Genomic DNA, 144,179 nt, shown 5'->3' with positions numbered 1-144,179 from the left:
CAAAAAAGTTGTGAAGTTAGTAAATATAACAGAATGGTTTTTTTTATCATAATTATCTGTACTTTTATCTGTTTTCAGGAATAGAAGAACTTAATATGAAGAGATTTACAGCAAAAATTGGCATGGACAACAAACCTAGTTTGGCAATGTTTAAAAGTATAGGATTTAGTGAGGTTTGTATAAGTTTATCTTCTTTTTATATGCTGGGACATTTCACAGTAAAACCAATATCCTTCTGTCCACCCATCAACACTTTGTCATCTCAAATCTGCTCCAACAAATTCTCATGATTTAAAAAGACAAAATTAGTGTTGATGGAAGAAATCTTTGATTCTGAATATGTTTGACTTTTGCTTAAGAGTTGCAGGACTTTAATCATTACATTTCAGACACTTTTTTCACATTTTGTACACTGACTCCTGTATTCCTGGATAGATTTCTTCCAAACTTTACATTACTGATCCCTTTTGATCATTTTTCAGCTTGTATTTCCAGAGTTATGATCTTTGATTGTCAGATTAAAGTACATTTTTCACATATTGTACCATAACTTAAGTTTGGATGGAATTTTCTCAGGAAAAATATTTCTAATCTCTAGTGAAAAATTTGTTCTCAGCAAATGATTGGTTGAAATTTTATTGTGATGTTAAATTTTCTTTGTTTCTTTTGAATTTTCCTATTGTGACGTCATGAAAAAAGGCAACCATGCCTGATGACGTCACATAAAAGTACACAACTTTTTCAAATCTTTCAAAAAGGAGGATAAAAATCATTAGAGAAACAGATTCCAGCACTATAACTCATATATTATGATATTTCTGCACTCTCGACAGTTAAATTTTAATTATTTAAAAAGCTCGGGAGAGCCTTGCCCTTTAAATATTAAAATTTAACTGTCTCGGTTGGAGAAATATAGTAACACACTTGTTGCAGTTGTGAAATCTATATATAATACTAGAAACATTACATATATATTTGATCCATATCTTTTCCATTACCAGAAATTCTCTTTCACTATATTCTTTCTTACATCATTTAAACATTTAATGGGCTAAAGTAAATGGATCCCTGCATCTTTAAACTGATATAGTAATTGTGAATGCTTAACATTTTTTAAATATTTGTCTTTATTCAAAATCCAACCCTGGTTAAAGACATCTACTAATTTTAGCATTTAAAAACAGTTATTGAAGCAGTCGCCAAGAAGTTATCCTAAATAAATTATTATCCCTAACCTCAACGTATTGCTGTAGATTTTATGCCCAAAGAAAGCACACATAACGTCAAATAACATCACCTAAATCAGACACTTTGACGGGAAAATAATGATAGGAATCAAGACTAATGTTTGAATTGGTGAACATAATAAAAGGTTCAATTTAAAAAGATTCTGAAATGTTATTTCAGGGTTATGGGACTTTGACTGTCAGATAAATAAAAGACATTTTAAAAATTTCATTCACTGGCTCTAGTGTGCTTGGATCAATTTACTGCAAACTTAACGCTGTTGTTATGATTATTAAATGCAGATTCACTTTTGATTTTGTAAATTTTCTGGTGTATCATTTTAGAGTTATGGAACTTTTTTAACAGTCATATTCAATGCAATAATTATTTTTATATGTCTAAGGGTAGCCTCAGACATGTTTTTCCACAGAGCTATTTATTTACTTATGATTAAATCCATTAAATGACCCGTTATATATTCTCAACAATTTCAATATGCAAAAAAGAAGTGTTTTTGGCACACTTTTTTCATCTGTTTATAATGATGCACAATATTTAAAATATCGCTAAAATTTATTTGCTATCTAATCCATATAGACAGGCACATGTACATGTACACGGAATACACAGCTACTTTTGCATAGGTACTATTTCTGTACTAAAAATATGTAGTACTGGAAATTTAATTTTAATATTTAGTACTATTCCTTTACTTTAAAATTATTGTAATATTTAGGTAATTGTATTTTACAGTACTTCATTTGTACTAAATATTTTGGTACACAAATAATACAATATTTCATGTTTGAAAATCATAATTTTAAGAGATTTGATATAGAAAAACTTTCAAAATGCTCAAAATGTAACGGTAGTAACCAAAAATCTGTAGTACCTAAATTTCAAGTACAAATTAAGTACTGTAATATACAGGTACCTAAATATTACAATAATTTTAAAGTAACAAAATAGTACTGAATATTAGAAGTAAATTTCCAGTACTACATATTTTTAGTACAGAAATAGTACCTATGCAAAAGTAGCTGTGTAGGGGTTAAGACTTGAGACAGGTACATGTTGTAGATAGGTTGCACCTTGGAATCGGCATATGTTCATTATGTTTGGTAAAGACTTGGGACAGACACATTGACATAAAATTAAGATTATTATATAAAAAAAAGATGTGATATGATTGCCAATGAGACTCTCCACAAGTGACCAAAATGACACAAAAAATCTCAATTATAGGTCACTGAACAGCCTTCAACAATGAGCACAAATAAGACTTAAGACAGGTATAACACTTGTTAGAAGTTTAAGACTCCAAACAGGCATATACATAATTTTATAATGTTGTGTGAAGAATTAGGACAAGCACATGTGCATGAAGTTTGGTTAAGACCTAGAAAAGGTCCATGCTCATGTTGTTGGATTAAGACTTGGGACAGGCATATGTGCTTAATGTTGGGTTAAGACTTAGAACAGGACTATGTACATGTTGCTGGGTTAAGACTTGGGACATGCTCATGTACATGTTGTCAGATAAAGACTTAGTACATGGACATGTACAGCCCATGTTAATGGGTAAAGACGAAAAACAGACACTGTCACACATGAATATGTTGTAGGCTTTAAACTTTGGACCAGCACATGAACATGTTGAAGGGTTAAAATCTTGTTTTAAAACGCAACCTCTTTAAATTTTCATTCTGTCATTTTAATTGATTTTATCATGTCTAACTTCATATTTACCTAGTACATAACTATATGGAATAAGGAACATACAATTTCTGTTTTCAGATATCCAGGAGTGAAGTGTTCAGTGAGATAACTCTAGAACTAAATATTGATGATGACTTTAAGAAAACTCTGTATGACAAAACAAATATGTTCCAAATCTTAAACTACAGATAACATTAAATAAAACATAGTATGGATATAGCAGTACCAGGGGGAAAGGACGAAAGAAAGAGCTAAAAAAGTCTTTAAATGAATTTCAGCAAACATATTTATGTTGTGTTTAATTGACAATACAATCATCAACAAAATAGTATAATTTAGATGTAAAAATATGAAAAAAACTGTTAGTTTTTAACATTCTGAGGATTTGATAAATGCTATAAATGCTAAGTACTTATTTAATTGAATAGTATAGTCTATTAACAGCACAAGCATAATGTATATTGTGATGAATTTCAAAGGTTCAGAGATGACATTTTTATGAAAAAAAATGTATTTTAAAATGTCAGAATTGTTTTTTATAAATCAACTATTCTGTTGCAAAGTTGTTTCTATGTTTTGGTCCTACACTAGTGTTTGATACTTTTTGTTGTTGTTATTTTTGTATTTTAGTTATTTTATTGTTTGGCATTAGCATTTTTCTAGCTTTTGTAGCTTGACTGGGTTATAGAAATTTCTCTTGACTCCTTACATCATGTTAGAAAAATAATGATTGAGAGAGGGGTATCTTGGCTGCATGAGAGATGGACAGTAAATATATGCATCCACATTTAGTTGAATTATCGAAGTTAATCTGATGTATTATGTAGGAATAGTGCTATGTTCTTTAGATATAGGAAGATGTGGTATGAGTGCCAATGCGATAACTCTCCAGCAAAGTCACAATTTATAAAAGTAAACTATTATAGGTCAAGGTATGGTCTTCAGCACTGTGCCAAGGCTCACACAAAACAGCAAGCTATAAAGGGCCTAAAAAAATTCTACTGTAAAACCATTCAATCGGAAAAACCAACAGTCTACTCTATATAACAAACGAGTTACGAGAAATGAATAGGAACCACATAAACAGACGACAACCACTGCACAGCAGATTCTTGACTTAGGGCAGGTGCAAACAGTTTGTCTGCTTTAGAGCCGTTGCTTCAACACATTTAAAGATTGCTGTTAAATTTCTGTCTATTTTGCACATACCTGTATTTTCGAATAGCAATAACTGGCCTACATTCCGGTACATTTATAAGCATGAATAGTCCCTTAAGACATAGGCAAACTTTCATTCATTTCACCAGATAAATGAAGAAGTTGTTAAGTTAGATTCATTAAAAATCTTAAGAAATTTTGAACCTGCTGAAAACAGGTAACATCTAGTCATACAACTAGAACTTGGGTTTAAAATACAACAAGGGCATAGGATCTTCAATGTTCTGCTATATTATATGAAAAAGAAGATGTGGTATGATGGCCAATGCGATAACTAACTCTCCACAAGAGACAAAATGATACAAAAAATTAACAACTATAGGGCATGGTATGGACTTCAACAATGAGCAAAGCCCATATCACATAGTCAGCTATAAAAGGACCTGAAATAACAATGTACAACAATTAAAACAAGAATAATAACAGCCTAATTTATATACAAAAAATGAATTAAAAAACAAATATGTAATGCAATAACAAATGCCAACCACTGATTACAGGTTCCCGGTCTCACTAATTAGCAACAAGAAGAATAATCTAAGTGACAAGAAGCGACAAGAAAACATTTTCTTTATAATTAAAATCAGGCAGTGTCTGCGCTTACCCGCATGCGAGTATGAAAAGTAAAATTACCATTTGTAGGATACGCATACCCACATCCAGTTTTATAATAAAAAGCAATCGGATATTGTCGCAATTAGTGAATAAATTTATTCAACTACTCAGAATTTTATGAATATTTATAATATATACTAGTAGGTTAGTGAACAGTTTTTGTTTCAGTTAATAGACATTCTTTAAAAAATGGAAAAAAGTGATCTACATGTGGGGTAGTCTGGGGTCCTGGCTTAATTTGTCAGAAAATTCGAGCCCTGGACTATTCTATGAACTGGGAGAATTATAATCGATATGCAGGCTCCTGACTTGGGACAGGCACATACTTACAGAACGTGGAGGGATTAAACATGTCAGCGGGATCCCAACCTGGGACAGTGGTGTAACAGTACAACATAAAAAAAAACCTATCAAAATCAGTTGAAAAAGTCAAAACTCATCAGATGGATACAAATACCGTATAGCGGTTTATTTTCGCGGGGTGTAAATTTTCGCTTATTTTCGCGGAAAGAACAAAATCGCCAAAATAAATTCCGCCAATTTAAAAGTGTACATGTAAAGGTAATGTTAAACATGTTGAATCCGCCAAAATAATAACCGCCAAAATTTTTCGTATACCTTATTCAATGAAAATCGCGAAATTTTACACCCGTGAAAATAACCCGCTATACGGTACTACACAGAGTGCACTGTGGGCTGGTACTTGTATATCCCAACAACAAAAAGACACTTAGTTGTAATGAATTTAACAAAGTTTTTTTGTTATCTTAGACCATATCTTGTCCTTGCCCTAGGTGCCAAAAGGCATAACAAGGACTAAGTAAGTAAGTTAGACCATATCTTCAATGAAGAATCTGCATGTTAATAAAAAAAAAGTATAACAACAAAAATACTGAACCCGAGGAAAATTCAAAATGGAAAGTCAAATGACAAATTAAAAAATTAACACATCAAATGAATGGATAACAACTGTCATGTTCCTGCCATGGTACAAGCATTTTCGTATGTACAAAATGGCGAAATACACCTGGCTTTATAGCTAGCTGAACCTCTAACTTTTAGCCATTCACATACAATTTCATTAAATTGATATCGATATAAATAAGACTGTTGTTCAATGGTTTTCGTTTGTTGAAGTGGTTTATAGGTGTATCTCGTATTTATATATATTAGACTGGTGGTTTTATGTTTGAACTAATGAATTTTGGAGCTAAACAAAGGTTGTCGTTTGTTGTTCATTTTTCTCGTTTTTATAGAAATAGACCGTTGGTTTCCTGTTTAAATGTTTACACTAGTCATATGATTGACTATCATTTTGATATATGTTTTGTGTAGCTTGCTGTTCGGTTCGAAAAGCCAAGGCTCTGTGTTGAAGTCAGTACTTTGACCTTCATTTTTCTTTCTTATTTAAATTGAACAATTATATTGCATTGAAAATATTTTATAGCGATTTCAACATTATGGTTATTTCTTTCATTACAGAGGCACTGTCTGTAAAGTTATGGTAGTTTATCTAATTATATGTCTTGTTAACAAAAAATATTTCTTCAAATAAAGCATTTCTAACTTGAGTTATTGCTCCTTGAACTAATCTGCGATAGTATACACTTTTGTAAGTATTTCATTTTCAGTTTAGAGTTACTCCTCTTTTGCAAGAACTAAATTAATAATTGAAATGAAAACGCATTTTAATTTATTTTTTTTAACTTATCAAGATATAATCATTGGTCAGCTGATGGTTTATACGAATATATATTATACGTCTGTCTGTATCTTGGTTTCCATTTAGTAAATGCGTTTTTCATGAATAGCATTTAAGCAATTGACGAATAACTGAACGGAGAAATTGTTATATAGTTTTCTTTGCGATAGATTTAACCATTGATTTGTTTTTATTATTAAGTTCACCAATTTCAAGCAATTTTTTGGTACATAAACTTGCACATTATAAGGAAAACATTCAGGCACAACTGAAGAATGATAATTATATGTTTACTAACATGTCAAATAACAAATATACATAACTCCAAAAAAATTCTGAACGGAAAGTCCCTAAGCAAATGGCAAAATCAAAGATCAAATGGATGGATATAGTTATCAAAGCTTATAACTTGATACGCCATGAGTTTCATTCACATAGAACTCATCAGTGACGCTCAGGTCAAAACAGTGATAAAGCCAAACAAAAAATAACTTGGAGAACATTGAGGGCCCAAAATTCCCCAAACAGTTGTGTCAAATACGGCTAAGTCATCTATACCTGGGACAAAAAAAAATCATTAGTATTTTGAATTAATACTTTTGCAAACGGAAAATATAATAAATGACCATATGATTAAACGATTGTCATATACCTGACTTTGTACAGGTTTTCTTTTTTAAAGAAATAAGGACAAAACCTGTTTTCACAGCTAGCTAAATCTCTCACTTGTATCGCATTCGCAAAAAAAGTCCACTTGGGGGATTCATTATAGAAATCTCAGGTTAAATAGGAACTGCTGAACATTTTAAATAAAATCAATATTTCACTGAACCTTGAGAATTTACTTTGATTGGAATATTTGTGTGGTTATATCATACCTTTAGGTTTTATCAGGAAGAATTTTATAAATTTATTGATAACTTGATTACCACTTCCGCCGGTAAAGCAAAAACATCAAGATTGAACGTTCAAGTTTTGAATTTTTAAGATGAATACATATTCTGCAATTCAGGGTGGAACCAACTAATTTTGATGCATCATATAAGGAGAGTTGAACTGTGCGTGTTGAAGAAACATAGTAAAAAATGTTTCAGAAGCCCCGTTGCAAGGAAGTATCTCTGCCACCATCAAAATAACGTTTTTATTCAGTTGCAGCCTACTCATTGCCCTTTCATGACTTTCGACTCACACTTGCTGTATCTATAGCTATTTCATTCAAGGGTTGAATATCCATGAAATGCTTGTAACTTTAGTTTTATATGTTTTGTCTTCTGTACTTTTACCTGTCTGTTCGTCTTTTTCTTTTATGGGTTCGTGTTGTTTATTCTTTAGTTTTCTATGTAGTGTCATGTGTACTATTGTTTTTCTGTTTGTCTTTTTCATTTTTAGCCATGGCGTTGTCAGTTTGTTTTAGATTTACGAGTTTGACTGTCCCTTTGGTATCTTTCGTCCCTCTTTTATAGCCATTGCATTGTCAGATTATTTTCGATCTATGAGTTTGAATGTCTCTCTGGGATCGTTTGCCCCACAGAAGTCCCGTTGGTAGGTAACATTTCTGCCCCCCCCCCCCCCAAGCAAAATTACGTCTTTATTCAGTGGCAGTCTAATTTAATTGCCATTTCAGTACAAACGACTCACACTTGCTGAATCTATATACTAGTATTGATTTTATAGATAATTTGTTCAAGGGTTGAAGATCCATGAAACGCTTGTAACTTTAGTTTTCTATGTTGTGTCTTCTGAACTACTATTTTTCTGTTTGTCTTCTTCCTTTTTAACCATTGCGTTGTTAGTTTATTTTCGATCTATGCGTTTGAATGTCCCTCTGGTATCTTTTGCCTTTCTTTAACGACAATCATATAAAATGACATCAAACAATAAGTAGCAGTTTTAGTTCTAAAAATTCTCGATGTCCAGTTTTTACTAAATAGAATGGCATGCTTGTTTGTATGTTCTTGTAATTTTAATTCCATTTAAGTAAAAATAAAACCATTCATATATGTTTACACAAAATACAACTAATATACAGCTCTTTGATCAGGTCTTAAATGGACGTAATCAACAGAATCTTAATTCAATATTTGAAAAACACAGATTTAATGATAAATTATTGTTTACATTTTAACTTCAAATAAAATAAACGATAATTTCTTAAACCTTTTAACACGAATTCTTCAAGTATAAAAGGTAAAAGAAATAGATTAAAAAAACGCATTTGATTCCCATGCGTCAGATTTTCATATTGTCACATAATGTATATTTGGAATTTTTAAACAAGGAATATAAAAATGAAACAACCAAAGCATATAGTCAAAAGCTTCTTATGAATTATCAGTCAAAACTTGTTACAAACTCTATTAAAAAGAAACGGAGGAGATACACATTGAACATTAAAAAATCTTTACCAAAAAGACAGATGACAAAAAAAAAACTACACAGAAGATTTTAAATTAACTAACACAATCCTTATCAAAACAGGGGACAAAACTATGGCAAAAAAAAGAGGGACAAAAGATACCAAAGGCACAATCAAACTCATAAATCTAGAACAAACTGACAACGCCATGGCTTAAAATGAAAAAGACAAACAGACAAACAATAGTATACATGACACAACATAGAAAACCAAAAAATAAACAACACGAACCCCATCAAAAACTAGGGGTGATCCCAGGTGCCCTGGAAGGGTAAGCAGATCCTGCTCCACATATGGCAACAGATGAGGAGTAGATGTTAAAATAGGGGCGTCGTGATACTCATTCATTTGAAATAACACAACCGAGAAAACGAGGATGAGAGTATGTCGTATCTAGATCTTTTATAAGTGTAACACATCCGGGCTTATCTGTAACACAGATATTCCATAACGATCAACAAAATCATAACAGCGCATAAACATTCGAAAGGATCGATTCAACTTTACTATTTGAAACATTTGTCTTGATAGTTTCCTTGTAAGCAGCAACATTCTAACAACAAAATTATGATAGGAAATGCGGATCCTGGACTATTCTATCAACTTGAAGAAGATTTTCTCGATGCTAATGCTGCTCAGAATGTACTTATAAGAAATGAAGAGTTCACGATTGGAAAATTGAAATCATCCTTTTTTTTTAAAGCAAAGAGCTCAACCGACCCTCATTTTCAATTTGAGATGTTATTTTGGGCATGAAACAGTCAAAATTGTCTCTTGCTTTTCTAAATTCAAGTTTGTTTAGATGAATGCAATCAACATAGTCAACATAGTCCTCAAACTAAAATTATTTATTGAAAGGACAGAAACATAACTATAAAAGGAACGTCTCCTATTGTTTTTAATAATTTAGAACCATCTTACAAGGAAATCCTGAAAAAGAATTCCGGAATTATGATTTTACCAAGAAATGAATAACCCCAATGCATGTATTGTTTTCTCCAAAATTAACAAACCTTGTCTCATATTATACAAGCCATGACCAAACAATGAATTATATAGATTAATTAGATTTCTGCTGTCTTTGATAGAGATAATATTCAATTTTTTGTTAATAAATCCTGTATTTAATACACTGAAAATTCATTAGTCTTTATCTCTGAACGTATCTTTTTGGTTGATGATAAAGCAGAATTAAAAATTCCTATTTAACATCACAACACACATAACAATATGTGAATCTAAACAATACAACTGCACATTCCCAAAGCAATTATAAGGTTGGATAGTACCTGACCATAATTATTACTGTTTATCCTATTGACAATTGTAATGAAATATTTAAATTATATTACTATCTGAAACAATCTCTGACGCAACAATTTTATATAACAGTGCATTATTGATATGACATTCAAAACAATACCAGCTTAATATATGGATGACTCCAATATTATTTTATGGATAAATATTCGATTAATGTAAAAGGAGAAACAAAACCCTATCCATCGTTTATCTCCATATTAAAGCCATTATCGTTTTCCATGAAGTTTATTTTTTACAACATGAAATCTCCATATCTTTATTTACGGGTAGAACGAGAATTTATCAATAATTTGCGAGATGTTAATGAGATACAGGTGACTAATTGTATTGAAGCTTCATTGTTTTATAGGTCCTTTATACACATGAAATTCAAAACTTTAGATTCAAATTTCAATTCTACCGAGATTGTAATTCGGGAAGGACGGTATTCGTTTTTATCAGAAAGCAAATATTTGCCGTCAAATTAAACAATTTGCATGAATTATTTTTTGCTATATTATTATTTTTATTTTGGTATTATCTATGGAATATTTTGAATTCGAGCTTAATGTTTGTGACTTATAATATATTTGCCATATGACTTGTGCATATTTAGCTGTTTTGTGTAGGGTATACATAATACAGAGGAGCAGCCAACAGAATGATCACTAACATAAGTTGTGAAAAGAAATTTCTGAAACCGATGATTAAGATAGTCTTCTGTGTTATCCACCGCACGATAAGCTCGAGTAGATGCCAAGTAATTAATTTCAGTATAGACAGAGTAACAGTATCCAATTGGAGCAATTTCCTGCAAATTATACTCCCAAGAATAGTAAACATTGAGTCAAATACTCCTAGCGATATGTTCGATGCTGATTGGATCTTTTTCGCGTAAGGATACTTTTTTTTTTTCATAATTTGGAACCATCTAACAAGGAAATCCTGAAAAAGAATTCCGGAATTGTGATTTATTGAAATGGTGATGACATCTATCATATAACACTTTCAAATTTACTTTATGCTTTGACTATCATTTACTATTTTAAATATAGAAGTTCTCAGTTTTCCTTGGCTTGAATTCGTACCTCTCATCTAAGTACTTTATGAAGTCCTGTTAAATGATACAAATTAATTATGTCGGGTCCATGTCTAGCAAATGGTGAGCTCTGAGATCCTTTATGATGGCTTCAGCAACTGTGCTTTCTGTAAGGCTATTCTCTGTTATTCTAAAAATAAAAATTAAAGAATGCGTGTAATGTGCCTCATTGTCTGTCTTGAAACACGATGTTTACCTCATGCTTACGCAGTCTACTATTGTTCTGTTGTAAAGCTCCGATTGTAGTCATGTTGGTTGTTCATCTGGGTATTCTTTCTATAAATCATAGTGTTGCACTTTCTTGCACATTTTCTGGGTGTTGATTTTACATAGATATAGGAAGATGTGGTGTGAGTGCCAATGAGACAACTCTCCATCCAAATAACAATTTAAAAATTAAACCATTATAGGTTAAAGTACGGCCTTCAACACGGAGCCTTGGCTCACACCGAACAACAAGCTATAAAGGGCCCCAAAATTACTAGTGTAAAACCATTCAAACGGGAAAACCAACGGTCTAATCTATATAAACAAAACGAGAAACGAGAAACACGTATATATTACATAAACAAACGACAACTACTGTACATCAGATTCCTGACTTAGGACAGGTGCAAACATTTGCAGCGGGATTAAACGTTTTAATGGGCCCAAACCTTCTCCCTTTTTCTGAAACAATAGCATAACATCACAACATATAAAAACATACGTATGTTTCTTATCTTTTACGGTTAAGACATTTTCATTGGAAAATCGCACTAATGCTGTGTATCTTCTCTTTCATTCGGTCTTGTTGTCACATTACTGAAATTGGATTGTATTTTTGTGCAACTTTATTACATTTACTTTTGATACATGTGTATAACGTGTTGGATAGAATATTTGTCATCAACTGCTTGTTCGCCTTTTGGATTTTATTTTTTAATATTTGAATTAAGTTTCTTGTTTCTGTTTGATATCTATTTGATATTTGTTTGATATCTATTTGATATTTGTTTGAAATCTGTTTGATATTTGTTTTAAATCTGTTTGATATTTGTTTGATATCTGTTTGATATCTGTTTGATATTTGCTTGAAATCTGTTTGATATTTGTTTGAAATCTGTTTGATATTTGTTTGAAATCTGTTTGATATTGTTTGAAATCTGTTTGATATTTGTTTGATATCTGTTTGATATTTGTTTGATATCTGTTTGATATTTGTTTGAAATCTGTTTGATATTTGTTTGAAATCTGTTTGATATTTGTTTGATATCTGTTTGATATCTTCGATATTTGTTTGATAAATATTTGATATTTGTTTGAAATCTGTTTGATATTTGTTTGATATCTGTTTGATATTTGTTTGATATCTGTTTGATATTTGTTTGAAATCTGTTTGATATTTGTTTGAAATCTGTTTGATATTTGTTTGATATCTGTTTGATATCTTCGATATTTGTTAGATATATATTTGATATTTGTTTGAAATCTGTTTGATATTTGTTTGAAATCTGTTTGATATTTGTTTGATATCTGTTTGATATCTTCGATATTTGTTAGATATATATTTGATATTTGTTTGAAATCTGTTTGATATTTGTTTGAAATCTGTTTGATATTTGTTTGATATCTGTTTGATATCTGTTCGATATTTTTTTGATATCTGTTTGATATTTGTTTTAAATCTGTTTGATATTTGTTTCCCTTTTTTTTGGCTGATTCTTTATCTAATGCTTGTGTACTTCCAAGTGTATGCTTGGAGCGACATGCTGATCACCTAACTACTTCATTTAAATGCACCTTTACTTTCTAGAAGTAAATTGTCCCTTTCACTTGCTTCGGCTAACTGGTTTAATAAAAGTATAGGTCAAAAAGTACAATATCGTGAACACAATTTCCACTAAACGGTAACGACGAAGAACAATACTGATATGCTAGATGAGTTGCATGACGGGTGCCACGTGTGGAGCATGATCTGCATACCCTTCTCCTAGATTTTTGCGGGGCTCGTGTTGCTTACTCTTTAGTTTTCAATGTTGTGTCATGTGTACTATTGTTTGTCTGTTTGTCTTTTTCATTTTAAGCCATGGCGTTGTCAGTTTATTTTCGATTTATGAGTTTGATTGTCCCTCTTGTATCTTTCGTTCCTCTTTTGAAAAGATCAGACGCGAGATCGCGTGTATTTTTTATCTTGTTGTGAAATCCAACAACTATTGAAAACTCTCATCTGCTTTAATTTGTATGTTTAATAAGAATATAAAAAGTGTTGATTTCTTTGTATTGTATTGTTTGACCACTTGATGTGGGTAAAGTTAAACCTTATTGCCATTGCTCTGCATTTTTCGAAGCCCCTCTCTTTCTGAAACAGTCTGTATAAATAGTTTATATGTCTGTCATTAAATAATTGAAACCCTTTTACAGGAATTAATTGGTGTGTAAACTCGACCAATTCACTCAAAACAAATAAAAGTCTGATATGTTTGTGAGTGACTTGGTCCAGTTTAAACACCAATACATTCCTTGTAATTCTTTCAAATTGGAGATAGGGAATCTATTTTTCCATACTCGTAACCTCTATTACACGAAAATTATATATTTATGTCTTTGGATGGGCCTGGCGCATGCATAGATTTGGTTGGTTAACGCAAAAATATGTACTCATCAATGAAATTTTCTATCTGATAAAAGGTAAACTGCAAAATTTCTTATTATAATTCAAACGACAAAACGAATGTTCTTATGTATAATTTTATTTAACGGCAAACGCACAGTGAAAATAAATTTTGTTAACGTCGTTATTATTAGCGCCGCCATCTTGTTTACATTGGTTACGAAAAGAATTTCGGTCAGTCTATCGAAAAATAACCAACGTCAAGATCAAATACCTGAAGTTCCCTCGACCAATCATATCAACGTATTCCCTAATATGCAAATCATATAAGAATTATTCATTCATATGTCCTTTGGTGTATTCGCAACTGTCCCTGAACCAGTAACAATAAAGCTGTGTAACATGCACAGGACGTACTCACATCATAAACTTTCGCAGATTATATTTTATTTCTTCATCTGAATGAGTTAATGGTTAGCTTTATCATTTTATGGACTTTACCCTATCCGCACACTGCAGAAAATGAGTAAATGTTGCTTTCATTTTCATCCCCTAAACAACCAATCAAAAACTTTCTTAGAATCTGCACCATTTAAACGCATTGTACATCTCATTTGCCAAATCATGGACGTTGTATTTACGTATTATAGTGTGTGAGTTTGTATCTGCAACTGTAATACCATCATTTATGGAAACCTAACTATATTATTATTTAGGCACCTCCTATTTTTTATATAAATTATGACAGGGGTTTCTTTATCAAATCATTAACATTACTTTATTTGATCAGAAGTGGGAATATTTTTGCTCGCAGAACCTCTAGTCAATACAGTTCCTGCGCATTTCATTCACCATCATTTATTCTTCTTTAACGTTGTACATTCAAGTACACAATAAGGATGACAACAAAATTCAAATAAGCAAACAAATGGTGTCCTTGATGAAATCAAAAACGACAAAAAAAAGTACAAAATCACAACAAAAACACATCACCCCCAAAAAGGTATTTGATAATAACTGAAAAAAGGCAAAATTTTGATAAGCACAGATCCTTCATTATAATCAGTTGGTATGTATAATATAGCAAACTTATTGTGTCGAAAATTGTCAGTCTATTCATCTTCCTTAAACTAATAGTTTCCATTTCCTTGGCATTGTATTGCTATACATTGTTAACTGTACATTTATTTGCTGATAGTTTATTAATTTGTGTTTAACTATCACATTGTTATCAACCTTGTCTACTTTGCGTCTCCATCTTTTTTTTGTGTGTACTAAGTATCTGTTTCGGACCTCAGCGCTGCGTTTTGTGTAGCAGAAACTCGTGTTTAATAAAATGAAATATCTTTGATGACTTTAATGTATAGTTCCTTCGATGAGCAATGATCTTTCTCTCTTGGAGTGGACACTGTTGACCTCACATGCACAGTATATTATTATGCCTTCCCTTTGAGCTATTTTATCATGTTAGTCATTGTTTTATTTTATCTGTAATTGTCGGTGCTGCACTTCCTTGCATAAAAAAATCACATCGATAATGACTATGATTAATATAATTCGGAGTATTTTGAAAAACAAAAGTTGATGAACGAGCGATCTATTTATCAGAACATAATTCAATTGCAACCAACGAAAATAACATTTGAATTTCCGTATGGATATATATCTTTGACTTTACAAAAGAGTAAAATTTACATAGACTGGTGACTCAATATTTAGTAAATTGAACAAATACTCTGTCTTAAAATTATATATCCATACTGGTAAGAAAATAAAGATATAGAACAATCTGTGATCTGGTCATAATCAAGATTTATAAAAAAAAAATAAAAAAAAGGACTTGAGTAGAAATTAAGAGAAAAGACCATAAGTCACTGCATGTAGTAACAATTTAGTTCTTCATTCATCAGATTGTAGCGAAGCATTGGCAAAATATATGTATTTGATACAGATTGAAATTTGTGTACAACTTAATTGTTACAAAAAGACCACTGGTAAATTTGTATTTCTTTTGTTGTCTTGTTAGTTGTTTTTTGTCTTTTTTGTCTTTCATATAGTTTTTTGTTTTTGTTTTTGTTTTAGTAGATAGAGCACTCAAATATAGTATAGTTTTAATGAATTTTATTCTCAGGAGTACAAATGTAGAAATACTTGGACTTTATATTGTAAGCCCATTCTTGGTAGTTTCATCGTATATAAACAATTCAATATAGTGATAAAAGGAAATTGCTTCTTTTGACAATACCAAATACAAGTAATATTAAAAAGACAACTTTGTTTGAAATATTTTATTCCTGAAATTGAGCAACCAAAAATCAATCGCTGTTTGCGGATAATGGTGTATGTACCCTCGAATCGAAAATGTATACGTTGGTGATTCAATCGTGCATTTATCGTAAGAAAGAATTTGAAAGTTATCAGTTTTGACCAAAAATATTCCGATTTTCAGACTTATATTAATAGCTTTCTTAGTGATCCTGTTATAACCTTTAATTGAAAATATAATTCTTTTTTATTTACTTTTTCTATTCATTTTTTAAATGTCACATCAATAAAAACGATTAGAGGAACAACAGCAGTCTTAGATAGTTTTCTGGTCTCATTTTTATTTTCACAGACCACCAATGCAATCGGATTAAAACAATCTCTTTGACTTTTGTAAAGGATTTGAACATACCAGAATACTTGATGACAATGGTTGATGCAGGTAACAGTAGGAATTTTGGTATCAAACACAGAAGGAAAATTACGTCTTTGTTGCCATCGATTGTAAAATTTATTCTTGCTGTGAGTTGAAATTTCTTATTTTCAGTTAAGCAGAGGTTTACCTTGAATTTATGTAAAAATTTATTGGACTTTATTGTCGCTGGCATACAACCTGTGTGATGTATTCACAACCTATTAATGTTCTATATTCATACAACATAGACGATTTAACTAGTTTGTAATAAGAATTATGAAAAAATAATAATCCAATGGGATTTGAATTTAAAACGAATACGCTTAGTACATGATCGAATTCCCTGAGGTCTAGAGTCAATTACTGTCATATAATTAAGGGAGAACTGATGACTTAGAATCTTTTAAACACAAACCATAATAACTGTTTTTATGTACCTCAAGATTAGATTAACCATCTATTATGCATAAATTATTCTAAGAACTTATAGCTTTTCTTACTCTTAAGGGACATTTGAAATTAGTTAATTTTCCAACAAAGAAGAAAGTAAAATGATTCTTCTGTCTTAACGACTTTGTTCCAAGGAAGTATATTCATCCCTTTGTACATATGGGTGCAATATTTCAAACTTTTGAAAGAAAGATGCATTGATGCAGCTTTTTTAATTTAGATAGGTTGAAGACCGAATTTCAAAATTGTTCATGCCGTTTATTAGTTGCTAAATTCAATTTGTTAAGGTATGCATATGAGCTGAGTGTATTTGATGTTTTCGTGGTTTTTTGGTCATTTAAGTGGTTGTTCGTATTCTGTTTGCATTAATACTGTATAAATATAAATATGCAGGCTTGCACATTGAGATATGCTCGATTGGGTTCATCTTGGTGTCGACGAACTGAATACTGTTGATACAATTTCTCCATATCATACTCTTGATATGACAGCTTAATCAATGATTGTGAAGTCAATACATACTTCTTTTTTTTTGAGTCATTTTTTTAGGTATAAATAAAGATCAAAGTTTCAATGCAAGTTGTATCCTAACTATGTATAAGAAAGTTTTAAGAGTCCCCAATGATAATTTATCTTATTTCATTTATCATATGAAATTGCATAAGGTTGTCCCGTTTTAAATGATAGATATAGGAAGATGTGGTGTGAGTGCCAATGAGACAACTTTCAATCCAAATAACAATTTAAAAAAAAGTAAACCATTATAGGTCAATGTACAGCCTTCAACACGGAGCCTTGGCTCACACCTAACAACAAGCTATAAAGGGCCCCAAAATTACTAGTGTAAAACCATTCAAACGGGAAATTCAACGGTCTAATCATGAATGTGATAAAATCTGAAACAAACAACATGATGTTCGGACACATACACAATAACAGTGTGTTGAAGAATAGAGTCAAATATCTATGTAAAGATGCAAAGAAGAGTCACTGTGACAATACATTTTGACACACATAGCTTATATTTTATAATGCAAACAAGCACTGTAAATATTGTCTGTAATTCGTCTTATTATTTTTAAGGTATTGTAGGGTAAAATAACTGTACAGAACGGAAAGTACATGTAATGATATAAACAAAATACTTAGTAAAAGCAACAGTAGAATACCGGTGTTCGATTAGTTCATGTTGTTCAGTATTTACTTGTTTGTATTGTTTTGTAAGCTGCTGTCAACTCGTCGTTTTTTCGTTTATTGTCATGATTTTGTGTGTTTTTTTTTTGTGTTTCCCTTTTAGTACATTCACCGTCTTTTTTCCTATCATTAATACTATTAACTTAAATTAATGATGCTAATGAAATATTTTATCTTATTTTAAAAAAAAAAAATTAAAAAAATTTAAAAAATGTTTTGTGCAAATGATATATGTGTTAGTTTTCTGCAAACATACACTTATTGTCGTTCTTTATTTCATCTGGCATGACATTTTTTTTTCTTATGATTTCATACGAAAATGTACCTATATATTTTGAAAAAATAAAGAGGGATGAAAATGATTAGTCTTATTGATCATATATAATGGATGACCAATTTCTCAAATCTAATAGTTCAAATTTCAGTTTCATTTCCCACACATATTAGATTGTGTTATTTGACATTTTTTGTTTCATTTTGCTATTTTATTAAGATGGTACTGTAATTAAAATGTATTGACTGTTGACTGTTGACTGCTCCGGCTTAAGTCGAACTGTCTCTTAATTTGCCCCCTTCTCCTATCTCTATTCTAGGTTTGAATATTTCATCAAGGCTTCACAAAGTGGATTATTTCTTCAATGACGAAGCTGGGTTTTTAACTGATTTCACGGTTTTCATTTAAAAATAAATATTAACCAATGTAAGGCCTCTTTCGTAATGGAAATTTTCCTTCGTCTTTCAAATTTCAAAAAGTAAACATTATTTTATACGTACAACAAAATTATATTGAACTTTTAAGAATTTCTATAATGTTAAAACTTGTAAAAACATAAATCAGTGTTTTCCATTAGTTGTGAATTGTTTATTTTTTTGAATTTATTTGATCAATTATAAAGTGCATTTTGTCAATTACAAAGTTAAGTCCTTTATCAATCAACCTTGGTTTAGGTTGTTTAATGAAAATACCTCTTTTCACATCCAAGAATAACCAGCCCTGAGAATTTCACTCAATATAAAGATATTTAAATCAAAATTCATTTGCTATTTTGACAATGCTTCAATTTGCAAACTGCAAAATAAGTTGTTACCGCACTTGTATTATCAATACAAAATCAAAGATAATATTTATGACGATTGTTTTGATGGGAACCTTTTGATTAAGGAAAAATCTACGACAGATGTCTTAATAGCTTGTTAATTGTCATGTATTACACAAATTTACCCGATTATTGAGTTTTTCAATAAAAATGATTTATTTAGGATAATATCGCGTTGTTCTTTCCTTCTATAATTCTATAATCAATGTCTTCTGCTCGAGTTAGCTAAGATGCGATGTAGAATGTGTTACGACTATTGATAACAGTTTGGAAGGGAATGATATTGTTATTTCCCCATGGCGGTCTCGTCTTTGACATCAGTTCCGGTACGCTGCTTCTAATTTTCTTCCTCGGTTTTTTTCGAGATCTGTGGGATGTATCCTAATCGATCATTCTACCATTGGTCAATGTAATAATTTGTTTTTCTACAGTATAGGATTTTAATCTTCTGTTCCCAGACTAAATTAGACGTAAATTATATATTATGACCCAAAACAATCAGTAATAAATATTCTGTAAGTAAAAAGGCATCTTTTCGGTGACATTGAAGAAAACTTGTTTATCCACATTAATGAGACGAAATTTGGCTGACAGCGGTTTCATTACCAAATCTTGACCTTTTTATATATTATTTTCATCATTTTTTGCTGAGTATATTTTTTCTCAGTATTTACAATTTATTCTTATAAGAAAAAAGTAGAATCGTAAAAAAAAATTCTGAACTCCGAGGAAAATTCAAAACGAAAAGTCCCTAATCAAATACTATCTTAGCTTTTAAAGGACAAAAAGTCCAAACTGAGTGTACCAAATGACTTCTTTCAATTTTTACCATATTTCACATCAATAATCAAAGATATAAACTCATTAATATTCATAGATTGGCGCCAAATTTATATCAAGATTTAAGAAATAAAATGCATAATATAACCTCAGGTTTCAAAGAAAGGGAGAACTATTTTGATTACAAAAAAGCAAAACATCAATTCCTAAAAATGGTATGAAACATGAAAAATTAATAATTTAATGTGTTTGCCACAAAGAAGAAATTTTCATTCATAATTAATGTAACAAATTGACGTAAAACTGGCCATCAAACTTATGTCTGTGAATTGTTAATTCATGTTTTAGTATTTTATCCTTTGATGTTTCTTTATCTATAATGATAGTTTGAACTCAATGTTTTTCCTCATTTGACATTTGTCAACTATCGGGTGGCTTATACATTCCAATACTAGAACATGTGTATAATAATGCAACGCAAATCAAATATATTGGTGCATATGACAGAAAAAGGCTTTTTAAGTTTAAACGCTTGCTTAAAATTTTAAAGTTTGAATAATATGCATATTATTTGAATTCAAATATAACATTTTTAAGGTTCTTTTGAATTCCTCACCTGCATTTTTGTTGAATTAGGTCTGCGAAATAAGCCATTTATGTTATATTTGTCGATGTATAGGTACGCTTTCTGGTCTCATTAGTGCTTGAAAGTTTAAATGAGCTTTCTCGTTTCAACATGGTTTTTCCTGTTTGAAATGTTTTACACTAGTCATTTTTGGGACCTTTATAGCTTGTTGTTTGATGTGAGCCAAGGCACCACGTTTAAGGCTATACTTTGACCTATAATTGTTAACTTTCTATACATTGTGACTTGGACGGTGAATAGTATCGTTGGCACTCATACAACATCTTCTTATTTGTTTTGTATGATGTAAATTTACATCTTTTCTTTTTATTTCGCTCCTTAAAAAATTACAGATATATTTTGTCAAAAATGTTTCTCGTACAAGGTGTGCGAATTATTAATAACCTACATGTTTGAAAATTAAATTTGAGTTGAACGTTTAAAACTTTGATACTTTCAAAGATTTCTCTAGTAAGATTCGTCTTGTATGAGTCTTTGTAGGGTAATTAGGGTAAACTAAATCAATTGAGTAAGAAAATCTTTTTAATCATATCAAAAGTGAGGATAATTCTAAGAGCACTTTTGTTGTCTTCAAAGTTTATTCTTGATATGAATTGTCTTCGTGAACGGGACGTATCTGATCGTAAAAAAAAGTTATTGATCATACCTTATAAATTCGGACGACAACAGTTTACCGATGGTAAAAAGGAAACAGACGAGTGAAGGCTACAAACAGAAAAAAGTAAAATAGCAAAAATACTGAACTCCGAAAAAAAATCAAAACGGAGAGTCCCTAATCAAATGCCAAAATCAAAAGCTCAAACTCATCAAACGAATGGATATCAACTGCCGTATTCCTGGAGTCGGTTTAACAAAATAAACTTACGACTAAGTATACTGAATTGTCCATGATTCACGATCAATCTTAGTCGGAAGTTTTTTTGTGAAACCGACTCCTGCCTTGGAACAGGCATTTTCTTATGCAGTAAAATGTGGATCAGACCTGGTTTTATAGCTATTTAAGCCTCTCACTTGTATGACAGTCGCATCCAATTCCGTTTTATTGACAAAGATGTGTGAAACTGATGGAATCAAATGAACTCCAAAGAGAGCGAAACTGAGTTCGACAACGGGGGAAAGCTTCTACTTCTATGCATGTATCACCCGCCACGCGAATTTAAACTTGGTCAAAATGTCTCAATCGGGAATAGAAAACACTCTATAAAATTATTAAACATTCAATAAATGTTAGTACAGGAAATAATGTAACGAATTATAATATATACACTACACTAGATAGAAATATACAGTCTTCGTTTACGTTGGAGGTACCAACCAATATAAAGCTATACAAAACAATCATCAACCCTGACCCATACCTTACTCTAACATTGGCCCTAATCTGTACCCTTTGATAAATCCTTAGTTTGTAAGCTTCATAAATAATTTCAGAAATTATGCTTTTTATCAAATTCCTGCTGTATTAAGAATCTCAAGTTTTGATAAAACGCTGTAAAAGATTTGACCTGTTTATGAATTCTTTATACAGTTGTAAAATATTTAAAAAGTAATTAAAATAATACCTCCTTTGTAATCGGAGACAGCATAATGAATAAAACTATAGTTTAAAAACTCTTATAAAATCGTCCTGAATATTCATCAAATATTTGCCACTGTACATTTAGCAACAAACGATCCATCAAACCTTACTTAATGTTGAAGATACTTTCATTGAAAGAAAACTTATGGTGCTATATTAATTGTAATTATTGATGTACCGGCTATTTTTTAACAGGTCCAAAACAACCATACGTAGTGTTTTGAATAGTTGTGGTGCATGGCAAACATATTTTGGTGTACTTTTTTTACGTCAACGTTGCATCAGTTGTAGATTATTATATTTAAACATGATTAAATCAAATAAAGCACAAAACTATTTTTCTCAAAAATGAATTTTACAATGGTATCGTTCACGGAGTTAACTATCGTAATTATAGCGCTTTTTAAACAAAAAGGCCACGGAAAAGTCAGCCATCAAATTACATTGGAAAAACGAAGAAGATCAACAAATTGTTAGAATTTAAACATTATTTGATCATTACAGGTGAGATCTTATCTTGACATGAAGTTAATCAATCATGATACTGGGCAGTTAACATTGAGGACCTTCATGGAGGTGTCCAGTATTCGCGTGATCACAAATGTTTTGCAAACATAATCACATAATCTTTATTATTGTTTTAAACAAGAAAAATCAAAAATACAGTCCTAGATTATCAAATAATCAAATATTTGTGAAATATTTGTTCTGGTAATAAAAAAAAATCACTATAGATCAAAACGGCAATGTAATCACATTATCAAACATCCCATTAGGGGCCTCAATATTGTAATGAGAGAGGTCAGTGTTGAGGGTTAATAGAGATTAACAGGTACGAAATGAAACACACGTTGCTTATACGAACACGGGTATTTCACATAAATCTCATTAAAGTCAAAACCCTAATTTCCGATCCGAGGCGATATCGAGTGACCTGTCATCCCATTTTTCGTGCGTGTCATCTGTATCAACTGTCGTAGAGTTGATTATTTGCATAACATTTGTAAAATTAGTTACTTAAAGTGATTTTCGTGTCGACATCAATTTTTGTAGTGATGGTAGCGTGTTATAATAAATCGTTGCAGAAAACAACAAAACGTATACAAGCAATTAAGGTTTGACAATCAGATTAGAACTTTAGATTGCAAGTCATTTCTGTGTCACATAGAAATAATATTTTCTAATAAGATGAATTATAAAAGTACATGAAAAATAAATTTTTACCACAGTGTCAGGCGAAAATTACTCGAATGAAATATTTCATTTTGTCTCTCAATGTTAAGATATAAATGCTGATACGTAATGATATTTTAAAAACGATGATATTGAGTTGAAATACGCACGGGATGATATATCCCGACCTTGAAATTAGTTGTATCATTAAAAACAGAGACTTTCCATGATTTCAGGAATAATTGAATTCAGTATAGTGTTAAAATCCGTGTGTTAGAATTGCATTTATTACATTAGGTTTATGAGGAACAAGGGGTCCCGGTCCACTCATTGTGCTACTTATGTAGTTAATGTATAGACTTTTAACATGTTCCACTCCAAACATCAACTCATTTCTCCCTTTCAAAATCTCCACCTCAATTTTCATATTTCGGCAAGATTTTTTCGGAGTACATCAAAACGTCGAAAAAAGGTGGATTTAAAAGGTTAAAAAATAATCGTTAGGACATTGTTTTTTTAACCAATAGTTTCAAAATCACCATCGGTGGCTCATAATGATTAGTTTACTTTAAGGGTTTCAACTTGCACGAAACAAACATATTGATAGAATTACTGATCAAATCAAATCCGTCACAACGATTTTTTGGTGGTTTTAACTAATGACATTCAAGATTTGCTCGTTTTTAAAACATTTGAAGAAATGTTGAAAATGTGTAACTTTTTAAGGGCATTTCAATGTTGTACAGCAAATTCTTGTTTGCCTTAACTACTTTTTCTCTATGGTACTTTTGCAGTGCAAGCATGTTGCATAAATCTTGCATCCTAGATATACACAGCCTTAGAGAGGACTAAATCACGGAAATTAATTTGCCGAATTGTGTTTTATTTATATTGGCATGTGAAGTTACACCGAGTAAGTGTTTAGACTCCTCAGAGGGCTATTGCTTAACAAAGAGTTAACTAATCAGTTTAAATGGTTAGGAATGGTCTAGACATCAAAGATAAAAACAATTAATTATTGTAATTAAAGACTTGTATCATACTGTATTAAGCGTTTTGATTGTATGATATCGCAATAAAAATCTGTAGAGAAAGTCTTGTTTTGGACGAATTAATCACTGAAGTGCATTAAAACATAATCCCATGATATTTGTCCTGTTGTCCTTAATTGATCTCAAATAAATGTTAGTGGGATTGTTGTTAAATCCACTCTCATTATTTGCCAAATTGGTATCACACCTGTCCGTCAGCACTTGTTTTAAAAGCTTAATGCAAAAAATGTCATTGCAGATGGAGTTGATGTCATTCTTCCGCGGGCGAATGGGAACTTCTTTAGAAAAAAACACAAGGTGGTAGATGGAGAAACGTTGTGTTTTGGTCCATTAGTCAGAAAAGTGGTAACATAAATGGAAAAGGAATGAAACAAACGAATTCTCCAACAAACCAAGTTGATAAATCACACAGTGGCATGTCGTTAGCGTTCAATATCCATTATTTTGACGTTTGGTACATTTAGATATATACTGATTGCAATTGTATTGATTTTCTGTAAATATTCACAGATAAAACCCATAATCTCAGGGTGGTTTGTAAAAATTAATTGACATATGACTTTGATATTTTATACTTTGAATTAGAAATATCTCGAATCAGATCAAATTATTAATTTTTATATCTGTATACCCACCAGGCCTATATATTCATATCAAAACAACTTCTGTTAATTTGTTTGAAATGTAATGGAATTTTAAAGTTTTAGATTTTATGAGAAAAATTAAAAACGACTAAGAGCAATCACCATTTAATGCATACAAATGTCTGCAACACGCTAAAACATGAAATATCATATTGAAATTATTTATGCTATTGATATTGTCGCAATGTTACATGTATGTCGTCAGTAGATTTTTCTAGCTCATAGTTTATTAGATAAGACCATCGTCCTGAACATGCATGAAATATTTGCCACTGGAAGTCAAACAACCAACAATTAGATTGAACCACATTGAGAGAAATGTAGACATTAAGATGACGGGCGATTGGTGCTTGATTGATTTGTGTTTAACACCACGTTTAGCACACTATTTGGTTATTTCGTAACAGTCGGTTTTTATTGGTGGAGGAAGCCACCAAGGCTACAGTACCGACATATGATTTCAATATCACATGACAATGGAAAATAACAAAAAGTGTGTTTTACTTCACTAGAACAGATATGAACAAAAGACGATGCATCTGGTATTTATGTCATAGAGACATCAAGAACAACAGATAACCAAAAGGACCTCTTAAATGCAACAATGCAGTCTTCAATACATTATATCAAGCTCGAAATGGTCTAGAGTAAACGTACAGCGTAATCGTCGAGAGTCTATAAAAGTGGTGAAAAAATTGAACGGAATTAATAAAAGATCCGTCATTAAAACTCAATTATGCAAATTACTAAATACATGACATACTACATGCACACTTGTGACGAGGTCACTGACTTGAGACATTCATATGACAATATAGTGCCGCTATAAACTATCCTTTTGTTTTTCGATATATCCATCCTTCCCCTTTATAATCTGAATTACAAGACCAACCAGACGCACATTACAAGCAATGACATGGAAACACTTAATTCTGATTCTGGTTAAGTATGAATGTTAGCAAAGGCCAGAGTTAGAGGTGTGGCTCTGAAAATCGCCCTCCATTGCATTCTAACTTATTTTTATGCATTGTACTATTTTATTTTTCAGAAAACTCGAAGTATCAACAACTAGTTAACAACTGACAATATACATCTAGTGCAGAGTAAATCCGAGATTTTTGATAGGAGATGAGCGTAATTCTTTAAACAGAAGAAATGTTATCTAGCGTAGCGAGACGACCACTTTTTGGACGATTATTGCCCAAAATATTTTATACATTTTACAATCAAAATCCTGCACTCCTTGAATTCGCAACTGAAGCTTTATCTATTATTAATAATTTATATGACACTTGTTACAACATTTAGTCGTTTAAAGAACTACAAAATTATTTAGTAGTTGCAAACACTCATTCCTTATAAAACAGTACTCTTTGTACATAATAAAATTGAGAATTAAAATGGGGAATGTATCAAAGAGACAGCAACCCGACCATAGAAATAACAACAACAGAAGGTCACCAACAGGTCTTCAATGTAACGAGAAATTCCCGCACCCTGAGGCGTCCTTCAGCTGGCCCCTAAACAAATATATACTAGTTCAGAGATAATGAAAGCCATACTTATTTCCAAATTGTACACAAGAAACTAAAATTAAAATAATACAAGACTAACAAAGACCAGAGGCTCCTGACTTGGGACAGGCGCAAAAATGCGGCGGGGTTAAACATGTTTATGAGATCTAGACCCTCCCACTATACCTCTAGCCAATGTAGAAAAGTAAACGCATAACAAAATATATTTAACAGTGTAGTTGTATCGTGTATTATTATATAAAATGTGCTTAGTTATTATTGTTATTTGATTTAATTGTGATGTAAAGTAAACATTGAAAAAAGTAATACATGTAGCACAGAAGGAACCATTTAACGGATTTTGTCGTTCCACATTCTTTCCATTTAAGTAACTTTTGCATAAACATGAATATTTATCCATTGAATATCTTTAAAATAAATAATAGTCGGTGCTCGCATAATAGTTCATTGTCATAATTGACACCAATTTGCAGCATTATTGTTATTTTCAGATCTTTTTAGATAAGGGATACTATTTTGCCATGGGCCTACGATGCATATCAATACACAATTAACAGTTCAATCAAATGTACAAACATAATTTACTTTTATCAATTTCAATCCAAGCTATCAACTGTTGCAAATTTTCATATTTATGGATTTGTCATCGTGTTATTATCATTTATCTACCGTAGTACGGCGATGAATTCATTTGTGTTAGGCTGTAATTCATTTACTTATCAGATTGAATGGTACAAACTACTCTATCTAAGCTAGCCATTAGCGCGCAACACTGATATCCAATGCATTGACGACAAACAATGTTATATTTTGCATTAAATTAGGTAAACGGAAAGGTGCACTCGATTGATTATCTAACGAAGTGCGCTGAACCGGTAGAGTGGTGTACTAAGCCGAATGTCTGCCGTATCCTCCTTCATCAACGCTAAAATTGGATATCTATTTGACCTTCATTCATTAAATCAATTAAAGTTCACTACGCTATGACTTAAATATCATAATTAGTATTTCGTGGTTGTATTCAGTTTTAAAATGCGGATGTAAATAAAGATATACAACATGTGGTAAAAAAGATTTCTCGGTTTACCATTCATATAAATGACAGATTTTAAAAGTCCATTACAGGGGAAATGTAAATTTAGTCACTAGAAAGTTACAAGGCATATCAGAAGCGACAAGAATTGTTTTTCTTGTACAAAAGGAAAAAGAATGAAAAGTATAACTTAAATTTAATGTGTTGCTTGATAGTAAAATGTGAATTTTAAGTCAGTGGGTTTGAGATTTTATCTCAAAGGTTTTATATTTGTTTCATTCAAAATAAGGTGAAACTGATAGAACAGGTTTAAGTAAAAATTATTTTCAGAAGTTCAAATGCATTTGCACTGAGGTAAATTTCTAACATACATGATATACATAATATATTTTTCAATCTATTTTTAGGGTTGGTAGTATCTGCCAGCAAACATGTCATATATCTTTTGAGCTTTTTTCTTAATTTTATGTCTGCATCTCTAGAAGTACATGGCTACTCATATAAAAGTAAAATAACAAAAAAACTCCAAGAAAAACTTAAGACGGAAATTCAAATAGCTCAATCTACGGAAGCCGATAAGGGCCATTCAAAAAAAATATTTTATGTCGTTATTACGACAGCGCTATGTCGTAATTTTTTTTGAATGGCCCTTATCGGCTTCCGTATCAATCAAAAGCTAAAACTCATCAAACGAATGGAAGAAAACAACTATCATATAAAAGTAAAATAACAAAAATACCGAACTCCAAGAAAAACTTAAGACGGAAATTCAAATAGCTAAATCAAAAGCTAAAACTCATCAAACGAATGGAATAAAACAACTATCATACTTGGCACCGGCCTTTCGTGAATTAGAAAATTGTCGGTTAAACCGGATTAATGGTAAGTTAAACCTATCACCTGTATGACAGTCGCATAAAATTCCTTTATATTGAAAACAATGTGAGAATCGGACTGCTAACACAAAAGGTTCCTGGTTCGATTCCCGTTCCGGGATGAAAATTTCAGGGACTGAATTTTCGGCTCTCCCTCGACACCATTTGAGAGTATGGTGTTGATGAAACGATGATAGTCCGTCGGAAGGGGACGATAAATGGCTAACCCGTGTTAAGAGAGAGCCATATCTCTTGCACGTTAAAGACACCCTTGTTGATTTCGAAAAAGAGCACGCTAATGCCGCTACAAGGCAGCATTCGTACCAATCCATTATAAATAAATATGTTTAAACTAAATGTGTAAACAAAACAAACAGACATAATTATATAGAAAAAACATGTCAAAAATAGAGGTATTGTCTTTAATAAGATTCCAGTTATCCTTATCCGATTGTTTGCATCGTTTGTAATATTTTAGATCTTTGGTCAACTTGGACAATATACTTTATGTAATTTCTTAAAATGTACACCAACCAAGTCATGTGTTGGCCATCTTTTTGCAACTGGAGTTTTGATATTCATTCGAAGATCATGATGTGATATTAGTGCAAATGAGAGAACTCTCAATTAAAATCACAATTTATAAAACAATTATAGGTCAAAGTTCGGCCTTTAACACGGAGCCTTTGCTTATGCCCGCGTCACACTGTCCCGATTTTTACGCCGATGGCAGCACGATTATGGAAATTTTCAAAATCGGGACTGATCGTATCCAGATCGGGCTATTCGTAGTGCCATCTTTAACCATCGTAGAACCATCGGCCACTTTTTCTAGCCTTCAGGGACAACTTCGGGAAGGGTTCTAAATTTTTTAAATCCCCGAAGGTGCGTCCGATGTTGAGGGTTCGTATTGAGTTTGTATCACCATCCTGACCATCGTAATGTCCCCGGGAATGCATCTTTGAACATCGTATTGCATTCGTGTTTCCATCGGGCAGTTTTGACATTACGATGTCTACACGAATAAATCACGAAGCTACCCAAAGGTCTTACGATGGCAACACGACTTCGTGAAGACCTCGTAATCCCGTCGTGTTGCCATCGAATAAAAGTACGAAAGCGACAAGATGGAACTTCGACGGCAATAAATCCAGCTAACTGAAGTTAATTTTCGCGATAAAATACATTTAAAGTGCCATGCGCGATATGCACTGGTCAGTCTAATACGACAGTTAAGAAAGACGTTCATAAAACATGGAGCTCATATCATATGATTCTATGAGAACAAGAAAGGCGACAGCTTTGTTTCTATTAATTCAAACGGAACAAGAAGAGCAGCTATTACCGGCTCAGGATTTACTTTTACAAGTAAAATATTATTTTTTGTCAATTTTTCATATCTAGTAACTTAATGAAAATCATAAACGCGCCTCGTTCACCAACAATGCAGGTACACGTATATAGGGAAACCAACTTTTTCTTCACTGATTATTCTGATTTTTTTATGTATCGTCTGAGTTGTTGTCACACGAATGTTTACTCCATAACCATTTTGTTTTCTATATGTCATATTTTGCCGCATTTGTTACTTTCCCCATATCCTTCCTTTTGTCTATATTATTATGATATTCTCCTGGAAAGAGCTCTTTTTGAATAAAAGGGATCAACGAACCCATTACCTTACCTTTAAGATAGATCAGTAAACATGGGCCTGATTATGGGTGATTATTCAGACAAGTGCACATATTTTACAGTTTAAACAAGGCAATGCCGAGCGTTGCATCCCCTCGTATGTAGCATATTGGGGACAAATATGGACACTACATATATATTTGTATTTGACACATACAGAAAATGGTAAATTGAATATGCATATTTGATCCATAAACTATTTTTTTTAGAAATCAACCAAAACATTCAGTTACTGGAAATACCTTTAATATTGTCTTTCGAACCAGCAGGTAAAAAAATGAGCAAACCAATTTCTTGTGTATTATGCTATTTCAAGAAATGTACAATATAATATATATTCAATATTGATCAAACAATTTAAAACGCGTGATGCCTTCGGCATATAATTTAAAAGCATCGTAAGCTGTACACGACGTCTTTTAGACATCGTATGACCATCGCGCCATCATCGTAATCCATCATGTAGCCTTCGTAATCCATTGTTGTGCCTTCGTGATCCATCGTGTAGGCTTCGGCTGAGATATGATGCTTAAATATCCGTCTTCGGTTAACCTTCGTATGTCCATCTTTTGCTATCGTATATAATTTCGGCACCATCATATAGACTTCGTTATTCATCGTACCTGCTTCGGTCACTTTTTGGTATTTTAACGAGATCGGGACCAACTTCGTACGAACTTACAATTTTCGCATTCGGGTGTCCATCGTATATAAAAATCGGGACAGTGTGACACGGGCATTACGCCGAACAGCAAGATTTAAAGGGCCCAACATGACTGAGTGTAAAACAAGAAGAAAAAGAAAGAAAAAAAGAAAAGGAAAACCAATTTTTATCAAAATAAATCTAAATTTTACATGCAACACTTTTTTTGTTGTAGATTTATTTTTTTACGTCTAGAAATGAAACAAACTTGAACAGAAATACTATGATGACACCAGTTTCTCAATATGTGAGTTTGGTATTTTTAATGATACTTTTTTGCAGTGTTATTTTATTACAAATGAAATATAAAAGAGAGCAAGGTATGCCAATTTAAATGTTCAACATAACAACTTTACAGGACAGGAGGTAAATGTCAAAAACAGAAGAGGTTATTAAAAATCATATGTAGTTATAATGATTTATTTATCACTTCAAATTTTATTCACGTTATAATGTCGATTTAATAGACCCAATAGTATTTAATGCTATCGCAATTATCCTCGGCAGTGAACTTTTTTGTTGTGCTTATCTGTAAAATACTCCCAGTAGCGTCCATGGAGACGAATATATTCGCGATGTTCAAACATAAAATAAAACTCGCTGCATTTGACCGTTGAATTTCAAAATTTCGTGACGCAACAGTTATTGCATACCTGCTGAGTCCAAGCACGAGGTCGTGAACTTTTATATTTAAATCAAATTTATTGTTACATCACTCGCATCAACGCCGGCGTTCGACGTGTGTATGTTTCTTTGATGTACGTCGATGATGGTTATACCAGTCACTAAAGCTGTACCATGTTTAAAAAACGCACCAACCGCCGGGGACGTTATTCTTTCTTTGAAATGATATCCATACATATTTTCTCTTAAATTATTGCAAATAATTTAAAACTGATGATTTTTCCATACATTTCAACATATGGAAAGATGTATTAAACAATACTAAATTATTTGAATCCGGAAATCAGATACTATCAAATGTATTAGAATTTTGTTGAAAGTATAAATTCTAAAACATATATCTATAATTTTATATTTATCAAAGATAGCAATCACGAAAAGTACATGAACATTAATTACGGCTTGATTTTGAAGATTGCTATTGTTTACCGGAACTACTTGTCGGAAATGTATGACACAGATTTTTACCATCAAGTAAGTCCCACCTCTACTCAATGCAAGAAATTCTATTGAAATTTGAAGAAATATATGACTGGAGAAATACTATTTTTCGACAGAAAATTTATTCAACATATACGAGTATTATTGAGTGTCGATTTCGTGTGATTTGAATGTTAAAGTGCAAACACGTGCTCTCGGTGTTGTGTGATAATTCTTTCTAATACTATTTACTGTTGAACATTGGTAACATTAATATTTTTTCCCATAGACACAATAAAAAATCATTGTACAATAATCCATATTTTTTGTAAGGATAGAAAATGTATTAACAAATTTCCAATGACTGCCACTTCGAAAACAACCGCACTGGATAGAAAAGGAATAATAAAGAGTAAAAACCACCAGAGGTGGAATAAACACAGACAAAGCTTTGGTCAGCTGAAAAAGAACGAAATGAAAAACCACAGCAAAAAAGATACCACTTAGAAATAAATGCAGAGCAACACGAACCACTTAAAAATCGAAAGTTGATTCAGGTGCTCGGAAAGGTATTGAATATGATATCGGATATGTTCCTTACGTCGTAACTACAATCCACTTCCCTTTCATGAATGTGACCAGTCCTACCGAATTAGACTAGTTGTCGGATTTGTTATCACATAAGCAACACGACGGGTGCAACACGTGGAACAGGATCTGCTTACGCTTCCAGAGCACCTGAGATCACCCCTAGTTTTTGGTGGGGTTTATGTTGCTTATTCTTTAGTTTTCTACATTTTGTCATGTGTTCTATTGTTTATCTGTTTGTCTTTTTTGATTTCTAGCCGTGACTTTGTCGGTTTATTTTCGATTTATGAGTTTGACTGTCCCTCTTTTATATTAAAAGACTCTCTAAACGTTCAGTTTGGAAGTATCCCTTTCTTCCACAACTAGCTTGTATCAAAAACTAGTAATATTAAAGATAACTATAAACATCGACCAAAACACTATTTTTGTCATAACAATTATTCCTCTGTAAGGTTACATACGTCTCAGAAAAACAGATAACACGCCATGACAAAAAAAAACCACGTTAAAACAAACAGAACCCAGAAAACTGAAGAATAAGCAACATCAACCCTGCCAAAAACACAACGGTTTTCGCCATTTGCTGCTGAGTGTACACAAATCCCGGAGTCACTATTGGCACCCGTCGTATAACTTATGGTACAAACCTTTGAGAAACCAAGTTAGAAATTGTTTTAAAACAAAAGTTAAAGACTTTTAAATTATTTGACAGGATTCTCAAAGTAAATAAGTCTCGGAAATAGAATTCGTTGACTCCTTACAAGACTCTGGACCATCAAGTATCATCAAATATCGACGTTATATATAAACGCCAATGTGATTAAGTATCCCCTCGCCAGATAACTTAAACAGGTTAAGGTAGCAATAAACAGTTAGAAAAAAATACTAAAATTTGCCCTTATGAATTTTACCATTCCCTTTTCATTGCTTTCTTGCAATATCAAGCTTACTGTTTGTGTCATATATGGGCATATGTATGTAATCAGAATCCTCCATAGATTTTATTTCCAGTATATAAAATTGCAAAATATAATTTCTTTTTGGTGTATCCATGGCAACAATCTGCATTTATTTGTTATAAAATATTGCAAAAAGGGGGGGAAAGATGTCACATATTTCCCCAAAATTTGGCTAAAAGTGGAATTTCAATCGCTTGAAGTAATACCTTTTCTGAAACTGTGTACATATATCATTCAGCAAATCCAATGAAAATCATATGTCTTTCGTCTCATTTTTTTGTAAAATTGCGTCAAAAACTTCGTGTAGAAAAAGAGTGTTTGTAAACAGTACATTAATTTCTGGACCGATGGCCGGTCCAGCTATGAAAATACGGACTGAAAAACAGAAAACAGCCCATAAAACATGTCAAACATAATCTTGATGCTCTTATAAACCACCTTTGAAGGCTAAATTAGCACTCATCTGTCTAAAAATGAATTTTATTACACAATAACTTTCCTATTTGAAAAATCCACAGGGGCCATAATGCGAAACTAAACTCCTAACTGTGTATTGCTACCTAATTCAATTGACATTGCAAATGTTACCTTTATTTGCAATCTCAATTAATTCAACCCCCATCCCCTCAAACCTCAATTTTCACAAACGCCGTACAACGGTTATATAATTACAATATTTACAGGATTTAGATAGCATATACATATATAATTTATGATATAGATGAAAGTGCAATGTGCAATGTACTGACGATTTTCCAAGTCACGGACACAAATTGTCTTTGGTTTTATATACTAGTAGTATATAAAACGGACTGTGATAGCCAGTTTTCCTTACTAAGGTCAGTGGTTTTCGCTCGGATATCAGCTTCCTCCACCAATAAAAACATTGCCGTCAGGATATAGGTAATAATGCTCAAAGTGGTGTTAAATCCAAACAATCAATACACAAATCATGTTACTTTTTTTATCGATAGTTAGATGGGTCGCATGGCAAATCAAGCTCGCGGTATTTCTTAAAACATTTATGCTTAAAATTGTGTAACATAGATTGATTGACTCTTGTTTGCTTAACGTCTAGAGCTTAAAGATAGGAGTAACTCCTGTTCGTCTTGAAGGTCGCTGCGATGGTCTTCTTTCGACTCTCACGCTTCCTACATTCTGACAGCCACGTAATAGTCAAAAAGTGGCGTTAAAACACCAACAATCAATGTTTGTCCTTCACTTATTGCGATATCACAATATATAATGTTAATCGGTGTATAGTACACGTGATAAGTGTTATTTATTATATAAGTACAATTTCCATTTAGATATTTTCTTCGTATAATAAAAAATTTAAAATAAAAACCATAAAGATGAAATCAATGTGAAAGGTTGTTTTTTTTATAAACCATGAGACTACTGTTTGATGTTAACAAGTTGGTAGAATTAATGCTTTCAACCCACAGTTGACGCAGTTCAAAACAGGCTTGACATATTCTTTGGATTTCAAATCATATGAATATTGTTTATCTAAATATGGATTTTGCATATATTAAAGTCCAGAGGGAAAATATAAAATTTATTGTGAATTTTTAATGTTTATTCTTTTGATTAAATTTTAACTATTATTATTTATGTATTTGAATGATGTGAAAGGACATTTTCGTTTGATATTGAGCTTTTTATTAAGTTCTTTCATCTTGCCTTTTTCTTCAACTACTAAAAAGGTAGTTCTCTGACTTTTAAGTAGACCCAATCTCTATTTTTGTAAAAGTCGTAAAGTAAAGAAAAAAGCATTTTAACTCTTATCGTTTCTGCTGATTCACAATTTTGTTTTCTTTATTTCTGTAAATGGTTTTAGCTATATTGAAAGTCAAATAAATTAGTCAGTAGTCAGTACTAATGAAAACGAGAGGGTGTCTTATAGATCGTTTCGATAAGTGGTTTTATGATAGTCAGCGGGTAGCAATGAGACGTGCCAGTCGACCGTGACCATTTTTTCCTCAACACAAAAATGTTCTGAAAAAATGCGGCGCCAAAGACTAGAAAAAATTATTAATTAATAAAATTTTCATTGTAGAGAAAATTAGTTTTTAGTAAGAATATGTAGTAATAATACATATTGAATAGCAAGGATTATAGTTTAAGTAACAACATAGATGAACTATTTTGCAGACTATTTCTGAATCCGATATCACGGTGCGATTCGCACCAAATAACATTACGTATATGAACAGACTTTGTTTAAATCAAACTGGCACTTATTAAAAATTTATTTCTATTTACCAAAACATTGACATGTATTCTAAAATAAGAAAAGAGCGGAGAAGTAACAGATTTACAAGCTTGTCCGTTTAAAAGCTGTCAGATAATATGTACTTATACAATATTTACAATAACTAACGAACAATACCTTTACTATAAACATTCAATGGATACAGTTAAGAGTAATTAGATTTTTTTTTTTTATAAATTACTTTTCATAAAAAAAATACTTGTTTATTCTAAACAAGTAAAGATACATTGGATGTTTGACGGCCAACAATTAACACTGATAGGCGAGCGAGTGCATAATAACTTAGTTGGGGTCCAAGGCACTGGACATATGCAGTGCATGTGCAGTGGATGCGCAATGTGAGACTTACTTCCAGACGAAGTATACATATAAAATTAACAAACATAACTCATACGAGTGTTTGAAAACAGCTGTCCCTAACTATCTATAAATGTTGCAGAAAAAAGTGTAACAAATGTACTTAACTCAAAAGCAAATTCAAAAAAGGGGGAGCCTATAAAACTGACAAAACCAACGTTATCAAATAGGAAAAGATAAAGAAACAACTGCCATATTCCTGACTTGGTACATTTAGCAAAGAAATAACATTTGATTCAATAAACCAATAGAAAAGGAACTATTAGATTCAATAAACCAATAGAAAAGGAACTATTAGAATCCTCATGTATGGTATCACTATTTAGTAGGTCTTGGGTAAGCCAAAACACCTTCATTAAACTACCATATTTGCTTTGTTTTATGAGGAGAAAGAACTATAGAAGGGACGTGACATTTATTTTCATGCATTTGTCTATCATTTGTTAACATACTTTTTAAATTATAAGATTAATATTTTTATAATATTTGAAAGGAGACACGAACAAATCAAACTAGTACTAACTCCAATATTGGGCTGACATCTCTGCTCAGGCCTTTTTCGTATGTTTTTAAACTTTTTTTTTCTTTCTATTGTACCCGATGAACTGTATTTGTCTTGAAACAGTTGTTTGCAAACGGAAATGGTATAACAAAGTTTAATAGCAAGAGTTATTTTTTTTTTTAAATTACAACAGTTGAAAGTCTATTTACTCTTGTTACATGCAAGGCATTCCAATAAAACGAGATAGTATGCACATGATTTTTTTCCCTTAAAATTGTCCAAATTATTAGTAATATCACATTAAGGACTCATTGAGTAACAAATTACATGCTGAGAATTCACTTGTGGTAAAAAAAAACATACATTAGCACTAATGATAATTGTCGTGAGAAATATCAAAGAAAAATGTCTTGAAAACAGACCTTTTCTGTCATAATTTTGTCTGTGCAACATCTTTATTGCAAAAGAGTTTTATATGGTAATATTGAAAATAAATCAAATTTTAAATCAGGAGTAGGCTAATGGAAAACTAAAATAATAAATTAAATCTTTAAAAATGTTTCATTTGTGATAAAAACCACATATTTTGTCTCTTCCACATTTGATATGATTTAGATTATTTTTATTTTCTCTATCTTGTGCATCAAGTTTGTTTTTTTATAATACTAGTTGTAGTTGGAGTATTAAAATAAACTTTCAGGTGGTAGAATTATTACTTTTTAATGGTCAATTATACATTTTCTCTTAAGTAACATTTTACAAATGAACTGAAATTCAAATATGACTCAGCTACATATTTGATTTATATTATATATGAATACGATAGGTCATATTTAATTCGTTTTTGATCCATTAGAAAAAATATCAAAGGTGTTGCTTCAAAGGAATCAAATTATATTTGGAGCCAGAATTTCAGAAGTAATAAAAACAAAGCCAAATTTGACGTTACATATCTCTTTTCATCAAATCACTAGATCAAAAATATATATTAATTTTTTATACAAAAATAGTTTTTTTGATGTAGAAATCATTGCCATTTGAAAACTAACATCATCTATATGATAAGTTTACTTGCTACCGATTTACCTTAAAATTCGTATTTCTATTCATCAAAATTTTAAAACCACAATGTTTTGTTCAGATAGCTCGTAGTGGTACAAAAATAATGAAATTTGATTACAACAAACCATTAAAACCACAGCCCTTCAATGACAAACCAAAAACTGTACCTCAAACCATTTTTGTTTCAAGAAAAGTCATCGGGTAAAAGTGTAATATGTTGTTCCAGGAATATAAGAATATCGTTAATATAATATTTTATTCGTGTTCATTGTAAACTTCAAGTTTTTTTTTTTTTATCATATGAAAATTAGAAGATGTGGTATATTTGACCACGAGAAAAGAATAGAAACCAAATGACAACAACAAACGGCAATCCCTGAAACACAAGCTCCTGACAGGCACATACAAAAGGTTCCATAATTTCAAACAATAAGACGTATAAATGATAAAGCGCTTATAACTTAATGTAGAACTTCAGCAGCTGGTACGGGTAGAATATTTTATACGGTAATGATTAAATTGTTAAATAGTCCGTAAGTGTTATCCGGTTTTGCTTCAGTGCTTTAAGATGTTAATAGATTTTTTAACACATTTTTTTCGGATTCGACCATTATTACAAATTACCGAAATACAGGTTGAGAAATCCTTTCCAATCCAAAACATCGTTCTCTCTATGACTTGAATGACCTGTGTATCAACAACTGGGATTGCTTGAAAATTAAGTATTCTTGGATTGGAAGTTTGTATATCTTCCGAACTAATTTGTTTGTATACTCAATAGTTGACAAATATTCTATACATCTGAAATTAATAAGTGAGGCCTCAATTTAAAACAAATTTCCAGTTAAACAGATTAAAAACAGGGGGATAATAATTTTGAAGTAATTATGTTTCGCGATTTTGTTTTGAATGTTATCGTTTGTTATATTCAGTATTGAAAACTGGATGATACTATACAAAATTGATAATATCAGTCTAAGCTTCAATTTTTTATGCTGAAGAAGTTCTCCAATAATCATTTAAAACGGCATCAGATTTAGAAAAATACATTGATATTAAAATATTTGAATTTGATTCCAATGCACAAAAATGTATAACTATTCGTCGTGAAAATTGAAACTGCTACTAATGTATATTTTTTTTGCCAAGGTTGTTAAATTTTGATCATTTACATCTTCCTTCAAAGATTATGTAAGTCTATTTAGATTTGATTAAGTAGTTGAAAACTTTAAATGATTATGTAATTCTTTTTAGATTTGATTAAGTAGTTGAAAATTTAAAACGAGCAGTGACAAGGCAAAACTGAAGACGCAGGCGGAATACATTATCAATATGTATTGAGTTTGACAAAAAAAAAGTCAAATTATGTTATAAACCTTTCTTTTGGCATTGCAAAATGAAAACAACATGTAACATGTAATCTATATTAGATTTGTGACAGAAAAGGCATAAAGAAGAAGAAATCAAACTAACTAAAAAAATATTACTTCTCTTGTGTTTTTTAAGGTTTTGAATTTTAATTTTTTTTAAGACATAGCGCGAGGTCGTGGTTTCCTATATTGTTTATGGTGTTGCGATTCCTAATCTACTCTCAAGCATGGTCGCCGGTATAAGAGCATGTATCGGCAGCGAATAATCATGTGAATATAAGATAAGAAGATGTATAAAGATTATCAATGAGACTACTCTCCCACAGAGTCTAAATGATGTTGATTTAGCTAGTTAATGGTCAGCGTGCTGCCTTCGATTATGAGCAAAACAGATACCATTCAGTCGGGTTATTAAAGGCACCATCGTGACAAAATATTGCAACAATTGAAACGGAAAAGTACTATAAAAGACTGCAGCCAATAACAACCACTAAACTACATGCGTTCTTTCAACAAACTGCGAACATTTTTTACGAGACGGTATTGTTCAGTGTCGCTAAATATGGACTTTAGTTATACTTGTATATTATAACGTTATTATAGAGTCTTTTGTGGATGGTTGTCCCATTGGCAATCATACCACATCTTTTTTTTTATATATTCGGTGCTTTCCCTGCTCTGGTCAACAAGACAGCATACAGTAATCCACAATAAGGAAAAAAAGCAAGCTCTAAATCAACAGAAATCTATATAAAAATTATGAATTTGTGAACAGAAACTTTATAAAGATATACCATCATTACACTATCAAATTATCCATAAAATAACTATACACGGACGTTTTTACTAAAAAGTGACAGGAACATGCATAAATAGTTCAGGATATAAAACTCTCACCTTTAATCTTGATATGTGACTTAGCAAACCGTTTCATGAAAGGGAAAACAACTAACACATCTAAAAAAGGAAGTAATAGTATACTAGAAAACAACCACGCAAAAACTAAACACAAAATTGAGATATATTACATTTTACTGTTTTGTGGACTTTGTTTATACGGGTGTCGGGCTCTTTGTAACGATGTTATCTGGGTTGCGTTCAATATTGTAGCAGCCACATAGGGCTACGTAGATTTTCACTTCTGAACGTGTAGCTAGCATAGCTGCTAACTAAATCTAGATAGCAGCTAGGCTAGCTAAACGTTCAGTAGTCAAAAATCAACGTAGCCTTATGTAGATCTATGTAGCTGCAACGATAAGGAACGCAACCCAGCTCTCCCAATATGATAATGCCACACAAGGATAACGCATCGCAGAGAGGAGATGGAGGTCTTAGTATAGACTTAAATGTTATTTTATTTTATTCATGAAGCACCGAACCCCTTATGTGACAATAATCAAATAATTGCATAACACAGCGTGTTAAATATTTTCATACAAAAACAATTTTTGTGCTAGCATTGAAATTATTGTTATCAATTATGTAAAGAAACTTTGCGAGGACTCGTCAATAAGGCAAGGCAGACAAGATTAAATGTATAACTTATAAACTGAATTTAAGCGGATAATAAAGTTTGAATAAGGAAATCTCTTATGTCAAACATACATCATGTACTAGTGTTCAATAGATCAGTACATGAAACTGAAATGTATTTTGTGTACTAAGCACGCTTTTTTTTTGTATAGAGTATGGATATCAAAGGTAAAGAAGTGACATGTATGAATTTGTGATATCTCACTTAAATTTAGTAAAGGGTTTTGCAGTATAATGGGTCGAAGCTGTCGTCTGCTGTTGTCGATGTGAAAGTGTAATGTTGTCTGCCAAAAAAAATCAATTATCAGTAAAATACAGAAAAATGAATAATAATAAAAACAAAAACAAAAGTTATCTCACAGTGCTGTCTCTTGAAAACAAAGAAACATCTTGAAAAGTTTTATAAAATTCCATCAGGTTTTAACAAATTCATGAAAGTTTCACAATCTTAATCACAACCTTATATTAATGTTGACATGAAAATAGAGTGACACGGAAACACGGATTTTTCTATTGATGCTATTTCTTGATCATGAAGAAGATTATGCAAATCAAGCATACACAATTGTAATTCTATAATGTACCTAAATGATACCCCCCCAAAAAAAACAAAAATTTTTTTTTTTAAAAATTGACCAGTAAAATACGACAAGCTTGAATTTAAAAACAATGAAAAATAAAACCATCATTTATAACCATAATTTCCAATGATATTGCGATGCAAACACTAAAGGAACATCTTGCATTCGAATGCTTATCCGAGTTTCACCAATTTTACATTCAAATACTAGCATTGAGTTCTTATTTCATAAATAGGCAACCTACAATGTAATTCCCATGAAATGGATTAGAGAACAGAAAATTTTAATTTGCAATATACAATATATACTATATTACATGATTTTGTAAAAAAAATGCATTCATTGAACATAACAAGAAATATACATTTTTATATTGTTGGCACAAGCTCATACTTTTCTGACTTTATTTTTTATGTCTGAACATACATTGTACACAAATGTTTGCGTCAGTTTCTTTTCCAGGAATAAATTAACTATGTAGGCAGAAACACACCATCGGGACAAACTTCAAATATAAAAAAAACTTGAAATACTCGTGTGTTTAATTTTGTTGAAAAAAATCTACTGTGCTGGTTCACTTCTAACCACAATATAACTACGTGTAGTTTCTATTTAACTGTTTTATATAATTTTAAGTGATTTACATAATATTGAGAAAAGCACAGGACAAAACTGATAGGCAAAAGAACAAACAATAAATCTAAATAAAAGTTCCCTTACACTGTATTCCAAATATTAGACTGAATTAAGTTGTACAAAAAAAACAACTAATTATATACAAAGTTGTCAACCTCTATGATAGTTGTTTTCTGTTCGTCAGTATAGTGTTTGTGCCTTTGATTTTGCCATTCAATAAGTCACTTTCCAATTCAATATTCCTTTGAATTCATTATTTTTATTATTTTACCTTTTTATATGTCAATTGGTCTCTGGTGGAGAGTTGTCTCAATGACACTCATACCACATCTTCTAATTTATTTATATAAAGAGCATATACAATCTAGTGTTTTCTGATTTATTGCTTCGCTAAAAGCATGATTAAAATTATATACTTGATCGAAATAAAATTTTAGTTCATAAATTATTTAGATCTATGTCAGTTCACTGGGTAAACGACTTTTCAAGACATTTTCTTTTGAATTGATTGACATTTTTTACGTGGATGTAGGTGCTTGCAGTATGGAACAATTCTTTGTAACAAAGGAAAGAAAGTAAGAAATGGTACAATAAAAAAAAGTCGAAAAAAACAACAGATGGCAACATAACTTAATGTTAAACGAAGAAGAATTGAACAACGAAAAACAAATGTCCTTCTGCTACTAGTATATTATTTTTTCCAAAATAATTTCTTGTCTATGAAGATCTTTAAAGCTTTTTGTTGACATATATAACAATTCTGGTCAAAACGAGGTGAAGAAGACATTATGTATTATTTTCATTTTGTTTATTTTCTTTGGTTACTTCTTCTGACATCAGACTCGGACTTCTCTTGAACTGAATTTTAATGTGCGTATTGTTATGCGTTTACTTTTCTACATTGGCTAGAGGTATAGGGGGAGGGTTGAGATCTCACAAACATGTTTAACCATGCCGCAGTTTTGCGCCTGTCCCAAGTCAGGAGCCTCTGGCCTTTGTTAGTCTTGTATTATTTTAATTTTAGTTTCTTGTGTACAGTTTGGAAATTAGTATGGCGTTCATTATCACTGAACTAGTATATATTTGTTTAGGGGCAAGCTGAGTAAAGGAAGCCTCCGGGTGCGGGAATTTCTCGCTACTTGAAGACCTGTTGGTGACCTTCTGCTGTTGGTTTTTTTCTACGGTCGGGTTGTTGTCTCTTTGGCACATTCCCATTTCCATTCTCAATTTTATTAAAAATAAGTATTCTGGTCTGGTCCCCAACATATCAAATGATCGCTTAGTTGAGATACAATGATTAAGATTAAATGTTGTTCTACAAGAAAAAAAATCTCATAGAAAAAAACCCATCTAAAACACCACAGAAACAAACTTTTCATGTATTTATTAATTACTTTTTTTGTATTGTTCTTTGCGAAACGATATCATTATGTGTATAAGCCACTTAAATTCAACTTAACGTAATCATTAAGTGAATGACTGGTGTAGAAAAGTCATAATAGTCAGAAAACGAAATGGTTTTTGCCAGGGTACGAAATGGGGGGTAGAAAAAGGTTAGGGTACGAAATATCTAAAATTCTATAATAAAACCTGGACTTATCTTGCTCGCCGGTAAAGTGGGTCGATCGTTGGAATGTATTAAAACGTAGCAATTTGAACACTATATCACATGAAGGCCGAGTGCCACACTATCAGCAGGTTAAAAAATATTTGCAACATCTCTTCGAGGGGTTCGACGATTGGTTTTTGCAAGATCAAAGTTCCTCTTAAACAGATAATATCTTTCCTGTGACAATGGGAAATTCCTGCCCTTAATTTCGATCCACCTACCTTTCAAAACTTTTTAATTGAAATTATAGCTTACTAGTATTTGTTTTCGTCCTGATTAATCATTACACATTTCACATCGGATTTAACTAGCAACAATCAACCAACAAAAAGCCCCCCCCCCCTCCCAACAAAAAAAAAGAAGAAAAAAAGAAAAAAATGGATTGATAACACAAATCATGTTCTCGGGATCACCCCCAGTTTTTGGTGGGGTTCGTGTTGCTTAGTCCTTAGTTTTCTATGTTGTGTCTTGTGTTCTATAATTTGTCTGTTCATCTTTTTATTTTTAGCCATGATATAAATGGTGATACATAAATTTTAGACTTTGGTTTCCGTCTACTTGTTGACAGTCTAATTTATGTTTTCTCCATAGCTCTTAATTCTAATATATTTTGCCTAATTTTAAAGTCTATAATTGATGTGACGAACAGAACCTTTCTTAACCCTTTATATTTTCATTTTTTGTAAATTCGAGATACCTTTAGGAAAATCTTCTTTTTATCGAAGATTTTTTGTTTCTAAGCAACTTTGAATTAAATTCATTTGATATTACCGTACCTAATTTGAACTTTGATATACATTTCTAAACGATAAGATATGTTTGTCATTTTCTTTGACATTTTTTCTCAAAGGCAACTTCAGAAACTCATCTGAGGAAGAACGGAAACAGAACAAGTTCTCATTTTAATGTTTTTGTTTTAACTTTTATTTTTATCTTCAAAGCAAAAAAACTGTTTATAAAATTCAATGAATTTTGTAATATGTTCCTTCTAATTGGAAATCAATATTAATGTTGTATTATCAGGAAAACATTCAAAAATAATATTCCACAAATTTTCTGTTGAATTGACAATCAATTATGATACACAATAGGAAAAAATCACACATTTGATTTTTTTTAAATTCTAGTTTATATTACTTTTGCAAACATTTGTGTTTTCTGCTTCCTGTGATTAGCAATAAAGATATTGTGCAACATTAATTTCAACATTTTAACTCATTTTTTACGACCATCTTTTTTTAAAAATATCAGATAAAAAAATAAAAGTTGGGCAAACATTTTAAATCCGTATTTTGTTTTCTCAAAAGTAAAATACAAGAAAACGAAATACTTATATTATGCGTAAAAGTTTTGTGTTAACTCGTTTTTAATATTTGATAAACGAAGTAAAATCAATTTCCTTATTGTCATACAAATGTTTAGTTTTTAAATTGTTGCAATGTTTAATAATGATGATGAATAACTGATTGATGTTCAGTGGCATTTTAGAAGCATATCCAGCCCGCGAACATGTTCATTTAATATGAATATGCACCTTGTTTTGTAAGAAACTGAGTCGAATTTTTAACGTGCAAATAAAGAAATTATGCCCACAGCATGACATGTTACCCTACACAAAACAATAGTTTGACTCCGGACCAATCTGTCTTTGCTCTTACTCTGAAATGTCGTTTGATTAACTTGAAGCAGCAAATACTAAACATCTTTGATTTGATCCAGCATAAGAACAAACCCACGACATCCTGCATTTGAGTCAACCACGGTGTATCACAGGACGACCAGACGGTTTGCAATGTTTGACATGTCTGCACCGAGACAAGAGTTAAATTACTTTTTCAATGAATATGGAATGTGGAAAACTCAGGAGGAGAATACCTTTTAATCCCTTAGTTGTTTTTATACAGAAAGTATTTGGAATCCGTGCAGTGAACGGATAAAATACTGATAAAAGGTTAGCTGACGAATCGAATTCATCTGCATGCAACAAAGTGCATTTTCTGTCTAGTAGGACAGCAACTACTTATCCATCGGGAGTACCAGATTTCACCAACAGATTTATTTGGAAAGTCCTTGTTGCTCAAACTTTAGTTTCTGTGGACTTGTTTTTTCGTCGTCATTTTATTTTTTGTTATGACGTTTCATTTGGAAGTTCATATTGCTCAATGAAGCTTCAGTTTCTGTGGACTTGATTTTTCGTCGCCATTTTATTTTTTGTCATGACGTTTCATTTGGAAGGTCATACTATTCAAGCTTTAGTTTCTGTAGACTTGCCTTTTCGTCGTCATATTATTTTTTGTCATGACGTTTCATTTGGGAGGTCATATTGCTCAAGCTTTAGTTTCTGTGGACTTGCCTTTTCGTCGTCATATTATTTTTTGTCATGACGTTTCATTTGGAAGTTCATATTGATCAAGCTTTAGTTTCTGTGGACTTGCCTTTTCGTTGTCATTTTAATTTTTGTCATGACGTTTCATTTGGAAGGTCATATTGCTCAAGCTTTAGTTTCTGCGGACTTGCTTTTTCGTCGTCATATTTTTTAGTCATGACGTTTCATTTGGAAGGTCATATTGATCAAGCTTTAGTTTCTGTGAAGTGGCATGTTCGTCGTCGTTTTAATCTTTTAAGTTATTAGATTTCGTGTTTGTATTCGACTTTAGATTTTGATTGCCCCTTGAAGCTGGTATCTTTTCGTTCTTTTTACGCACATTTATCATGAATACATATTAACTTAATCAAATAATTCTTATTTTGTTTTATTGAACGGTTTTATAATGCAGTGACCAGTGATATTTATATCTGCAGATTGTAAAAATGTTAGAAGATACTGCATGAAGCATAATTAGAAAAAAGAAAGACTGACGGAATTATAAAAGAACACCAACAGTCATCCACAAACTTTACAGTGTATAATCAAAACACCAAGCCTAGAAAAAGTTCTACTTTTTATAAAATCATTATTCGTATAAGCTTTCGACAAGTGTTTCCATCCTTTCCTTTTGCTATCTTTGGTTGTTACACGGTACTACAGGATGTATGGTGGCCTTAAAGGAAAGATAAGTTTTAACTATGCAGTCATTTAAGTATGTTTTTATTGTGTATGTGTATGTGACAACTCTGCGACGCACATTCTGTATTCATTGTCATTCATTCATGTAGCTCATGTAGCGGAGTTTGATGTTAAAAAACTCCTTGATTTGCATCCTCTGACTTTATTTTTCTTAATTCATATAATATATGAATTTGATTCAACAATAGTTTATCGATGTTCTAGTCTATATACAAGAATTAGAGAACAGTTTTTTAAATGGTCTAAAGCACTGGAAACAGAAGAATCAAATGAAGGTAAGAACAAAAACTGAAGAAACATATTTGTCAAAGTGGTTCAGGCTGCTACACACAACAGATGAACACAAAAGATACAGATAAATTGAGGTAGAAATCAAAACCGAGTACTAGTAATAATGGTTGTAAAAATTTATTAGCCACTGGACAAATACTATTCTTATCAAGGTAAAACACTGAAAAAAGTAAAATATCAAAAATACAAAACTTAAAGGAAAATTCAAACCGGCAAATAATTCATCAACTGGCAAAATCAAAAGCTAAATCACATGAATGGCAAACAACTGCCATATTCATCGAAAGCCATTTCATTACGTAGACGATAGAGGAAGTTATTGCGGGAGATGGACAGAAAAAGAAAAAGTTCAAGGTGAACACAAACCCAAGTAAACATAGCTGTCAAAGTCCTTAATCGCTGAAAACAAAATATTATACTGTTACAAATCAAGATAACACAGATGTTAAGGAGCATAGTTGTCAAAGTGCTTAATCGCTGGAAACAAACTATACAAATCAAGATAAAACAAATGTGAAGGAACATAGTTGTCAAATTGATATGAGGCGCTGGGAACAGAAAATGCAAAGATTAAAAAATAAACCTTATGAAACATATTTGGCAAAGTGGACAAGGCTCTGGATACAATCCCACCACAGGAGCCACGATAAAACAGCAGAAGGGGTTCAAATATAACAGAGCGGTAGACGTCATTTTCTACAGCAAATTTGCAGATCAAACAATTTTAGACTATTTGACATACGAAGTGCATGAATATATTCGTACTTTACCAAGACGTTTTTTGCTCATATCATTATTTTCTTCTTACATGTTTACTCTAGAGCAACATTACATATTCTATTAATTCGCAATATTAAGGGGAAATAAATTTATCATATAGGACTTGTGTGAGTGGTCAAAGTTGTACTCTGTACACTGAATCTACATGATGACTGATCTCAATTGATAATACTATTTAGGATGCTTTTTTTGTAATTTTATGTGATTGTGAAAGCGTTTACAAAAGCACAATTTGTATGAAGCACGGCATCTCTTCATACTGGATGTGGGAATTTTCAACACTTTTACATCCTTATAAAATTACAAAAGGAAGTATTCTAGCTATGTTCATGAAATTATAAATTTGACATTCGTTTATTTGAAATTCAATCTGTAGAAAACTGTTCTGTCAGTCAAATTTCACATATTTGCAATTTTTTAAATCAAATTTTAATGATATGATATATTGTGATTTGTTCAGATCAAGTAAAATGAACACACTTTTTATGAACCTATAAGTTCAAAGCATATTTTCATATTTTGTTAAGTAGCTTTGCACTTTAGTAAATCCATTTTTGTTTAGAAGAAATTTGTTAAAATTAGTTAAGGTTTGAATCAATCTTCAATTCATAAATGTAAATGTCTTTTATTCATGAATGTCACTTATATATGCATTGAAATACCTTTTCGTTTAGTGCATCTGTTATAATCTTTTCAAAAGGTTTGGATGCCTTCGAGTACACACTGAACGACTTGAAAAAAGTATTTTTAATGGTCTTCCCGAGTATGTTAATATTATTGACTTGGCTGCAATATACATAACTGAAATATATGGAAGGCCTGACCTTTTCGGGACAATCGAAAACACATATAGATAAAACAAATCTTTAACTGTTAATGTAATTCATTGGATGTTGTTTTTGTACTGATTGATAATTTAGTCTTAGATACACGATTTTATCAGTTGTTTTTGGCTTGGCTGTCGGTACCTCAGAGTACTCCATATTTGTTCTAAGATTTTGGGATATACACAGCTACGTATATGCCTGTCCCAGATCAGGAACCTGTAATTCAGTGGTTGTCATTTGTTACTGTGTTACATATTAGTTTTTCGTTTATTATTTTGTACATAAGTTAGTCCGTTTGTTTTCGATTGAATTCTTTTACACTTGTCATTTCGGAGCTGTTCATACGGTATAGAAAAGGTACAAGAGGAACAGTCAAAACATTTGCTTAATGTTTAAGAACATACTGTAACGTATAGATTGGTTTCTTTGGCAATCAAACCACATCTTTTTTTATATATACAAATATACTGATAACTTGTTTTATTTAATGAAATAAGAAAAATATAAGAAGTCAATGTAACAAACTTTATTGGTAAACTTTTACGCCATTGGTTGTTTACATATATATATCTTCTTCATGTAAATATAATAGGCGAATTCGAGAACCAATAAATTCTTATAATATAATATCTGATAAGGTAAAGGTCACACTTTACCCTGACCAAAATATATACATTTAAAAAAGTTCTAGCACTTCTGCATATATATATTGTACAAGTGCAAAAATAGGATTTCTAGTAGTTATTCACATACAAATAGCACATTTATTTAAAAAAAGTTTTCTTGGTACAACCTTTAAACTGAAAGAAAACTAGTATCTAGATAAAGACACCTCTGGAATTGAATACAAAATTCAATAACAATTTATTAATTTTTTCGATATTATTTCCCTCTTTTTTCTTTGGTTTCCACGGTAATCAGAGGAAAACCATGAAACTATTCATGGTTTATATTCTTTGCATTATTCAGTCATTATGGAAAATATAAAATTCAAAATTAAATAAAATATTTGAAAGATTGTTTGAAAGTTGTGCATTTCTATTACTGTGCAATTAACCCACAAAATCATTGTGATGAAATAAATGAGATTCTCAATGTTAATGAATTATACTGGCAAGACACAAATGAAATTCACATGATCATGAGACCATTCACCCTCAAACAAACTGCATATCAAAACAATTTTAAATATAATTTTATACAGATCTATTTTCATTGCAGAATTGAGTTATTTGTTTTTTTTTCTTAGACATTATTTAAAAACTAGAGTAAAAATATTTTAAAATAGATATCGGTTCATAATTCATAAAATATCCTGGCTAAAATAATTTATTTTAGTAAATACAAACTGATATGTTTATGGTTATGCATAAAAAATGATTCTTATTGCACACAGGTTTTGATTTCAGTACAATGTATGCACTCTTTCAATCACTTTCACACACTTTATACCCTGCTTATGTACATTGAGGTACGGGGTTCAATTATTTCCTACAAGTTTATGTTTGAAGATCATTTGTGTTATAAGTCCTTTCACGTATATATGGAAAGTCCCCCTTCCCCTCCCCTTTAATGAGTATGAAATAAATGTTTTAAAAGTCCCCCTTCCCCTCCCCTTTAATGAGTATGAAACAAATGTTTTAAAACTATCATTGTGTTGCTCTACATTAAACAAATTGCATTTATATTCAAAACAAATTTATAAAAAAAAACAAAATTGCAAATGTAGAAATGAGTATACAATACATATTATGCTTAGAATATCTATGGCTACCTTGTGTTGAACATCTAATACTGCATCATTGAGCTCAGTCCTAATTTACATTTTACATCAACTTTAAACTTGAAAGTAGTTAAATATGAAAATAGGAGTTTACAGACAATGTAAAACCAAAAGTAATCATTTCAGAAATTTCACTATCAAAATGTTTCCTTCAGAGGTTCTGTAATAATAAACTCATCATATATACCATGATAAAAAAAATTGTTATAAGATAACAAGTGTAATTTACCCTTCACATTAATGTACAAAATTATTATTATTTTGAAAAGGGTGAAATATCTTACTATATTTTCATTTTCAAGAGTCAAATACTTCCTCTCATCCTACTAATCTGTTCAAAATTTCCAATTTATAATTTTTATAATTAAATAATTCGAATTAAAAAGAATTGATCTGTGATACATTCAAACAATAAATTCAGCTACATATAGATTTTGAAAAACAGATATCAGCTATCTGTACACTGTATACTCCAAGATGTTTGTTAATGTGTTTGTAAATCTGTATGGTGTAAACTTTCCATGTAGTTCAACACTCAGACCATATAAAGTCATTGTCTTTTTTAAAAACATAATAAATACATAAAATTGCAAATTGTCATGTTTTTGTATTGTTCTGAGATTCACAAAAAATCTGTCCAACTCAGCAGGCTTCCTTAAAATGAGGTAAGTTATCCACTTTGTTATGTCATGTATGTACTGGTAAAATTCCTTCGAATTCGTTAAATCAATTGGTAACACTATATATCAACCGCTTACTGATGACAATTATACACAGAGTCAACACTTTAACGAATATATCAATCCTATTGCTGTCGATTGGTGTACAGCAGTACATGCAGATCATGAAATTCTAATGTCAAAAACTAGATTCCACAAATTTTATGACTTTGAAGGGCTTGCTGCAGCTGTATTATTGTTTTCAGTTCTTGCTGGAACTCCTCCTGCAGGTGGGTAATAGTATGATGCATCTGTTTAAAAAAACATGGATATTAAAAAATAGTATTGATCTGGTAAGAAATTCTAAAAACTTATTCGGAATTCCCTACTGAGATAATAGTTTAAGTTCATTTGTAACAACTGTCCAATTGTGTAAACACTTTTTTGTAAGAGATGTATAGCAGTGCTTTACAATTTAACTTCTGTTGAAAGTATAAGGCATTTATTTTTGTAGATGTTGCGTTGATTTCAGTTAGATAAACGAATACTTAGAATTGATTCCTATCTACTACCTTAAACAACATAAAAACATCATTCTTTAAAAAACTAAATTCATTGTCATAAAACAAGTTTGTGTTACCTGATCATGTAAAAAGAAAAATAAGTAAAATGCCACTTAAGATGGTACCAAACACTTTCACTAAAATAAATTTGGCTCGTTTAATTTTCATAAACTTTTGACAAACTACTAACTTTGACCCTTTGACACAAATATAAAAATCTCAAAAATTTTGAACCAACCATTTTATCAGAAAAATTACACTGTTATATAGCAGTATGATAAACACCAATTTTGTTCATTGAGAAGCTTAATATTCCCTTTACAACACAACGTGAGTAAAACGTTTAGCTGACTTTACAGAGTTATCTCCCTGTAGTGTTAGGTACCACCTTAATCAAATAATAAAGTGGTGCTTTTCCATGAATATACTGTCAAATAAAATAATGTGATGTATATATTTTGCTTCAAATTCACAATATATGTATCAAAAACGTTAAACTCCCTTAGTAACTTCTATGTAGAAAAATCACAACACCAAAAGCATAATATAAACAATCAGGTGAATAGCGTGTGCAATTTTTATCAATGTACAGTCAAAGTTGGTTTTTAAGGTTTATTATATCCTTTTTTATGAATTAAGTTAAAATGTTTACACATTCCAAATAGAATAAAATTAATATAGAATGATTTTGACTGTACTTTGTGCTTGGTGTTTAAACACTTACTGATGATACCTGTGGGATAGGCTCTCCACTGAGGATCTGTGTAAGGTGTGGGATTGTACTGGGAGTAAGCTACTGTATTATAATATTCTGGGTTCCCAGCTAAAATATATAGATAAACATAAAAATAAAGTAAAGAAACATGTGTATATTCATAGTCAAATTAGAAATTAAAACAATTCAGGCATTACATATTATGCCTAACAATGTTTCATTTTTTAATTTTTAATTTTTTAAAGCACTTATTCAACGTGCAATATAATAATATACCCTCATGACTGTCATGCCGTATAATAATAAGTTAATAAATGGCTATTTGTTAAGTCCTGTTACAGATGTCCAAGCATAATCAATTCAATATAATTTTAAGCATATATGATAATTATAAATTTGAAACATAAGATGATATGATATGTATTAACGTATAAATCACCAGTACATTATCTGACTTTGCCTAATCTCTGTAGACAATACATACAATAGCGGTTAAGAAAACAGTCAAAGATGGAAGTTGGAAAAAACATACACACCATCTGATAAAATCTTGTAAGGATTAGCTTTGAACATTATTTACAAATATAAAGTATTTTTAGAATTGTTATTCAATTCAAATGTCTTAATACTAAAGTTTAATAAGTTTTGAATTTTTAACTGATTAATAGATATATAGTTTTGGTCCACAAAGACAACGGAAATGTTTTATATTTGACAAAGAATTCACAGTTCACATATAAAGTACTCCTTTTGTTTTCCATTCGCAAAAATGTAGTTTATTTTATAAAGACGATTTATCAGACGGTTGATTTATCGTTTAAATCATGTATTGTTTGTCTTTTTTAAACGACGGAAGAGATCTCTCGTGACAGAGGGAACTTAATTGTAAGGTCTTTTGTTTAAAATTTACCACGATAAGCCATGGGGCATATCAGATGACGGATTCCAAAGAACAGCCGATATTAGGGATATACTTCTGGAACAAAGCCATAAGAATTTATTCAAGATCTTTAGATAACATAAAAGGTGTTCAATTATACCTGTTTTTATGTATTAACAAGAACCTCAGCATAGAAAGTCAAAAGGCTGAACATTCTCCAATTACTTCTTTTGTTGACAAAGGACAGGTTTTATTTTACTGCTTCATTAGTTTTAAACATTACAAAAACACTAAGCAACTTTAAAAAAAAATCCAGTTTGAAAAAATAAAATAAACTAGCTATTTTTATACTGAAAAAAATTATCTATCAACTATCTGTCTGCACGTCTGGGGTACAGTTCCGTATAGTTGCATCTGAGTGAATAAAATATGAATGAAATATTCTCATTCAACTTCTATCTGTTTAGGTCACGACGTATCATTTTGTGTATACGTTACAAGTTACATACAATATATAAAATTAATAATTATATCTCCCAAGTTATTCGTGATTATTGGAATGGAAGAGGAAATATTTTGTTCTGAGTTTGATTAGTTGTACCATCTAAATTCCCTACTATACAAATTAATGTTGTTCGCAATTAAGCGACAAACGACCGATCGCCGAGATTGAAAAAAAACGTGATCCGTTACTCTATTAGAAATCCTCAGAGGCCAATTATTTAGGGGTCTTTCAGACTACATAGATTAAATTGATTGCAGAAATAAGCGATCTGATTTCGATATAAATACAGGGCTTGCTGTTATAGGCTTAATCGAGTCTTGATTGAGCGCTATCCGATCCCTATGAGACGCGCAATACCAATACGACTCTATCTAGATGATGACAGAATATTACATTCATGGTTTTTTATATGTCGGGAAATTATTGATTTAGGACTGACAATTATTATCACAAAAAATATCACCCAGAGCTTCACATTTCCTTCATTTACCTTATAAAATAACGATTTTATCTAAAAACAGTTTTTAACATTAGGCTCCTTTTAATTTGCGTTTTATTTTTCATGTGCTGATATTGTTTCAGATTGATATGCGAAAAAACTTTTCCAAACTACTGTCAGAATAAATTAGATATAAACTAAGATGTGATCAATTAAAATACTTTAATATAAAATTGCACTTTCTAATTAATTGCTTAAGGTAATAATATAAATATTTAAAGCAAAAGCAAATTCGTCTATAGAATCAAATAGTAGTTTTAATTTTGCTAAATATCCATACTTTTAAAATTATAATGCGTTTCTTAAAAAAACATAAATGTATGGGACAACATTAAATTTGCATAAAACATCAAAATATAATTTCTCAATTCGACAGGACAGATATTGAATTAAAATGATGAGAATTGAAAATTATTCTGTTTGAACCTTGTATCCTGTCATGTCGAATGGCTTTGAAATATAAATCAAACGTTCCTCTGAGACGCAATCTCAACTATGGTGATAACATTGTGCGAAGGTCTCACTTCTACCCGATAATTTTATTAACCCATCTCTATCAGTGACAAATGTACTCCAGAGACCATTAGCAGAATATGTTAGTTCTCAAGTCTATTAAGAGTATTGCAACGGAAAAACGTCGATCGTTGCTTTCATGTATCAATCAGTGTTGTCATTTTATTTTGTTGTTAATATCCAGGTAATTTGCTAGATAAATTACTACACAACGATCTTAATGGTAACAAGTTTGCGTGCTGAAGTCGTTCCTGCTTGTTATTGCCAATTACCAAAGATGAGTAGCAATTGATGTAAATAGCATCAAATTCTTGTCCTGCCTACAGACTGACAGTTTTCATTCAATTTTGATGACACAACCTGATAATTACCATGACGATTTCATTTCGGTTTTGACTAAGTGCTGTTTTAAAGACTTATTCTCGGAAAGGAAATAAAATGTCTCATTACAACACAAATTAATATCGAGTATATTAGCATATTCTTTTTTCTAATCACGAATAACTGAAAATACAGTCAGCTTTGAGAGTTATCTCATTTGAGAATAAAATTTTAAAGTAGAAATAAAAATATGTATTATTAGAAAAGAAAACTCTAAGCAGTCGGTTATAGAAGATGTTTTAATTATAGTGTCAAGATTTTAATGCTGGAATTAGTCAATTCAAACGTTAATGAGACAATTAATGAATGCTCAGAGACTATGGACCATGCAGGTTCAAGAACAGCGCTATGATAAATGAGTATCCGCGAATGGTCATATATCAACAAAATTCATACAAGAAATTGCAAATTACAAGCCCGTTGAACATGTCATACACTCGCTGGTTTGGAAAATAGAATTTTAGCAAAAATTATTCTACTGACTACAATGACTAATATAGGATGAAATGAAATTAAAATAACTAAAATTCAGCACATTCTAAGACTAGCAGCAGGTCAAACATACGATGCCAAAATGAAATATCTTTTAATAAACTTCAAAGTTTGAACAGATAGAAAATTTAAACATGTTGTTTCCGTCTTGTGCTTGATGAATAGAACTGTAAAACTGACAGGTTGGAACGCTTCTTGACAATGGTTTCGGTAAATAAAATCTTATTTTATCTTGATTGCACATGTCTGCTATTATTTATTTTTATATCAAAAAAATCAACAGAAAGTTGCCAGTTTCACAACCTCTAACATATGTTTACAATGATTCAATTTGTCAAGGTGTCAAACTGATAATTTATAGAAAGTACTTTTATGAAGCTGAAAGTTGAAAATCATCTGCTAAATCAAAACGAAAGGAAGTTCTAAATACGATTTACAGATATTAGTATTACACAATTCGAAGAAACACAAGGAAATGATTGTACCCTTTTTTTTTATTCATTCAAGATTCAGAATATTAGGGGGAAATATTTCTTTGATATTCCTGCATTCGAGTTATTCTAAAGTATTAAATCATGTAAACATTTCTAAAAAGTGTTCATATAAACTTACACGGCACGTTAATAGCTGATTGGTTATGTCCTTGTAAAACGACTTGTGATGCAACTGTTCCAAGGATGGGCAAACCGGGATAAGATGGAGGGTTACTGCCTATACTGCTGGCCTGACCTGAATTACAGATATATGGGATAAAGATACATGTTATAGGGGTATTAAAGGGGAAATTAAATTGCGACTAAATCTTACACTTTCCAATCTGGTCCTAGATGATATGAATCGCAAGATGAAGTTGTTAAAAATAATTTTTCTATGTTTCTATATTTGTCATCTTGCATCAAAATTTGATCTTACAAAATTATTATCAATCAAACTTTGAGTTGTTTTCGGGTGATTTGAAATGAAGTAACAAGCAAGCATGTTAGGATGATCGGGAACTGAAAACATGAAAAGCATTATTGTTAGGTTTGCATATAAAAAGCATGCTGTTAGCGTGCATGGTATCAAGATAACGGAAGTGGACACAACAACCGGAAATTAGCACAAGAAATCACAATCAAGCATCAAAGACTGTATGAGGAAATCGACATTATAACAAGTTAGATATTGGGAAGACTCTGTCTTTGAAGTTTCAGGAAAACAAGTCATATAATGGTTTATTATAAATTTAGTGATATAGGTAAATGATTTAGATTTGTTCTCTTGTTGGAAAAGTAACAAGGTACTTTTACAGTATTTAGGACAAAATTATATTTTCATCGTTTCTTCACTTTTTCTTGATTATAGTACATTTAATAAAACAATAACCAAAATCAGTATATTCTTTTGATGGAGGGTTGGTATTGATAAATTTCTTTTGTTGTTGTTACATTTATATCTTTATATAGCAAATAATGTTAAAGCAATAGATGAAATTTAATTTGCAGCATTAATCAACGGGAGAAAATCTACGTTAGCGAATTTACAAAGACTTTGTAATTTAGAATTAAATACTAATAACTTTTTTTAACTCTTGATTGATAAATAGTTTTATGCTTACAACATATTATATTCAGAGATAGGATAACAGATACAAATATAACATTTGAAAGCTACAATGTATACGAGTTTGGTAAACTTTAAGGTTGAAATACTGACCAAATAAGCAAAAGCTAGAATAATCTAAAACTAAAACTTTAAATCTAAACATCTAAACTGATCTAGAGTTCTATATTGTACACGAAACTACAATGAAGTATGTATACATATAAAGATAAAATTAATAACAAATAAATAAAAAGTCATGCTTACTTGAAAACTGTCCGGTAAACGATGGCAACGGCGTATAAGACTGGGGTGTGGGTTGAACGGGTTTGAGTTCAGTCAGGTTGTTTCCCTCATTGCTTGAAGGTGTACCAGGCTTAGGGGGAGGTGTAGTGTTGTTACTATTGTTATTGTTGTTCGCTGAAAATGGGAAAACGACAACATGCAGAGGAAAACAAACAATATACAACAGCTGGCAACAAATTAGATTAAGCAGGACAGAACAAAATGCAAAAGGTCAATATATCTATCTACGTTTAAATATAAATTCCCGCAAAAATGTTATTTCAAACTCTTAAATATATTTGTAGCTTAATATTTCATTTATCTTTCAAACTCTAATTAAAATGTAATTCTTCATACATTCAGCAATCAAAAGAAAGTCTATTGATTAATTAATGAAAAAGTGTTTTTCTCATAAGTCATAAACAATTAAATTGAAGAGAATCCATAATTAAATTGTTTTCCTACTAGTGTTTGACAAATCATTATCAACTGCTATCAAGAAAGCTTATGCTGAGGCAAACAACGAATATGTCAGGTATCAAAAGAACTTTGTGAAATTCACTGGAGCATTGTTCAATCAATTTTCATCCTTATCGCAAGATACCGGAAAACTCTGCTTTTATCTGTGAAAAATTACGCGTACAGGACAAGATAAGCTGGCTCATACAAAATCACTCAATTTTTATCAAATGATAGGACTTTGTTAATTATAAATAATATTCTCATTTTCCTTAAGAAGTGTACATTAAAAGAACTACAAGAGGGAAAATAGCACTTCTACTAGAGACATACAAACATTACAAGGAAGAAAGGAACACCTTTTCAAAAGGTGAATTTAGAAAGCAGATATACCTTCGTATTCAACCGATGTTGTTTGAGCCGCCTGCAGAATGCCATCTGACATAACAGTGACAACTATGGGTTTCATCTCAAGTGATGAACTTTCGGACATGGTTGGCCCTCAAAAATGAAACAAAATTCTATTCTAAATTCCATGCAATAAAAAAAGCCCTAAACATCTTTCAAAAAAATAACAGAAAATAAAAAAAAATCTATTTCAATGTAAATAATCATTGTAAAAGCATTCCCACAATTTATTAAGGTAATAAAACGAATAAAATATTTAAAAAAAGAAAATAAATTGAAACGTTTTGCTGTTAACTACATATACATTCCCACATAATATCTTTAGTATTAGTAAATAACATTACACTGAACCTTGACCATTTATTTTTAGTAAGCATACCTAATGATGTAACGTAGTTAGCAGGTTGACCTTGAACTTGTGACTCTGATTGTGTAACGTTTGCTGTGGCAGGTGAAGGCATGCTATATTCTGACAATTTCATCTCTCCACCAGCAGTGGTCGTAGTTATGAATTGAGCGTTGACGTTGTATGAAGGAGGGTGAATTGTGACGGCTGTGTTAAATAATTGTGCATTTGCTGCATTCATCAGAATTTGAGGTGCATCCAAGTTGCCATTTTCGGGCCTGGCAATTTTTAATGGAGGACGGGCTGTTGCATACCACATCTGAGGATATAAAACAAAATAATAGAATAAAATAAAATAAAATCTTAATTAAGTAAATTAGCATTCGATAGAAAATATATTCATGAATAAATTTGCTGTATATATCATATATTTCTTTTCAGGCGAGTATAACTATAATAAGATGAAAGATTGCTTATTTATTTAAAAATAAAAGGGGGGAATATCCGGTCAGTCAAGCAAAATATATATAGAATTCATCAAAATAAGATATAAATGTTCTAATATTCTACTTACATCAAGGTTATTATCAGTTGGTGGTTCTGTTTTTATTTCGTGTTGTCCATTGACTACAAGATAAATGATAAAATAATTAACATTCCTTTTGTGATCTCACAATATAAATAAGTAAACACAATAACAGATATAACTTATTCGTTATGTGCATAATTTTAATTAAGGACTTGATCATCAAGTTATGGTTATGAAAAGATAATATAAATAAGAGTTAACAGTAGTACGCTAATGTTCATTGCTTGTTAAACCCATTTTTAACCTAAATATCAAGTTAAAAGAAATAAGGGAATTGCCTTAACTAAAATTCAAGGAGCGAGATAGACCTATCGTATAAACAAGCCAAGTTTGAAGAAATGAACAATAATTAGATTTTGTCTAAACAAATAAAACATGCAAAAGGGATAATGTAAATATAAAAAAAGGACCAAATACATGTTCCAAACAGCAAAAAGAATGCACACGCAAATAACAGCCTACTCAGAAAATCAAAAACTGGCCAACATTACCAAGATCAATTGGCTTACTTCAGGACATATCAATCAAAACTTATATCTTTTTGTTTCTTTAAACTTTGCAAAACGTCAAACATGACAAATTCTTAGTGCACACAGATTTAGGATTACAGATGACATTCCAATCCTAAAATATAGTTATTAGAATAACCATTTGATTGCCTTATTAAGTTGTTTTTGATTTTTTCAATTGCTTCTAATTTCCTCTTCAATTCGTGTTTCCAATAATAAGACCAGGGGATTATCGATGCATCATAATAGAAAATTGCCAAAAACATCCTGCAATCGCTAACACACGAAATGAACACCAGATTACCGGAAGTGATTCGCATTAAGTCACTGACACAATCAAGAGTTGTTCCTTTTTAACGACAAGAAAAAGAGACAAATCTTGTTACTGCAATGGAAAGAAGTTAATAAAACAACATATAAAGGTCTTAATGAAGCCAGTCTGGAAGTGTATATGTTCAAAGCAATCTGATTACGAGAATTAGTTGCTTCCATGATAATTTATAATAGTAACTACATTATAATGATTGAATTACCACTGAGTGACTGCTTCTTTACATGCTACACAAACCGTCTTAATTTATTGTTATGTTCTTTGTAAGGTTTACACAATTATTCATACTTGTCATTTCGTATTTTTGTCATCATATATCTTGCATCGACAGACAATGTCTTTGCAAAAGAGAAAATTCCAAAGCAGGCCTTCAATTTTGTTTTTACAAATAAATAAACTGCATTACTTGGTAAAATGATTTATCATTTTAATGAATATTTACCAAAACTTACATAAGTACAAATACATGTTTAGAAGACTTTTATTTCATTAAATATTTTAATTCTCATTGGTGTATAACTATGATAGTTTTAAATATATCTTCTGTTTTAGTTGAATTATTATCTTATTACATATCCCCTACATATCATTATATTCAATTTAAATGTCGTTTCACTTGTTAAATAAAATTTGAAAATATAATTTTTACTATATAAAATATTCATCTTTATGTTCAAGAACATGTCTTAGCTTATATAAGTTTTCTTCGATTTTTTATCAAGAAAAATTGTATAATATAATAAATGTACTTTTCTTGAATAATATTAACGTTTTGAAAAAGGTATCTATAAAAGGAGATGCCAGTCGACGCCCATGAGACAGCTACCTATAGACACTATTTAACTATAACAAGACGTCCTCAAGAGCCCAATGGGGCTTCTCTTCACGATGAAGAAACGTTGAACTGGTATCTTTCTAACATTATTAATGAAAAATAGCTAACTATATTCTAATATGAACCATCTATCTATTTATGTGTGGGCTTTAATTTTTCTTATTTGAAAATACAATTCTAAAACCTAACGAGCCTTGATCCTTTTCACATTTGTTTTTTCCAAATGTTGCACAAATTTGTTATAGTTTACTAAAGAAGTTTACGCCTTCTAATGAAGTCAATAAAATAAGATGAGTTGTAGATTTTCACATCATTGATTTGTATATTTATTTGCTTGTTAACACAACGTAGCTGTAAAATTTTATACATTATCAGCCAAATGACTTGCATTCTATTTGACAAAAGAGTCTTACAGATGAATGGCTGGTTACTTTATAAAGAAAGTGATGAAAAAACGGTGAAAGAGACGTATAAATGTGGGTCCATTACACAAGAATGCATAAGTTGTTCAGCTTGATCGATTGGTTCATTAAAGGATGGCTATGCTTTCAAAACATTGAATTAACAGTTTGGGTTGATGTCTTCCGATTTCAATCAAAAATAAATGGCATTCAATACCAAAATTACTGGATAATAAATACAATTTATTATATCTAATAACATGATATGCTAACTATAGGATAAATAAATCATTTGTTTTAAAATATAACACTATATTGTATTTCTGTTTCATTGTAGTACTTTATTTTTTTTTTTTTTTATAAGATGAAAAAATAGTTAAAACTCATTAAAATTTATTCAAATAAGTCATTTCATTTTTATAATCCAGGTAGTCAACCAGACACACAGGTGTATAATTGTTTTAATTTGTTTTACAATCAAAAGTACTTTTAAGCAATTGAAAGTTAATGGAAACATTTCAAATCTTTAAGGAATATTTTAGAATTCAGTTTTGTTTTGTTCGGATTAAAAATAAAATACATTTCCTTAATTGCTGATTTTATCATTGAAAAGAGGCTTCATGTTCGTATCATATTGGAATGAACGGATAACTATTATACCTTGTCATTACAAATTTGTAAATTAAGCATCAACATTTTTTTTGCTATCTCTGTTAATATTATTTGTCACAAACAACTTGCAACCTGTTTATGAATTATTTAAAAATCAATTAATTCTTCAATAGATGATTTTCAGGTATCCAGGAAAGATAGCATCTGACTTCATCAACCTAACTGGGACCATAGCTACCCGGCATGCCTTTGTTACAAGCAAAACCTTTTGATGATTAATTTATTTTATAGCAGTGACATACGAGTTTAAATTCACAATGCTGTTCTAATAGAAACAATGCCCTGCGACTAAGCGTAAGATTTGTCCTCGGAGATCGTCTGATAACTGTAGCGTGATGGCAAACAAATCAACAAAACTATGGTATGGTCTTTATTCAATTGATTGCAGGTATTGTTTTGGACAAACTATCTGATATCTCTGAGGGAGGCGTTTCTTTTCTTACAATTTCCTATCTCTTTCATCTGGACATGTTGTTATATAGAAACTGATTCCCATCTTGTCTTAGGAAAAAAACCTTAACTGATAACCTGTTCTTTTTCTGTTATTTTTCTGTTTTGTTTTCGTTCTCACACGATTTTGCTTGCCCAGACATTATTCAAAAACTAGTCATACCCGTAGGAATTTAATTCCCCATAAACATTAAAATAAAATACCAAAAAACAAAAAACAAAATACTTCAAAAAGCATAAAAATTCTGTGTATAACAGAATATAATGGCCCAATAGTATATCATCTTTATCTATATAAAGATCAATCACAGCATAAGAATTAATGGCTAAAATGAACTAAATCTCATTCTATTCCAGAAAGAATGAGTGTTTGTAAATGATTTTCATACAAAAAGTATCCCAAAAATACCATCTCAAAGGAATATTCAAATTGAAAAGTCTTTGTCAAATTGAAAAAATCAAAAGCTCAAATAAAGGCAATAGTAGTTTTAAAACCGCTGTTCAAAAGTCATAAATCGATGGAGAGAAAACAAATCCGGGTTACAAACTAAAATCGAGGGAGACACATCAACTATACGAGGAACACACATTACACGAATGGTAAGCAACTATCATATATGTTAACTTACCTTGTTCTTCCCTTTTCCTTTTGATGGCATTTGGGTCTGTCATGTTCTGAGGTGGTTGATGTGGGATTCCTAGTATTCCTGTTATTGAGTAGGTTCCTCCTCTTTGCATTGCATCCCCGTTTGGAGAATTTGAATGTGGCATCGATGGGCTATGTGCTTCATTTGGTAATGGTGGACTCTTTTGGTCTATAGATCGATTACTATCGGCAGCACGATTTCGAACAATCCTAGAAACGAATGAAAAGTTTGTTAATCATACATGATCTATCGAAATAGGTTTTCTAAGGTAAAGTAGCAACAGACCATAAGGGTAAAACTGAATTGCAAAATAAAAAAAAATAGGAAAAATTTCAAAACAAATTGTACAATCCAGTTGGTCAAATTCTAATGATGTTTATACATTGTTGGAGCTAAAGACTAATACGTCTAAGATATGCATGTATCTATATGCAACAACTTTCATCGGTTTAAAAGATTTTCTTAAGTGAAGGACTATGTTAATTTTCAAATTAACTAAATAAATCAAAACAGAACTATAACAATTATCAAAATTGTGTTTTCTTCAAGACTATCATGTCAATAACGTTGGTATGAATGAATTCAATATTAAAGAACCACCATGTTGTATTCACAAGAGATTGACGCATACAGAACACTGTCTGGTGCCCTTCAGTATGTCGTAACATTCTTATCTTTTCTTTCAGATTGGTGAAAGAGGATGAAAGACGGGCATATCTAAGAACAGTGATAACATTACGTTATATTCCTATTATTCGATAAAATATGAGTTTTTGTTCAAATCCGTGGGTAATAAATCAGAAAACGTCTCTTTTACGTGTTTAAAATGATGCAGAACGGAAATTCTCCCCAGTGTAAAACAAGCGACGATACCACAAATGAAGAAACCATTCATGATTCAAAACCAGTCAATGTTTCAATTACTATAAAATCATGGCCTACTCAGAAAAATAACTATTATCGCTTATTTTTTCAAAAAAAATAGAAATTACAAATTCATTTTGACATGTGTAGAAATTAATTATAAATTGAGGCAGAACTTTCGACAAAACGCACAGATACGCAATTGATAAATACAAAATTAAAATATTGTTTATAATTTATAGCTAAATGTTGTTTTCAAACCCAATGAATTATACCATGTTTAAAAAATGATAATATCTACTTATGTTTTATTGTTAATATTATATTTATTTTTACAATAGTTTGAATGTGTGGCAGTTTAAAATTATAAGAAATTGGAAGTGTTAGTTTCACATAATGGCTTTTACTGTTTAAGTATTTAACAAACTTGATTTTTATCATAATCGATTTAATCAACTCTAAATCACACAATGTTAAAGGTTCAAAGACAAAAATGCAAAATACGTGCAAGTTATGCTGAGTCAAAGATTCGGTTTCAAAAACCAACACTTTTGTTTTCTACACCAAGGTGAAAAACTAAGAAGGTTTTGTATTTTGTCAAAACATTTAAGAAGAAAACGATAAATTAATCTTATCTATACTTTAAAAACTAAATGGTTTTCTTTTGACAATGGTACAAAACGACAGTTGACCTATGACAATCGAATCTCTTTTGTAAAATTACTGACACTCTCCAACGAAGACATATGATCTTAAGGAAAGGCACAATGAAAAGTTCCCATGTGGTATTAAACTATGTCCTTCTTTTGTTTTACCATGAGGCTTATTGTTCTAAAACTACTAATTAAAATTGCTTGCCAAGTTTTATAACCCTTTGTTTCTAATTAACAGAAAGTTTTCATACAAACTATCGAAATAATTTCTAATATTCTGTTAAGGATGAAAATATGTTAAAATATTGAAGAGGCAAATGTTCTGTTAACGTTTTAACTCTTACGTACAAAGGTATAAGACTGCTAATAACGCAGATATTAAACGATAGAGCAATTCTATTCTGAAGACTATCTTGCATTGTTTTATATACGCAACCTGATCGACCTATTCAAACAAATTCGAGTAAGCACGAAATATACTTGAACTGAAGAGGATATGCTGAAATAAAGTTGTAAGAACGATGATATAGACCAATTCAACTGTATAATTTCTATTGGTATAATAGTGTGTGGTTTGTCATATGATCTCATCCACTTGGATGCACACCATCAGTACCAAACAACTTAGTGCACCCGTTTCACCCCCAGCTCAAATCACAACACACCCGGTTTTTTCTAATCGATGTACCCAATGATTCTTCATAAAAATTCAATACTAAGTGTAACCTATACTGTATTTTCATTTTGCAGTCGTAATGGTGATTAGGCACGCAAGCAACCTCGAAACAGTTTCAAATTTACAAGCAATTATACCATTTTATTTCCCTTCTACACTGACAACACAATAATCACATCCCAATTCGAGGGCAAGATGTCAGTTACAGTGTCTATTGCACTGCCATTCATTGCCATACAATAGGTACACCAGTTTTGAGGTTATTTCTATGGAAGCTGACTTGATAATTATATATTCCAATAATAAATAATCATATAGTTATAAATTGTGTACAATACAAGAACTTCAATGTAAAGGGCAAACTCACATTTTTCCGCGTGTATAAGAAACACATTTTCTTATAATTTGGTTTTAAGCTTTAATGCAACATTTGCAGAAATTTCCAGCCGAAATTATATTACTTTTTCGTAACCTTATCAAGATTTTTAACACCATGCAAAATAATGCGTATATGCCGTTCGATAAATGTTATTTATTGCAATCTGCTTACTCATTACACAAATTTTCACTATAATAATTAATAACTTCGATTAAAATTTTATACTGCTGTCAATGAAACAAAACAAAGTTTGTACTAACATTATATTGAAACAATTTTGCTGCATTATTAATTATATATCTCTTACAGAATGTTTCCCCATGGGAGACAGCAACATGACCAGGCATTAATGGGGGTAAATCTGCATTCAAATTTAATGAAGGCAATGGCATACACGTGTTTTATTGATACTTGGACTTATTGACTTATAAAACAAGCAAAATACTTAATTTTCCTGTCTTTTTGGTCATCATCACCGGTTTCAGAAACTTTTAATTCTAAGAATATACAGTGTTTCTTTTTCTTACGTAACATCGGTGTTATCTATGTTCAATATAAGTTACGTAACATCGGTGTTATCTATGTTCAATATAAGTTTCGTAACATCGGTATTATCTATGTTCAATATAAGTTTCGTAACATCGGTATTATCTATGTTCAATATAAGTTTCGTAACATCGGTATTATCTATGTTCAATATAAGTTTCGTAACATCGGTATTATCTATGTTCAATATAAGTTTCGTAACATCAGTATTATCTATGTTCAATATAAGTTTCAATGTACGAACAGCTCTAATTTTTTTCCTTTAATAACTATTGCAACAGAACAATACATTTTTTTCGCAAGCTGGTGCTAAAAATTTTATTTTCATTTTTTTATAAATGACACAGAAAATATATTGAGGTACAAAATTATGATGAACATATAATTGAGTGAACGAAAATCAAGTATTATTCATTCTTTGACATTTTTAAGTATATTTAAAGAATTTTAGAAATACACAAATGTTTGGATAACCTGACGTTCCAAGTATGTAAAATAAAACTAGACAAGTTCTATAAAGATTCATATCAAAAATTTCAAATAATTGTTTTATAAAAGATATTAGTTATTAATAAGAAAAGTATGAGTATCAACCTAGGATTGCATCTAAATCTCGTTTAATGTAACTCTGTCCAAACTAAGAAGAAAGAGGCTGAATTGATGACAGCTGTAAGGTCAACGTCAAAATCAGTCAGTAAAATGCATTTATGTGGTACGCTTCCGCCTGGTTGACTTATAATTGTGGCACAGTCCTTTGCCATTTGCTCTGTGTATAGCTTTAATATGTGATAAACGAAGCAGCAAAATTGACAAATTCTCTCATAATAGCGAGTTGAAATAATAAAACTGTAATGAAAATTTGCCTTAGCTATAATGACGACAAGTGGCGTAATGGCCTCGCTCCATGGTTTGTTGATATCGTTCCATTACTGGCAAATTAAACTGTCAGTGAATGATGGGGGAGAAATCAACGTTAACAAAACTGAAATTAAGAATCTTTCTTTTATCCTCTACCTTTCATTACTACAGAGGATGAGGGTAAGATGTGAGTGCATTTAGGGCCAGATGGTTGACAGATTATTGAAAATATGAATGAGTTTTAATATAAAAAAATGCTAAAAGAAGTATAGAACATATCATTTCTCAATTCATCACAATATCTTCAAAAGTACAGAAAAAGGGAATCAAAAGACATTTAAGCTTTACAGTAAGCTTCAAAGTAGAAAAATTAGGTGCTTGGTAATTGGTATTTTCTTCAAAAAGTTAAATCACAAAAATACCGAGCTCTGAGGAAAATTCAAAACGGAAATTCCCTAATGATATGCCAAAATCAAATGATGAAGCACATCCAAATGAAGTGACAACCACTGTCATATTTCTGACTTGGCACACATTTAATAAAAATGATATCTACTAAAAAACATACAACAAACATACTCAACTCCAAGGTTAATTAAAAATAAGGAAGTTAGTCCACGCAAAAATTAACAAAATCAAATGTTATCAACCAACGAAACGAATAAAAATGAAGCATCAATATTAAAGATAAAAAATATTAATGAAAACATTTTTTTAGTTTATTTATTGTTATTAATAATCATCTTGTTAACAAAATTTCAGAGAATGATCATTGATGACTTTTTGTCAATATTTTATTAACGTCTTTATTTCAAAGAAACTTTATTAGTTTTCCAAACACGCAGTCACTGATCAACTCACCGAAGTATTTTTGTATCAATATATAGGCGGTATAGATACACATGAACCTGAACACTACTTGAGTACAGCATAGTGTGGGATATATATTATGATATATACTTTCTATTTCATCTTCCTAATTTTTTAACCATGGTGGTCTTAAGCGATTGTTGATTGCTTTGATGTTTGGATTGTTGTTACGTTAAATGTGTACTACTAATTAGAATGTTTACAAAATGAGTTTGTTTTATTCGTTAACGGTTAGGTTAGGCAATCTTCATGACACAATAAATGCCCGCGACCTAGCGCGTGTGTTTTACAAATATCAACTACATAATTTCCAGACCGAAGTTTTGATTTCAAAGGCAATGTCTCCACAAGATTCCCTTGACGATCGGTATAACTGGTGCAACTTCTCAATACAAGTTCTGCTTCATTGCAATAGTAAATTTGTATGCAAACATCTAAAGACTATTAACTTGACACAACAGGCTACACCTATAAGGCTGGAATAACTTGTTAATTTTTTTCTTGTGAAAGAAATGTAAATAAGACAATTTGTAGAATATTTCAATATTTCAATATCTAATTTAGAGGTCATATAGGGCATACATAATGCTAAATTTAGCAGACGACGTTTTAATATTCAGCAGATTGTCATCTTGGTATCACAAGAAACGAATGAAGTGTATAATACTCGAATATAAAATAATATCCAAGTTTTGTTTTGATGCTTCAAATTCATTCTTTTTACGTGTTGTAATTTCAATAATGGTATTTTTGATGAGTGTTTTTTATTGATGATATTTTATTAGTTGACGAGTTCTTATTCATACAGAAAATCTGGCTTAATCAAATTTAAAATTATTCCAGAGACTTAAGTAATTGTAAAAAAAAAACTGTTGGTCTTTTTTCCCCCTAGAATGAAAATGGAGACAAAAGTTTAATATACATTAAATACCTTCGAATCAGACACAATATAGATAATTGATTTTTTCTAACACTCATAGACTAAATAATAACAAAAAGTTGATTGACAAAGTAATATTTTCTTAATCGGTTTCAATATGTCTAATTGTTATTGCTATAAAAAATGTGTTTTTTAAGAAGTGTTTCAATATTTAATTAAAAGCATCAAATCAAGCCAGGACATGAATAAATGATAATATAGAACATTTCTGAAAATAAGTTCAACAATCTTCAAAAATTTGTTGTATGAAAGTTTCACATAAATGTGAAATGATTCTAGACCGAATTCAGGTACAGTATCGTGATTGATAACCAAAATCAAACTGACAAAATGCACAGTATAATACACATTTGGAAACTAGATAAAATTGTTTCTACCTTGAACATGTGGAAAAGTGGAAATTTAACAAAAATACGAATACTTCATATTTGGTAAAAATATAAACTTTCTAGTTGGAATATTGGGGGAGGAATTGAGTGGACAAATAGAACACCATACTGCAAATCTAATATATATCAACTAGGTTCACTTATTTATAACTTTAAAATCACTAACTAATAGACTTCCCCTTTTAAATTTACCTTGGATTCGGTATACATGTTACACCTATATAGAATGTGTCCAAATATTCCACAAAATAAAAAATGCAAGCTGGACCACTTTGAAAGGATTCATGTGGTTGATCAGTGCTCAGGTTTTACACCATATGTGATAGCATGTCATTTTTGTGTCGTAATTCTCCTCTTATATTTGATGTGTTTCCCTCAATTTAGTTTGGAACTCAGATTTCTTTTTTTCTAAATCGATTTATAAATTTCGAACAGCCGTATACTATTGTCTTTATTTGCTGCTACTTATTGAAAACAGTAACAAGGTTTAGAAAAACAAATTTGGAAAGGGGGTAATTATATTTTACATATTAAGTTTCCAAATTATATCATTCTTGCACATCAAAGGAAAGTAACATCATACAATCTAAAAACACATAAACATGATTTCAGGATGTAATCAAGGTGTGAAGACACAAAACAGTAAGTGTGGAAAGTGCATTGGCAGCAGATGTATAGTACACCTAACTTGTTAAGTATTACATTGTCTAAAATGACAAAGTACAACAAAACAACCAATATAACTGAAAGCTATTCTTTTATAGCCATTACTAGTTAGGAATAACATGGCAGGTTGTGTCCAGACCTGTCAACTCCACTGACAATTCACACAAACAAAATGAAAATAATTTCAAAGTATGGTCTACAGATACATACCTATTGATTGAGCTAACACTTGGGACATTTTCTGATGTACAGACTCCTTCAGACAGTAGCCGGTCCCTGATTTCCCAAGCGAACATGGTAGGGTTTTCATGTTTATAACGAGTTATGGCATCTACTACTTTGGGTGTAGCTACTTTTGGTTTTGAACCTCCTATCACGCCAGGTTTAATAGAACCTGTTTCATAATATCTGAAATAAAAACATATCAGTCAAAAAAGAATTACATAATTTACCAAGAAAATAATCAAATAGACAGTCATTGCCGAAAAATTATTTTAAGTTCATTTTACTTCCTTAATTTTCGATTTTAAAATCTATGTAAAGAGCCTTTGTCTATAATATGTAAAATATGTAATATCTACTTCGTGTTATAAAACTTATCGTCCATTTTATTTATTACTATTTAAAAATGAATCATATAAGTAATTCACAACATATTGTAATTATGTTAATCGGTAAAAATCAATCAATAAATTTCCAATTATTTCGTCAAAAATCATAAAAGGTAAATTACAATGGAATAACAATCCTTGAATTTGATCTATTGTTTTAATTGATTTTGACCATTTATGAAAATTTTGGTCCCTCCCTTTATTTACCTGCAGGACGGTCGAGGATACATCACGAGTTGCTGAAGATGAGGATGACCATATAATATACCCCTCTAGCTATCAAGGTCTATTCAGGTAAAATGTTTCCAAAATATTCATTTAACAGTAGTGCTTTATGTTCCTATTGTTGCGCATAATTAAGCACGTGTTAAGTTCAGGAAGCTAGTTCGATGCTCTTCAATGGCCATGAAAAACGCTCTTTTCTTGTCTTATTCAAACTTAATTCAGTGTATGTATCAATGAAAGAAGATAGCGATTTGAGATTAGGGCTGAACAGTCGAATTTGTAAAACAACACTGCATTTCGTCGATCAAGAATAACGCATTGGTCGGTTAATTCATATAATTGGTGAAGATAAATTAAAACTTATCTTGTGAGGTAGAGGGTACTGGGGCAAGGGGTACAAAGTGCGTCCTTATCCGTGATCAGTATGTTTTATTTTCTTCTAACAATTTAAACGCATGTTAATCCTTAGTACATCGGTCATAAACCTGTCCTTCTATGAATGGGGCCTATGTCCCTCTCTATCCAGTAATTATCCCTTTGTCCGCTTAATTTGTTACTGGGCTGCTCATAATTCACCTCTAATTTAGGACTTCGGTTTGAAAATCAAAATATCGGAAGGAAAAGAAATAAATACCATCACTGCGAGGATGGTATTTATAAATGGAAAAAAATTAACATCCTTTAACTTTTATTCTGATGCAAATGATTGGAAAATTGTGCCATCAGAAAATTATTATCCACCTTTCCGGAATTGCTGTTTTTGATAAAAATACATCAAACACTTAAAATAGCTAGCAAATAATAATGCTGTAATTATATTCATAAGTTCGAGAAAAATTTCAATATCAAAAGTGGCCATTTAGTACATTTGAATGTCTCACTGATCCGTTCAATAACACAAATAGTTCTATGCAGTTATCGATATTATACCGAACACTTGGACCCAATTTACATGTTAAATCAAAACAATCAGAAACACTATTGATAGATAGAAAAAAAATGTCGTTAGGCGGTTGCACAGCATCGTATAATAATAGACTCTTTGATATGAATAGACTAAATATTTACTGTTATTTTAATAGTGCCACGTATTGATATTATTATATTTGCTTAAATGAACAAAAATATAATCAAAATTATATTGAACAATAACACTGCATTTTTAACTGGTAATATTTGATACCAATAAAAAAGGAAAAAAGAAAAACCATTAATTTGATATTTTATTATGTGGAAATGTTGGAAACAAGATTTACACATAAACATAGAGAATATAAAATCCCACGTCTGTCTAAATTAAATACAGTTGTTTGGGAAAGACATTATCTCTATTAATACATATTATCTGATTTCAGTTTTCATTAGAGTCAACTGTTTGTGGTTTCTACAGTTATTATTCAGTGTAAAGTGCAAGTTTTATTTGCTGACATTTTATTTAAGCTTTATCCTGTTTTGTTTTGTTTTTTGGTTGATTTTTTATCAAAACGTAGTTTTCGTTTTAAAATTTGTAATATTATTTATACTTTTAAAAATAATTGTCCAGTCTCTCTAGCTTTAACGTTTTGTTTTTGATCTCTAGACTGTATTTAGATGAACGCAATTCAAAGCTATAAATAGCTTGGTTTGTTGCGTATGCGATTGGTACTTATAAATACAATTAACAGAAAGAAATATTATTTGGTTTTATCATCATGTTTAAAAAAATATTAAATTTACAATTATGGCATTTTATTTATTGTATTAATAAAACTGTCAACATCCGCTGTGAGTTATATTAATGTATTTGAAATATATGTATCTAAATAGAACATCTCAACTATTAAATTAATGTACTGAATTGTAGAAGACTTATAAAAATGAGATACCTTTTAGTAAAAAACTAAAATGCTCTTCTTTTAACAAGAAATACAAAACAAAAATATACATAACAAATCGTAATGGATTTAAACACAATTGTGTATCATGATATAGCCGATTTCTTTTAATTTAGATTTATGATGTTTCTAATATTTATGTTTTTTGAAATTATAAAAAGAATGGTACTTTTATCCGATTAAGATTTTCAAACCGAAAAGGGGAAGCTGCTAATAAGACATTTGCCTTTATTAGCATTTTACCATTTCCCCCAAATTACTCAGACTACGCTACAAAACTTTATGAATATCGAACAGCAATATACTACTGTTGCCTTTATTTACCCCTGTAAACAACATAAAAATGGACTACTGACCTGCCAAGAATTTTACTGACACATCCATGAGAGACCCTGAGTTGCCGCGATATATCACAGGGCCGTACTCCTTGGTGAGCAAGTTCAACAATTCGTTGTCGCACAACATCAGGTAATGGTCTTCCATTGACAAATACTCCTCCGAGTTGGTTTACTCCACCATGACCTATAATATAAAGTTAATCGTTATTTATAGTTAAAATATCGCATGGATAAATTATGAAGTTCGCGGTTGTATTTAGTTAAATTTTGAAAATTTTGACAACAAAAACACAAGTCCAAACGAACCTGAATGGAAATCGTCTAAACGTTTAGTTTGATTCAAGGTGTATCAAAAATATGAAATATTATTGGAAAATTAAAAGTAATTTTTCCAAACACTCATCTGAAAAACAAGATTGATATATGTAAAGCTGAAAAATGTCAATAAAATGTGTTTGTAATATTTTACCTGCAAAAGCATCGTAATTACCAGCGAATACATCATAAGTGTGGCGAGGGGGAAGCTGGTAGGTAAGATGGGAGGGTGGTCCATATGCCCCCGGCCACGTGTTTTGCATGGTTCGCTAATTAATAAACCGTCCGATAGTCAGGGTTGCGATATCTCTTCTGTTATGGGATATGTGTGTGAACCAAAACCCGGGTACCTGTTTAACACTACTATTGTTATTATTGTAGCGACCCTTCAACGCAATAGGTTTATTTTGAAGTGAGGGTTCAGTGAGCAATCCATGCGGTCTATAGATTCATTAGAAACGGAGACCAGTCAAGCGCACCGATCACTGTTGTGATCAGGCAAAGTCATTTCCAACTTAAATTGAATTTGAAGTCCTTAAAACAATTCAAAACTTTAAATATGAGATAATTAGATTGTTCTCAAATAACTGATTGTTTCAAGTATAAATTCCACTTATTTATATTTTTGTCTCACACGTTCCGCACGAAATGTCAAAGATAATTCTAATTGTTATTTTGTCAATTTTATTTCAAACACCAACATTCAGCTGACTATGATCAGAAGATAATCATCCTTGTTATCAAAGAGACGGTAAAAAATATATCTCTCAATTTGACATCATTATTAACAATCTGAATTTGTAATTTGAACATTTAACCTTTCTTCACTTTTATATACTGTTTAAACTTGCACATAGTCCTTATTCATATGTATATATAATTCAGGATTTGGATGAATCAAACAGGTCTCAGAATGCCACCCTCTTCCCGTCAATGCCCTTGTTCATTCATCTGACGCATCATAAACCAAATTAGTAAGTTTTACTAATTTCACAATTAAAAACATCATCAAACTCCCCATAAAATATGTGTTAATCAATTCCCTGTGTTTAACAGGCTTTGTCCTCATTTCTTCATAATGCTGTCACATTGAATAATTAAAAAAATGATGATAATATTATTTATTATTCTACTCGGTGAACCTATAAAGATGAAAACATATCGTCGTTAGACATAATTTTTATAGGCAACAGAAGTTGTTGTCAAGGAGTGTGATTAATTTCACGACTTCAACATTCAAACATATCAATTCTTATATGAAAAATAAAAACTCCTTTTTTAGTTATTTGAAACCTATTTTGGCTACTTACAAAAAATCTCCTGTTACAGACCGCTAATGTTTGGCGCCCACAGAGTTATAATGTTATGTCCAGTAGGGTATGCCAATAGGTTTATAGATTTTAATATTCCTTTGAACATTTCTGACCATCCACTTAATGTCAAATGAATAAATTATCACTTTTTTCAATTTACAATTTGGAAAGAAATACAGGGATATATTTTTAACAGACTGTCCGAGGCTTAAATAATTTAGTTATGTTTTGAGTCTGGCAGTAATTCGTATTTTAATCGACAGAGCATCATGGCGTGTAAACTTTTATTATGCTTGTTCTTATATATTTCAATGATTACAATAATATTAGTTCATGTGCTTTGATCCGGCCACTGCACGCCGCTCGGATGTCATGATGTAAGGGAAGATGGTAGAGAGGTTCCGCACTATTACCAACTGTATACAAGTCGTGTGTACATTTTCATGTCGATATCAAACTAATTTTGTGCGCGATAGTCCGGAAAAGTTAATTTTACACCTCGAGGTAAAACAATCGTTAATCCAGGTAGAGATAAGTATTAAGGTTCAGTTGCTGCTCGGGACCTTTCGTCAAATATGCATGAAGTTAAAAGACCATGATGCATCAATCATCAATTTCACTAATATACATATAAAGGTACATCATGTGTATGCTCTTTAAACCTGTTACTTTCGTCGATATTTTTTAACCAATAAATACCTCCATTTTTTTCTTGATTATAATATTATTACAAGCAAAAGTTATTATTTCAATTTTAAAAAAATGAATATAATTGTTTAATTATTTACAATTTAAATTTTTTAAATCAAAATCAATGTTTTTAAGCATCGCTAAAATAGCCTAATTGTCAATATTAGGGTATTTTTCCTAATGTTTTAGTATAATTAAGAATACATAAATTAAACAATTAACCCATTAAAGTGTAACTTCAAACTTACTCTTACAAGAATGATAAAAGTCCATCATATTTATATTTGGATTATGATACCGGTAAGCCGTGGATAAATCCATCATAATAATTAAAGAGTGGCACCTCGGGTCGGTGAACGTCACTGATCCGGATGGTCAGAAAACCGCACGAAGTACAACAGGTTAGTAAATATTGAGACTGTGGCTGTCAAGGGATGGCTTGTCCCGACTCTGTCTCTTTTGTAAAAACGTTTCCTTTAATTTAAACAATTTATTGGAATTTTTAAACAAAGTTTTTAACGAGTGTTATTTTATGACAAGAGTCATCGTCAAAAATTATGTATCATAAAATATCAAACTTCATTCGTAGTTTACAACATAATTCAAGCCTCATAAGCGATGTATCTAAAGATTCTATTTGACGCGGTTCATCGATCAAAGATTGTCCAGCCCTCTCAACCTTGGGACCAGCCCACCTGTAACATCGTAAGTCAACCGGAACACTCAGTCATTTGTCAGTTTTGTCATCTGTGTATTGAATCCTGACTGAAAAAATCAGGTGAGAGTCCCATAATGGAACAAAAGAACGGACAAAATAAACTTAAATTACCTTCTGAAATACAAACATTTTGTTTATCTAAAGGTAAATGAAATGCGACATTAATTTCAGTACTAATCATTTATTGAAAAATAATGCTAATATTGACGAATGTAAACTCGTGTTGCATCGAACATGTGTATCTTCTAACAGATTCAGTTTAAAGGTTGTAACCACGAGACCTCCTATAAAACTACACAAACCAAACAGTAATTTTACAACTGAGCCAAAATATACAACCCTTCGATGGATGACAAACTTTACTTTAATTTATTATGTTTAAGTCGTCCCGTAAAAATTATTTTTTCAAATAAAAAAAACCTGAACCATTTTGCAATTACATGGGTGGAGACGTTCAATAATTTGCAACAACTTGGTCGTAGTTAGCATCACTTCTTTTATTTAATAAATACAAGAATTATCTAATCATTGATGTTATCATATGTATGTATGTCAGAGTTTATGATTTTAAATAAAGCAAGTTCAGATCAAACAGATATTTTACTGCTTTGTGTGGTGAATATAATTTACGAAGATATTGATAGTGTGGGAAGTCCAGGACTATTTATAACTAGAAAAGGATACGTACCCTCAACCCCTGATAAATTGCATCCATCGAAAGCTGCTCTTAATGTCAGAATGTTAAGTAACTGGAGAAAAAAACACAGAGCGTACGCAAATAAATATAGAAATGATTTTAACTATCAATATTTGAGGGAAAATGAACACTGCAACAGTTTATATAAGAAAGCAAACTGCATGGAATTGTGTGCATTAAATGGTCAAATTCCCCTTCACCCACCACCCTCTTTTAATATAGAAATTAGCATAGCCATATTCGAAAGATTTGTTATGAAGGAAGTAACCAATAAATGGATATTCCAAGAACGAAATACCACAAGTCTTGCAAAAGAATAATTTCCTGAATACAAGTACGAAAGGAAGTAACATATAATTATCATCTATATTTTGGGGATTTTACTTTGATTTTACCATTTGAATGTTTCATATGTAGACTAGTCCATGACACTGAACCGAAAACACAAGCATTGTTATCTTGAAACTTTTTAATAATTCTGCGTTTAATACAAAACGTGCTTTGGTCAACTCTTGTACGACCTAAATAAAATTACGAAAACGAGCCGATTGTCAAATTCTTAAACAAGAAACAAAAAAAAAGAAATATAACACTGTGATGGGTTATTTTAAAAATAATAATATAACTTAAGTAAATGCTTATGTTTTATACAAGTTAAGAAAAACTGCTGAAAGTTAATGCAAGTAAAAATCAAAATGCACACAAATAAATATAAAGAATTGTCGACAGCAAACAGAAAGGTTTAATAAAGAGAAGTATGAAACTTTATATAGCTTATTAGTACTTAGATTTCCAATGATTTTACATACAAAGGCTATGCTTTAAAAAAAATATTTCCCAAAGCAAACATAAAAAACATAATTGAGTTCAATAATACAGTGAACTTATTGACATTAAGGCTATAAAAAAAACAATCATCATTTAGAAAATTTGAAAAAAAGTCATAAAAACCATTAGTAATTCCATATATTTTGTTAATTCATAAATGATGCTATTTGAAAGTGCCAACCTTATGAACATTACTTTTAATTCAAAAATAAAAAGTCTCGGAAATTTAGAATTGGAATGCCTTTGATTTATGTTCTTTAATTGACAACAATTCTAGGGTCATAATTTCAATTTTCAAAGATATTCGGAAGCTGTATCAGGGATGCTTGCTTTTTTCCAAAGCAGAAACAATGCATAAATATTTTATTGGTACCGGAATGTATAATTAGTACATATTAAGGAAGGCCATGACGTATGAGGTCGTTTACCATGTTGATTTTTTTTTATGATATATCGATCTTATAACGATAAGTTGGAACTAAAGGAAAGCGTAACACATAGGTAATTTGTCGCCATTAATTTTTCAAACAATAAAATAAACCTGTACGACTTCCTAATCTAGTAATGAGTCTATTTCAAGTTTTCCTTTGATGATATGGTCGTTAATAGAAATTGTGAATAATTGAAGACACAATTTGTGTGCAAGTCACTGAGACAAATAGTTTTTCTTTTTAGAAAATTATTATTATTCCACTTAAAAGATGTAGTCCATAAGAAGGAATTAAACAAAAGTGTCTGTCCATCCGTGAGACAACCAATCAAATTCCATGCAAGAAATCCTGAATTTACCACCTGTGATAACATGGAAAACGAGGCTAAAAGTGAATTTCTTTGAACAAAAAATTGAGCGATTAATATAGATAATTAAACACAAAACACAATTTTAAAGCATACAACACCCCGGACAATCCATATCATATTAGGTTCTCGACATGTGGTTAACATGGACAAAAAGACATGTAACACGTGTTCTTCAAATCGATGGGAACAGATTATTAATCTACTTCAACTTTTATTTTACCATCAAAATTTCATTGAAATTAATCATAAATATTAAACACTATTTAACATATCAGGCAGACTAAGACTAAGAATTCCAGAAAATCAAAATTAAAATGTGCATAGACCACATGTGTTACACTCGCCATTCTTATATCAGACTACTGGAATGTCGTCTGCTACAAGGCAGCTAAGGAATCACAAGAAAGCGCGGGTTTCTTAAAATAAAACACGGACTCGCTACTCCATACAAGGCAATTACTTCTCACATTTTCTGTAAACTCTTTCATTCTGATATATTTTAGCCTAAGTTTTGAGGTGAGTTTTTAGCCGTGTGTTTGCCTAAAAATGTATAGTAAAGGGATGAAAAGAAACGGGTGGTTTTCCTCAATGACAGCAACAACTGAACTACAAAATCATTGAAATGACATCAACAATAAACAAGTGTCTCTATGTAATAGGGTAAGCTCTTTATGGTCCAAAGTATAAAAACAATCAAAGATCTGGCATCTACGTAAAATTCTCCATATACCAAAATCCTTAAAGATATGACAAAATTCTTTACGATATCATGAGGTTTTTTTTCGTTTGTTTGTTTTTTTAAATTTTAAACAAACATCAGGCTGTTGATTTTATCTTTTGAAATGTTTCACATTTCGTCATGCCTGTGTCTTCTACAGTTTACTATATAGTAAGGGTATTGCTCATTGTTGAAGGCAATACAGTATTCTATACCTGTTTACATTCTCGTCCTTTGGTCTTTGATTGATAAAGTTGTCTCATTGGTAATCTACTTCATCTTGTTTGACCTTATTTTTTTTTTAAAGTTGTTTGGCAATTAAAGACATATTGGCTTGTTCAATCTTATTTAAAAATGAAATAAAGTAAATTTACTACAAAGTGTATGGATATGTACAAAGCTACACATGTGAATAGACATTATAATTGTTTTCATTGCATATACCCAATTGGAATTTTTGACTACTAAGTCATTAAATGCTTATAATGTGAGGCCAAGTTTAATTATTCAATTAATTTTAAAAAAAAAAGATGGGGTATGCTTGCCAATGAGACAACTCTGTACAATAGGCCAAAATGACACAGAAATTAACAACTGTAGGTCACCGTGTGGTCATCAACAAGGAGCAAAGCCCATATCGCCAAGCCATCTACTAAAGACATCAAAATTGTAAAACAATTCAAACGAGATAACCAACGACCTAATTTATGTAAAAATAATAAACGAAAAACAAATACCCAATATATAACAAAGCTTAAACGACAACCACTGCTAATGTCTGTTTATACTTTTCGAGACTGAAATAGATATATATATCTATATTTCTGTTGCATATACGTAGCTAGCTAGTACAACAATTTTATGATCTGAAATAGTCTTGACTGGTCGTTGTTTACCCGCGATATTCCCCTCATATGATTTGTGCAGTTATTTATACCTAGTAAAAACTGCTAAGAAAAAGACTGGTCATGGAAAAGTTAAAAAAAAGGCAATTTAATACATCCGTAATGCAAAACATGTGAAAATGTTCTTTTTGAATATTCTGATATCAAAGTCCGTATATTACCGAATGCCGGACCGTCTGTGAAGTATCATTAACGAAGGTCGTGCAGTTTATATAGCTTATACATACACCCTTCGTTGTCTTGTAATTTTAACAGCAAACTCAACCGCTTATAAATTCATCGTGTTTTACTATTATATTTCTCTATTAAAGTCGTATTCATTAAATTCATTATTCAGCTTAGTTTTAATTGAAATGTTTCAGTTATATCCTTTATATCTCCTAAGCCAGTGTAATTAAAGCTGTTTTTCGTTTGAAAATCTTATTTCCCTTTCTGTTAAGTATAATCTTTAACTAAAAGGGAGTCATAAATCTAAAATCTTCTTAATCAAAAGGGAGCATTCATAAAGCAATGTAAAAATTTAGAAAATTTCAAATATTTCACAAATAACTTATCGCAAAACGGGGTATGAGGAGGAAACAGACTGACATTGACACACAGAGCTGTCAGTTATGTTTGAATGAAATTGTATTTCCAGCATAGCACCAGTGCATACATTCCTCCCCCCCCCCCCCCCCCATATTATAGTCAAACTACATTTGTCTTTTTAATTTTCTTTAATTACGGAATGCCACATCTTAAGTCAAAGTGGTCAAGTCAAGTATTCTGTAGATTCAGATGATCCAATGGTGCTGTGGTTTGTTAGTCTATAGGATCGAAAAGTCTTTAAATCCAATAGCTCGATCGGTCTGATAGTCCAAGGGATCAAGCATAGCGTTTCCAAAATAATATGGCTGCACATCTATATGTATCAATAAATTGCGTTTGTGCCTTATGCTATATATTTTTTTATTAAATGGCTAGAATGCAACCGATACACGTTAATATTCCTATTTCAAATTCTGTTAATTCAATGGCTGTGTTCCTTATGATGGGGTTCGCGTTTCTTAATTTTTACTCGTGGTTAGTATACCGTATGTTGTCTTTTCGTCATATTCGTTCTTTTGTTATGGCGTTGTTATCTTTATTTACGGAGATGAGTTTGGTTATACCTTTTGGTATTGTTCGCCTCTCTTTTTTAACAGAACCATTTTATATATGAATGTATGGCTCTTCGAAACAGACTTTGTCTTAATGATTCTTCGATTCCAATAAGATTAAAAATAATGGATTTCCCTCTTCTTAAAAATAAGGAATGGTTGTTAAATGTTGCAGTTCCTTGTTAATCCTTAAATTCATCAAACATTGAATAATAAAGATATAAAAAACATTTTTTTACACTTTTGTTGTATATTTACACTTTTTCTATTGTTTTATAAATAATATTATTATAATATACTTATACTTATTATTATAACTGCTGTTTTTGTAGTTTTATATTGCTGTTCTTTTTTCTATTTTTTATATAATCGTCATCTGTTTAACTATTATTATTAAAGAATCATATATTTTTATTTCCTGTTTTACTTTAGTTTAATTCTAATTTCTCATTTGGTGCAATGCTTATTCCTATTACATTCCAAACAAAAGCACGCACGTAATTGTAGAAATATAAACTCCCAATGTTTGCATCTACAAATTTCGCCTTCACCTGTTAGCCACTTTACCAAAGATCATTTCTCAAATTGTAACAATATAGATATATTCATCCCCCTTTATTTGTTTTACCCTTAATTCATTAATTTAAACTGGGGAATAATTAACACGTTAATTTGTTATTCCCAATGAAACAGATCATTTGCGCTAGTCTGTCATCTTCTCACTTGAGGGAAAATATTACATGGAGATAAAAGTCTTCGGGTTACAAAAATGTCACGGCAAGTGGTAATAGTAGCACAAAATTGGTCGTGCACTTGTTCCTTGTATCTTGTCCTATTAAACATCGTCACGCCAATTTTCCCTCCTTCTTTTACTCATCCCTCAAAGACCTTAATTGACCCAGATCAGATAACTCTTATCATTTAATCTGCTTTTAAACTGTCATTTTCCTTTTCACTACATCTCAAATTTACATAAAGAGACGATAAAAACATAAGGGTGCAAAGAATTTTTATGTAAATATATGTTTTAATACCTACAAGTGTTAAACTGTTATTTGTTAAATGTTTGTGTCAATAGTACAAGTTGTCATATGTGAACTTCCGACTTGGAAGACACTTTTTTGTTTTTTTAAACTTTAAAAAATAAAATTAATTTATTTATAAAACCTACACAAGGATATCAAAATATAAGTCTAACTGTGGTAAGTTTCTATATATTTTGATGCTTGATATTATGGAAATATTCCAATACGTCACACGTTCAGCTATGTATAGTTTTGGGATGGACTTCTGAGATGGACATATCCGTCATTTATCAGTCTTTTATTCTTTTTGTGAAAATTTTGATGAATGAAGTAAAAACAAAGGTCAGACAATGAAAACATTTGTAAATGGTTTAACAACTTGTAAATCATTGTCGTTCGTTTTATTGTAACATTTATTAATATTTTCATACTTATATATGGCAACATTTATTAATATTTCTGTCCCTTGTTTACGGAGTACCTAGAGATAAAAGACATTTGGAATTTATGATTTCTACTGATAATTTTAAACACGTAAACATCATATTATACCAACTTTTTTCTAATTTCAATAACAGTAATCTGGAATAATAAATTGTTATTTTATGCGAGATTATTAAAAAGTACTATCAAAATTTATATCGTTAGGGACACGAATTCGTCCCGTATTTAAATAATTAAATGTTTGTGTTAATGGTACAAATTTGTATTGCTCATAAAAGTGTTTCTGTGCCACGTACATTTATTTGTATTTTATATAAAAATATAAATTGTTTGATGTAGGGAAGATAACACTATACATTAAAACTTTTTGTCGGCTTTTTCAAAGTTCAAAGGAGAAAAAAAGTGATTTTACTTCTTAAGCCCTCTGGCGTTGATGATAATCAATGAACGATGAGCGAGATCTATCACGAAAAAAAAACGTTTTCCTTTCCCTACAAAGAATTTTTCCATCATGTTAAAAAAAAATTGTAATAAATTTCAGGGCAATATATTTCGTATCGTAAATAACCGCCAGACACAAATGTTTCCTTTATTTCCTCGATTTCAAACCAAAATTAAGATGTATGACACATATTTGCAATGAAACATTGTTTTTATCAATCATCTCAAGAAATTTGTCACAGAAAAATCTTTTACTTGTCTTTAGATACGTAAGATATGCTTTTCTCATTGCACTGCAAAGTAGACATAAATTTATGGTAATTTCTACAATACACAGCAACATCCCTTGATCCAGCGGTTGATATTTCTGATATGATCTAAATGTATAACGCAGACTTGTTATTTCTTCCTGTTTAGATTGTAAACTACCACAAAGAAACAAAATAAATCTTCCAAACAAAATTATCTTTGTCGAAGGTGTTAGAGAATATTTTCAATATATATATATTTTTTTAAATGCACTTTTTTTATTTTTTCTAAAAAATAACAAAAAAGTTCAAATATTTTTTTCTCTCTGAGATTTTTTTAGTGTTTTATTTCATTTTTTAGAATTATAAAAAAAAGTTAAAAATTCCTTTCTCAGTATGCAGACAATTTTGTTAATTTACAGAATTTAAATTGTGGGTTTTTAAAAGGAATGATTTTTTTCTTTGCTAGATGAAAATAGAACAGGAAAACTTAATTTTATTTTAATATCACGGCAATAAAATATTCAAATTAACAATAAAACTAAATGTTTTTGACGACATAAAAATGTTACCTTTTATTCGAGTTGGTTTTCTGTTGAAAAATGCATTACATCCGCCGTGTTGAAAAGCGTAATGTCCATAATTTGGCGAAACGGAACTAAATCTGCAGGCCGAATTCGACACCACTGGGCCTACCCCTTGGTAAGAACAGGGGTTGCTGAAGTCACAATAAGGCCCTTGTTTATAAGTGGGCTGGTACGGGTACGGCATAGAATCACCTAAGTATATCATTTTCCGCTTTTTTTCTTATTAACACATATGAGTTCAAAACACTGTGAAGTATATTAATATCGCTAACCGATGTTAATTAGTTAAAAAGTAAAGGAATTCTCTTCCAGAAACGAAAGTTGTAAGAGCAGCAATGAAGTGAATAGAAATGTAACATCAATACATCCCGGTGTCAGATCGTTTAATAAATAAGTTCCATTCGCATCCTTTCGCCTAATCGGGCTCATTCATATTCAAAACGTTATCCGTAACGAATGCACAAGCTCTCTCCTCCTCGTAAGAAGATTCCGTCCTCATACACAAAGATAAAGGGATCGCATGCAAATCGGCAAAATGACATTCACTATCTGTGATGCGTTCAAATAAACACGATTGTTAACAAAGTGGGCGAGAACAATTTTTACAAGACACTTGTTTTACTGCTAATAATTTTTTGTGATCTTGTCAAAAAATGGTCAGACACGCGCCTCATAGTAACCTTTTACCGTTAAACTGTTCACTCTGATGGTTACGGAGTAACGCCTGTGAATCGCATTAAAACTGATTTCATCAACAAAATCGTAATAGCATCACACACAAATATTTTTTTCTCTAATCGGGTTTCTCTTCACTCGTTCCAGCATCCGATCCGTGTATTATAATAGACAATATTTTGAATTGCACTTGCTATTAATATAATTGGGAGAGTGATATTGACTAATCCAGTCAAAACACAAAGATGGAACCTCTAATTTTTTTATGAAATATCTTAAATATATAGAAAAGGAATAATTTGGAAAAATGATTACTTTTCCTAATCTTGTCCAGATACCTGCGTGGGAAAGCGAATTGAATATCTAAATGTAAATTTATTCCTCAGCATGACTTTAGATCTGATGAAAGCATTTTTTACCTTACCCGTGGGTCTTTCTTCATAATCGTTATTCTCTTATTAATCTAAATGAGACAATCAAAGACCAATTGCTTGTCTTTATCTAGCAAAGATTCAGACATAGTTTTCTTTAAGATGTATAACGTTAGAGATAAGATGAGTTTTAATTAATATAAACGTTTCATTATCTCTCTGTTAATTGCCAAGCCTCCATTATCGTATAGACAATTTATGCAGGGATGGTGCATATTTTAATATTTTACACACTATGACATATAAACAAGTGTTAGAAAATTCCTCTACCAGAACACAAAAAAGTTAAATAAAAAATATCAGAAAGATAAAACTATTATTTTTCTGAATACATGCAAGTTAATGTAACAAATGTTTTGTAAAAAAATCACCAATTCGTCATGCAAGGATTGCATAAAATCACCAAAGTTCAGTGTATAAATGGAGCCATTTAACACTTCAGTTGTTGGGTGATAGGTACATACACATTTTATATTTTTTTTAATTCTTTTTAAACATTTATGTAATATATAACGTCTTGCACTGAAACCCCTAAATTTAATGTTATTCGAACCCTAATTAAACCAGTTTCTTATTTATTCGAACCCTAATTAAACCAGTTTCTTAGTTTTAATAAATGATTCAGCTTACCAGCAAATTGAAGAATGCTTAAAGAAATAATAATAAAAGGAAATTTGATCAAATTTAAGTTCAACAAGAATTCTGTTATTTTGCCATGTGTTAACAACAAATCTAAATATAGGGGCATGTTTTAATCAAAGTTTGGTTTTATATCAAACCGTTACATTTGTAATGAGGTGTCCATTACAGATTATTAGGTTTGTTGTAAAATATCTGGGCATTAAGGCGAAAATTTTGATTTTGCTCCCATTAAATTCTCACCTCGCGCGACAGATTTGATAAGTGCAACGAACCGCACCGCCGATTGCAGTAATTACATTATTTTCTGCTTTGCAAGTACTTGATTAATGTTTGAAAAATTATCTGAAAATTTTACTAATGTTGTGGACTTAACGATCTAATGCAGCAATTTGATTCTTTAAAATCTGCATAATATTTCTCCTATTTTAATGGTTTTAACGAACTAACGTTTTAGTGACTTAATGATCGCAATGGTTTAAATTTCGTACATTTGATGTTTGTTTTTATTTCTAAATTCATAAAAGAACTGCTTTTTCAATAAAATTGTTTTTTGGGTATGAATTTATTGAAGTCATCTATCATCTGGTAGTATTTTAATTAAAACACATGTATTGATCTGAGGCAATTTGTAGTTGATGGCATATTTGATAATTTTAAGTATTTTAAAATGACTTTTTATATCAACATTTCTGCTTCACTAGCTAGCATTGCAAGATGTTTTAGAAACAGTTTTCAATTTAAAATAGTCTTAAAAATTAAGCTATTTTCAAATCTGAAGAACATTATTTGTAAATAAAGTTTGTAGTAAAGAAATGCATATTTTTTTTTTGAGATAGGAATGTTGTGTTTCACAAATGGCATGCACTGAACATGTATTGCTAGGTGTGTGCGTAAAGGAGGGGGTAAACAAATCGTTAAAGTATTAAATAATAATAAACAAATTTCACATACCAAAAACGCTATCTTCACCGAATTCTAAAATGGAAATTTTCAAATTAAAAAACATGCATCATTTAAATGATGAATATTAAATACACATAAAATTGTAACATAAGTTTGTATGACAGGAAAAAAGTTGTTCTTTTTACATGTTTAAATTTCACAATGAACAAATTTATCACATCAAATATATATTTTTTGCTGTTCTCGCATGAAATATTTGCAATAAAAGTGGGTTGCAACCTTTTAGACATGATTAACATAACATAAACACAAACAAATTGGTTATCAACTGACGGCTTAATGACTCCGCCTCTGTATCCGCCCACATATGACAAAGGCGGAGTTAAGTTTATATTAAGTATGAATACGATAATTGGTCGAAAACAAAGTCAAAGGTTTATATATCACATATTCATGACAGATTGTGGACACTTAATAAAAGTGAAACATCTCATTTGTGATATATAAAAAAATATCATACATTCATTATTTTCTTGATAATATAAAAAATAATGTAACAAAGATCGATGCGGTAAAAATAAACAAATTAGAAATTGAGAACAAAAAACATAAGTAAATATTAAAAAAAAAATACAACAAAATATGAAAAATCGTATTAAATTATTTTCATTGACTATTCTTTAACAAATCCGAAAATACGAAGTTATTGAGATTTGGAATCCGAAACCACAGGATAGGATACAGTCACGCGATATCGCAGTCATTTAGTGTATGCCGGATCTAACCCTGGGTCAATTTTCTAGTGGTATGTCAATAAATGCAAAATGGTCATATTGTTTCATTCAAATAGTTCCAAATTATAAGATTTGATCAATAATGTTATTTTGAAATTAATAAATAATCTTTTTAAAAACAATATTAGTCATTGTGAAATAAGTCAAAATGTCTGTTTATTTAAACTTAAAGTTCAGTGACACCCGCAATTGTTTTACTATTTTTTTTAAACAAACCCACTTAAGTTAAACGAAATATTGAAAACTTGGAATAACAGCTTTATCAGCTTTACAACCAACGTTTTTACTGTGGTTCAATTTTTATGTGTATACAGATTTCTTCAAGTGAATTGAACATTTTTCTTCCGATAGCACATACCTAAGGTTGCAGAAACAATTACAAGTGCACTTTTTTAATGATAAAAACTGGGGTGGGTCACATTTAAAATACATTATAAAATATGCGTAGTCCTATATTGCAAAGAAAATGTTCGGCCTTAATTGTTAACTTTATTTTGTACTAAAAGGATTCACATTCATAGACTAGTATGAAAAAGATGGTGAGGGGTATCTATAAGTACATACAAGCCTTATTCCAATGCAAGGAAAAGATTTGACAAAGTGGGAACTTTATTGAATCTAGTTCACCTTTTAACAAGTCAAAAATACACAAAATGTATACCGTATGAAATATTTCTTGCACATGCTTAAAATTCAACTGACAGACAGAAGATATTTACACTGCGTTTTTTCACAAGTTGAAATCATAAAAAAGAATGAGGTATAGCAATGATATGTCAGTTTTATCATAATCATGTACATTTCTTGTAAATAGAAAGATTAAAAAACTGATTTTCAAATAAATCTGAGTCTGCCTTTTTAATTCATGAGAATTTGTATTTTTGAGTTCTTCTATCATTTTACTGCCCACCCATACACGTAGAGGTTTATCGGAGGTTTATATTTCTTCAACTTCACTCTATGTGGTCAAAATTAAACTCATGATGTATCGTTTTTCAGAAGATTTTTATGTTTATATTTTGGATACATAAAAGCTCGAGGCGACACATTAGAATCTGATGAAAATATCTGTAACAAAGACAGTCGTATTCCATTAAAATTTGACAGGATCATGCTGTGTATGTTTCTGCCAAAAGAAAATCTCGCTTTATGATATAAATATGGTCTTTATCGAAATATAAAATCTTTTTTAATGCAGTCAAAATTGATAATCAGAGTTGATTAAAATGCTGTTAACGCCTTTTGTGGTGGGATTTTACATTTTATAGCACTTTACAAAATTTACAAAAACCCGCATGTGAAAGATTTTATTTTCAATGATATAATTAAATATTCATAACATGTTCTCACATAATTTAACATCTAACCAACTGCTCAGGGAGTTGTCCTTCTTTGGACGGTTCCAAACAATCAGAGAATACTTATCAAAAAGATATTTCTCGCGATTTTAAACACATGAATTGCATTGTCCGTGGTGTCAACATGTTTTTACGACAGAAGGTCAACCCACGAGACTTTAAATTCACTATGATAATAAAATTATACACAAAAAAAAGAAACAGGCGACCGAAATAAAAGTCTAGAAGATAAGAAAACCAGATAAGAGCCAAAAATGATGCCATACATTGTGTTATATGTCTCTGATAAAACTAAGGATATATAACTAATTTACTGCAGAACTACATGCAGCATGCATGTACTACGATCTTTTCCGTAAAAACGTTTTAACAGATTGCAGAGAAATTGAAATACGAGATATGTATAAAAAGCCATGTGCAAATAATATTTCAATTGAATAAACAAAGAGAAAGACAAGCAACTTCATACACAACATGTAGGTATAATGCAGGGTGAATAATTTTGGAGCCGATTACCTTGTACAAAGGTTTGAGAACTTAATTATTCATCAAAATGAGTGACGAAATGATAGATGTACAGGACATCTGACAGACCCCCGGGGCAACGATATAACCTCAATCCATATACTTATATTTATCATTACGTGTTATTTATAGTTGTGTATTACATTCATTAAAAACTGCCATAAACAAAATCGCTGAACAAAGACTTTGGGTTCAAACGGTGTTATATATATTTCTTTATAAGCTTTAATATAATTTACTGATATGATATAACACTCATAGAAAATGTTCACTTTTAAAACGAAACTGTCACAATTTATTTGACCCTTTCTTATACCACTTCCTGTTTTTTTTAAACTGGTTCCTTGTATGGCTAGCTATGACCCTACAATGAAAGAACTTATAGCCGGGACTAACTGCGTATTAACATGTTCTCTTCTAACGGGGAGTCAGCTGGTCATTCAAGATAATATATACAGGTTTCAAATATCTGTATATGAAACTTTTATCAATATTCAAATGCTCCCAAGTGTTCTGAAAACTAGTTCAAAGCAGAAATAGTTTAATACCTTGAAACTATAAAATATAAGTAAATCATCAGACAGAATTGGATTCCGCCCAAAGATCTATACAACAACAGTGTTTACCGCCACAACTGAATAGGAGAGAACAAACAAAGGATGCACTGGCGTAGCTATTGATATAAGAAAACTGGTAATATACAGCATAAAAAGGACAAACGTGATCATTTTAGATCTTTTAAAAACGAAGAGGTTCTGACACAGAAAAATATATACCAAATATAAAAAAGAAGATGTGGTATTATTGCCAATTAGACAGCTATCCACAAAAGACCAAAATGACACAAAGATTAACAACTATAGGTCACCGTACGGCCATCAACAATGAGCAAAGCCCATACCGCATAGTCAGCTATAAAAGGCCCCGATAAGACAATGTAAAACCATTCAAAGGAGAAAACTAACGGCCTTATTTATGTAAAAAATGAACAAAGTTTATATGTTTCATGAACGTCAAACCGACACGTAACTGACCACTTCTGTGCCAAGATGGAACGACATTTAAGTTTTAGTCGTACAAGATCAGTTACAACATATCGAATGGTAAATTTGCAAATGGCAAGGCATACATTGTGGTTCGGCAACCTTTTTTTAGAAGATATATATATATATACACTATATATCAAATGATTTACAAATTCAATTATTAATTCAACGAAAACGTGTTCTTTTCGACAAAAAAAAACAGGTATATAAATAATCAGGAATACAGATATAGGATGTTGGCCTCCTTCAAATAAAAATAATAAAATGTGGTATGATTACCAATGAGACAACTCGCCACCAGAGACGAACATCATCGTTACATGACATAGAAGTTCAAACAACGATAGGTCTTCCTATGGCCTTCAACAATGAGCAAATTCATATAATTCAAGTTTAGACACCAATCAACGTTCAATTATGTAACATGGGTAGGAGATCTCTATTATCCATGTATATATTATAATGCACCGAAACACCACCCTTCACATAAAACGGAATTATATAGTGTCTAATCCGCTTACGTTTTAACACCTAGTGTTACCTTAATTAAAACTACTGGGGTACTATTGATAACTCATATCGATTCATTTTCTAAAGTATAATACAGTTTTAGTTTTGTCAAGCAGTATTTAATAATTTACTAAGTAGATTTCTAAATTTTCGATTATTTCATACACAAGGTTTCAAATCCGGTGCTGTTTTTCTGAAAACAACATCTCTATCAAACAGATTTGATTGTTGAAAGATATCATACAATCTAACGTGTTGATTAATTTTCTTCTCTTTGTCATTTTCTCACGATTCCCTCTGACAGAGGCTTTGTTTTTTAATACTCTTTTCAAAAAAAAAATCCGGTAAAGAGAATTGAACGTCAAATACGTCATCGCGTTTACTTCTACTTCGATGAAACACACCATATGGTATAACAAAAAAATACAAAATGTTTGTTAAAGTGCATGCTTAACAATACCAGGACTGGAGAACCAATTGTAATGGCTTCTACCTTCTTCATTTGAACTCTGTTGGAAAGTCGTCTCATTGGAAGTCATAACACATCTCCTTATTTGTTTATTGGGATTCAAATCATTTTAAAATACACCATCTTAGAAAGCCATTTTATGATTAGGTACATGTATGTTAGCTTGTAACATTTTTTATATATTGAGCTATTGGGGCTCTGAATATTTTAGACAACGCATGTATAAGACATTAAAAGAGAAATCCTTCTTCTTATCTCCATTCCTTTTCACCAATTTCACTCAGTCGTATAAACTTGACCATTATGACATAAATTGGTTCCACTTGTCAGAGCCGCAGTCAAAGAATCTTTTGGAACTGTTTTCGTTAACTTTGTGGCTATGTTATTTTAATTTTTACGATATATACATGTAGGTACGACATTTGTTTCCCCCTTGTATATCCTTCCTCTTATCATATCAAAAGAGTTATTGAAATGGCTATATACTGACATAAAAATAAGATGTGCATGGTATGATAGTCACACACACCATTTCTTTAATGTGTGATAGCGACTATTGATAAGCATTATCTTTCGAGTCGATAGATGATATTTGATTTCAATTTCAAGAGACCATAAAAATCATCTTATTTTAACCATACACATATATATAGCAAGTATACGACCCAATAAAAAAATCAAATTGATCTCAGTCACTAGTCAAAGGGCATTAACTCTTGAAAACCAATATAGAGATTTAACTATTGGAAATACAAGCTATTTAAATCAATTGTGCAATGAGTATCATTATTTGTTTACAATAGGATTGTGGTGGAGTGTGAAATGTCTGTATAATCCGCAAATCATTTGTAAATAACCACCGACTACTCATGCAACAAGTTAACATGGCCTTGAGTAACCTGTCGAACAAGCGAAGCAATGAGTGAACATGGCCTTCAACATGCAGTTATTTGTATAATATCTAGACCTTTTACGCTTAGCTGTGCGCAAACCATAACAAACTCTGCGTTTCCTTGTACTGCAGGCTGACTCAGGTCTTTGACGAACCGTTCAATAACTTTAACAATGTAAACATATATACATATATGTTCATCAACAGGTGGTTTTAACAAGTAGGGCATGCATATGTGTATACAAGTACAGATGTTTGTAAAATCGAATGTTTTTTTTTTTTAAATTATGTTAATGAACACGTCATTGTAGTGTAAAAGTGTAAACTTTAATTTGATTTACATTTTTATTTAGTAAAGAACCGTCTCACCGTCCAATTCAGGTATTTGAATAATTCTAAAATTCCAAAATGTATGGGAGTTATGTACAAGATACATTATTTATTCAAAGAGACTTTGTATATATAACCTTTTATTTCTTAAAGAGAGGCGAAAGATACCAAAGGGACATTCAAACTGAGTCGAAAACAAACTGGCAACGCCATGGCAAATGAAGAAAAGGTACCAAAAAGACAAACAAACAACAGAACAAATAACACACCAAAGAAAACAAAAGACTGAGCAACTCGAACCCAACCAAAACCGAGAGAAAAATATACAATCTAAAAAATATTCAAAAAACTGCTAAAAACCACGTGTTATAGACCAACTGTGAATAAAAAAAAGTGTACTTTTATATTTAAAGTTTGTTAAGTCAATACAAAGGTACATAAGGGATATACCGTGAATTCCAAAGACCTATACATTAATTACTGATCCCATTCTTTCTTAAAACAGCAGAGTTTTGTTTTAAATAAACACACAATAAAAACCCTTGCCATCAAATACTACCCCTTAACTGTATACACTTTATATTGTTTACAGAAAATACAGATCGCATTACGATAGATTTTTACCTGGTAGTTATAAAAACATATTTAAAAATATTCGTGACTTTATTGTTCAGTTAAAACATGGTATCAAATATCGGTTTTAAATTCAGAAATATAATAATGGAACTGTTTGTTCAAACTCTCAAGGACGAATGGCAGGTATTAAAACTTTATAAATAAACAGGGGTATATAATAATGGGTAATTGGCACAAATCCTCTACTTTGTAAGAACATTGTTAAAATTTAAATATAGTTCCTCATCAGAGAGGATAAACCATGAAATGCATAACAATCCATATATATCTTTGACAAACTTGTGTCGTTGGAAAGAGGGTGTCAAATTGACCTGTACCTACATCCTCTGTTCTTCGTGTGTAGATTTTGGGACGAGAAGAAGTTTTTGTGGACCATGCATCGATATTGTTATTCTTTTATACCATCCCTCTTTTTAAAAAAATGGCGAGTATAAAATAAGATGTGGTATGATTTCCAATAATACAACTCTCCGCACACAGAAATTAACAACTATAGCTCACCGTACAGCCTTCAACAATGAGCAAGGCATATCGTGATATGATATATATATATATATATATATATATACCATATCTTATTCTCTTGAATAAACATCTACCTTTTGATTCATAGTATTTATATTGCAAAGTCACATATATAAATCAACATTCAAACCTCTGCGCTATTCTTAGATGGGACCATAGGGATAAATGTGGAAAGAAATATAAATTAAAAAAAAATCTTACCTAAGGAACAAATCATTGCAATTTTCTCCGTGTTAATTTTAGTAATTCATTGTTTTATCTACATCTTTTTTATAACATATATTATATAGGTACAAAAAAGTGACCCGTCAGTATCAATCACACTTGCCAAGATAATAGCGATCCATCTAAAAATAAGAACAATAACTAGACAGAACCGAGCTTGAAAACTAAGGTGTGTTTCGATACATCACGAATTCACCTATTTACTTATAATAGCTGAAAGTTAAACGATGAAATACGTCAGACAACAAAGACAAATTAAAAGAAACTTAATCAAAAGTGCGTGCTATATTCAATAAAAATAATTAAGCTACTCAGTTGTTAAAATATCAAAACAAAATTTGCAGTTTTCTATACAAAAATATCGGCTGAGTTTTTAAATAGCTATCCTGTTCACTTTTACGCTTTTAAGGCATGCACTAAATGAAACTGATCTATACCAAAAGAAAAATTGACAGTGTCACCTCAGGTGGTAAAAAGGCTAATACCTGTTGTCATGGCAACATGGCAGGTAAATTCGTTGTGAAACAAACTAATGAATACAAACAGTTTGAAAGTGATTTTCGCACACATACATTTATTCTTTTCAGCTTGGATGAATAAGACCACGTCGAGTTATCGACTTTGCTTTTCTGCTCCAGTAATTAAAATTTGTAATTTCAATCTAGAAGCGTAATGGTGGGTTAGTCAATTTTATAGGAAAAATACTTCCTTTTCAGTCAGTTGAAAGAATTTCAAAGGTGGATTTTCTTTTTAAAAACAGGATAGAAAATCTGCTTATCACAGCGATAGATAACGAACAGGATTATCCTGACGAGAAAGGTGAAACGCAACTGAAAATGGATTCCGATTTGGTTCCATTTTGTTTCTGTATAAAGAAACTGAAATACTCATATCAAACCTTACATGGAGAAATGTAATCAAACTGTTATCCCTGTTATATTTCAAATGAAATTTGAAAGAAAGAATGCCAGAAAAACAAAGAGTTTTGAATGAAAGTGAACCAACGAAAAACGATCAAAGTTAACCTGGGTCCAAATGAATTCCGAAGTTTAAGCTGCACTGTGGTTTTAAATAAGTACATATCTAATCCGCTACAGACCTTGTCCTATGTCAAGGTTAATATACCAATCACAATGATCAATGTATAAATATTTTCATTCAAGAAAATTGCCGTTTGTCGGTCTGCTAGTCATGAGCGTCTGTAGCCATGAGTTGAGATATGCAAAAATAGCACATGTTATACCTGAACGCCTCGAAATACTACAAAACTACTCTAATGGAAAAGAGACAAGTCACTCACTGTTTAAACTTAGAATTTGCTTTGTTGACTGAAAGTATTCAACAATATATAATAGAGAAAAATATAGAGACCGACACTTGTAGAATTTTAATATCAAATCGATCGTTTGAAAGAGAGGAGAAAAACCAACAACTCAAAAACTATACAAATAGAACAACAAAACGTTGTATTACTTCGTTATTGAAAAATAAAAAGGTATAAAAGTACAGGTCAACGTGTTCCGTTGTACAACAGAAGACAAGAGTGAGGGAAACAAACACTGAGTAACAAAATGGATGCCAGTTAAATGTAAATAATTCAGTAATTAATGTGGGTCATAGGAAGTATCGACTTTGAAAAAAAATCAAATTATCGACCAAAGCACTATCGAATCTGAGATCTTTTGTGCTGTATGTTTGATATTCTTTATTCAAGTTTTAGACTTAAGAAGGTTACGAAAGAGCACCGAAAGGTATACAAATGTTCAATTACGACAACAGTACCTGCACCGAGTTTGTTAGTTCTCCGTATTTAATATTTGAAAAGTTGTATTCAATATTTTTGATGTATTTGAATTTAACTGATGTAAGATCGATATAGAGGGCATTAATATGTATGGTACAGAAGATGAATATTAAAACATTCATGACAGGTAAATTGAAACACGAAATGTGGTTCAATGTAATATAATGCCTCTGTAAAAATTACAAATAAAACTAAATCAATGATAAAAATAATAATTTGAATTAAAATATTGATGTTTATGTTTCCGCCATTGTCTAACTATAAAATTGAAATTCAAAACATAACAAAAACTAAAGCATAAACAAAACAAAACAAAAGTATTAGAATGAATAATAAGATCCTTAGTTCATATTTCATTTTGATCAGGAATAGTAGTATTTTGTGTATTTGATAATCTCAGCATGACTGTAGAAGCTTGAAGACCTTTGAATAAGCTAAAATGCAAGATGCTTTATATTCATGAGGGGATTGCTATGCCGTAACAATGAATACGAACTATAAAAAAAATAACATGCACGACAAAATTGGTGAATATGGCAGCTATAATTTCCAGTGTACTGTTAAAAGGCACTCACACCACATCTTCCTATATATATGTAAAGCTATGGTATTAAAATTGATACAAGCGAAAACAAGACGAGACTCTTCGACATTTAATTCAAGAGGAGACTTTCGTTTTTTTTTTAAATTTTTGTCTCCGTTGAAAACTCCTTCATGAATGCCTCTCTTGTCAGATTGTTTATTTTAATTTTGATCTTATCATTTCTAATGCTACACCTTGTACATTACTAAAACCCTACAAAAATCTGAAAGGTAAAGAAAAGGTAAAATGAAACTTTAGGACTTTCAAATATTTAAAGGAAACCTGTATTAAACATATATAATATTGCAGAGACACGAACAAGTTTTCATAAAATGTGATGAAATTGATAAACTATGATGACTATATGATGTTAGCGGTGATACCACCATTCCCAAACAACAACAACATCAACAACAACAGCAGCATACCATAGCCCCAAACTGCAACAACAACAAAACTAGTTTCTTTTCTTTTTAGCTACAGGATTACGACTGAAGTTTATTCGTGTATTTAAATAATGCTCCATACAAATATTTATAATTATAAATAACAAAGTGTTCAATTAATTCGAAAGATATTATAGTTTTGTTTTTTCATCTTCAAAGTGACCATCAAACATAGCTAGACATCAATCGATCTCAAAATAAATACATCTAGTTATTGTCAATGGAAAAGTGTTTTAACGTTTTATTTCATATCAGATACGTATAATTTGGACAAAGGCTCGAAACACTTTTCACAATCGCCACAATCGCACATGGAACAGGTATTCTTTGATTGAGAAAACAAATTAAAAACATAACTAATATTTTAAAAGGAGAAAAATCGAATTTCGTCCATTAAACCTAGGATGACACATCTTCAATTGAAAGGTATAAAAATTGGATTCCCTAATGGTCTGGACTTTGAAGATATGTATCTATATTTGCGAAGGTATGTGTGCGTCACGCTCCTGATCAAAGATTGCGATACCTACGTTTTTACCTTAATGGTTATTTTAAATTCTTTATAAAGTATATCGTAAAATATATATTTCTAAATAAATAACTACTAATAAACGTTAAAACTTTGATGAAAAAAGTTTAACACATTAATATTTAGTAGCTATTTCGGGATGAAAGCCCCATGAGATAAAATTCTCGTAACAAGTCATGCATTTTAATCATAAACATCCCATATAATCAATAACACGTTTTTTAAGATTTACCAGGACATAAGATGTTAAATTGTTGACAAATTGCAATTATCCTTTTCATCAAAATAAAGCAGAATCGAGACGCTAGCCAACACGTCAAACCTGCAATCTTAAAAACTTGCGCACTTTTTTTAAATAACTATTGCTGCTGTCTGTTTATCTGGAGTACTAATAATCACAAAACTTAAAAAATAAAAGTCATATCCAGTCGACAATTATGCTAATTCCACTAAGTGTATGGTTCAATAAATTGTTTGCTATACTATATTGCTACGTTTTCTTAATACTTCTACCAGCTCCAAGTCCAAGTACACTTAACATGTTAACCAGACTTATCTAAATTTGTCGAAGTAGAGTTCCGAAAGATGATTGAATGATAGGTGTATAACTCCAATTTCAGCGTGGCCATTTTTTTCCCGACAGGAGAAGCCAGAGTACAAGAAGACCGTCGGCAGGATATTGCGCGGCAATTGAATTCGGACTAGCAACTCCAGAGTTGACATGCTAATGATCACTGTAAATCAACTCATAAGTTTAAAGTCTAATTATGCATCGTATATTCAATAAAACATTGATATAAACTTATTTATAAAGGAATGCCTAAACTGTTGACACAGAGACACATGTATGTCTCGCCAGTATGCATTTGTAATTGTGTAAAGCAAATATTGAAATTGAACTCGACAACTGCATACCAAATAGTCTGGACTTCTCATGAGGGGTTCCCCTTAAACTGACATAATCAAAAACAAATACACTATGTAAACGTATCAAATTCCATAGAACATGAATGAAGGGACAGGACCAAATAATCTTCTTGTAAATAAGATGTGCCAATGATAAAACAACTGCAAACCATATATCATGGAATTGCCATTAGTGGATTCCCTAACATTAAACTGATAAAAAAAAGTTGTTGACCTCACCACCGCCACCAAAACAACACCGATTTGGTTCGGTCACGGATTTGAAACTACTATACAAATCATAGGTTCGGATTTGAAACTTGGTCGAGAAAAACAAAAATGACACTATTTATATCCTGAATATTGCAAACTATGGAAACACACATTGGTTTTCCCCTGTAATGTACCTCTTTGAAAAATGGTCAACTTCCTTTCAAGGCAATTAATTCTACTTCTAAACATTGACTATTTAAGGAATGCTCCATTGTGTCATTTAGAGCTTTCTTTATCATTTAATAGTAAATATCCTGATAAAATCTGTAACCTGAAACTCTTTCCATTCTTCATCCTCACATGAAGGCTTTATGAAACCCCTACAACCCAGTAAATATACCAACTAAACCTAGTAATTGTATACTTTGACAAGGTGTTGTAAAGACTGAAAAACCCAACATAAATGAATATATAGGGCATAAATAATATATATTTCTTTTTATGTGTTCTATATACGCTTGTGAAAATCATTAAATTAATGAAATCCGAACCTTTTGAATAATTTCAAAATTAAGGAGTCTGTCTAACAATCGACCAAAAAAAGCCAGCAAAAATACAGACCATGTGAGCTAATATTTGAATGATAAAACAGTTTTTCCAACAACAGGACATTTTTAAGTATCTCATTACAAAATTTCAAAAACCTAATTTACAGTTTACCATCCTGTTGAAACGAGACCAAATAAAGATGCAAAGTTGTCAAGCAAGCTTCATAAAACTGAATTTTAAATATAATATTTAAAAAAAACACGATACTATCATCGCTAACTCAGATATAGCCTACATAATATAACATCTCACTGTCAAAGTGTTACAAAACTCATAAAATACAAATGCTCAATAAACACCTAAAATATGGCAAATGGGTTGTATAATTTACAGTTAATATTAAAAGCATCAACATGTACCAAAATTGTCCACAAAAGAAAATTCGTGTTATAATTTCGATTTCTTTAATTCACGTATGCCATTAGATTTGAATGTGTTCTCTCGATTTAAAACATCATATTCATAAAATAAAATTAAAAGTCTACCAGTTTCTAAAGGTCTATTTGGAGTAAAGGTGTGTTATTTTTGAATTATGTAAATATTTCTTTTTATTGCCCTCCGTGTGGTGTGTGGGGATAATTAGTTGCAAGTAAAATTTGTAAAGACCTTTGCCAATAAAAATATCTCCATTATACCAATGACTAAGCAGACCCAAATTAAATTACCCTCTCTCTATATGTAAGCCTTATTACCAATCATACATTTTTAATTGTATCATATATATGTGTATACACCTCTTCAGATTGAATCATATACATGCATTTGATTTGATACTGTTTTATTTCCTTAACGCTAGGGAAACAGTCTTAAAAAAAGGTGCTAGAAAACATATCAAGCAAAGTTAATAACTATACAAGTATCCTGAAGAGTAATGACGTTAAATATATCCTTTAATTTTAAATGATCAAAGCAAGTTTTCAAAACTTGAGATAACACTCGACATGGAGACCATGGTGTTTCAAATTTTACCACATCTCTGATTTAATAACTGCAGAAGTCGCTCGGTAGATTTAACCAAAAACTTTTTTTAAGACTACGATTGTTCTGGTTTGTTTTGCTATGTTTCTTTATTTTTTGTTATATATTCTTGTGAAATAAAACCACAACTGACTAATGTTTGTAACCTTTGCCTTATGTATTATGTGGTTGTTAAATGTTACGAAATAAATCCCTAGAAGTCTTTGGAGCAATACTCCTTCAAATTGTTTACGCAAAGGCTGACAAATATTGCCACCAACTTTCTTCTGGCAAATATTACTACAATCTGAACAAACATTGCAAATTTGACTGCAACCGACGTGCATTTCGACAATTAATACCTCTTCAGTAATGCTCGAGGCCAAAATATATGAAAATTAAAATCGAGTACAAACCACGAAGAGTTTATAAAAAGAAAAGGGTAAAAAGAAAACTAAACCAAGGCAACCTACATGATGCTGTTGGTCTTGTTTATGGTACATGTGTTTCTTACTTATTGCATAAGTCATTGAAGCACATTGAAGCATTATTATGTCTAAAAGCAAACAAATGTCTTGATTTTTAATAAGAACACGAATTATGTCTGCAACTATCGACTATATCTATGTGGTAAAGAGTGTGTAGTCATTGGCTCCTAATGAAGCTTTAAAGCATATAATCCGTATGGGGTAAGGAATTATATTTAATCCATCGATATAACGTGGAACGTTGATTATGATTAAATGAGTATAATACTATAATGTCTGTGTAATCACGGACCTCCAATGGGATAAAGAGTTGTGTCTGAAATCAGTGACTGTACGGGGAAAATGACAAACTGTTACATGAATATACTCTATTTAGGCTTATTGGTAATGATTACATGCGCCCAATTTCTCTTTCTACATTGAGTATCAAGGATAATGCCATATCATTGATCCTTTATAAAGTGAGGATACACAGAGAGTTAAAACTAACTATGTGTTGAGTAATAAACTCTAGTATGCAACACGATTCTCAACATAACAACCGATTCAGTATGATTACTGTTAATGTATGTGACCATCGCATTGTTAACAGACGGTGTTTAACCATCAGTGTTATATTGAGTCACTCCCGAACGGAATTATTATGAGTAGATTAATAAGGTTCTGTAGACGAAAAGACCATCTGCATGGTGTACTAAATTTCTGCCTAAAAGCTTTTGTGACAACTTGTCCCAACAGTTGGGTGGATAATACTGCACGTAATCGATAGTCCCAGAGGATATCACCAGCCTAATATTGCTTAAAAATCTTCTTCATTACTCCAGACATATAGGGCCTAAGTCATTTTGGCTCTTTTTTATTTAGGTTTAGCTTTTAAGTGTTCTTCAACTTTGTTTCTACATTGGGATTCCAACTAATCAAATTTAAACACCACTAATATGTCTATAGACTGTGCGAGTGGCGTACTTCACTTTAATCCTAGTATTGTTATGAGTTGTAAGCATTGGTAATGATTGGTATGTAGCAAATAAACTCATCATAGATACCAGGACTAAATTTAGTATATACGCCAGACGCGCGTTTCGTCTACAAAAGTCATCAGTGACCATACAAATAACATATGAGGAGCATTATTTACCAGTGTAGTTATTGACCATGTTGACCATATCCAGATAATGACCATGGTTACCGAACCTTAAAAGTTTGACGCTATTTGTGAGGAGGATAATAAGTCAACCTTCTCTAGAAAATCAACAGTTATATATCTGAACGGAAACCATAATGCAATTTAAATGAAACTTTATATAAAACCAGAACCATTAAAACTTGGTTACAAAATGTGTAAATATTTCCAAGAAAATAAAAACAGATTTTGTTTTGCTGAGTCAATCTCTTTTTAAGCTGACTTTCCAATAACAATAACTAGAATTGTTACACTAAGTTGATGAATACAAAGATGAACAAGAGATACAAATGGCTTGGATGATCAATTTTTATTAATAGTCGATGCTGGTTAATAAAGCTTATCTGAGTATAGTGAGAAAATTGTATAAAGATATATTTAATATTGCAGTAACTTTGGATTGCTTCAATGTTTTATTATTTTTTTCATGAGATTTTAGGAGGACAGGACCCCACTGTGGAGCTACATATAAGATAGATAGAAATGCCTTGAGTTAAAGTAAACAGGTGACTATGGGAAACATGTATCCTGCACCTGAACTTAAAACAGCGTTCAAGACTTCCACCTAAAGATTATATGGTGTTTTCTTTGATAAGCATTCGGAAGACTATGCACTTTTTACTGGGTAATATGACACAGCATACATTATGTAATTATAAATTTTAACATTTGGATAAAAAGCGTGTGTTGAAATGAGGCTACACAATAATAAACGTTGATAATGTCAATGTATATCTTTACGCTGCCCACGTTAGGACTTCAATTCTTTATAAATTTCGTCGCTTAAATGTATCCTTCCGTCATATCAAACATAACTAACACAGTTTTTTCTTCCATCCAACAAAACATATTCAAACATGTTTTTGTCCTTTTGGAGAAAGTGTTGAATATAGCGGACAGGTAATCACGGCACAGGTATACATAATTGATAAGACAATACCTGAAGATGATCATCACTGTAATTATGTTTTCTACTTTAATCGTCTATTTTATTCCTTAGAGATATCTACACTTTACTATTCCGACAAGTCTGATAATGTTTGCATGCCAAGTTATATTAACGATTGTGTTTTTGTTTCACTTCCCTGTCCTCCTATATTTGAATATCTATTTCAATGTAAGCATGCGAAGAATATGTTTACTCAGACCAAATATTGGTCTTTGTTTCATCTGACAACTAGTAAGCAAATACTGTAATCAAATATTGAACTATTCATCAACGTTAACAATCTTTGTAGAAGTGAATGGCGATTTTTTGAAATAAGACTGCTGAATTGTTTTTGATATTGACATGTCAGCTTGAATTTGTTCATATTGATTGAGTCAGTAGTTAAATCTTTGTTTGTTTATAGATGTAAAACTGCAAGGTATTGTCAAAAAAGCCATACAACTATATATCATTTAAAAGCAATTGGTATACCGGCTATTAAAATGTAAAAACGTTGGGTTGTGGTTTTAACGTATAATATAAAATAGAAAAGTAGCTTATTGGGTCAGAACTGAAATTCCTTACCAAACATTTAAACTACCAACATCAAAATAAAACGTATCTACAACGACATACACAATGAAAAAAAATGAAAACTCGTCATGTCCGACCGAAAAACCTAATTCAAAACTATACTCCAGACTTTCATTAACCGTAATTGTAAACGAAAACCGACACCAGAAAAAGTTACATAACATAACAATTGTCATATACTGCATGCCACCATATAGACATATGACTGAGCACTTAAGTCACTAGCATGCACTGGAGCAGAAAGTTATAAGTCGATTTACCATCATGTAACCAAAAGATACTAAAGTTGAAGGCCGTACTTAAACCTATAATGGTTTACTTTTTAAATTGTTATTTGGATGGAGAGTTGTCTCATTGGCACTCACACCACATCTTCCTATATCTATTTCAAATGCATAAGTCGGTGACAAACTGACAGCGAACGCCATAGCAATATGTATACACATTTTATATAGGATTGTGTTCATTTCTGAAAAGACAACTTGAATTGATTAATATTTGAAGTTGATTTTACTTTCGTGAGGAACAAATATTTTTACGTCCGTTAGGAACAAAATATCCTGTTCTGCCAGGCAACTCAAAAGAGTTGTTGCTAAGGAATTATACTCCGCCTTTGTGCATGCTAGTGACTTTAGTTCTCAGTGATGTATCAATGGTGGCATCGAGCATATCATAAAACGCAATGTAAAGCCATCGTTGGCCACGTTACACTGTATTGATACGGAACTAGACATAATGAGAGGTGTAGATAGAATTGGTTGCCAAAATTGGCATCTGTGTAACCTTTCACACGTTACATCAATGTGCATGGCCCTGTTGTTTTTACTGTTTGAGGACATGCATTTGATAGCCAGTAAATAACAATAACTGCATATAGCAAACGACATAGAACCATGGAAGTAGACAAACGAGGGACTTCATTATTTGAATTAGAAGATAATTTGTGAACTAAAACTGTCTTGACATGTATGCTTGTTTGGTCCTCTGCTAAAAGTTCAAAATACTGATCGATTTCAAACCCATTTACTGACATAGAAAAATCAGTCAGCAAAAATAACCTTGTATACTATCTTCAAATCGGGAATTCGCCCCTCCCATTGCGCCCCCTTTTCTGGTAGCGTATATTTGAAAAGTAATGAAATGTAAACAATCAGTGGTGCTATAAACAAATGAACAATGTTAGTTCATAAAAATTCGGAAATTGACAGAAGATTTGTAAATTGTAATAAAGTAAAAACCATTATCCATTAGCGAGTGCGACTTCACAACAATGCAATGAACTACTACTCGCAAAATGACGCAGTAAGACTTGCGACCTGAGATCTTTATAGAATTTTAATAACTCATATCAATTTAAAGGAAGCCAAGAAAGGTCAGGAAGTTCTGAATTATTGAATATCGATAAAAAAGATTATCGTACTGGACATTTAAGTTCAGGACAGAATACAATAAGCTACCAAGAAAGAAACTAATTATGTTGTTTTCCTAACAAGATATAAATGGAAGTAAATTGATTGTTCCATAAAATTCAGTTATAAAAACTGCTGTTTGTGTTTGTCACTAACGTGTTTTACGTCTTAGAGCTGACAGGAGCATATATATTCCACCTTAAAACTGGTCCCAGGGACTGTCTTTTTTAATGTTTACTTATAATCTCAGATAGACTAGGCAGAAAAAGTTGTTCCAAATTACACCGTAATGAATCTGAAATCAGCAGACACTTACATTTGGTCTTCCATATACTAGTAAAGGAGTACAATTGTATAAGACATCAGTAGTCGCATGGACAGCATGAAGTGAAAAAAAACTTAAGATTTGGTGTTCAATTGAACAGAGACGAGTGAAAGACCATACCATATATCCTCAAACAAAATGGACATTTCAAAGGAAGTTTTAATTCGTTTTAAAGTGACAAGTTCAAAACATTACATAAGTATTCAAACTTATAGGGAACCCTGTACAGTTATATATATGCAATCTTGGAAATAATCACATTGTACATGTTTACTGCCATATAGAAATTAGATAATACTTATAAGATAATTGAAAACTGAAAGTAATCAAACATCAAACCTTCAAATGACTTTATATAAAAGGTCAGGCGATGACATTCTTTGTGGGTACAACTCAGATCTTGAGATAAAAGATAAAGTATATACCACTTATAGAAGTGAAGATTCATAATGCCCCAAGTAAAGACATATAGCCATATACTGTCCAGATACAATAGATAAACTTTTTAAAAACTTTACCTTGGGGTATGTTTGTGTTTTTCCGTTATATACAGGCGCCATATCAGTGCGATCATATTTTCAAAATAATTACTAGAAGGATTTGTATGACCAGTGTGTCATAGCGTCATGTAATTTAGCAAAAAATGACAACGCAGTTTTTAGATTTATTTTCTCATCTAAGAACCAATCCAAGTTTATCTTTGAAACATATATATAAAGCAGTTTACAAGTTAATATTATTTAGCGTAGTATGAACACATGCTGCTGTTGGAATCGCTCAATTATGGTCAAATCATGGGTTTTACAAGGTAAAGTACCACATTTTTCAACAGCCAGGATATATCAAAGTATGACAATTAAAAGTAGCTAAAAAATATCTTTACAATCAATGCGTAGTCATCAATATGAAAATATGTACATCATTCTGAAGACCAGCTCAAGACCAGACAAACGAAGTTGATGCAAGTTAACAAATTGTGCATATATATATGCACCATGGCAAAGACCATGCATGCAAAATAAACTAGCGCAACACGCAATATAAACCAAGGTGTGGTCATTAACTCAACAAAAGAATAAGACTATACAAACAAACCATCCCAAAAACCTTCACAAGACTGCATTTCTAAACAAGCTAGATTTCAAACAATTAAATCCGTAATTCTAAGCGAAAAACACGCACGCCAAATTAAATAAGACAGGGCCCTGAATAAAACACAATTACCGTGCAAAATTATAGAAGATGGGTTTACAAACAAACCATCATAAACAAATTCATAAAAAAAATCCGTACAAAAAAGGCTCATATCAGGTTCTAGTTATTTTATGTTCATTTTCTTCCCATAGAATCGAAGCAACACATGTAAATTCCATCACAACAATGACAAAGTGAAATCTGATACCTAAAGATTGTAAACGGATGGCAACAAATGTCACTTACAATATAGTATTATGTAAATTATGTAAAAAAGGAATTTACGAGTAAAGTGAGTTCATATACATATATCACCCTGCCGTCTTACGTACGGTTAACTCCTAAATACCTAATTAAAGTAACATTAACCATAGGTGATGATGATGGTGGTTATGATGATGCATGGGCTGATACTGAATGTTACAAGGGCCAAACAACTTAAAGAGATAGGATATACCAAGATATAAGAACACCGAGAGGACAAAGTCTAATAAGAACAAAGCCTAATAAAGATAAAGCCTTATAAAAGCAAACAGTTACCATTTATGACTTATAGGGAGAAAAATAGTCTGATCATGAAAAAAGTTTTATTACCATTTTTGATTTTAATGTTAATAAAAAAAATGTAAACAAAACACCTATATAAAAGTGAGGATTGAGTTTCAAAAAATATTCTCTTATACATTTTTACCACCTCGACTTGCTAGTCATAACTTAGGATTGAGCTTCAGAGAATATACTGATTTTAAAAGTTACCACTTTGACCTACTGGTCTAAACTAAGGCTTGAGCCTCTGAGAAGATATAGATTTTTTTTAAGTTACCACTTTGATTTACTAGTCTTAACTATGCATTGAGCTTCTGCGAAGATACAGATTTTAAAGTTACAACTTTGACTTACTAGTTCTAACTAAGTATTGAGATTTAGAGAAGACTTACTAGTCTTTAACTAATGATTAAGCTTCAGACAAAAATTCAGATTCAAAAGTTACCGCTTTGAACTATTTATTTATCTTAACAATCGTGGAAAATGTAACAGTTGTGACAGTCAGAACACATCTGTCATATGTTAAGCTGAACATCTTCTTTTTATACTCCTAAATACACAATTAACATGATTAAAGTCACCTTGACAATATATGTGATGTTGATGATCTTAACTTGTTGATGGTGGTAGTTTATTATGATGGTAACGCATCTTATAAGCAAGGAAAATTCAATTTACAACTCAGAAGAGAGAAGATGGGTCTTCAACATCAAGATATAACATAACCGAGAGAACAAATTCAAATAGAACAAAAACAATCTACTAGTCAATATGACATATTTGTCTTAGCTAAGGATTAAGCTACAGATAAGATTCTGATTTTGTTTTACCATTTCAATCTACTAGTTCGAATGTTCACAGTGTTAAGCTTCATAGAAAATACCGATTTTCGAGTAACCATTTTGAACTACAAGTCTTTACTAAAAATTATTTTGAACTACAAGTCTTTACTAAAAATTAAGTTCCAGAGAAGATACTGATTCTAATTTACAATCTCGACCTTCTAGTCTTTATAAATCTTTCTGCTCAAGAGAAGACACTGATTTTAAAGTTACCACTTTGACCTACTAGTCTTAATCCTTGGGTAAGGTGTTACAGTTGTGACAGATATAAACACATGTGTCATATGATTAACTTATTATACACCTAAATACATAATACGGTCAGCTTGACCATAAAGGTGTCGATGACGTTGATGATGATGGTTTTTGTTGTGATGTTGATGATGATATTGGTGATGGTTTTGGTTGTGATGCTGATGATGTTGATGATGGTTTTGGTTGTGATGTTGATGATGTTGATGATGCTTTTGGTTGTTATGTTGATGATGATGATGTTGATGATGGTTTTGGTTGTGATGTTCATGATGTTGAAGATGGTTTTGGTTGTGATGTTGATGATGGTGATGATGATGTTGATGATGGTTTGGTTGTGATGTTGATGATGATGTTGATGAAGGTTTTGGTTGTGATGTTGATGATGATGTTGATGAAGGTTTTGGTTGTGATGTAGCATGTTGTGATGCATTTAATTAATCATGGGTAAGTTCAATCAACAACTAGAAGAGAGAAAAAGATATGGTTTGTACATCAAGATATAAGAAAACATAGAGAACAAATCCAAATAGTTTTGAAAGCTTCCATTAATAGACACTATAAGAAGAAATACTCTTACCATCAACCTAGTTTGACTACCATGAATACAATGTTTTTATTAAGTTAAAATTTAGTGAGTATGACAACTTTAATCAAAATACCAGTATACCAGTTATGATTGGGCTGTAGAAAAGATTCCCTTTAAAACAGTTACCACCTCAACCGACTACAAGAAGTCGCAACTAAGAATTGAGATTCAGAGAAGATACTGATGTTTATGTTCCATCTCGACCTACTACTCTCAACAGCTAAGAACTAAGATCCAGAGACTGATTCTAAAGTTTCCACTTTGTGGGATTGAGCATCAGAAAGGAAACTCAATTTAAAGTTACCACTTTAACCTACAAGTCATCTACCGTCATGTAAGGTGTTACAGTTGTGACAGTCACAACACCTGTGTCATATAATTAACTGAACATCTTTTTATAAATACAGGGATTGTTAACATGGATCCTTTTATGTCCCTCTACGGTTTTTATTAAACCTATTATTTGGCCATATAATGTTCCAAAATCTTTACACGAAGGATTAAAAACACGTGAAATAAAACAACACTGGTAAAAGAAAAACAGGCCGTGTACTTATTCATTTAGGTGGTTTGATTTAATTTCCTTGAGCTTATAAAAGGAAATAGCATCCAAACAATTTTCTCATAGAATTCTTTTGTTAACATTTGAACAAAACCATAGTTTATCTTCGACAACAATTATTTTTATTGACAATTAGAAAAATAACTTGAGGCGGATATCGATCACGGGTTATTTTCTTTAAAAAATATAATTAATACTTTCAAATAAAAAATGTTAATTTATGGAGTGTTTTTTGTACTACAAGCCTTTAGGGTGTGCAGACCAACAACTTGATGTGATCGTCATTTCTAAGTCATTTTCGTGGTTATAATAAAATGACGAGGACACATATAATGTCATCTTATTTTGACAAATTGCGTGGTATTATATTGTCGATGGGGTAATGCAGGGAGATGACAAAAAAGTAGCATTTATTTCCCACTCAGAAAATCACATTATTATACAAAATAAAAGTAATGCCAACCATCAATAAGTGTTTTTAACAAATAAATAAATATGGTTAGTGTAATATATAGTGATTTTTTTTAAAAACAAGTGTGTTATTTACATCGTGCTGGTTCAATTGACATAGACACATGGCCGCTTACCTTTCACTGATTTGATTTTGTCGTGTTCCTCGTTATTGTTGTTGTTGCTGATGCTGATGGGAACCGTAATATAATTGTTGTTGACTTGGGATAAGATGGTTGTTGCTGCCTGTTGCAAGATATCTGTTGTTGCCACTTGTATTATTTCTGCCTCTGTTGGATGTAAAATTTCTTGTTCGTTTACATTGACATTGTGTATTTCTGTTGTCACTGTAACGGTCTGTTGTTCTTCTTCAGTTACGCTCTCTGGAGAGGGCTCCCGATTGGTTTCCACTTCCATTGGGACTTGCTTCAGCTGTTTTTCGATACGGTATCACTTGTTTTGAACTGTATGGAAGACTGACCAACCGCTAAAACCCCTTCAGATCCTCTCTTCTTAATTACTACGGTTGATCTGTAAATAGTTTCTATATAATAAACCTTTGGAATCAATAAACCACATTTTCATTCACAAAAAATAAGTATTGTCTCATGCGAAACTTCCGTATATACACATGGTAAAATGTTGACAGTGCCCATCCAGGTATGGAGGTCTGTGAAACGTAAATGAGAGCATTGCACCGTGAAGACCTGTATAAAACTTACCTGTCAATACCAGCCAGTCGTCCGTAGATAGGACAAGGCCCACAAATGAATGTCTACCTGCGAACCAGGTGTGCAACTACAACGCGGAGGAATACAAGCACAAAAATATTTCAGTTTGATTGAAATGGATACACAAAAGTTATGGACGACGAAAAGAAGCGCTTTCTATTCTACTTATTGTGTCTAATTTCCATCATACATATTTAAAGTTCGGAAAGAGTGCTGATTGGTCGACCATGGCTTTCCCGCCATTAAAAAGCTATCGTCACAGCCCGAAGGTGACATTCCTTATTTACGTGAGAAAACACTTTGTATGCAGATATACTTGTATACCTGAGAGATGAATAACAAATTGTGTATTGAGGAAAATTCTAAAATATTGTATTTTCAATTTTGTTGATCAATATTTTAAATGGAATATAGTGGTTTTGTGTTTTGATATGATAATCAAAGCTTACGTATGCAAACAAATTGGTTGCTTTAGAAAATTACGGGACATAGTTTACTTGTAACTTAAGTGTTACGCAGGAAAGTCTAATGGCGAAGACTGTATTAGTTACCTCAGCGTGATGAAGCAGTTTTTGAACATTCTTTCCGGCTGCCGTTATGATCCCGGATTCAATTTCATTTCTATGTCGCACCCGTTTGCTTTATCGGTCAGCTGCAAATTACATTACGAAAAGGACTATCAGTGTACCTTTTATTTATATTTTAAAACTTTTGCTTTTCAATTAGGAATGGTAAAATAAATTTTCCAAGACTTTCATGTACAAAAGATAATCAGAAATTATAATAAACGAGTTGAAAGTTTCTTGCATGGTCTTAAATATCTCTAGTCTACATGGTTCATTTTCTCCCTAGTTGTAAATGTAAATATACACAACTTACATCACTATTTCACTTGTAAGTAACTTAGACCTTGTATTAACAAATGAAGATATGTCAAATAGTGTGTTCTTCCTTCAGGGGAAAACACCAAACAAGTACATAAAACTACGTGTACATGTAACAAAAGTAATGACGTAACAAACTGTAATATTTCTAAATATTATAGAAGATTTCATTCACAAAAATGTTGACATTTTACACAAATAAACATATGTAAATTAACATACACTGTAGAATCAATTGTCTGCCAGCTGATCCCTTATACAAATATTTGTTTTAAGGTTGAAAAAAAATAACTTGACACTTATTTGAAGCGTTGTTTTCTTTCTTTTCAAAATAAAGAACAAAGAATCATTTAAGTGAAAGATGAAAAGTTTACTTTGTTTCAAGTCATCGTAAATTAAAAAACAAAATGTTTCAATTGTTTTTTCATTACCAATTTATAATAAAAATTATTCAAATCAATTCCAGCGACAAATATCTGAGCATACAAAAATTAAATAACAAATACGGTTGTCTTCGAAAAAAATAACATTGAAATGGTTTTTTTCTACTTTTGTAGAAACAAATCACAAAATAAATCGTAAATACTTTCCTTGTATTTTTAAAGCAACCAAACAATACCAAAAGGTTTGAAGCTTATCTAAAATGTTCACCACTACTTTTTATTTATTTTTCTTTTATATAAAAAAAAGCTGTGTTGACAAATAAAATATTTATAGTTATATTGTCTTTCACGGGTCTAGGTCTATCTCACATAACTATCGTGGTATGATAGCTCAAAGGGGATATAGCATTTTCATTGCAAAATCTCTAACTTTTAAATTTAGCAGAAATATAATGTCAACATTTGCAATTTTGGTAAGCTATTTTCTAGAAAATCCACAAGTTGCTACATTATAGATTGATCCCACTGAAAAACAACATCTACCAATAGATTGTACTTTAATATAAATAACCTTTAAGAAAAGCTGCTAACAGAAGGTTTTTAAGTTATCGTGTGCACTTTGCAATATTTTCCGTAGGAACCCCAAAAAGAATATTTTGTACATTAACATTTGGAGTAAAATATCTAAAAACGGGATATAATAGCTCAATGTGTATGCCTCAACATCTTCATCCTTCACATAACATTGCGACTAGTTTAAGTTACTTTGTATGATTAAAAGCGAGTTATTTTTATTAAAGACAATGTAAAAAAAAAATATAAGAAGAAGACTGTTAGCGGCATATATGATAGTAAAATAAAAGTAAAGAAAAAAATACTTTCCATTCGAATTTCAATAAATAGTTTTCAAAAAATCATAGCTCGACCAATTCTGGGATTTATCACACATGAATATTGTAATAGGTAATGATAGGACAGATACCAATTATATATAAAAAAAACAACAACATTCGGTTCATATGAAACCAATAGTTTCGGAATGTGGTTGATGCTTGCTTGTCAGCAGTGACCATTTGATTCATTGAATCGTATCTGAAGGCATTGAACACTTCTTGTGATCGTGGAACTATAAATAAGGCCACCAAGAACTCAGGATAAAAACCTATTTAAAATTTAGCAAGTTCAACTCTCGAAGTCTAAGAGAGACTGAGAACTGGGCCATGGCAAGAAAAAAATCAAATATACAAACACAAAACAATACTTAAACCAAAGATTAAACATAACATGCAACAAAGTATTTCTGTCAAAAAAATGTCATGCACGTAAAGTCTGCTGGTTAAAAAGTTTTCGGTATAAGTCTTTTTATAAGTTAAGAAAAAAATACCCTTCATCAGGTCCTCACAGTTGAACATTGAGATCGCTGTATTTGTTGACTAACTTTAGAATCCATATTAGGTTTAAATATTTTTAAATTGACTGTTAAAGAAATAATGTCGTTCGACAAGTAAACAAATGGGCAAAATTTCCATAAAAAATCGTGTTTCCTTACAAATTAAAACTTTTAATAGGATAACCACTAACATATATATTTCATAAAAAGGGTCAGGAAAATTGTGAAATACGAGTTTTTTAAGAATTTCTCTAATCGGTTCTTATTTCATTACTGGGGTCGTTTTCCCATTGAAAAATAGTTGAGGGTAGTTAAGCTGTACACAATTTTAAAACTCTTATAACAAACTATATGTACACAGGTACAATAGAAGTTTTATTTCTTCTTGTATTAACACACCTATAGAAAAATCGACTTAAGCTGGGGTAGACAATAACTGCTTTCATTGACGGCTCTGTTTTTAAAGACTCATATGGGTAAAGGTTATACTCAAGTTATTTGTATTGAATAACTACGGTTTAATAGTATTGTTATACACAATAATAAAGCTTAATTATAGAAAATCGTCCTGGTTAATTGGGGGTAGCGGCTAGGATAAGTACATGACGTTTCTCAATGATTGTGCTTGAAAATACAACAGTTCCGTTTAAACTATTTCAGACCAAAAAAAATCGAAACGATACTTTTAATTCGTTTAAATGCGTAAACAAAATGTGTAGCATACGTCATATAGGCAGAAACCAAACAACATAATATAACAAGAACAAAACACAGTAAAACCACAAATGACAGTCTATTGAATATTAAAACTGTAAACATCTATCAAATAGATTTAAGGAGTTGTGGTGTTATTGTCATTACGTGAAATAATCACAAGAAGAGTACGTGATACCAATACATTTCAAGAGATTGAATACATTACAACTGTTTCTACTGCTTTTTTTTTCGTACGAGTACTTTAAGTACAACCCTTCTGTGACAACAGAATAAAATTGGAAAGTTTTTCACGTACTTTACAGAAAATCGAATAACATATTCACAGTTTAAGATTCAAATTATATAAAAAAAGACACATGTTAGAAATATTTACAAAATATATATTGTCTTTGCAAAAAATCGTTTGGTATATTGTATACAAATTATACTGCGGGAAACTCTTAAAAATAATTTTAAATTTTAAAATACTCTTTTTTATTACACCATGGGTAATTTAACACTATAACGAATCGTTGAGAAAGAAAAAAGACGGTAATAAACATCAAAAATGAATTAATGTCTAGCAAGTACCGAGCGAAGACTACGATCTCAACGCCCTTACTACGACTTCAACTGTCCGTTCGTTTAAAAAACAAAACAAAGTGCATAAAGCAATGGTCTTAAGAGCACTCGATCAAGTGTGAAAGCAGAGTAATCAATATGAAATAGTATAAAGTTGACAAACCTTGGTACTGATGCGTGTCAGGCAGTCATCGATGACGACCAAAGCCAATATACAAACTGCTTTCAAACTCACTCAACCCCAGTCAAATCCTAGTAATCAATGCGCTTGACACCCAAGGTAGAAAAGTACCCGGATTGAAACAAGTTGTAATGCGTCTATTTAAACACCCCTATGGCAAACTTGACGAACAACAAAAGACTACCAAAATTAAATCTCTGTTCATATGTCAATTTAATTTCCAAATAATCAAAGGATTAACGGTAATTGAAATTGTAATGAAATTTGAACAAATCCCTTATTTTTCAATTAAAAATTTCAATTAAAGAAAATAAATTGTCAAAATACATATCAAAACATTATGTCAGAAAAGTATAAATACTCAGAGACATATGTACTGAAGTATATATTTAAACTGAGGTTAACTTCCAAATCTGTGACAAAAATCCTATCACGATTTTTTTAAATCTGATCTTTTTCATATTGTTCCTTATAATTATTACCATATTTCTTATTCGTAAACTAAAGATTTAATGAAACTCTAAATTTTCATTTTCAAATGTGTTTTTTTTGTTGGTTTGTAGGTTTTTTTTGGGGTGAGGAGTGATAAACGAAGTCTCCACAGTAAACAGAAAACTTTAAAGAAAAAACAAATGTTATTCTGTTCACATCACTATAAATGCTCCGAGATTTTTTTAATTCTTTTTTTTTATTTTCCCTAAAAGTTGGTATCTTCCGACCTTAAAAAAGATTGAAATTTTAAATAGTAAAATGAATATATATCAGGAGATGTGATATTAGCGCCAATCAGACACCTCTCCATCCAAGTCACAATTTGGAAAAGTGAACCATTATAGGTCAAAGTGCGGTCTTCAGCACATAGCCTTGGCTTACATCGAACAGCATGTCTGAATAGCCTTTTTCATTATCTATTACAAAGTAGTTTGTGTGCCGAACGAGTTTATTGACTAGATCCTTTGCATACGAATCTGCCCGGTAGCCAATCCATTAGTTTATACAGGATAACATCTAAATAAATTGGGCTTTGACAGTCAACACTAAGCCGTCGTCCATTCAGAAAGTATGTACCTATCACTGTCCTATGTAAATAATTTAATTGTGGTTCTAACGAGTCTTCTGATTGGCTGACAGAGTTTTCTCTACCCGCTCATAGAAATATTTTTGTGATGTGACCGTGACGTCATCAAGGTTTGTTCTCATGATTAACTCTTAACATGGAATTTAGAAAAAAATCAATAGGAATGACTGTAATTTTTTCCAGACGATTCCAAATAACAATATAAAAAAAAGTGGTGCACATTACGCCGGTTATCATCAGTATGCAAAACACTTTTGATGGTATTTCTTCTTAGACGGCAGAACAAAAATATTACAGTTATTCCGTTATTCCTTTATTAAAACCACCTGTATAAAAGGATATCGGTAATTTGCAGATGCAATAGGTAACACTGTCAAAATATGCTATACATGCATGATCGCAAAATTCCGTCGTATTTAATTGTAATAGGCAACTCAGGCAAAATCTGTTGTACACGATAGCAAAACCCATGAATGGTTTTTAATTGCAATCGGGAACTTGATCCGTATTGTATTGCAGTATTTAATCGGTAATAGGGTGTGTATAATAGCGAATTCCGTGCGAGACCTTCATAGGTATCCAAGGTCGTTATATACCCCCGTAATATAGTTATAACTACCACGAGGTCTAATGTTTTATAAGGTTTCGAGTTTAGCATTCCTTGGCAAAATATAGGCGTTCTGTAGATAATGCAAGTTAAATTCATGGTTAATTGTACAACTGAATCTCAAAAACATTACATGTATCAATATGTATTCTGCATCTCAAAACATGTCCCCCTTTTTCATCATGGGCATTACTTCCGGCGGAAAAGACTCAGTTATCAAGTTTATAATACAAATTACAATTACAAACTTTTTGCGGGAGAATTAAAGAATTCGTTTGGTCAAATTTAGTTTCGATTTTCATTGTACTTCAGAAAAGATTTAAAAAAAGAATAACATATGATTAACGACGGATGGATGGAATATCATACGCTAGCTCTTTGACGATAGTCGAGTATTTAAGTTTGTACCATTATGCAAAACTTTCTAATCGCATGGTTTCGTAATATAAATGCAGTTCATACAAATAAAACGAGATGTTTGGTGTTCGTCAATGAGACAGCAAACCAACGACACAACAAACCATAGACACCCATAGAAAAACGTAGTTTTAAACAATACAGAAAATGTTCTATACAAAATGCAACCTGAAAATCTCCCCGAGCCTTGAAATTTGAATACACCATAACATATGACACTAGATATACTTCCCTAAAAAAAAAAGCATAAATAAATAATAAAGACAACTACCGACAAGTATCCTGACTCGGGACCGTCACACGACATTGAAAAGTCAGGCAAACATTGTTATTCCGTTTAACTAGAGATCTGGGTCTGTACTTCAGACCGAAACATATTTAATTATAGGAATAGACTGTAAGCGTGAGTTGCGGTTTTCATTTAGCGCCAAATAGTAACTTTAACACTAAGACTTCCAAACTTTACATTCAAACGAATTCTTTGGTTCCATCCCTTTCTGATCAACCAAAAAGACTGGAACCGACTGTTTTTGGCACGAGAGTAAGATTAGAGCAATGAGTTAAAGTAGGGAAAAAGTCTTAATCTGGACAGCTACCTTGCGAAATAGCATGTTAACACAATCTGAATCATTGTTAGTTTAACGCAGGGTTAATTTCGTGTTCTACATAAAGAATACATTTGTATATCACATTACCTTGTTCATGACTTGGATATTGAATAAAATATTTGCTACTGGACATTAAACAACCAAAAACTAATCAAACTCTTGGATATGGTTAAAAGATTACTCGTTGGACTGAAAACATTGAGCAATTATTTATTTTTTTAAATAGAGCGAAGTCACATTTATCATTGCAAGCGTAACATCCAGTGGCGAATATTTCATTAATTTCTGGAGGGAGACAAATTAAAAATACAGTCAATTACAAAAATGTAAATCTCAGTATAAACAGGTTTGGAATAAAGGGTCATCGGATTGAACTCGACAATCGCCGGAAAATAAGCAAATGGGAATAATAATTGGTAAAAGACTAAAACATAGCAATAAAACTAGTACGGATCCTCCGTATTTTCTGCAACGGTATTGAAACATGCAGAGAATAAGAAACTCTTCCAACAAGAGTCATATAAATTTTACACATTTCCAATCCTACCGGACGTGGCTGCGTATTTAAACATCCCGCACAGTCAAGCCGACACTTTTTAGCATGGGTATGGGAGAGGAACACGGTTGACCATATTATGACTCTCCTTTCAGTTCAAAATTATTCAAAATCGGTTGGTCCAAAGGGAATGAATGCTAAGAAATGCGACCGGTGTCCGTTTTATTTGTGTCAGTCATTTGGTAAAACACGTAGGTTTATAGGTGGATCATTCAACCTTGTGAAATTTGAGGTATATTTAACGTATACCTAACGTATACCTACATGCGAGAGACGACTGTTTGGAATCCTGTGTTTCGACACTGTTCATCACTATAGATTACTTTACCAACAACACAATGCACGGTGTTTCAGAAATAACTAACTTCATTGAGCACTGAGGGAGGGGGGTCCGGGGGTTGGAAACCCCCTTTTCTTTTGACGATAAATGCATTTGAATGGGAGCATATAGTTGGACCCCCCCCCCCCCTTTTTTTTTTAAATGGCTGGATCCGCCACTGCGAGTCTATCCTTTAACTCGTTTTGTCAAATAAGTATGTCACATACCAGACATTTCTATTGACTCTAAAAGGAATATCCAAACATGTCATGCGTAACAAATGCATCAGAATTACTAGCTTCTTATTATTTAAAAAATCCCATTTTGACTTCAAAAGACAATACAGTTGGACAAGTAAATTTGTTGTAAATTCAATATATTCTACAAACCGGATTGCATGTACTCAAGCAATCTGACTAAACCCATTCCAATCCATTCTCAAACATATTAAGAAAACTAATACAGAAATTAAGCCATGCTGTATGTTTCATTCTCTAAGTAAATCAAGCATTATTAATGATGCAAAATCGACCATTATTTTTTTTTTCTCAATAAATTATAAGTTGAATCATCATGATTTTCTTGTCTTACAAGGATTTAGAATCAATACTTCACTGATACAATCATGAACAATTCTGAAAAGATATTAACTGCATGGAAGAAAATCCAGGTCGTGAACCTAACAAGAGGCTCCAATGCTTTCTTTATATATCGGGTATCAGATATGTATTTAGTGATGGAGAAGTGAATTTGTAGGAACGGTGATTCATTGGATAGAAAATCTTGAAGGATCAATTCCATGTGTATTTATTTTACAAAGAAAATGTCGAAATACTTTTGTATTAATATGAGATAAGCTAATTCTTTTGTTATTTTTTTTGTAAATTCTGAATTATTACCATAAAAATGAAAATGTGCAAACTCAACCAATTGTTTGGTTCAAAACAATTCTTTTCATTAAAATTTGAGCTAAGCTTAGTGCTGCAAACAGAACTGTCATGTTATTAGGTATTCTGCAATTCGCCACGTTGTCAGGTATTTTGTAATCTGTCATGTTATAAGGTATCCTGAATTTTGTCATGGTGTTATTAGGTATTCTGTCAATTCTAACATTTGTTCTGAATCTCTTATTTTATTTGCTTGTCCAACTACAAATCCTCTGAAGGCTGAACAAATTAGTATCTTAGTTTTACATGTATATACACATTTGTATATTTGGAGTAAAATACATGGAAGTAAAAAGGAGTATTGCATTAAATATTTGAGAATGCTAGTCTACAGTTATGTAGCTTAATTGGGTTAGGATATATATCAATAATAAGAAAACACATTCTGAAAGTGATACAAATGCATATTTACATGAAAAAGCAGTAATTATTCTGACACTTTTGTTCATTATTCAAAAATTGCACTAATAAATGCACACAATCATTTCTGAATTCACAGCAATTTATTAGTTTGAGAAGTACCATTAGAAAAACAAAACACACCATAAAGACTGCTGACAATGCAACAGTATAAATAATGTATTGAACAGTTAAATAATAAAATATAGAATGCAGAGTTTTAAAATAACAAAAATTAAAGTTGCAAAACTTTTAAAAAGCTGTATTAAAAAGGGAGTAGGTGTGTTACAGAATTAATAAGCTTATAAAATGAAGTATTACAAAATAATATGGGTTTTGGTTTAAAATGATTAAAATGCTAAACAAATATTTGAAACTTTTCAACTAGAAGGCCTTTCAAATATCATCATGGAGACTTTAAGGCCAAAAGAAGGGGAAACTTTCAATTCTATTTGTACATTCAAAAGTGCATATTTCTGAAATATAATATATGCCAGGAAATTAAAAGTTTCCAATTATACACTTGTATACAATTCTGAAATAGATTTGTTTGTTTAAACAGATATTGTTCTCTAGATATCGCTATTAATTATCTAGTTGGTTATTGTCTATATTCCATATTTGTTGATAAAAAATCAAGCTAAACGATAAATTCATTAATATGCTTAAATATATTGTTACATGAAGGCCTTTTGTAGGATGGAGAGAGAAAAAGGACAAAAAATATAAAGAAAAGAGTATAATGGGTGCTAAAATATAAACATAGATTAGAGAAAATTACTTTAAAAATTAACCCCCTCCCCCCAATTCAGGCCCTCTTACATTATGGCTCCTCAATTACCTTTTTTATCTTTTTATTATATGTTTTGTTTTGTGTCGCCTCAACTTTATTACAAATCTATTAAAATAAGTACAAATTTCCGCCAAAATTAAAGTAAAATAGTAACTGTATCCAGGGACCAAAAACTATTAATATGTAACAGTTCAAACTGTATCACAACTTGTACTTTTTGAAACTGTTAAAAAAAAAAAAAGCACAGAGAAATAAACATACATTTATATTTACATGATATACATTAATTGATAAAAGATAATTTGTATTAATGTATAATTGCATGATTTTTCAATCATGTTTATAATCAACATGCAATTTATAGTCTATTCAGAAATAAATTATTTTTTGTATTAATCTATATTTACAAGATTTTTCAATAATATTTTTAATCTATGCACAATACTTAGGTCTGTTGGCACTTTTCATGTTTTCTCGTACCAAAATTTGGAAATGATAAGTTGCTGGAGAAATTTCATCTACAGTAAATTCTTTTGATAAACTGAATATTCCTTGGAAATAGTTGAATTGTCCTTTTCCTATAGTTGGACATTGGTTTTGAACTGTCAAAAGTATTTCTATGTTAAAAAGTTTATGAGTTAAACTATTCATTGCTGATTTTCATTTTTTTTTCTCATAGAAATGACAATTATAGTCTTGATAACTTGGATCATACTCCATTTCAGCAATAAAAACATAATGTACAAACACTAGTTTATAAAGTGAAGCTTTTGATAAATGTTTATAATATTATGAAATGCACTAAAACCATAATGGTAAACTGTTCTAGTATTTCAATTATTGTACAATAATACTGGTCACTTTGGTTGGTCAATCTGATATCTCACTAAAGTAAAACTCTCCAGCAAGGTCAATATTGGAAATCCTTGGTTCTTCTTGAAAAATAACATTTCATTTTTAATCTCCATATTTAGCATTTTCAAAATGTAAATAATTCAACACCACCATTAGGATGATGCTGCAAAATATCAGGAACAAGGAGTTCTTAAGATGGTATATAACACTACCAGACTACAGGGAGATAACTCTGTAAAAATCACCTGCACATTTTAATCACATAAATTAAGTCAAAATTAAGCTTCTCAATGATCAAAGTTAGTGTTTGTCAAACTGCAAAATATCCAATGAAATTTATCGAATTAAGTGTGTGGTTCAAGTTTTTTGAAATTTTAATATCTTTTTCAAATGGTCAAAGTAATTATTTTGTCAAATTTTATGAAAATTAAACAATCCAAATTAATTTTAGTCAAGTTGCATGGCACCATCTTAAATGCAAAAAGAATTATATGAGGTAAAATATTATCTAAAATATGTTCAGTTATTACTCTCAAAAATCTGATTTTAAAATTTATACACTGGGAGTACTTAAAAGTTTAATAAATAAAACAATTCTTGATTGTATTCTTTAATAATATATCAAGAATCCCCTTATAACCTGAATAAAGAGTTTAACGTAGTAATTCAGACAAACAAAAGTAAATATCATTTTATAGTGTAAAAATAAAACATTCTTGGCAATAAAAGTTAAATATTTGTCTGAGTGGAAATAGTGTAAACATTTGTTACATGGAGATCACACTTCAAAGTTATAACTGCATTAAAACATCAATCTTATTATGGAAATAATGCATATATACATTAGCATAACTATAAATAAACCAATGATATTTCAATTTATTCAATATAGTTAAATGTGAAGACAGGTGAGACAACAAGCATGACAGGTATTTTCAGTAGCCTAAATTATATATTCAAGTTCACAAGTTGCAATTTAGGTCAAGAAAGGTTCCAATACTGTAAATTTAGAAACTCTTGAGTAAATTTATTTTTGGGATTTTGGAAGAATGGACAAACAGTTGGATTAATATTAGCGATTTCAATAAATGCTGCATACATAATGTTTATAGAATTTAAAATGTAAATTTGTATTTTTACCAGACATGCTAAAGTTGTGCTTTCTTTGGCAATTTTCAACTTTTTTTTTAACAGTATGTGCCAAAAACTCTTTCATCTACTAGTCCAAAAACTGAATTTCATTATATCACCCTATATGACTACATGTATATAAATTTTAGAAAATTTTCACTAGTCTGAATCAATATTTATTAATCCGGGGTATCGGACTAGTGGCTAACAGTGCAGACTGTTTAAACTTATCATCATAAGAGTTTCTGAATTTACAGTAAAAGAGTATCAAAAAGAGAAGCCATTAATTCATAAATCAAAAAGAGAACAACGCAAGCAAAGCAAAAAACAATAACACAACAAACAACAGTCTACTAAAAATTACATACCACACATCTTTATAAGGCAGATCCAAACAAATCTCACTAAAAGGCTAGTGTTATTTTTAGGTGCTCCGAAAAAATTAGTAGATTCTGCTCTACTGGGGCCATATATGTAAGGGCTATTTAAAACTTAATTTTTGAAAAATTTCAAAAACTTGAAAAATAATACTTCCAAAAAGTACTTGGAGTTTGTATAAATATAAGGGGTTGAAGTTTGTTGCATTTTGTTTTTTTGTTCGTTGTTTAATCATACATAGAAATCAAGTTTGTTTGTCTCTCTGATTTGCATTGTTTTAAATTTTGTTTTTTAGGTGCCTTTCATTGCTTACAAACCCTGTTTCTCATTGTTGAAGGCTTTTATGATGACCTATTGTTTCTTACATATTTACTAGGTACATAATTTTTTTTGGTTAGATGTTTCATTGGCAAATTATTTAAATACTTTCATATGGATTAAATGTAACATTTAGTTATCAGATGATCTGGGTACAAGTGCAACCACACTAAAAAAAATGAAATTCCTTTTACCGCATGAAAAAATATCATACAAATGTATAAGCACATTTTAACTTCATCAGGTAATGACTTTTCATCCCAGTGACATAACACAAAGTTAAACATCCTACATGTCTCAAGTATAGAAAATTGGAAGAAACTCTTAATCCGCAATATATGCACACCTTTAGTATATATAAATGAACAAATAATCTGCGTAAAATTTAGGTTGAAACTGTACGAGAAACCCAGACAACCCCAGCACTTTGTTTGCATAAATATTATAAAGAATTACAAACTGACAAAGTTCAATATTCTGTAAAATTTAGTGGAAAATTAAAGAAAATCAAGAACTGGAAATAATATGCACTTTAAGCTGCTATCTGTCACCAAGGTTCCTCCAGAGCACTGTTAAATAAGGGGGAGCTAACTCATATGTGCTGGAACCAAGGGACAGGGGGTCAGTCTATCGCTAGACTTAATGTTCTGATAGGCATAGCTAAAACGCAAGGAAGGTTTTCATAATTTAATTACTGTAACAATTTAAACGAATGATGATAACAAATCAATTAGTAAACAATTCCAAATAATAATAATAATCTAATTAAAGTACAAAGTATCAAATCTAAATATCAAGTCCAAAGTAAAAACTATTTCTCCTTAAAATGTAAAATATAAAATAAAATGCCAAAATTACTAAATCATAAAATATACTTAATCTCAAATTCAAAATGTAAAGTCTTAAAATAAAAGTTTCTCAAAAGTATTTTCTAAAGTTAAATTTATGAGTCAGAGATAAATTTAGTCTCACACTACACAGTCAACTGGTAGACTGGTAGACAGTCTTATAGGGCCAGTATAATGACATGAGTAGTGTGAGGTTACGCTTCCGAAACACTGACTGTTATCTTAAAAATTCCCAAAAATAAAAGGTGAGTCAAAAATACATTTTTGTCTAAACACTACAAAGTCAACTGGTAGACTGATCGACAGTCCTACAGTACCAGTATAATAGACTTAAGAAGTGAAAGGTTTGGTTTCCGAAAGGTGACTGATTTTCCTAAATTTCACAACGCTATTTATATTAAAACCAAATATAAATCAATATGACTCGACATGTAGATATTACTCTCATTAACAAAAAATAGACATTAATTAACAAAGCCTAATCCTATAATGTTTTGATTACAGCTTTGATAAAAAAACGTAAACTTTCCAAGTGACATATGCTAATTACAATTAGTCTTTCAAAATTAAGTGCTTTGAGCAAACTGTGACATTTCAAGTACTAATGCCACAGCATAGGTAAAATTAATTAAACAGATTAATTAAAACTTTTACAAAATACAAACATTAAATTTTCTTTCATAAATTAAAACATTTTTTTATCCAAAATAACACTAACACAAATTTAAGCCAAATAACACACCATGACATATTCCCCCCTACTCCAATATGTTTGTCCCCAAACATGATATATACATTCACATATTAACATCTTAAAAATAGTCTTTATACACTCCAATAAACTATATATAACCTGGCGCCAAAATATATACTGATAATATATAGCAACAACTATGTATTTCAACTTGCTAGCTCCCAGCAACCTATATTCCATGTGTTTAACAGATGAAAAATAAAATAACATTCTAGTAATCCAAAATTCAAATTGATGTAGTGAAAAGAACCAACAGGCGTGCACTCCTACTAATTCCTAGAACCACAAAAAAATAAAGATAGAAACTGATTGTTTTTCTAAATCCTGCTGTCTTGGAAGGTTGCTATGGTATTACATAATAAGCACCATCATGATACATGTATTCACAAATTTCTAAATGATCTGAGTTGGTAATGTCAAAGTTCTGTTCTTGTAAACTGTTTTTGCTTTGTTGTTTCACAAAAGTTCAATCCTATAAATAAGCTCTAGCAAGTAATGTTCAAAATTATTAATTTCTGGTAAGATGTCCAAAAGTTAAAGCACTTTTTCTCCGATTATTGCAAACACCTGTCGAAGGACACCTATTGCATCCTTGCTCCTTGATCCGTGCACTGCTGCAGTGGCGCCTAGATGACGCAACTGACGTCGACTGATACAGCTCCAAGATGGTCTACTGTCAAATAAACAGCTCACTCTATGATTCTCCAGTCCAATCTACACAAAGCTCCTCTCCACTATTGTAGTAAACTGGAAACCCGCTGTTCCTGGTATTACACTGGATAGCCTGGCACATCTGTCTTTTTGGCAGCACCATCCTTTTGAAATCCTTTTTCTACCCATGATGATATTTCTATTCCAATTACCAAACTGAAACTTAAAGTATTTTTGTCAGTATATTGTTTATGTTCTATTCTCTACCTTAAGTTACTCATCATATTCTATTAATTACGCAAATAAAATCTCTCCTGAACTAAATGTTAAATTCTCTCTACTATGAGTCAAATTTCCAGATCGTATAAAATTATTTGCACAAGTACAGTTTCTCCTGAACTGAATTTTAACTCCTGTAAAGTGTTTGCACAAACAAATATTTATTTAAAGTTAACAGATTCACACCAAGAATCAACATACATCTATACTTTTCACTTAAAAGTTATTAAAGTGTATTATAATAGGCAAGATGTACTTATCTTTTAGTTATGTGTTGTTTAATCCTCAACTTGTCTCTCCTGCTACTGGTTCTCTCTTCCTCTCATAGTCTCTCCTGCTGTTGTCTCAATTTTGAAATTTTAAGTTTTAAATAATTTTGAATGAATTTTGCCAACCTACATTCTAGCTATGCAGTTTCAGAATCTAATTTGAATCATGCCCGGGTCCTCCACCATATCTGTCACCAAGGTTCCTCCAGAGCACTGTTAAATAAGGGGGAGCTAACTCATATGTGCTGGAACCAAGGGACAGGGGGTCAGTCTATCGCTAGACTTAATGTTCTGATAGGCATAGCTAAAACGCAAGGAAGGTTTTCATAATTTAATTACTGTAACAATTTAAACGAATGATGATAACAAATCAATTAGTAAACAATTCCAAATAATAATAATAATCTAATTAAAGTACAAAGTATCAAATCTAAATATCAAGTCCAAAGTAAAAACTATTTCTCCTTAAAATGTAAAATATAAAATAAAATGCCAAAATTACTAAATCATAAAATATACTTAATCTCAAATTCAAAATGTAAAGTCTTAAAATAAAAGTTTCTCAAAAGTATTTTCTAAAGTTAAATTTATGAGTCAGAGATAAATTTAGTCTCACACTACACAGTCAACTGGTAGACTGGTAGACAGTCTTATAGGGCCAGTATAATGACATGAGTAGTGTGAGGTTACGCTTCCGAAACACTGACTGTTATCTTAAAAATTCCCAAAAATAAAAGGTGAGTCAAAAATACATTTTTGTCTAAACACTACAAAGTCAACTGGTAGACTGATCGACAGTCCTACAGTACCAGTATAATAGACTTAAGAAGTGAAAGGTTTGGTTTCCGAAAGGTGACTGATTTTCCTAAATTTCACAACGCTATTTATATTAAAACCAAATATAAATCAATATGACTCGACATGTAGATATTACTCTCATTAACAAAAAATAGACATTAATTAACAAAGCCTAATCCTATAATGTTTTGATTACAGCTTTGATAAAAAAACGTAAACTTTCCAAGTGACATATGCTAATTACAATTAGTCTTTCAAAATTAAGTGCTTTGAGCAAACTGTGACATTTCAAGTACTAATGCCACAGCATAGGTAAAATTAATTAAACAGATTAATTAAAACTTTTACAAAATACAAACATTAAATTTTCTTTCATAAATTAAAACATTTTTTTATCCAAAATAACACTAACACAAATTTAAGCCAAATAACACACCATGACAATTATCATGATTATATAAAAATTCTCGCTTGAAAACTTTGAAAGAGCAAGCAAAGCAAAGTTTGACAAACCGTATACAATAAATAAATAATTTCACCAAAAATGAAAAAGTTCAATAGCCTGTAATTTTTTGGATAATTTAAAATATAAAAAATCCCAATGATATTTACAAACCTTCTACATTTGTACAACCGGCATATTAAAAGTTCTGGGACAGGGAGAAAATAAAATGCTACCAATCAATTTGTCACCAGGACAAACAAATAATAAAAATACATTCACAAGAGATAACAACACCATCCAAAAGCATTGATTTAAGGGTATACATCAATGAGATAGCACAAAACAGCAAAATACACACACATATACAAACACAACATACATGTACAGCTGCTATAATGTATGCTGCTGGATCCATCATATAACAAGCTTAGTAGACCAGGGGCCCATTGGAGGCTTCCAGGAAGGTCATTGGTTTTTTTTCTCTCCATTGCTTGCTTTTATATATCATTCCTGAACATGCCAAATCCTGAAGTATGTTTACTACATGTATCAGAGATTTTAATTTTTACTTTTTAAATTATATTTCAATAAAATATCAGTGTAGAGTTTCTAAAACAATTTGTGTTCATGATGTTTGTTATACTTAAAATTTAGTTTGGGAAGCCAAATATAGATATAGGAAGATGTGGTATGAGTGCCAATGAGACAACTCTCCATTCAAGTCACAATTTACATGATTTATATAACTAAACCATTATAGGTAACTATTTTACATGTTAATATAATTGATATTGTGTAGATAGCTTTGCCTCTGCTCAGTAGATCTAAGCAGTAGACATTATTTATGCACTCATACAGGCATTGACAGGTATGATCTAAATAAGCTAAAACACAAGCCAGAAAGAACATCAAGAGAGAAAAATACAAGAAAATACTCTCCAAACTATAAGATCTTGAAAGCTTTAATTTGCATAGCGCCAGGGGTTTGATCACTCAAGATAACTTACATATATACTTTGCTTGCTCCATATTTTTTCTTGAAGTAACATCCTGTCAAAACATAAAAAAAATCCAATAGGACTGAATAAGGGCTAAATTAGATTAAATTAACTTTTTTGTTGGCCACATTTTTTGACATTTTTTCTCATAAGAAATTCTGTGATGAAAATAGCCAGATACATGTAGGTAGAATATCTAACCTCCAATTGTAATGATTGTCAAATGATAAAACCATTAGATTTTTGATTTGACTATTTGTTTATACATGTATGAATAACGACTTTTGACTCATACATTGTACATTGTAAGCTTATACATTTAAATTTTTGACTCATAAGTTCATTTTTTAATTTAATTACATGTGACCCACTTTGTGGTAGGATATTCTGGTATTCGGTTAAGTAAACAATTTGAAAAAGTAAAATAAATCATCATGCTTACAATGTACAATGATGTATACTGTTTTCATTTTAAGGAAAAAACTAACTGTTTTATGTTGTTTATAAACATGATAAACAACAAAACCATTCGAAAAAAACAGTTAAATTTTCCCCAAATTGCACCAATTGTAGCTTGATTTTACTTACATGTAATAAGGAGGTAAAGTGGCAAAATCTGTAAGCTGTGACAGTGTATAACAATTTTTTAATTGTACACTAGAAAGGTAATATGCATGTATTTTGTCCCATCTATAGATTAAAATGAAACTGAGAGATACAGAATATCATAAATTTTAGTATATGCTTCACTAACTATAATGTATAATCTGGAGTGCAAAATTTGAATTTATTTGGCCGTAAAAATTGTGCAACAGTGACAGTGTTCATGGTGTTATTACAATGTAGTTGTACAAATTTTAAATCACGTGTTACATTATCATGATTATGGTCTAATGGTTAATTAATCATGGTATGATATTTTTTTAGTAGACCATAGTCAGTTGTTTAGTATATGTATATATAAACTTAAATTATAATGCTAAATGTACATTTATTTATCAATGCTACTCCAAACACTTCAAAACAAGAAAATAAGATATATATACTGAGTGTCTAAAATGCTTTGTAACTGAACATTGCTAACACTTTGGAGACTTGTGCAATATTTGATATTTTTCATGCAAATTCAAAATTCAAGCAGTTAGTATCACCACAACACAAAATGCATAATGCTGAAAAGATGTTTTAAATCAAACATTGACTTGTACAATTACAAAGGGTACATTTTCAAATACACATCTATTAAGTCACTTGTTTTGCAAAGAAGTGACATCACAGAAGAAACACAAATAAATAAAGATAGAAACTTAAAAGTAGCATTGTAAAAAAGTAATAATAAAGCAATAAATGGCAACATACAAGTACTTCAGAGAGGGACTCCATACAGAGTTTTATATTAGTTTCAAGTATAAATTGCATGTTTTATATTGTCTACGGAAATATAAACTGGCATTTGACTAATAAATTATAATTACTTTGTGGTGACAAGGGCTGCATTTGAAGTCTAGAGGGGTACACGTTGCAGTGGTATCATGCTGTTTATTTTTCCCACACAGGAAATGCACAATTATAGTTAATCCCCAAATCAAATTCCGGATACCGATATTTTTCCGGACTTAACTTAACTCTTCAATAGAAAATTCATCTTTACAAGAGAACTGACAGGACAATATGACAAACCATCGTATTTTGATACACAACAAAATTATTTTAAAGATTAATTTCTCAACGGCAGTGCCTTGTAAGGAGCTAATGACCAAAACGCACATACAAAATAGTCATGCCAAGTCACTGAGGAGCTTGTAATTCAGTGTTTGTCGTTTGTTTATGTGTAACATATTTGTTTTTCGTTAAATTTTTTTACATAAACAGAGCCGTTAGTTTTCTCGCTTGAATTGTTTTACATTGTCTTATCGGGGCCTTTTATAGCTGACTATATGCGGTATGGGCTTTGCTCATTGTTGAAGGCCGTACGGTGACCTATATATAATTGTTAATGTTCGTGTCATTTTGGTCTTTTGTGGATAGTTAATTGTCTGATTGGCAATCATACCACATCTTTTTTATATGATCAATCTTAGGTAAAGTTGGATCTTACTGTTTCGAAATAATTGCTTACTACGTAAACTGGACCCCTGTTGTGTTCACTTATTGCTACACTGCGTGCGAAGCCTTAGATAGAACGGCAGACCAGTTTACTTACTACGTAGATAGTAGTCCCTTTTAAAATTGTTATACGATTATGAGTGATGTATCCATATTTTGACTATTTTATTTATTAATTGTGTCTGTCTATTTAACGCATCAATGTAAATATAACGGAATTTCAGTGATGAGACTGTCATTAAAGTGAGAGGGTTAGCGCTATAGAACCAGGTTTAATCCATTATTTTCCACATTTGAAAATGCCTGTACCAAGTCAGGAATGTGACAGTTCTTGTCCATTTGTTTTTGATGCGTTTTTTTATTTGATTTTGCCATGTGATTATGGACTTTCCGAATTGATTTTCCTCTAAGTTCAGTATTTTTGTGATTTTACTGTTTTCCAACAGTTCTAAACAGTGGCGGATCCAGGGGGAGGTTTCTGGGGTTTGGAACCCCCCTTTTTTTGCAAATCAATGCATTTGAATGGGGACAAATGGTTGGACCCCCATCCCCCTTTCTTAAAATGGCTGGATCCGCCCCTGCTACCTATGACATATACTGACTTAGGTCTTATGTCGTTCTAAAAATGCACTTTTCCAAGTACTTCACCTGTCAATATTCTGTTTCAAGCTTATATCATTGATTAATTACAGTTTGAAGTTCGTATAATTCGAATACTTACAATTTTTAAATTTGGTTCAGCATTGGTTGTGTAGTAACTCCGCTGTCTTAGTTCATTGTAACCTTTTTAGATCTTCTTTTAATGTATTTGGATATAGTCCCTATTGTGAACAGTGTATAACTTGCATTTTTTGTACACTTTCCCAATTAATTTCTTGATATTTAAGGCATGAAATATTAAGTAGGGGGGTGAAGTTACATATTAAAAAAATGGGTGATGAATCTTTATGTTAAGTAGTGATTTGGTCCAGTTAAAAAAGGTCATATTTTAGTACATCTGAAGCTGCCAAACTGAATTTTAGACCCCCTTATCACAGAATTGTCTGACGTTGCGCGCGATGTTCGTGCCTATAAGCGTAACAGACGTTATCGCTAAAATCGGACGTTTTTATGATTCAGACGCTACAAAAATACTTCTAGATTAAGTAACGTTTATAACAATTCTATTATAATGATATGTATTCCCAATACAATAAATATCGTCACTTTAGTTTTAGCAAACAATTTGACCTCTTTTAAAATAATTCATTTTGATGTAATTCTAATACAGATAAAACGAGAGCTGTGGACACGATCATCTCCCCTTTCCCCCTCAAATTATTAGGATTATCTCAAGAAAAAATTGTCAGACTACATTATTATTTTTTATGCACAACCTATACACACAGTATACTACACTAATGTAAAGTTTCATTGAAATCCAATAAACGTTTAAGAATAAGTTGCACTTACATAACAAGACTATATGTAATACCCTATACATTGTAATAATTAGCGAAGCCATTTAACTCCCTGCATGACCATCTTTAACAAGTATACTACAACTACATCACGTTGTGTCAAGTTCATTAGTATCCATAAAGTAATTTACAAGGATAACCACTAACAAGGAAAATTGACAGACAGAAGGACATGGTGGTTCCGGCAAAGCCCGACACTTTTTTTGTGGAGGGATATTACTACAGAAGAAAGAAATTTTAAATAATAACTTTATTGTGCTCCTTCCATTTCATCCAATACTGATAAAATGTCAAGATGTGTAGTTTCCGGAAGAGTAACAGTTCCACGCGTCGAACATTGAAGAGTTGGTGAAATGTAAATAACAGATGCAATGGAAATGATGGAATGTTTCTTATCCAATAGTTTATACGACAACAGTTTTTTTGTTTAGTCAAAGTATAAACCACGAACAACTTTGGATCCCTTTACGTAAGTTACGCCCCAATCATCAGTGGTGTCCTTTTTAAGAGTTTCGGGGCAAGCATCTGCTTTAAAAAGGTAATAATTTGAATCTGCTTCATCAGTGTATACTGCCAGTATTGTGCCAAGTGTAATCAGGTCTTCCATTTCATAATTTTCCGTGGATTCTTCAGGACCCGAATGGCGGGTTCGGTTGTTATCGACAACTATCGGTATGGTCGCCTTACTCCCAATGGAATTATTCGTGCAGCCTTTGTAAGTACCAACCAAACAGTTTTCGCAAGAATAACATGACAGGTACCTAACTGTCAAATTAGCATCGTTCAAAGAAGAAAAAACTTGATGAAGACTTCTAATACCAGGAACGGGTTTAAAAGATATTGTGTCACGATCTATACTCTCGACATATCTAAATATTCGGCGCTTACAATACAATGACTTAGTGTCCTTTAAATGTTTCTCGCAATATTTAAAAAAATCGTCCGCAGATTGTATTATTTCCTTCCCGCGAAAAACAGCCATGTCTACTTGATTCTTTAAAAAGCCACCGGCTGCGTCCTGAGGTCCCTTGGCGTGCGAAGTTTCGAAATAATTTCGAATGAAAAGTTCATATCCGTGTTTGGAACAAATGTCGGTTAACATTCCAAAACAATTTCGTGACTTATACTGAACCGGACAACCGTCAGTAAACTCATGAATAACTTTAACATCATATTGAATCAAATCTAAATACTCCTTGACAAGGGTTTGAACTTTTTGGGTAAAAAATTGGTCATGTTTCTCATCCGGGCTTATTACAAAAAAATGCTCAGTAATAATACATGGAATATCCGGCAAACTTTCTATTCCGTCTACCTCCAAAATTGCATGTCGATAAATTACGGACACATGAATAGATACCTCGGTGCGCTGAAAATAAGCCTTGTTGAAGTTCAAATTTTTCTTGGCAACCGTAGTTTTCGGAATAGTCATGAATTATTATGCAGTGATTTGGTAATAAGTTTTCTTTCAAACATTTAAGTTGTGCATTTTGCCACTGTGCACGGAACTGATGTCCTGCAAATTTTTCTAAAAGTTGTCTTAAGTAATTAAACATTTCACCCGGTTTAGTGCATTTTCTGACAAGAGTAAGTTTTTTCTTTGAATTCACCGTGATATATTCGTACCGTTCCCAAGATACATTGGGAGCATCATCCGAAACATTCAACTCTTCGTCCGTAAATTTTAATAACGAAAGTCCACATTTACTACATTCACGATCTAAACATGCCTTCGAGTAAGAATTATTAACCTGATCCTTATCACATAGAGTAGCAACGGCGATATCTGTCAGGTGTTCATAAATAGGGTATACGTTTTTCTCGAAATCTAAAATGTTCGGAATCGTGTATTTTTTTCTAAACTCCATTGTTTTTGAAAACAAAGTTCTTGCTTCTATGTGGTAGCGACAACAGCAGGTAACACGATCTTTTGGTCTTGCTGACCGAACAAAATACGGCTTCAATCTCTCAAATGTTCTTTGGTTCATTTTTATGTTGGGATTATTTATACAAAAGTCATTGAACACTTCAGTTTGAGATTTATCAAGTATATAAATAGGATGTTTTAAAAATTGTTTGGGACCAATACGGATACGCTTCGTGTCATTTTTGTTTCCAGACGGACGAGATGTATTAGGATCTGTCCAAAAATTGTACGCGATTTTCTTTACATCGTTAGTAATAGCATCTTTCCTCGTTTTTCTCTCAATGTATGTCCAACATGACTTTTCAGAACTAAATATTTGGGTGCGTACTCTCTTTGCTTTCGATATCCGTTTTAGGGGTAGTCCCAACTTTCTTGAAAGCAAAGTTTTCTTTCGTTCTTTAGTTATGTTTTTACCACTTGTGCTTGCTACGATTACACTTAATGCAGTTCTTGCCGAATCAGATCTTGAAAATTTTGCCTTGTCGACTATCTCTTTGAGATCATTTAGAACAGCATTGCCAAGTTGAATGTCTCTTTTTTCTTCTGGCGTAACAACAAACTTTAATTTTTCAAGCGATTGAACAGTTGGGGATTGTTTATTGTCTAAATACGTGGCCATTACTGCTACTCTTTTCTTCGGTGTTGTAGGGAGTGCACTTTTCATTGCCTTTACAGCCCTGCTTTTTTCCATCTTATTCGAAAACGTATTTTTAATGTCATTTATAGTGTGAATAGCGGAATCTTTATTTTGAGTTTTCCTATATTTTCTTTTCCTTTCAGTTTTATAAAATCTTTTATCAGCTTTTATCTTCCTTTCTTTTCTTTTTCTCTTGGCCGCGGAAGTATCGGAATAACCACAACTGTGACATTTTTGTTTTAATGCATTGATTCTCTTGTTTTTCTTCATTTCGTATTTTTGTTTACACCTTTCTCTGTTTTTCTGTGCCTTTTTCTCCTTCCACATTTCAAATCTCAAAGCAGACGTGCTTTTGTTAACTGCAAATTAAAATCATTACCAAAAAATTATGATTGAGTTTTGAAAAATGGAACGCGTGTTAAAAAAGCCTCTTTAGCGCTAAAAGATAAAAACGCATAAAAGAAATGCTCAAACTATTACGCGCCCACGTTTTACTTGTTTTAAAAAAAATTGAAAGTTTTGCTACCAAATTAAAATTTGCGGGCAAAATAAAACATGCAATCTGTTCTGCGTCGAGGGCAACACTTATTAATATCGCAGAATAACAAAAAGGATCGGAAAATCAGTAACATAAAGATAAATCATACCGTAGCTTAAAAAGTCTCTCTCTATATATTTATAGTTTTAAAATGCATGCACCGACAATCGACTAAGTTGTGCGCTTGTTCAATGTGTTTTCATGGAGCCGTGTATTTTGTTGTTTTCACAATTCGAAACGACGTCAGGTTGCCGGCCGTTATAAATTTAATGCGTGTGACATCTTTTTCACCATTTTTCAAACATATTTTATTCGGAAAGTACGAATGCTATGGAGATCAATATAGGTATTTTGGAAAGACTAGAAAAATAACATTTCTATATTAGAATGCCACTGTCGACAATCCAGTGCAAAACGAAACCTAGTTAGCTTTAATTACGACTGTACGCAACGTATATGCAAAAAAATGAACGTGTGACATTTTTTCACCAAATTTTAAAATGTACAATCTTTTTTGTTTTTGTGTTTAAACGATTTTGCTTTTGAAATTAATTAATTACAGAAAAACAACATTATACTAGCTTTATCAATTTCTCACCTGATGACATCATTTATCCGTATTTTTGGACTGTTTTCGATGAATTAGCTTCGGAAATGGAGATAGGACACAATGCAACTTTGCCGATTTGCCTGGCGAAACAGAATATGACGTCAGAAGCCGCCATTCAAATACGTCATAAAGTATTGCCATTTCATGGCGATTCGCGGCAAAAAAAATATTAAGAAAATCGATAAAAAAAAGGAGGCGAAAAGAAGGTTTATACTTCAGTTTTCATCGTCAAATGTTACCCGGGACAACCCATTTTTAACAAAAAACCCAGAATCGAATGCTTATCAACTCGAAAATAATGCGTTTTATATTGTTTTAATGGAGATAAATGAACAAGGACGTTTATATCCAGCAAATTGATATCTTTTTTCTAATTAAAATACGTTTTTTTCTGCACCTACAGAGCAGTTTTACTCACGGAACATGCATAAAACGTAAAAGGTAGGAACATCGCGCGTAACGTAGATATATTTTGAGTTAGTGCTGATAGAAGTTTCTATAATTTTGATATTAATTGTCCCACTAGTACGTAGTACACTTCACTGTAAAAATCTTTTTGAGAAAGAGAAGGTGCGATTTTTTTTTTATTTTTATTTATTGTTTTAAAGAAATGCAGTACGAAATAACTGTGTTATCTGGCAATTATTTTTTGACTTAGGGAGCGGTTATTTGCACATTGAGGGGTGGATTAACAGTTCCTCTCTTTGTGATCTTAAACTAGTACAACTTCAAACAATAATTTAATCGTGTCCGATCTGAAGTGAAGTAATATTGATTGTAAAGATCTATAAATGCCCTACAGATATGTTTCTATCTATGAATTGTACGATTGGAATTTAGATATAGTTTAATTTGTAATTATCAAATCAATCTTTATTTTATGACAAAAGGTGAACAAGACGTTATGATTTCAGATTGATTGAAAAGCATTTTAAAATAAGGTTGTATTTATTAGGGTTTTTATTGATTTTATATTCTTATTCCCAAGTATCAAATGTCTGCTTACAGCTAAAAACTCTCTTATAAGTTTGCAAGTTTGTTAATCTTGTCTCAATCCTATTTAAACGAAAACAGAAAATTTAATTGGATGTATACAATTGTAACGATTTAAATGTTTAACCGGCACTTAAATAAATATTTAAAATGGAAAATGGAAACGTGTAACGTGTAAAGGCGACAACAACCCGACTAAACATAAGAAAATAGCCCAATACCACCAATGGGCCTTCAACACACCGAAATAATCCCGCACCCGAATGCGGGCTTCACCTTGTTACTAAACAAAAGTGGTGGGTATTAAATCCGAGAAAATGAACGCTTTAATTGTAAAGTATAGCAACAATAAACTATAAAGAACACACTCTTCAATGAATTTCCCCCTTCAAAACAACTCGCTTCTTTATACTATTTACTTAATAATCTACAACAATTCAAAACAAAAGGATTGTGCCTTATGCTAATAGGTCTACGAATTTGAATGCACCCATACCATTTTATTAGACGGACGTCCCTATAGTTAGCTATGTGCTTTAGTACTGGTGACACGTAGCAATTTACGGGGGGGGGGGGGGGGGATCATAAAATTTATTATCAGTGAGTCAGTTGTTATTGCAGCAAGTTCAACACATCAACTTTTGCGCGATGGTTAAATTTGTGAATGGACATATTTCGCCTTGCGCATCACTAGTGTTTGCTTTTCGCGTATGGACAATTTTGGCGCATTAAGCGTTACCCCGTACAGTATATACTATTGATATACTTAAAATGAAAAAAAAACTATGCTCAACTGTGTTTTCCATTGGGGAATGGTTTATAATTGTTCGATATAGTTTTTCTATAAAGATATTTCTTATATGAAATGCTTTCAAAATAATAGATTTGTTTTAAAGAGTTTATGGCCTCCATGTGGCATCATATATAGTTAATTCCCAATATGTACTGAAATGACCAGATTATATACGAATCCATCATGCATCATAAACATGTGAATTTCTTCAGGAAAAGGGGATTTGATAGACTTGAATATTATTATATGTACCATTTCTCTTCGGAAAAGTCATTTCTAAAGCCTTATCGTTGATGGCAATCACATCTGCCTACCGTTGCACTAAAAACTGCATTTTTTTTTAAATTTAAGATAGAAAGAACAATGAATTCAAAGTTTCTATAAATGTCTCCGTGGCAGGCAAATGCGGTAATTGAAAAAAAAGTAGATGGATGTGGCCTTAATTGTTTGACCAATTTGGTCATGTAGCTCTTTGCATGTTTCGGTTTATGTACATCATTTGCTTTTAGATAGTTTGTTTTCAAGCGTTCCTGGTTAGGATAAATTCAGAAAAGCGTTTCGGAAGAATACAATTTATAATGTGTTATTTTCAGTTTTTGTACGGAATGATAAAGTGAAAAAAGTAAACCAACTAAATTATAATGGAAATGAACATTCAATTAAAACGATTTTTTTAAAATTTTAACAATGCAATCACGTGCAGTACACAATTGTAAAATATATCTGTATCATATGTCCCTCATATATATCTCAAACGAACTGACAATTAAAATCCATGAATTTAATTTTACTGTCTATTATGCCTGGAGTAAAATTGCAATTTGATTCAATATCAATGCAACACTATAGCTTTTACAAAAATTTTTGTTGTAAGGAGTAAACAGATATAGAATAACAAAATTACATCATTTTCGTAAAAAAATTCAAACTAATTTAAAACAGATGTTTGAAATCTAGTTACTCTACATAATGATTGTCACTTTTATAAGCACAAGTACAACTTAACAATCTATCATAAATTTAAGACTTGTAACTTTTTCACTTTGGTGTGCATTTTTTTTATTTTGCCGATGATGTACCATTTTTAACTTTGATATACCATTTTTCGATATCGTTTCGTAGAATCGAATTACTTTAAGTATTTTCAGTCGATTGTCTTTGGCTTTAGACATTGACATAAGTTAGGTCGGGTTCTCTAGTCTTTCGTACAATGGCTGTAAAACAGTAAAGAATCCGGTTTGCCCCTCGTAAAATGGTAACACTCCAAATCCGGGTCGTCTAGTCCTTCGTATAGTTGGTTGACGTAGTTTCACACGTGTGACATTCGTCAATAACAAAATGGAATAAGCTAGGTTGTATGTTTTGATTTTAAATTAACGAAAACGATGTCTGATATCACATATATACCAACAATTACATTTTCCGGAAGCATATAAACGGAAAAAATCATATTTCACCCTTTGCAACATTTACAGGGTTTTAGAATTTAGATTTGGTGACAAGTTCAGAAATACAGCATTGTGTTTTTATCACACAGAAGAAACGATTTAGAGACAATGCAATCTAGAAAAAAATGCCGAACAAGAGACAACTTAATGATATGTACCATGATAGTCCCTTCGACTTTATTTTGTAAAAATGTGAGGGTATCTACACACAATCGATTGAAATATATGATATTTAATAATGAACAACACAACTGCTTTACCCTATGGTAAAATGTATTCCTGTAACAAGACTTAAAGCTGCGGTACATGTAACTGTATATTTCAAATTTGATTAATTTAGCAACAGTTGCAAAAAGTAAAATAACAAAAATACCGAAGTCCGATGTGAATTCAAAAAAAGAACTTCCGTAATCAAAAGGCAAAATCAAAAGCTCAAACACACCAAACAAATGGATTACAACTGTCATATTCCTGAATTGGTACAGGCATTTTCTTATGTAGAAATTGGTGGTTAGACTTAAACCTAATTGAATAGATAGCTTAACCTCTCACTTGTATGATACTCGCATACAATTCCATTATATTGACAACGATGTGTGAACAAAACAAACAGACTTAATGTTAAATGTTCTTGCATAACATATTTGTAGAAAAAAGAGCGGTGTATTATACTTTAGAATTAAAGTAGGTTCTGCTAGTAGTAAAACCGGGGTAAATAGTTGGAAAATGATTATAATGATTCTCTCTCTCTATATATATATGGGTGAGGTTGTTTGTTAGAAATGTCTCCTGTTAAACGTTAAGAGAGTTGTAACGAAGAATCTTTAATGTATTTTTTTAAGGCGATACATATGTCGTGATATTCATTTATTCAGTTTGGACGTCTGGTATAGTGATGAAAATGATCCTTTAATTTAACTAGAAGTAGACGTAAAGAAATCATATGCTGATTTTTTTTTCAATTTAAAAAAAACCACCAAAAACCTGAGACAAGATGATGCCATACGGTTTCATTTGAGCTTAATGTGTTTGTTATCAACAGGGGTGTTGGTCGATTGGTGTCAGGAAAGACAGATTAGAGTTATTATAGTAAGTGTTCACAAAACCAGATTGTGTGATAAACTTGCTAAGGTAATACTTGGTATAAGGTTTTTTTAAAGGATGAAGGCAAAAATAAACACTCAAAAATGAATAATAAAAAAGGTAAATATAATAACGCAATCGTTTATAAAATAGGATAGATAGTCATATACTATTTGATTTTACTTAAAACTATAGTCATAGCATTAAAGTCAATTTTCTGTCTGTCTCGTATCTCGTTTGTGTTCCTATTTTTGGACACGCTTTATGTTGTCGGCCTCATTTATATAGCCCGAATATGCACGAATGATAATAATTTGACGTTACGTCACGGAACGTAGATAAATTTGCATATGTTATCTCAGTATTTACTCCCACTGAATCTTTTTTTTTTATTGTTTCCTTCTTGAATGAAGATACTTCAAATTCTAATGATAACATTCCAAAAAGTATAAAAGACAAAAAAAAATCTGGTTTGTATAAAATTTAGTTTGAACATTTTTCTAAATTTTGAGAGGTTCCGTCTTGTCTGCATGTAGAAGATACAACCATTTTTTTATAACTGCCATCTCTTTATTCTTCACCTTTCAATATATCTACCGCTGATGTTTTGACAACTGACATTTTTTAAATCAAAGGTCGAAAGAAAAATTATTTCTTATTAAAAATAATTCCCCCGTGTTTTGTTGTTCCTCAGCAGCAGCTAATAACGAATTCCTTCCACGGTCCTGTCAAGTTTGTGTTTATTCAAGGATGCAGTAAATTTCCAAATCGAATTCGTGTCAATATTCATATTGAAAGAAATATCCACTTTTGTTAATTCAAAAACCATCTACTATTCGGATTCATCGGCTGTGTAATGCAAACCAGCATATATAATTAAGTAAAGAAAAATGAATTTGTATCTTTATAATCCGATTTTTCTGCATTTTTATGAAACATATTCGGTAGCTGTTATTTTGGCGACATTTTTACTGATGTGTTGAAATAACATATTCTATGTGTGCTCAAATTCAACAAGCGAATCCCTCTCATAATATTCAGTATCAAATAAGTATTGTATGTTTGTATTTCAGGAACAATCAATGAAATATAAAATCAAATTCATACTTTTTTTAAATACCAAACAATAGAGAGAATAGTTAGCAATGTTGTGTTATTGGAGGGTTCACATACCATGCAAACCCTGACAATACACATTAATCTGACAATACACATTAATCTGACAAAGAGTGACCGCAAATAAAGGTAACAGTAGTATACCGCTGTTCAAAATTCAAAAATCGATTGAGAGAAAACAAATCCGGGTTACAAACTAAAATCGAGGAAAACAACGAAACAACAGAAACACTAAAATGCAACAAAAAATAAACGACAATGCAACATACATAGAAACGAACAATTAGATAACAACTTCCATATTCCTGACTTTGTTTAAAATTAAGTATGAATATTAGTAACTTTCAGAATTTTGATTGGTTCCATTTAGTCTGCATATAGAAGATATAGTTATTCTTCACATTAAATAAAAGTTATGTGATCTGAAAAGCACTGACATTCTTTACAAGGTCGATATTTACAAATATGTTTAGTATGATAATGTTGTAAGGATTCAGGTCTAATATGCAAACATTTCAAAATTATTTTTAGTAAGTGTTTTTAAGCATATTCAGATTTTCCTAACGAAAGCGATTGTTTTAGGCAACAACAACAAAGTTGTATTTGGACCTACTAGTAACTGTTAAATGTTAAATTATAAATTTTAATTACAATACTAGTAAGTATAATTAATATTTATAAATTTCCTTTTGAACTTGCATGGTTTCGACCATCAACTAAAAGTGCAAACAAAATTAAACAAACAAGCATTTTCATAACAAATTTACCTATGATTAGTCGTCATTTTAAATTTGAGATTTGATATTAACATTGAGAAAAAGTTATTATTTTGATTAAACAAAATAAAATTTAATTTCTGCAACTTAGTTATATATTTAGAATTACAGTTAAAAAGCAGGCCTTATTTTACCAAAGCGTGTGTGTTTGTGTATGTATGTGCTTAAAAATTCTAGCTTTTTGATGTTGTATTTTCATATCATTTCAATTAAGAGGAACTAATCAAATATCAAAGGACTAGTCTGGACCGAGATTCTGGAGATACGTATAGAGTCAGGTAATTTTGGTCTCCATTTATCCCAGATCTTTCAAGATGAATAATCAAATTTGTGGCCTGCATTTCCTTTTATTATTTGTTCTTTTGAAATTTCACAAGTGATTGATGTTTCTTTCAACCTTTGGTTTACGATGTTTAATGTTTCTGATAGCATCTTTGACCAATTTTATGATAATCGTATATTTCGAACGGGGTAACTTTCCCACAGTTAATTTACAAAGGCATCAGAGAAATATTAACATGTCATTTTCAATCATCATATATATTTGTGTCGATTATTCATCTTTCTTTATGATAAAAATACCACTTTCTCTATTCCCATCATTTTTGAATTCTTAACAAAATTTATTTTTATGTTCCAATTATCATTTTCACGTTTACAAATATTAACTCCAAGTAGCATTATTAATTCGGTATTAAACGTAATTGTACATTTACGATTCAGTAGTTCCCCATTGTCATTACCTTAAATTTTCTCCCTAAAGAAATATACTTATTTCATTAAACCAACCTTTCCCCCATATAACATTCTCTTTATTTCAAGAGAAATTGTTCGATATTTGCAATATAGTTTATTACATTTAGCATCTTGCATTTAGTATTTGATTGCAAAGTTTATCTGACCAGTCAACCGTGAAGTTTTAATTTATTGCAGGTAAAAGCATACACGGGTGATTTCATACACGGAAATATTACTTTTTATATTGATATGATGAACACAAATATTAGAAAACGAAAATTTCCCATAAAATAAACATAAAATTCAAAATGTCTTAAGACGTTTTATGTTGATTGCGTTGCAAAAGATAGAAATAAAGTAGTTCGAAAAGTTCGAATCGAATGTGTACTAGTATATACAAAAATAAGAATATGTGGTATGATTGCCAATAAGACAACTCCCCATAAGAGACCAACTGACACCAAATTGATAATTGAAAGCCACCCTATGGTATTCAACTATGCGCAAACCCCATATCGCAATGTCATCTATAAAAGGACCCGAAATGCTACATGTAAAACAGCTCAAATGAGAAAACTATCAACCTCATTTATGTACAAAATTGTGAACGAAAACAAATATGATGTACATCAAAAACGACAACCAATGAATTATAGACTCCTGACCAGGGACTGACATATACAGAATGTGGCGGGTTAAAGTAGTTTGAAGACGCCAACTATCCCAGAACCCGGGACAGTGGTGTAACAGTTCAACATGCGAAAAAAAAACTACAACGATCCGTTGAAAAAGGCTTAGATTAGCTTTTCAGCTGGTGGATACAGAAATACATTTTACAAAAACACAGACGGGACGTGATAATCTGGGTACTTATAGATACCCACAACGAAATGGACACCAAATATATATATATAAAAAAAGAACATGTGGTATGATTGTAAATAAGACAACTTTTCTAGACTTCACAAGAGACCACATTATACAGAATTTTACATCTACGGGTACCATACGACCTTCAAGTACAGAGGAACATATAAATCTTAATATTTGCAAACTGATTAAGAATCGGCGTGTTGGACAAGTTTGGACACATATTAATGACTAGGGAACATTCGCAATATAAAGTGGTCCGCATATCATACATGACCACATATGTTGAAAGCTGCGATCTTATACATAGAATGGAGCATATAGCTCAATCTTTTTCGATTCCATGTTGGAATCAGATCAGTAATGTTTTTTTTATCAATCTTTCTTCTGGCGTACTAAATTATAATCTTGGTACCTTTGATTACTTTAACACCACTGGGTCGATGCCACTGCTGGTGGACATTTCGTCCCCGAGGGTATCACCAGCACAGTAGTCAACACTCCAGTGTTGACATGTATATCAATAATGTGGTCGTTTTTATAAATTTCCTGTTTACAAAACTTTGAATTTTTCGTAATACTAAGGACTTTTTTTTTTACCCCAGGCATATATTACCGTAGCCGTATTTGGCACAACGTTTTGGAATTTTGGATCCTCAATGCTCTTCAACCTTTACTTGTTTGGCTTTATACATAATTTGATATGAGCGTCACTGATGAGTCGTATGTAGACGAAACGCGCGTCTGGCGTGCTAAATTAAATCCTGATACCTTTGATAATTTTTTCATTAGTAAACATAAATTGTTGATATTTCCCAAATAATCGCAGGCTATATTGGAGATCTTAAATATGAAACTTTTCATTGATGATTTTACATGTATTTGAAAATTGGAAAAAGAGATCGAATATCAATTTTACGGACGCCATCACGAGTTGGTTGACCGTTATGGAATAACCGTTGCACAAATGATATCGGATATGTTCCTTACGTCGTAACTACAATCCCTTCCCTTTCAAAAATGGGACCTACCGAATTAGACTATTTACCGGATTTGTTATCACATAAGCAACACGACATATGTGGAGCAGTATCTGCTTACCCTTCCAGAGCACACGAGATCACCCCTAGTTATTGGTGGGGTTCGTGCTGTTTATTCTTTAGTTTTCTATGTTGTGTCATGTGAACTATTGTTTGTCTGTTTGTCTTTTTCATTTTTAGTCATGGCGTTGTCAGTTTATTTTCGAGTTTGACTGTCCCTCTGGTATCTTTTGTCCCTCTTTTATCACTTACATTAAAGAAACCAATACAATAAGATTGTATGTCACCTCAAACAGATAATTTGTTTTCCAGTAATTTCTGTCCGTGTAGGTACTAATGTTATAAATGTATAATTTCCTTTATAGTATTTTCACAGGACTGTCCCATCATACTTTTAATTTAATTGATCGGGATGGTCCCTTATGAGTGGTAGCCTTTTAATCCTATACAATTTAGTGTATTTAAAGAGTTTGATCTTTATCTGTGCGATATTTACGCAATGTACAATTTACCCAATCAGCGTAAGTTTAGATCTATAATTCAGTAACAT

At 31.3% G+C, this 144,179-nt stretch overlaps 2 protein-coding genes across 19 annotated transcripts in view; one reads left to right on the top strand and one right to left on the bottom strand.

Annotated features, from left to right (window-relative positions):
• The window catches only part of LOC134726999 (N-acetyltransferase 9-like protein), an 11,639-nt gene extending 8,131 nt beyond the window's left edge, over window positions 1–3,508 (top strand). For both annotated transcript variants that reach the window (XM_063591388.1, XM_063591387.1), the window contains exons 7-8: window positions 79–173; window positions 3,025–3,508. In XM_063591388.1, coding sequence (XP_063447458.1) covers window positions 79–173; window positions 3,025–3,138 — 209 coding nt within the window. In that variant the 3' untranslated portion in view covers window positions 3,139–3,508. The remainder of the gene's footprint in view (window positions 1–78; window positions 174–3,024) is intronic.
• A 45,571-nt stretch (window positions 3,509–49,079) lies between these two features.
• Window positions 49,080–129,072, bottom strand: LOC134725021 (paired box protein Pax-5-like). 17 transcript variants are annotated; one of them, XM_063588488.1, is made up of 14 exons: window positions 128,970–129,067; window positions 127,504–127,546; window positions 109,337–109,730; window positions 86,529–86,552; window positions 72,979–73,144; window positions 70,123–70,320; window positions 63,054–63,280; window positions 59,212–59,264; window positions 58,671–58,956; window positions 58,277–58,384; window positions 57,407–57,559; window positions 56,171–56,287; window positions 52,298–52,396; window positions 49,080–51,321 (listed from the first exon to the last, which is right to left on the bottom strand). In XM_063588488.1, exons 3-14 carry the CDS (start codon window positions 109,614–109,616, stop codon window positions 51,233–51,235), a joined length of 1,800 nt encoding a protein of 599 aa, XP_063444558.1. In that variant the 5' UTR covers window positions 109,617–109,730; window positions 127,504–127,546; window positions 128,970–129,067; the 3' UTR covers window positions 49,080–51,232. The 17 variants fall into 17 exon arrangements, with proteins under 17 accessions (XP_063444558.1, XP_063444557.1, XP_063444555.1 ...); XM_063588487.1 differs by lacking the exon at window positions 127,504–127,546 and having other exon boundaries at window positions 128,970–129,072; XM_063588485.1 differs by lacking the exons at window positions 127,504–127,546; window positions 128,970–129,067 and adding an exon at window positions 114,029–114,216.
• Between the last annotated feature and the right edge of the window lie 15,107 nt (window positions 129,073–144,179).

The sequence above is a fragment of the Mytilus trossulus genome, chromosome 7 (genome assembly GCF_036588685.1).
Source record: "Mytilus trossulus isolate FHL-02 chromosome 7, PNRI_Mtr1.1.1.hap1, whole genome shotgun sequence".
Taxonomy (NCBI): domain Eukaryota; kingdom Metazoa; phylum Mollusca; class Bivalvia; order Mytilida; family Mytilidae; genus Mytilus; species Mytilus trossulus.
Note: the sequence above shows the minus strand (reverse complement) of the source record. Positions and strands in the feature narration are given on the sequence as shown.

Excerpts from the sequence above, each read along its gene's own strand:
- LOC134725021 (XM_063588487.1), bottom strand. The coding sequence starts at position 109,616 with ATGGAAGTGGAAACCAATCGGGAGCCCTCTCCAGAGAGCGTAACTGAA. Across the intron at positions 63,281-70,122 it reads AGTGTTAGCTCAATCAATAG|GATTGTTCGAAATCGTGCTG; the intron begins GTATGTATCTGT and ends ATTCGTTTCTAG. Across the intron at positions 56,288-57,406 it reads GTTTACCGGACAGTTTTCAA|GTCAGGCCAGCAGTATAGGC; the intron begins GTAAGCATGACT and ends TCTGTAATTCAG.